The sequence below is a fragment of the Lepidochelys olivacea genome (genome assembly GCF_965140295.1).
Source record: "Lepidochelys olivacea isolate rLepOli2 genome assembly, chromosome: 22".
Taxonomy (NCBI): domain Eukaryota; kingdom Metazoa; phylum Chordata; order Testudines; family Cheloniidae; genus Lepidochelys; species Lepidochelys olivacea.
The window spans coordinates 9,839,305-9,983,483 of NC_140432.1; the positions used below are offsets into that span (position 1 = coordinate 9,839,305).

Genomic DNA, 144,179 nt, shown 5'->3' on the forward strand with positions numbered 1-144,179 from the left:
CTGTGTCCGGTTCTGGTGCACACATTTCATGAAGGATGTTGAAAAGTTTGGAGAGGGTTCAGAGAAGAGCCATGAGAATGATAAAAGGATTTGAAAAAATGTGCTTTATAGTGATAGACTAAATAGATTGAGCTCCCTAGTCTATCAAAGAGAAGGTTAAGGGGCAATTTGATCACAGTCTGTAGGTACCTACATGTGGAATATAAATTCAATATTAAAAGGCTCTTCAGCCTAGCAGACAAAGGCACAACAAGCTACAATGACTGGAAGCTGAAGCTAGACAAATTCTGACTATATAGAAGGTGCACTTTTTTAAGTCTATTGGACTTGAAGCAGGAATTAATTCAGAGAACTTCTATCCCTGCATTATATAGAAAGTCAGACTAGATTATCACAATGGTCGCTTCTGGCCTTAAAATCTATTCATCTGTACACCTTCCTTGGTCTTTCTACAGCTCCCACCACCATGGTGTCTCAGGGCTACCAAAACACAGCATTTCCTGATGAAAGCCAGGAAATCCTGGTGCAAGATTGACAGTGTTGATCTGTCGACTCACTGCCCAGCTTCTGGGAAAGCCCAACAGAATGAGTAGAGGGAAAGTAGCAGCCATCACTTGAAATTTTCCTAGGTGCAAAACATCTAGTTACTCACTGCATGGAATTTCCTTGGCCCAACAGTTCTGCAAATGAAACTTGTGTTTGTTTTTAATGATTTGTGTCTTCAGATGTAAAAAAATTCCATCTGTAATGAACATTTATAAAACACTTTATTTGAACCCAAATTCACTAGATTAAATAGGTGATTAATGGGGATTTTTCTATCTATACACATGAAAATGTACACTAGATGCTCAGGTGCCATGCTTCTGCTATGAGATCTACCCTATACTGATGAACTATATGGTTCTATAGTAACAGTATGTCCCAGTGCTAACAGCACATACAGTATATTCAGTGTGAAGCCCTTGAAACCTTGCCCCAAAACTTAAACCCCCCCACCAAACACAGAAACAAGACAGAGCTAAATATTGCAGTCAATTTTATTGGCAGATATGAAGCAGTGGGCTATCAACAATCAAGCTTGCTTTTAAACACTTTTGGATCACATAAAGAACTTACTTCTTCCCCAGTCACATCTAACCCCCCACCTAAGGCCAAATGGCAGCCTCAGCCATTCCCCCTCCAAGCCCTTCTGAAAGGTCAGCCATGGTGCAATGCCAATAAAGGGCAAGTTCCACAACACCTGAGCTGAAAGATTTTTGCCACAACCCTGTCATCTTCCTCTGGATTTATGGCTGTTATTGGTGAGTGCCTGCCAGCTCCAGGTGGGACAGTCTAAGGGAATGGAGTCAGGTGGGAGGGAACTATTATTCATCATAAAACCATTAGAGTATGTAATGAACAGAGCTCTGATTTCACCCCTGCCCCGCCGAACAGCTGGTCTTCCCTGGGCATCTCCAGAATGGATGGATAGAGGGACTGTGCTGAGTTTCACAATTTCCTTGGCAGGCATTGCCAGGCCCACATGAGTTCATCTCTGTTAATGTTATTTTTCTAGAGTCAGGAATAACATGGACTTTCCATATCTTGTGGTTTTCTGGAGGGTGTGAGAAAATTCCCCTGCTATGACTTACTTACGTAGCTGCAAAACCAAGCCAGCAGTGAAGACATTGAGCAATTCTGGAGAAAGAAGACCTGCTCTGGGGATGTGACATATTGAGATTCATCAGTGTGATGCAACCAAAGGAGCACCAAACCAGCAGAAGGCATTCCTGGAACTCACTGGGCTGACCAGAGCAACACACACACATCAGCCAAGTCTAATCTTTGTAGAGGCCACACACTCAGAGTGAGTGTAAACACGGGGCAGAGGCACCACTAATTGTCCCTATCTTCCCCACTCCAAGAGTTATTTGCACCCCAGCTAGCACCTGTAGCATTTGGTGACGAAGTGGAATATGCAGATTTCAAGGGAAGAGGAGGAAAATACCAGTGTATGCTAGAGTGTATTCCAGCCAGGGATTAGCGTGTACAGCACCTGCTGACGGCACCTTCCTTTTAGCTCACCGAGTTGAACTATAAAAGTTTGGGAAAGGGCCCCAATGTTACCATGGCCCTTGTTTAAGTGTGTAATAAGGGTGATGAGTGAAGCTCCGTTTGAGGGTTAGGGGGTTAATCAGATTCTTCTCTGAGCCTCCTGAAACTAGCAAACCTGGGAAGAATAGTGTTTTGGGTGGCATTTCAGTACTTTGAGTATCATTCCCTGAAAGGCAGAATTGGCAGGGGAAAAGGAGGGTGGAAGGATGGTGTTTTGGTTGAGGCACTAGCCTGGAGCTCAAAACAGCTAGGTTTGATTCCCAGCTTTGTCACAGATTCCTGTTGCACCGCCATGACCTACCTCTTCAGGCTAGCTGCTGACTCAGCTTCTCCTTCCTCAGCCTGGCTTTCCCAGGCTGGTTTGATTGCTACAGTGCCTAGGCCCTCTAGCTAAATCCAAAACAAAACCATCCACCCCAGTCTCCATCTGGTCAGAGCCCCTCTTTCCTGAGGGTCTGTCTTTTCTTCTTGGCCCCTCTGCAGCACCTTTGAGCCTCTAAGAAGCAACAGCTCCCAGGGCTGTCTCCCTTTGGGACTCCATAGGCTTCTGTCGTCTTATTTCCACCCCAGGGCTAAAGTTTAGTCACATGACCTGACTGCCTTGTGATTTTGCTAATATTCTCCACCTGGGGAGACAAGTTATGTATGCCACCAGTAGAGCTGGACCCACCTGCTCCTCAAGGGCCAGTCACACTGTGACAGTGATCTTGGGCAAGTCATTTAATCTTCCTGTGTCTCAGTTTTCCATCTGTAAAATTGAGATAATGATCCTTCTTTTGTCTGTCTGACCTACTTCAACTGTAACTTTAGGACAGAGCTCATCTCTTGCCGTTCATTTGTAGAGCATCTAGCAGACATGCCAAACCCATGAGAAAAACCACAGAAACTGGGCTTGTTTTTGGCTAAATTGGCTTGTGAGTTGCTTGTTGGCTAGCTTTTGACTTGTAGCTTGTTGTTTGTTTGGCTTGTAGCTTGTTGTAGCCAGTTGCTTCTTCTTCTTCTTTTTCTTTTTTCTTTTTTTTTTGATTCGCTCCCGGCAAGTAGGGGCAAGCAGGGGCAAGGTGGGGAGAGAATCAGGGGTGCACAGCGGGCCCACCACAGTCCCGGACTGCACGCTGGGGGGATCTAGTCACATAGAGTGTTGCGGTTCTTAGGGATTGGCTTGTTCTGGCCTTGTTTTGAAATGCCAGATTTTTGAAATGCCAGCTTGATTTTTGGCTTAATGTGAAAGTCGGGGTGCTTATTTACCGCATGAAAAGTTGGCAACTCTTGCACCTAATACAATGCGTTCCTATCTTTATTGAGTCCTCTAGGTGACACTGTAAAATAGGTAATAATAATAAAAAATTGATTTAATGTTTTCATATCTCCAGGGGTTCAATTAACGGAGTGTTAGCTCATGAGATGAGTGTGGGTTTGGGATTGTTTGAAATTTTGGGCAAAGGTTTAGTTCTTATCTCACTGAAACATTTTCATCCATTGTTGCTTAGTAGCAGCACCTACTGGAAGGCCATAGGCTCTAAGATTGCCAGCTCTGCCTGTTACAACTCAGGCAGCTTCAGCTAACTCCAGAAAAAATTAAGTATGAAATTGTTTTCCCCTTCGAGGCCACATGACTCCAAAATAAACACAGCAGCTGAGCCGTGTTTCTTAGATTGTTACTACCCCATGTCCTTTCCTGCTCTGACATCAGCCAGTCTCTCATCACCACCTCTCAGTGTCCCTGTTCAGAGAAGTCAGGGCTATGCATTCACCAACCATAAGTTCATGGCACTATCTCTTGTGAAGGAAGGGCAGCCGGCAGGTTCTAGGCACCAGTAGTCCTCAGACTCAGGCAGTGGCAGTCAGCGGTATGGGTGGGCTGCCCCTAGCCTCACTGCCTTTGGAAAGAGCAGGGAGGTGGCATAAACCCTGTTATTCTTGGTGAGCTTTGCAGGATCCCAGAATGCTTGTCTTAATGGAGAAGAAGGATGGTCTCATGGTGAAGCACAGGAGATGTGGGTTCCATTTGTGACTCCGCCGCTGACTTGCGATGTGTGAACTGACTTTTCAGTGTCCATCTGTAAAATGGGGACATTAATTCTCTGCCCCACAGGCAGCTCTTATGGCTTAATTCATTCATGCTTCTAAAACACTGCTCTTTGGTGGAAGGTGCTATAGAATGCAAAGTAGTGTAAATTAGAACTGGAATAACAGCACTGAGGCCAAAGGTCCCGGGAGTATACAAGGGACAGGCAACTCAAATCGATTGCCATGCAAACACCAGTGAAAAGAGACTGTGAGCAGTATTTTAGTTAGGGACAGAGGTGACCAAGTCAGAGCCTTTGCCCGAAATTCAATTCCAGTTGTGAAATACTAATTTTCCCCTCAACATTGTTTTAATTTTGCATCATTCCAGGAACAAATTTTTTAAAAACCATAAGAGAAGCTGAATTTCGTATTTCCTGCCCACTCAGAAGCAGGAAGTCCTGGAAAACTCCCTGGAGAAAGAGCTCTGTTCTCATGTCACCTCCCTCAATAATTTGCAAAGTCACAAGATTCAGACCTTCCTGGTATATATCTGAGCTTCTTCTCCAAACTCCACCAAATATTTGGAGGTTCTCCCATTGCCCATTGCAATGCAGTGATCCTGCTCCACATCTGGTTTGGGACCTATGTGAAATGCCACTCAAATGGACCTAAGCAGAGCCTGATACTTAGGGTTGATTGGAAAACAGCAAACCAAAACTGCAAGAATTCACAATAAAATCCAAAAAATATTGTTTCCTTTTCTTCAGTTGAAATTTTGTTTTTGTCCAAATGTTGCTAAAAGTTAAACACATGCTTAACTGCTTCCCTGATTAAACCATAAAGTGGTCAAAACCCAGTGCTATATATAGTCCCAGCTGTATTTAGCTAACCAGAAGGCTTGCAAACCTCAGTATATGGATTGTTAGTGACCCTGGCCTGGAGTTTGGTTTTGGCTTCAGGTTTCATTCAGCCCATCATGGAATCACTCTTGATTCTGGATGTAAATGTATGTTGATTCTGCTGTTGGCGGTGTGATTAGAGCACAGGTAGACATATCCTAGCTAGTTTTGAGCTAGTCCCACTGTGGCCCAGGATCCTGAGTACATATGCAACTGGCTTCACTGGTATTGTTACTCAAGATAGATCAAAGCTAGCTCGGGTATACATGCTGCAGTCACACCTCTGAGTGCAAGTGTAGACATTCCCTTAGTTACACAACCGTTTGCAAATCTCTAATTCTCATGAGATTTCCAGACCCACATGGTTTGAACAGTCACTTTAGATAAGAACCCCGAAGTCTGAGTGCTTCTCAGAATCAAAGCTAATCTCCAAATCTGTTAGGGTAGGCTCATAGCTATCCTTAAACAACTCCTATCCTGCCTTTCTCACCAAGGGGCCCAGAAGATTGCCTTTGGTTTCATGGCTCACTTGACAAACGGTTTGTTCTAAGCCCCACTGAAATCAGTGGAAAGCCTCCAGTGGACTTTGGATCAGGCCCAAAAGCAGCAGCCACCTCCAGGAACAAGTGTATGAAAAATGGGGCAAGGGGCAGAGAGACCTGATTTAAGATTATACAAGGGGAAATTGCAAAAAATTACCTAAACCTTTAGGAACATATTTATATTTTGATTTCATGTAATATTACTTCCTGGTTTCCAGCACATATTCCCTGGGTGTCCCCTATCAAATATCAGGCAGTATTAAATCACTGATCCCTGATCCCTGCAGCTCTCAGAAAAACATCTGTACTAATTTGTTGGTTTTCCTTCACATAAGGGCCAGATGAACTCCTCCAGGGCTCGGCTGAGTGAGATCGCTGACAGATGCAGAATAGAAGTGCAAAGATTTTTCCTTTATTAAAAATAAGGTTCCATTCTCCAAGTCCTTAGTTTGTAATTTGCTGTGGTGGTGAAATGACACACGGCAACCTTGATCCAACACTGTTGTGGATACAGAAACAGTATCCTTATCTAATGCTACTTTAGCATCAATGTTTACTGACAATGTTTTCCAGATTGGCATGGGAAGGACTGGCTGGGAGGTTTGGTGATGGGACACCGTGTCTTTTGCCTGGGGGTTACTGAGTTGAATCAAAAGTGTATAGTGGTTGAAGTTCATGGATGTGTGAGGACTGACTATATAGCATCGTAAGTGTTAGGAATGGGTGTCAATCCCCTTCCTTCTGGACCCACCTTGCCAAAGTACTCACAAAATGTTGCTTCTACTGTCACAGTCAAATTCACTCCTGGTATAATGAGTTTGGCCAGTCTCTGCAGAGAAACTAAGGATTACATGTATCATGGGTATAGAACTCCTTTACTGTCTGTACATGTGACTTTCTAACACCAGGGGTGATAGATTAGGGTGGCAATGGCATGAAGGAAGCTCACACTGTCATTTCTTCTGGAACTGAGAAGAAAGGTACCACTTATAACCAGTTCTTGTTGGCACTGTTGTGCTAGGGACATTATTGACTCTGAACTGAACTGACACCTCATGTTACCATAGGCTTCTGAACAGCTTGTTAATTGGTCACAACTTGTTCAGCTAATAACTTAGGCCAGATTCAAACCAATGGCCCTGGGATAAAAGGCACCATCGTCTATCCCCAATTCCCCTAGCCATGCAGCCCAGTCAAGTGCTAAATATACATTTCATAAAAAAAAGCCCTAACTATGTCAAAAGAAAGTTATTTAGGTTCCAAAATCAAGCATGTAAAAATTAGGAAGTGCCATATTTACAGTTGCCCAGGCAACCTTAATTCTGCCCCCTGGTGTGTCCAATCTAAATGAGGGAGGGGTTCTAAGGAAAAAACCAGTATGTGATCACAATTAATGACATACGCACAAGGGGGAAGAATGAAGGTTCCATGAAAAACCATAAATGTGACATTTCCTTATATTTGAACATTTGATTTTGCAACCTAAACAACATTTTAAAACATTTTTTTAAATGTAACTTCAACGTCCTAGATTTCTTTTTTTTTTTAAGGAAAAAGATAAAACATTCTGTTAATACATATAGCTGTAACTCTCAGCTTTCATTGAAAACAAAAGGTAAAGTTTTACCTCTTATGGCTGTAGAGTAAACCTTTGAAACCTGAATTCAGTGTAACCAATGTAGTCATGTCTGCAGAGAGCCTGGAACAACATCTCTGAGAGTTGTGAATGCCCCACTCACCTCAATGAGGTGTTAACACAGGTGCTTGGTAATCATAATTTAGATGTCAACACTTAACTAAAAAGAAAAGGAGTACTTGTGACACCTTAGAAACTAACAAATTTATTTGAGCATAAGCTTTCGTGAGCTACAGCTCACTTCCTGGAAGAAAGGAGAAGGATGACCATAATACAAAGATCCACACAATCCCACCCTAGGCTTATTTTGTGGGTACACATTTGAAAAGCATAATTTCCTCCTCCTCAATTTTACCCTCACTAATACCATGCTGGGGTACAAAGACTCAGTGGGAGAAGCCCCCACACATCACAGCAGTCCCCTAAGATTTCCTCTGAAAACTCTCTTCCAATCACTGACTTGTTCAGCTTGAGATAGCCACATAAATACAAAGCCTACTTTTCTCTATCTTGGCAAAGGGGGGTAGGTGCTTTCAGCAGAGATGAATAATCCCACAACCAACTCTGTAGAAGCAACGATCAATTTTCATTGGAAAAAACCCCCTCCTGCGTTGAGTAAACTCAGGGGAAGGTGGCTTCCACACACAAACAGTTCTTTAAACATCTGACGTACCCTGAAAACATTAAAAACAGAGAGATTTTTTAAAAATGTTTGGCTATTGAAAGATGGTGATGGCTGCTAAGGCAGACCATTAAAAACAACCCCACAAAACCTTTCCCCAGCCAGTAACATCTGAGGACTGTTGGCTGATGTCATCTTGAGTTTACCATAGCAACGTGAGTTCTAACGGTGTTCTTCTTGTGTCACCTCGGCGCTGAGCCCCTTGCAGGCTGCAGCAGGACTGGGCGCTGCTTGTTCACGCACCTATGTAAACAGCCTCCTGCATGTGCATAAGCTTCCTTCTGTTTGCTCAGATTGCTGCTGATGAGGAATTGGGTGAGCGGCAAAGAAAACATGTTAGAGGCCTTGAAAGTATTCATGAGTATTACGGCTCAGTCATCTCATGAACTAATGGGTGGCATCTTCCCAGTTGCAATTAGTGCTTAGCAGGGCTAAGCTTCATCACCTCAAGCTGTAAGCAGTGCTCCTTTTAGAGCCCCAGTATTTGGCATATCAGATTAGGATAGATCTACATTGTGCAAAAAAAAAAAAAAAAAAAGCCAGGGCGGTGAGATTCATAGCTCAGATGGGACTCATGCTAAATGGGGCTAAAAACGGCAGTGTAGATTTTCCCACTCAGGCTGGAGCTAGGGCTCTGAAACCTGGTGAGAGGGTTGGGTCTCAGGAACATCAGCTGAGCCAGCCTCTGAGGCTCACAGTCATGGGCCTTTTTTTTTTTTTTTTTGCAGGGTAGATGTACCCTGAGACCACTGGTAGCCTGTTTTTTGACAGTGGCCAGTGCCACGTTTGAATCCATATAAGGGACAATTAGGGAAAAACCTGCCCAAGGAGATTCCAATCTGTCCAAATTACTTATGTGCTTCCCCATTACTAAAGTATCTGAGCATCTCACAATGCACAAAGTAGGAAAATGCTGTTATTCGTGGGGCCTCGAGAGACTTGCTCAATGTCACAGAGGTAGTTCATGGCAGAACAGGTCTCTTTAGTCCCAGTCTAGTGACCTAATCATGGACCATCCATCTCACCCTCAGACTGAGTTGTTTTATGCCCTCACGCAGAGGGGTCTCTTTTCCTGATGAATTTTTTTGTCTTATCTGTTGTAACTGTGGATTTTCTCATGATCCATAGATATGTCTATTCTGTACTAATGCTCCTATTTTAGGTCTTTACTCTGCAAAGATTTACACATGAATTTAACTTCCAGCATGTGCAAAATCCCATTTACAGCTGTGTGAATAACAGATTTTCCAGTTCACTGGCAATTCAAAAAAACTGGGGAAAAAATTCATTTGGGGCTGAACCAAAAATGAACATTTTTCAACATTTGGGGGCCAACTGAAAAGTTAAAATAAAATAAAATAAAAATTATGTCAGGTCAAACAAAACATTTTTTTAAGCAAAACAAAATATACTGAAAGTCATTTTGAAGAGAAAAAATTCAAAATGTTTCCTTTAGAAAATGTCAAAATGAAATGTTTAGTGGTTTTTGGTTTTGGTGGGCTTTCTTAGGGGTTTTTTTGGCTGAAACAATTTGGCAAAATTGACTTGAATTTGCAAAACATTTTTCGTGTCACCAACTTTGCACAAAAAAGAAGTTTCTTTCAAAAATGTTTATCTAGAGTTAGTCCCACTGAACTCACTATAAAACTCACTGGCACTACTCATATACTTAACATTAAGCATGTGTGTAAGTCTTTGAGGGATTGGGGCTTTAGATAGATTTTCACATGACTTAAGTGGAAGTTAAAATGTGCACAGGACTTGTATTGACTCTCTGCACAGGGGTTGATATCACCCAATGGGCACAACTGTCCAAATTGCATGCAAAAATAATGTGGGAATGGGATGCCTAATGGTGCTAATTTTGTTGGTTGAACTTAGACACTGCCCTTTGACACCCTTCCCCATGATGACACAAACAATAACAGTGTAGAAAAGTACCAGAAAAACAGGTTACCTGGAACACTGAGGTTGCATTCCAACCTGTGGCATTGGTCGAGCCACTGACATGCAGTATCTGTTTTCAACAAACCCCAAGTTTATAGTTGGTTAATGAGTTGAATCCTGAGCAATAAAATGTGCCATAAAATGAAAACAGAAGAGTCTTGCAGCGTCTGTGTCATTCTTTGGTCAAGGACAACTTGGAGGAACCAATTTGGGGGCCAAGGGTGTGAACTTTATTTGAAAAATCAATGTTTTAATTATAATGGGTATTTTCTCAGTCTCATGGTGGTGAGGGCAGTCATCTTGAAAAGTGACTTCATTTAGAAAACTGGCCCAAATCCCAGCAGCTGCATGTGCAAAATGGGAAATTGTAAGAGAAAACGAGTTGCTAGTCTGCTCCAGTTCTGGTTAAACCATCCTTAATAGGACTTTCTTTAAAGCTAACAAAAGGGAATTTTAGTGCCAGGTCGATGCCTGAGAGATACAGCACAAGCAGTGAAAGTCATTGGGGTTGATGGCCCTAGGTTATGTTTTCACTGCTAAAAGAGGTATGTTTCAATATCGAGATAACCATCACGAGCTAGCTATCTCAATGTAAAATCCTAGTGGAGACAAGGCACCAGTAGCTTTTACTAATCAAAGTCATAATTATATCTCCAATCTGGGGTCTATGTTCACTAGTTACATCAAATTTTGTCGACATTCATATCTAAATTCCTGAACTCAAATCCCTCCTGCTTTTGACAGAGCCTTCCTATGTGACCTTGGGCAACTCACCTAGAATATGTCTACACAGCAACAAAAGACCCATGGCACCGATTCTTAGAGTCCAGGTCAAGAGACTGAGGCTCATGTTGTGAAGCTAAAATTAGCAGCGTAGTCTTTTGGGCCCAGACTAAGCCCAGGCTCTGAAATCTGGCAAAGTGCGAGGGCCTTGGAGCCCAGGTTCCAGCCCGAGCCCAAACATCTGCACTGCTATTTGTAGCCTGCAGCCTCAAGTTCTGCCAGCCTGAGACTCACTGCCATGGTTTTTTGTTTTTGTTTTTGGGTGGGTTGGTTTTTTTTTTTGCCATGTAGACATACCCTTAGTCTTTCAGTTCCCCATCTGTAAAATGGGGATAATTGCATTTTCTTATCTCACAGTGGTGTTGTGAGAATAAATATATTAATAATTGTGAGGTGTTCAATAGGGGCCATATAGGTCCCTGAAATAGATGTGTCCCAAATCTCAATACAACCAGTAGCTGTTCACAGGAGATTTCAGCCTAAGACGGTAGAAGTTTGTGCTGATGGAGAATTTATGTGATCGAGCCAGTTTTCCACCATTTGGAGCTGAACTTTCGTAGAACAACTCTTGAAATTCCGGGACTGTGTCATCTGAAGCTAAACCCTCACCCACAAACATGGAGCTGGGACTGGCTAGGAGGAATTCTTCCTCAAACTTTCTTTTCGTTTAAAATTGTCTGGTCTGTCAGTCACCTCAGAGAAAGGGTTCACCAGGGGTTAAGGTGCTAGCCTGAGATTTGGGATATCTGGGCTCAAGTCTCTGTGCTGTCACAGACATCCTGTGTTGATACCAGAGAAACTCCACTTTGAAATCCCCAGACTTCATTTTGTATCCCTAGCTTCCATTTTGAATCAGCAAGAGTCACTCTACCATTAAATGGAAGCTGCAGGCCACATACCACTAAATATAGAATTGGCGGGAAAACCAAATTGGCGGGAAAAAGGTGGCAAACAATAATGATTCAGCAGAGCATAACACTGAGGTAAATAACGGTCACAAGTCTAAAAACAGAACTGGCAGTCGGCAAAAAGAAGATAATCAAGCAGGATGATTTTGTCATGTGTCTAAAAATAGAACTGAACAATGGTATAAAGGTCAGTGTGTCAGTTGAGGGGACAAAGCTGAGGAGACGAGAAAGGAAAGAAGGTTCCGAGAGCGCGCGCAGGAGAGTCAGTGCTGGGACGCGAAGTCGCCAGAGTGAGGCTGTCAGACAAAGTTAGAGCTATAATTATAGTATAGTATCGTGCTAGTGTATAAAGGCGAGTGGGGGGTTAATAAAGATGAATGTGTGTGCTGTGTTGAGTGTGAGAGGAATTTATATCTCAGACCCAAAAAACATCTAAGACTGGCCATCTGAAGCGAGGCGCATCGCTTCAAACGGTAAGGCAATACGGGTCGGGGTGCTCTGGTGGTACGTGATTTGTGGTTTAGATTGTTGTTGTGTCTTGTTTGCACCAATAAAAGGCTGCCTTGTTGGAAAGAACATTGTTTGTGGCAATCATTTATTGGAAGGCTGTATCCATGTCCTCCAGGGATTTCCTTAGCCACCCTGGAGACCCACACCTTTGGAGCACAGATTGGTTATAACAGGTTGGCACCATCTAAATACCGTAGATAGATAGGCCATGCTAAGGACCTAAGATACATAGAGTTTAGCCCAACTAGAGCATGACTCTAAATCAAGATTTAAGCATGGGGCACGAGGGTGCGTGTAAACAGCAAGGGGAGGACTTCCTGCATATATGACGCAAACAGCTGTTAGCTCTAGGCAGCTGCTGTCCTCCAGAGCACATTGACTGATGGAGCCCCTCTCTGAGATGTCAGCTTTTGCTAGTGTTTTAGGAAAGATAAGTCACTAATGACCACAGTTGAAATGGGTTTTGGCAGGAAGAAAACACCAAGGTCCTTTATAAAAAGTTGCTCTTTATCTGTCAGAGTAGCAGAGCCAGTTGTTAATTTTTTTTTCATACTATACTTTGTCTCATGGGTAGGTTTGGGGAACTATTTTCCAAGCATGACTAGATCCTGCAGCATCAGGGGCTGCTACATGTTGGACTGCAAGCTGAAGGCACTTACGCATTGACAGCCATCAACTCACATGCAAAACCCCATCCTTCCCACCATGCTAGTGTGCCTCAAATCCTGACTTAGAGGGGCCCCTTTGGTCTCTATGACCTCTCTGCCTACACTGTCAAATTGCGAGCAGTCAGTATGATGCACTTTGAGATATGGCCAGACTGAGATCCTTGACTCATTTCACACAGGCTACCAAATTATAACCACCATGAGTGATCAGCGTGGCAGGATTTGAACTGGTTGACCTGGAAGTGAAGGAATTTATTGCCTGCTCCCTAGCCAGCCTCGCTATATCAGAAAGTGCTGATTGGCTAGGTTGTGGTGGCATGGTCCAGCAGACAGGTTAGAAGCAAAAGACCTGTGTTCTGTTCCTGGGTCTGTGGTATGACCTCAGGCAAGTAATTCATTTCTGTCTGCCATCCCATCTTGCTTACATAGACTGTAACCTCTTCAGTGCAGGGGCTTGTCTTTTATTATGTGTTTTTACAGGGCCTATCACAACAGGGGAACAATTTTGTGCTACTGTAATACGAAAAACAATCCTACAAAAAAGCTTTACAAAAAGATAGCATCTTGAGTGGTCTGCCTCTGTGAGTGATTTGAGACCGATTAGATTGATAAAGGTGTCATAATTAAGACAGTGTAATATAGCGTGGCTGGAGCAGGGAAATCTCTTCCAGTGATTTCCTGTGTGATCTTGGATAAATCACGCCATTCTGTGCCTCAGTTTCTCCATCTGTAAAAAGGGGATGTTGATACTATCCTAGCAGAGTGGTGAGAAATAATTAGTGCTGTAAAGTGTGTTGAGAGACGCGGTTGACAGGTGCTGTATAAATGCGAATTATATTATATTATTATATTATTCTCCTAGCTTTTTTGCCAAAATATGCCTTGGACAGAAAAGATCCAGACACCAAATGGGCTATTAAGTGGGGATGTTTGACAGTAGTTCAGCTAAGTAAAGACATGAAATAATAAATAATAATGATAAAAATAAAGTAACAATACTTAGCATTTAAATGGTGGTGTGCATCTTCAAAGCACTTTATAAACATTAATTACACTGAAAAAATCAACAACAGCTGCACGTAGGACAGATTCATGATTCATTTAGAAATAATATAAGCGGAAAACACAAACGATATAGACAGGATTACAAGAATATTCATCCTGGCTCATACCATCTAGTGTCATATCCTGTCTCCCACCATGGCCAGATACTTGAGAAGAAGAATAAATAACAATACGTAGGATTTATATAGTCCTTTTTCCCCATGGATCTTAAAGCACTTTGCAAATCTGAGCACCATGTCCCCCAGTTTACAGATGGGGAAACTGAGGTGCGGACAGGTGAAGTGACTTGTCTGTGGTCACACACCAAGTTAATTGCAGAGTCGAGATTCTGAGTCCAGTGTTCTAAGATTAAGGTTGATATTGCTTCCAAATTTTTATGTTAGTTGGTACAAATGCAGATAATATTCTTATTACTCATATTATTGTTTATTATTTCTAGTGCACTGATGTTTTTGAGCCACGGTGTTAGGCACTGCACGAACACACATCTATTAATCCTCTTTGAACCTTCCTATCGTATCTGCCTTGGTAATACCTTATAGCAATGAGTTCCCTAAATAATCATGTGGCAAGCAAGAAAAGGTATTTCCTTTTATCAGTTTTAAACTTGGTGCATTTTAATTTCATTGCACATCCCGCTTGTCTTGTGAAGAGGAAGGCTAGGTAGCAGCACCCCTCTGACCTTCTTTACACTTTTTGTAACATTACAGATCTATTTCATTTCCCTTCAGAGCAACAGGAACCCTATGTGGTCCAGGTGTGATATCAAGTGACAAACAAGCCTCCTGCCTCGGCTAGACAGAGAACATGTCCAGAAACATCCCAGGGAAAAGGTATTGTTTCCACAATCTGAATATTGACTGACTTCTCATCTTATTACTCCCTTATTGTTTATTATTTCTAGCGCAGTGATGTCTTTGAGCCATGGCGTTAGGCGCTGCACGAACACACATCTACGAATCCTTTTTGAACCCTCCTATCATATCTACCGTGGTAAAATATTATAGCAATGAGTTCCCTAAATAATTACGTAGCATTTAAGAAAAGGTATTTCCTTTTATTGGTTTTAAACTTGCTGCCTTTTAATTTCATTGCATAAATATTTAAATAGAAAAAAAAAAGCCTTTCTTCATGAGCATCAAAACTCACAACATTCAAAATCCCTCTGGAGTTTTAGTTTTTCATGTTTGTGCAGTATATGCTGTGGACCATCCTGTGACACATCAGCAGACACCCTGAGGAATCCCAAAATTACAGTTAAAATGAAACTTCCAGTACCTTCAGTGTGAGATACTCTGCCAGTGCTTTGAAATGTAGAAAGTGACCTGTTTGAAAGCATTATCCTGTGGGTACCTTGTTTATCACTGCTTGCGGCTCAGATTTGGCTTCCATCACAAGTGCACAGTGAGCTTGGTGGTGGCACCGGTAGGGCCTAGTGGGTATTTGTCTGGTTCACAACACAGCCATTCATTATTTATCATTATCTATGTTTCAGCAGTGCCCAAAATGTGCTAGGTTTTGTAGCAACATACAGTCCCTACCCGCAACAGCTTATGTCTAAGATGCACATAACATAGCCCAACAGTTTAAGAATATTTCTACTGCCAAGGGTGTCTCAGAACTGGATTGAGTTGAGCTGATAACGCACTGCAGACAACTGACGACAGGACCAACAGGAGGTGTTGTGGGTATGGGCACAAAGGAAACATTTTCAAAAGTGCCTAAGTGACTTAGGTGAAGATCTCAAAGGTATTTGAGGCTCCTTGATTTCAGTGGAAATTAGGAGACTAAATACCTTTGGGGAACTGTGCCTTAAATGCTTTTGAAAATAGGAGTTAAGCTCCTAAATTTCTTAGCTGCTGTTGAAAACTTTCCCCAAGTTGTGTAAAGCCCAGGATTGAGGGTCATGAGCTGAGCTTCAGGGATGTGTCCAGGGCTGGAGCAGCTTGGAGCATTCCACATCAGGACTGAGGGGCCTTGACAGAGCTGTGGTGGAGGGGCCCAAGGCTGGAACAGCAGAGGTCAAGGCAGGTGCACCTGGAAAGGTGTGTGTGAGGCCTACGTGTGGAACAGCAAGGACTTGCTACAAGTCAACAGTGGAGTCAATGGACAGAGCTAGGGTGGGAGGCAGCTAATGCTGGAACATGAAAGTTTCCAGGTCAGGTGTGAGATCTATTCGCAGAGGTTTAGCACCGCTGTAACCGGGAACCTGCAGGTCAAGTCTGAGGTACGTTGGCACAGCAGTGTGGGAGCAGAGTGCTGCAATGAGAGGGGGGAGCTGCTCCATGCATCATCAAAACTTGGGTGGGGGCGCGGGAAGCTCTCAAAGCACCTGCTCACACTATGCCTGGCTCTAGTCAGCGCTGTCAGTCTCGCACCTAAATAAAATAAATAAAGTTTATCCCATCCAAGTCTCTTTCACTCTCTCTTCCCCCCATCCCCCGCCCCCTCTGAGCTCATACATGGCTCAGACTCCAGGACAGCTGCCTGGTTGCCAAGTCCCCCCGGCTCACTCTGCGCCGAAGCACGGAGCAACACGATCGGGATGATAACTGGGCCAGCTGTTAGAAATCATTTCAGGACCGAAAACAATTAAAGCGAAGCAGAGGTATAAATAACGGAAAGCCCTTTGCTCCTTTTCCTTGAATGTCCATTGCAGTCTCCCCATTACAACTATCCTCCAATCACCGTGGAGACATCAGCAAAAATTGCAGATCATTAAAAGGAATTATTGTAAATGGCTCAGGACTGAGACATGGATTATTATTATTTTTTACCCTAGACTATTTTGAATGTAACTCAGGTCAACAGCAATGATCTTGATCCTGCATGGGATCCCATGGCTTCAGTGAAATCTTTCTGAAGTCCAGGGTCCTCTGTGATGGTGAGGGCGTGCTTGTGAGGGTCCCATTTCAGGATTGCAACATGGGGTCATGATGGGAGGTTTCTGTGCTTCATTGCAAATGCATGGAAGTGACGCAATTCAGTAAATAATCTGTGAAATTTTGCAAGCTTTTGACTCAAAAGGAGAATCATTTCTAGGTGAAAAAACACTCATTTCGGATTTAAAAAGTTACTTCCCCCGGCAGCAAAATCCACAAATCCTTAATCCGTAAGCACACCAGTTCATTCAGACAAGGGTACATTTGCACACCACATGTGACAGTGAATTCTCTGGGTTTCCATGCAAAGCAGGCAGTTTTGCAATCGTTTCTTGCTGAACCAAATCTCTGGGGTGCCAAATGGCCCTAAACAAACTCACAAATATTTTAAACAACGTTCACAAAAAATGATTTCCCCTCCCTTTTCTGCACAGCCCCAGCAGAGAAAAGGCTGCTGCCATCTGAAGGCTACTTATTGACTTAAGTGAAATGAATTGCTGAGTTCTTGGGTCACTTTCCCTGTGGACAAGCTTCCAAGCACACACACCTCAACTGCATCTGCTGCTAACTAGTTATTTAGTCTTGTTACCTTGTTGACTGTCTCTGCAGAAGGGCCAAGGGTTGTATGGACCTTGTAGACTGATCTCCACTTACCCCAGCCCTAGAAGTGATCTGTTCAGGCATATAGCGTGGAAGTACTGTACATCCTGTACTGGGAAAATTCTGTGAATAAACAGAGGTCTTAATTCTCCAGGGTTCTGACACCTTTCACTGGAGTTAATTTTACACCAAAATATAAAAAGAAAAAAAGAAGCTGATAGTGACTTTTAGACTCTGAGGCTCTGGAAAAATATTATTCAGTCAAAGTCAAACGTTAGCCTCCCTTTATTTTGAACTTCAATAGCATTGCCTGTCTCCGAGTGCTTCACTAGCTATTTGCAAAGTCTCCCAACCACCTCTCTGTACACACACACACTCAGTGCAGCAGTGTCAGAGACAGGAATAGAATCAAAAAAACCTCTTATACTCATGTCATAGAATATCAGGGTTGGAAGAGACCTCAGGAGGTCATCTAGTCCAACCCCCTGCTCAAAGCAAGACCAATCCCAACTTAATCATCCCAGCCAGGGCTTTGTCATCCCCTTGCTCTAGACAGCTCTTATGTTGGAGCCAGTTGGAATGACTAGCTCCAGGCACAGCAAAAGATGGGGTGGGGGTGGGGGGAATCAAGGTAATCAACCACTATCTTTTGAGATTCATGGTCAAATCTGATGGAGCAGGGATAGAATTTCCCCCTTTTCTGTTCTGTGCATTGTGATAGGATATGGCAGCCTTCCTTATATTGATTTCCCTGGGCAGCATGGATGGTGCATCTCACCCCGTGTACCAGGCATTCTAGACAGCACCCATGTATTTAATGTTCAGTTCATTAGCCTTCTCCCCCTCCCATCTACAATATGAGCAGCACAAGCAGGAAAAGACTTATTAACCAGAATTATGGAAGTAGATTACAGGTGAATCAAAGTCTGAACCATTTATCTAGCTCTTTCCTTGACCCTTGGGTCTTTGGGTAAGATGAGACCTGCCTCTGACCCAATACTTGCTTTCTGTTTTGCAAAGCAAAAAACCCTAAGAAGGGCTTTGCAAAGCCCACGCCATCCCCACTTGGCTCAGTTGCAGCCTGGATCCCACTGTGCATTGGCAGATGACAAGTATCCCTCGGTCTCCCATATCCCCGCAAAGCAGCCGTTTGGTGAACCCTGGATTTGGAGAAAGGAATGTTCACACCCTTCCCACTTCTGTCCATGTCAGCCATTGAGATTTGACTCTCGGGGCTCCATTCTCCTCTTGCCCTGCTTTAAATCGGGAGGAATGCCACTGAGGTCAGCAGTTATAGCGCTGTAGAAGTGACATAAGTAATAGGAGAATCAGATCCTCGGTTTGGAGCAGAATACAAGTCTCAGGGGGAGGGCAAAGGCCTGTCCGTGTGTATTGTGTCAGAAGTAGGCCCTGAAGGTGCCATAAAAGCTGATGACAACGGAGTGGGATGGTGTGGGAAGCAGTGGATGGCAGCAGAGCTCGGCAGGGTAAGAAGTTAATTTCTTCTCAGCGTATCACCTTACGGCTGTCTCACACTGTTAGTGCTGGGCCTTCCCATTCTCACAGCCCCTCCATCTGCAGCAGGATGCCTGAGGCAGAGCTGGGCCTGCAGCTGATTTCAATTTAAACACATCATTGGGGGGTAGTATTATTGTTCCACTTGCTCGTGCACTCTCTCTCTTTATTTCTTTCCGTTTTCTGGCTGGCCACGGTTTCTTGTAAGGCCTGTTTCCATGGTAACCCTACTCTACTCCCCCCTTGCCCACCCTAGAGTCATGTTGAAAGATCTCAGTAGAAACAAACTGGGTCAGTTGTGTGTCCCATCAGGGGTGACTAGGAGGAGCCCCAGCAACCTGCTCTGTGCTTTCGTATCGGCACATCTGTTCCTTGCTGGGGAGCTGCAAAGATTTGTATTTTTGCATCCATGATGGGGGATAATTTTGGATGAGAATAAAAGAAATGTCTATGGAGACTCTAGTGACAGTGTGCCCAACCCTGATTGAACTGCGTACTCTGAGCCCACAGGCCCCTTTCCCTCTGCGGAACTGCAGGTCCAGTCCCCACGGACCCATTCTCCACTGGTCTCTCGGTCTCCTCAGTCCCTGCTTCTTGACTCGTTTCTCTCTTTCTTCTCTTCCCTTCGAGAGGTAGCTCAGCTCCTTCCCATGCTGGAAGAGAGAAGAGCTCTCCTAAGGTTACCAGTGGCCCATGTCAAGGAGCATGAGGTTTAGTCACTATTGTATTTATTAAACTTTACCAGGAGCCCTCACGGTATGCTTCACCATCTGTGCGCTTTCTTCCTTTGCAACAGAACATCTCGTGTAACTATATTTATGTCAGCTGGCACCCATGAGCCATAGAAATGAAACAAAATAAAAGCAAATTGATATTAAAACCATCCCACAATACTATCCATTTGAACAACCCATAACTACAGAACAGAGGCCTTGCCTGGTTGGATCAGACCAGTTGTCCATCCAGTCCAGTATCTTCTCCACATCAGTTCAGTGACAGTCTCATCTCGTGAAGACACGCATCCCTTCTAAAAATAGGATATAATTTTATCTAATGAACTGTGAATGTTCTAATGAGCCATATAAATATCCAGACCTTTTTCTGAGGCTTATTAAACTCTTGGCCTCAATGATACTTTGTGCCTGTGAGGTCTACAGTGTAATTATGTATGTATTAAAAAGAAACCTGATTGCTTCATGGATAATTTACAGGCAGAAAAAGGGGTTAAATTCAAAACTCACCCAGAGCTATTTGAGATTCTTAGATAAAAAGTGCTAGGAGAGAGAAAAGATATTTATTATGATCTGACTCAACCTTTCTTCCATCATTTATTTTGTCTCCTGTCCTACACAACTTGCTCTTTTTCGGGAAGAGAGGGAGGGAGGCTTAAGAGGAAAGGCAGGATGGTCGAGCACTTAAGGCACTAGCCTATGGCTTAGGAGACCCTGATTCAAATTCCTGCTCTGACTCTGATTTCTTAGGTGACACTGGGCAAATCTCTTAGGCCCAGATACTCAAATGGATTTTGGCTCCAATTGAAATCAATGGGAGTTAGGACCCCTAAAGACCTTTGAGGTTCTGGGCCTTAGTCTGTGTGTGTCTCATAACAGCACTTCTGATAACACTTCTGTGAGCAAAGGAATACTTTAAAAGTAGTGCTCAGGTACTTCAGTAATTGGTGCTATATAAGTAACAGAGAAAGATTGCTTAGGCCCCTTGCAGGCTATCTCCTGGCGCATAGGGCGGCCTTGCTGTGTGATCAGAAGGATGCAATAACGTAGAACGACCCAAACAACCCTGTATTCATCGAGGCTTCCTCCTTGGTAACTGTATTTTCCTATTCTTTCATTCCTTTGTCCTTTCGCCATCTCTACAGTGTGTGTGTGAGGCTCAGGGCAGGTGCCCAGGCTGGTGTAGAACAGCACGCCCCCAGGGACTCCGATTCCTGGACAATGGAAGGCAGAAGGAAATGGGTGCTGCTCCGGGCTGATGGGGAAGTACTGCTGTGGTGGCTCATGCGATTCAGAAGAATCCTGTCAACACATCCCAGAGTCAGTGCGAACGCATGAGCCCTGCTTGTCTGAGATTGGAAGAAATGCTGAGGGGAGGAAGAGCTGTGTTTTGTCATTTGGCCCCTCTGGATCTCCTCTGAAGATGCTGGTTGTGTCCGTGGGATGATGGAGAGGTGAGCAAGGGAGCAAGAGCCCTTTCCATCCACAAGGTTCTGCACCCAGGTGGTCAGATTCAGAGCTGAGCCTTCAGGAGATGCAGCAGACCATGAGCGGCCCAGCTGGTGGAGGGCTTTCAGCCCTCTTTGTGCCTCCTAGATTCAGGACTGCTGTGGGGCTGCTTTAATTTATGGCAGCTTACCAAAGGCAGCTCCTCATTCCAGAATCTCCGTAGTGTATGCCCCAGACCCAACTCCACCTAGCCCCCTGCACGAGACTCTGAAACGGGGGCAGCGTAGGGCTGATTGCAGCAACTGCTGCTTCTGCACTGGAAGAATTCTACCCCTACCTCTTGTGACATCTTTACAGCTCTGGTACACTGCCAGATTGGCATGTAGGGGCCCAAGAGGGGGAGATTTTTGCACCCTACACCGTGAATTTTGCTTTTAGTTTCAGGTTAGAATGAACCCTGAAAACTCAAAGGAGAACTGTTGAGTTTTGCCAGGTGTTCTCTCAAATCCAGAGGGATACCTCAGCTCCTCGATACCTAAATTTGCTGCCTTCACACTAGTCGACATAAGAGGTGCTATCTCTCAAAAATTCTGGTACCTCTGAGCCCATATCGCATCTTATGACCTATTCCAGTGGCTGAAGTCCAAGCAACCTCCTTTTCCCCATATACTCTTTGCCTCTTCTCATCCCCAGAACAGTGAAGTCAGGGGGAAATTGTCCTAGCAGGGCTCCGAGTGTCTTTTGGTTATGTCCCAATCCTTGAGGCTGACCCTCGTATTCAGACAATCAAAACACCCTTTATTTTCATCTTAAAGCAGAGAATCTCATAAAGGTTTAGAACTTACTAAACAAGGATTCTTACTTTCACTCACACTCCTGTACACCTGGAAACACCAGCAGACACACTTAGGAACATATACACCTGACAATAGATGCACACAAACTGACATACCCCCCCCCCGCACCCACAGTCACACTCATGAATACCCCCCCACACACACACACAAATTCTCACCCACACACACTATGCACACACCCTTGTGTGCAAATTATCCGTCTTCCCTTTGTATTTGGCTTGGCTGAACAGCATGCTCTCTGTGACTCAGCCAATAGATATCTGGGCTAAGATAAACACCAGATAGTTGCTGGGAGCCAGAGATATTTTTGCGATTTACAGCTGTGTGGGGCTATGCAACAGAGACCCTACAACCCCCATCCTCAATCCCCCTAGAACAGGCTGTTTCTTTTCAGATGTCTACTTCTTGGGCAAAGACTGGGGGCAAGAAGACGAGATTCTTTCTAAAAGCCACAGATGTGATGCACGAGTGGAAGAACCAAGCTGCTCAAATCCCTTTCTGCTAAGGGAAAATATGGTGCCTGGTAGCTTCTTGGAGTGCTTATTTTACACCCTTAGGGCCAAGAATGTTAAAATGAGATGACTTTATCTCAAGGTATTTTGGGGCCACGAAGAAGCAGGAAATATCAGAAATCATACAAGGAAGCTCATTCTCTGGGATTTACAGCTCAACAGGTTTGGATAGAATCATAGAGTCGTAGAATATCAGGGTTGGAAGGGACCTCAGGAGATCATCTAGTCCAACCCCCTGCTCAAAGCAGGACCAATCCCCAACTAAATCATCCCAGCCAGGGCTTTTTCAAGCCTGACCTTAAAAACTTCTAAGGAAGGAGATTCCACCATCTCCCTAGGTAACCCATTCCAGTGCTTCACCACCCTCCTAGTGAAATAGTTTTTCCTAATATCCAACCTAAACCCCCCCCACTGCAACTTGAGACCATTACTCCTCGTTCTGTCATCAGCTACCACTGAGAACAGTCTAGCTCCATCCTCTTTGGAACCCCCTTTCAGGTAGTTGAAAGCAGCTATCAAATCCCCCCTCATTCTTCTCAGCAGACTAAACAATCCCAGTTCCCTCAGCCTCTCCTCATAAGTCATGTGTTCCAGTCCCCTAATCATTTTTGTTGCCCTCCGCTGGACTCTTTCCAATTTTTCCACATCCTTCTTGTAGTGTGGGGCCCAAAACTGGACACAGTACTCCAGAGGAGGCCTCACCAATGCCAAATAGAGGGGAACGAGCACGTCCATCGATCTGCTGGCAATGGTCCTACTTATATATCCCAAAATGCCATTGGCCTTCTTGGCAACAATGGCACACTGTTGACTCATATCCAGCTTCTTGTCCACTGTAACCCCTAGGTCCTTTTCTGCAGAACTGCTGCCTAGCCATTTGGTCCCTAGTCTGTAGGGGTGCATGGGATTCTTCCGTCCTAAGTGCAGGACTCAGCACTTGTCCTTGTTGAACCTCAGACTTCTTTTGGCCCAATCCTCTAATTTGTCTAGGGCCCTCTGTATCCTATCTACCTCTCCTCCCAGTTTAGTATCATCTGCAAACTTGCAATCCATACCATCCTCCAGATCGTTAATGAAGATATTGAACAAAACCGGCCCAAGGACCGACCCTTGGGGCACTCCACTTGATACCAGCTGCCAACTAGACATGGAGCCATTGATCACTACCCGTTGAGCCCGACAATCTAGCCAACTTTCTATCCACCTTGTAGTCCATTCGTCCAGCCCATACTTCTTTAACTTGCTGGCAAGAATACTGTAGGATAGTTCAGATAAGGCTCTGATAGGCTTTTGAACTACAGGGTGCTGACCAAATGACTGACCCTTTTGAAGCTCACCCTTAACTATATTTCATTCTACTGATTTAAGTCCCCAGTGTACTGTATTTTCAGTACTATGGTGTTAGGTATATTACTTAGGGACCATCAGAGATCAAACCCTTATTGTGTTCCACACTGTACAGACACATAGTAAGAGAATATCCCTGTCCCAAATAGCCTACTGTCTAAATAGAGAAGCCAGAGAAAGGTAGTATTGTTATTCCCATGGGGATCAGAAGCACAGAGAGATTAGGACTGACCATGTCAAAGGGGCCTAAGGAAGTTAGGGCCAGATTTGTAAAGGTATTTAGGTGCCTAACTGCAATTGAAATCCATTTTAAGTGCCTAAAAATCTTTTCATAATTGGTCCTTACGAGATCTGGGTTTGACTCTTGAGTCTGACACAGACCTAGGATAAGTTCTTTCAGGTGGGATTTTCAAGAAGTCCATAGGAGTTAGGCACCCAACTCCCACTGAATTTCCCTGGGTCCCAGTTCAGAGCCTTAACCCAGAATATTTTTCCTCTCAGTAATCTTCCTTCTGGAAAATCAGGATGGGAGAGACTGGCAGAGCTGTGGATTTTAAATCCTTCGTAGACTCCTGCAGCCACAGCTCTACACAGCTCTACACCCATAGCTTTGTTTTGAGCCGGGGGAGTGGGGGGAAGAATAGGAAGTTGCCCACAGTGCTATCATAAAAACTAAATTTTAAGGATTAGTTAATAATCTGTGGCCTGAGAAAACAAACACATCAACCTCCAGAGGAACTACTTCAAATAAACTTGTGTTGCTGTTGTTGTCGTTAAATTCCACCAGCTGCAAGTCTGTTTTTCACCGGCCGCAGTGTGAACTTTAGAGGGACCATGGCACGGATTACAAAGCTTCGTCATTGGCCGGTGGGGGTGGGGGGAGTGGAGGGGAGATCTTTGAAATCCAGATGGGGCTCTGAGATTTTGTGACTTGGACCCATCTTTGTGTGAGACTCATACAATCCATATACGGCTGAACATTCTATGCCCCATGTGTAATTCAGGAGGTCAAATTATGCTGTTGCAGTGATCTCTCCTGGCCTTGAGATCTATGAACCTACAAACTCTGGATAGCCAGCAATCATATCTATACCCATATCTATATCTATCTAGCCAGCAATAGTGTCTAAGGGAGTGGGTGCTGTGCTGGCAGAGACATGCAGCATGGCACATTCCTTCAGTCTCCTTGCTCCCCCTTTCTGTCCCCGAAGTGTGAAAGGTTAAATGCCAGGGTCAGCTGAGCAGGGGTCTGCCACAGCGCAAAAGCTGTTGGGACCTTTGTGTAGGAGCACAGTCCCCCCCGCTCCACGCACGCTGAAGGCTCTGAGCAGGTCGCACTTTCAGGCCTAACTTCAGCCCATCAAGGGCTGAAATCTGATAATGAAATGATTGAGGCTGGGAGCTCCTTCTGACAGCTTAACTGATGGCTGTAATTAGAAACCGGCCCACACGGCTGCCAATGAGCCTACAGCGCAACATAGGCCCCATTGTGGCACGGCATGAGAGGCCAAGAGCCAGAGTTCACATAAGGGAAAATGACATGCTTTAGGAACACAAAGGCTCACAATATGCAGTGGCAAAGGCCTCAGAAATATATACAATATCTGTACTGATTGGGAGCCCTTTGCCAGTCTGATGGCTTCTTCATGGCCAGGAGGCACAGCATATCACATGTTCCATTACAGCAAAGATGATATCTGAGCTATTGGGGAGGGGGATATGTACAGAGTAAATATACACAGGTGCAGGTGTCCGAGAGGATGTGTACTCTGTGTGGGTATATATACAGTGTGTGTAGGTATATGGGCATATGAAAGAGAAGGAGGAGAGCGTTTGCAGCTATGTATGAGCGTGTGTACTCTGTGTGTGTGTGTGTGTGTGTGTATGATCTGAGTCTGTACGTATATATGGAAGATGTGAAGACTTTCCTTTTCTTTTGGAGTTTGCTTTCTCTCCCCATGTCCCAGAGGGTTAATCTCTGATCTCTGGCATTTTCAAGGGGGCCTGAGAGGCGTTAGGTACTCAACTCTTACTGGAAATCAGTAGGAATTGGGTGTCTAACTCATTTAGGATCCTTTTAAAAAATCCCAGATTTAAATCTTTGCTCTCTTGTCCTGTCCACCTCTTACTTTCCCTTATTTGGCCCATCCTATTGTCCTCCTATCTGATCTTTTTATCTCTCTCCTGTTTCTAAACACAGCCCATGTCTCTGATCTTTTCAACCTCTCCTTTCCAAATGGCTCTTTCCAGCCTCTTGTTCCTGGACAATATCTGCTCTTCTCTTCTGGGTGTCATTGTGCCACCTATCCAGATCCACACAGATCTTAGCTCGTGATTGTAAAAAGCAAAGTGATTGAGAGGCAAGTAAAGCAGTGATTGGGCCAAAATCATCTCTGGCATAACTACACTAAAGACACTTATTAGCACTGGGCCCCATTCTTCTCCTCTTATACTGATATAAATCAGGAGTGACTCCACTGAAGAGAATGGAGTTATGCCAGTATGAACCTGTGAAAGGGGAGAAGAATCTGACTGGTAGTGCCTGCACTAGGTAAAAAAGGAGTTACCCCATTGCAGTCAACAGAATTATACTGATATAAGACTGGCGAGGTGTGGGGTAGAAGAATCGGGCCCATTGTGTTTATTAGCAGTCATAACCTTAATCAAATAACACTTGGGGATACATACAAAAATCTTTTCCAGTGCAGCCTCCCAAGCCAAATAAAGGCGTAAATGGGACTTCTATCAACAATCTTTTCTTTAAAAAGGTCATGTGTACTGGGTTGTAAAAAACCTTACTTCTTGGGAAACAGCAAAAGCCCATGAGCAGGCACCACTGATGATCAAATCATTGTCCCACCCAGACAACCATTCTGTCTCCTGCAGTGGTTAACACCTGATGCATTAAAGGAAAGTGAATCCCCGTATGTCAACGAGTTAACTCAGCGCTGCTGCACCCTCTTGACGGTGGGCATGACATAGCTGGTTCTGCTCCTCTAGCACCCCCTTGCAAATAGTTGCTCAGGTCCTGAAGTGGTCTGCCTCTTCTTGTAACTCAGGTCTCTGGCCAGGTGGTGTGTTAGTGCCACCCCCTCTGCAGTAACTCAAAGTCCAACAAATAACACACTGGAATCTCTCTATCGCCGAGAGGATAGCGACCCAGTCCCTGAAATCGAATCCCCCAGGTAGTGAACAAAGGGTATGCTATCGTAGTCCTTAATCACGATGACTACATCAACAAGGACAATTGACAACTCTGACACCACCTACTATAAAGAACTCAGAGAAGAACCCATACCACCACATAGGAATGTAAGAATATCATCAAATCCTTCCCCAAACAACTCCAAGAAAAACTCTCCTACCATATCTCCCTTGTAACCACCCAGGGACCTTCTACATGCTTCCCAGGATTCACAAATAAGTGAAGCCAGGCAGATATATCATTTCTGGCCAGGGCACTCTTACTGAAAGCATATCAGGACTCATAGAAACCAACCTTAAGCCACTCACCACACAAAGCACAGCTTCCTCCAAGACATTACTGACTCCCTCCAGAAACTTTGCAACATTAACAACCTCCCCCAGAACATTATCCGTACCATTATGGATGTTACCTTCCTATATACCAACATCCTTTGCCATGACAGCATCACTGCCTGACTCAGATACATATAAGATAAAGCACAACATTTGGAACTCCATCCAAAACACATTGCCAAACTCACCCATTTCACCTTCATCCATGACAACTTCATATTTAACAACAAACACTTTGTCCAAACCATGGGAACAGCCATGGGTACTAGGGTGGCTCCCCAATATGCTGGCCTCTTCATGGGCCACCTTGAGGAAGAATTTATGGGAAATGGAGCACAAAACCAACTATGTACTTGAGATACATTGATGGTATTTTCATCCTCTGGACAGAAGATCTAAAATCCCTCATAGATTTCCATCACAACTTCAGCACCCATCCCCCACCTATCAAACTCTCTCTAGAACACTCTCACCCCAACATCAACTTCCTGGACATCACAATTAACTTATTAATAGAACCCTGCAAATAATTATACACAAGAAACCCATGAATCACCACACTTACCTCAGAGATAGCAACCACCCCAGACACACCAAAAAATCCATTATCTATAGCCAATCATTCAGATATAATGGAATTTGCTCCAAAAAGGAAGTCCAGGATACATACCTAAATATACTTAAAACTGACTTCACTAAAAAGACAGTCCACCAGAGAACTAGATCACATCATGGAACGGGCCACTCAAATACCCCGGGAGAACCTGCTTCAATACAGAAAAAACAAACAAACCAAACACCAACTGACCACAGACCCCTAGCTGACATCTACCACCCCACACTGGAACCCATACAGGGTAACATCAGACAATTACAGCCCATATTTGATGACAACCACATCCTGAAATAAATCTTTCCATATGCACCTTTTGTGACCCTCAAACAACACCCTAACTCAGGGTTTGACAACCTTTAAGATGTGGCCTGTCAGAGAAATCCACTGGCGGGCTGGGACAGTTTGTTTACTTGCAGCATCTGCAGGTTCAGCCTATCACAGCTCCCACTGGCTGCGGTTCACTGTTCCAGGCCAATGGGAGCTGCGGGAAGTGGTGGCCAGCACATCCCTCGCGGCCAGTGGGAGCTGCAATCAGTTGAACTTGCGGACACTGCAGGTAAACAAACCATCCCGGCCCACCAGCGGATTTCCCTGACTTTCCGTGTGCCAAAGGTTGCCGATCCCTGCCCTAACTTCTTCAAGATCATCATCAGAAGCAAGCTCCCCACAGACCAGGACACACCAACTCAAAGTGACACTAGACTCTGCCAGAGCAACAGACATATCTCCACTGTTATGATGATCAATAACTCCTACAACACACCTTTCAAGATTTATGGATTCTATACATTCTTATCATAGCATGTGGCGTACCTCATCCAGTGCACCAAATGTCCCAACAACAACTATGTGGGTGAAACCAGACACGCACTATGCTCTCAAATGAACTCACACAGAAACATGATACAAAACAAAAACACCATAGCGTTCACAAAGCGTTCACTCCATATCTAGTCTTTCAATACTTGTCCTCAAAGGAAACCTGTACAACACCTTAAAAAGGCAAGCCTGGGAACTTAAATTCATAACTCTGCCAGGCACCTGAAACCATAGACTTAAGAGGGACACTGCTTTTAGGGCTCATTACAACAATTTGTAACACATCCCATTGCCTGCTACCCTTAATTGTCTATTTCAAACCCTTTATGCATACCAGTCCAACCCACAATTTCCCACTTCATTTCAAGAGACCGCATCCAACATGAGTTACCTCTTCTGCTTAACAATCCGTCTCAACATGCATTTAGCTCAGACCTCTGCTTCCATTTTCAGACCTGAAGAAGAGCTCTGTGTAGCTAGAAAGCATCCATGTTAGTCCAGTTAGAGATATTATCTCACCTACCTTGTATTTCTCATATCCTGGGACCAACACAGCTTCAACAACACTGCAAACAACAAACAACAGTGTAATGTCTTTACAAAAGGTCTTCGCTGCAACTCTGGGCCTTGTGGTCTCACACCCTTTTCTCAGGACTGTCATACATCCTTCTCCCCTACTCAGAGGCTCAGGCCACCATCCCCAGTGGCTAACAGGGGACCCAAGGCCTCTCTCTACTCTGGGTTCTAGTCCAGGGACCCTATAGCCAGCAGCCAAAGCTGATCCATCAGACTTCTTGCTGCTGCCTCCCTGTATTTCTTTTTACAATAGCCTGCCAGCGGGCCTCTCCCACGGCCTCCCTAGATTCCCCGTTCTTTCAGGGCAGGGACTCACAGGGCTCTTCCCTGGAATCCCACAATAAATCTTAAACCAAAAGTATAAACTTAACCCAGCTTTTGCCCTCCTTGGGCTTGACCTTTCCTGCCTCTTAAGTTTCCCTGTTCCTATGTTAAACACCTCCCAGGACTCTCATTTTTGAAACTCAGTTTCTGTCCTTTTACTGGGGCTCATCACCACAGCTTGCTCTACCTCAATGACTTCTCTGTGTCTCTCCTGGCCTTCTGCCAGACTTCTCCACTCAGTACAGGATGCCAGAGCCAACTGTCCATCTGGTCTTTCCACTCTCTAGTACCAGAGAATTACTGCAAAGTTTCTCCCTGCAGCCCCCTTCTGCTCCAGGCTTCTTGCCTTTTATGGCAACCACTCATCTCCTTTCCCAGCTGGGATTCATCTTAAATTGGGGCTGGCCCACCCTCCAGGGGCTGCCACCTGGGTTAATTGACCTCTGAGGCCCACATTAATCTTTTTAAAGCCAGGATGGATATATACCCCATCACACCATAGTGCAACTGGCCAACATTGTATTCTGTACAGGAAGGAGGAGGATTCTTTCTTGATTTGCTGCCATGGTCACCTGATTCCCAGAAGCATGAGAGCTAAGAGGACCCAACTTCTCCCAGAGCAGCAGGGATCTAGAGTTACCCATTTCATTCTAAAAAGAAAAGGAGGACTTGTGGCACCTTAGAGACTAACCAATTTATTTGAGCATGAGCTTTCTTATTTGAGCATTTCATTCTGTGTGACTGAAATATGAAAAAAAAACAAAAAACAAACAAAAAAAAAACTATGGGAATATTTTTTTTCACCATTCATGTAAAACTACATTGAATAGAAGAGAAAAGAAACAGACCCCGGGTAATAGAGGTGCACGTAAATAATCGCCGGCCTAATCCACTTTGACAAAGAAAGAAATTCAACCAGAACGTTTTCAAGTCTGCAACTCAACTTGTAATTTAAGCATGAGGATGTAAAGTCCAAAAGGGCACAGGTTCCTGTAAAAGCCTCTCCATTTCCAGACCCGGGGTCCCCAAGCCAAAACCCCAGAGCAAGCTTCCAGCCATAACCTCTGAGAGAACAAGTCTCACAGAGGGACTCACTAACTTCTTGTGGAGAGACAACGGACCAGGAAAATATTCAGAATGAAGGAGGCCGTCAAGCCAAAATGAAAAACCTCACACAGGGGGGACGCACACATTTAATTGGTGAAATATAATAGCATGCGGAACCTCCCCCCATGGGGATTGGTGGAAGGCCTATTATTGGAGTAATTTAAAACCAGACTGGATAACACCCTGGAGAAGTCATTGCACCAGAATCTGTTTTCAGATGTCCCAGTGCAATCCCACTGAACTCAATGTGCAACAGAAGAATTTTGCTCACTGTAGGGAAGGGTAGCCCCCGGCAGAGTGAGGTGAATTAATATGTGTTGTCAGTCTCTAATTAGAGCAGCACTGTTGATTCTCATCCACCAAGGATAAACAATGTGTGGTGCTGAGATCTGAAGTGTGCACCTTGTCCCCAACAGCCTCATTAGACAAGCCAGGGGGAACAACCAGTGATCTGCTAATATTGCCAAAAACAAGAGGTGACTAGCAGAACCCAGGTTTGCACTCCTACCAAAATCAACCCATGTTGCCCCTGAGATGGTGGGCACTGCCTGCTGTGTGCATGTGGGTGGGTGTGCTTGCAATGCCCGACACAGCTTTAGTGCCCCGGTTGGGAACAATGATTAAATAGGGAAGATAAGCACCAGGCACCAATTTCAGGGGGTTGCACTTTGGGGTAAATCTGGACAAAATCTGGCCTCAGGTTTGCAACATTGTAAATATGGCATCACCTCTGCCAGCCACCGTACTTGTGCATGCCTAGATGCAGAGGAGAAAAGGAGTGGTCCAAAGATACTTGCTCTTCATGTGGGAGTGGACAACTCCCCCTACATGTGACCCAGATGTAACCACTCTGCAGCATCCCAGGACCTGGTGGCATCTCACCAAACCCCACTGTCCACTGTGCTTTTCTGGAGCGATGTGTAGCGAACGTACTGGTAAAGTGCAATAACAGGGCGACAGTGGAAAGAGACAGATAGCTGGTCAGCGCTCGACACTTTCATGCCCCCACTATACAACGCCAACTGTCATCTCTCCAATCAACATTTAATAGTGGTTGCCACACATCAATCTTGGATCAATTTCAAGGTAAAGTGCTTTCAGCCACACAGATAATATTCCCACAGCCTCAAGACACACTCCCACCAAGCTCCAAGTCAGAGACCATCCTAGCAACAATGTTCTGTGGTACAGAAGAAGGCTCACACGCAAAGGAAACAGCCCATCATGTTAAGGCTACATAAAGAACCACATCAATACTGCAACTTATCAGTCACTGGCGTGCCCATCAACCTTCAACAGGAGGGTGCTGCTTCCCCAGAATGTTCCTGTGTTCACTTGGTCTCCTTAAGAAATCTGGCTAGGGACAGTATGAGACATAATGCAGCAGAGGCCAGGATGTATCCAGTTTGCACCTTGGCCCAGTCCTATTTTCCCCTGCACAGCTGGCTTGCCTTGCTTTTGCAGAAAGGGTAGATGGAGAGATGAGCAGCGAGGAATGAATGGGAAGTACAGCTCCCATGGTTGTACAAACAGGCACCAGATTGCGTGTTTCGGAATATCAGGGCAGCTCAATGTCTTACAGGGTGAATACAGGCTGTAAAGCCAGCATCTCAGTACGGGAGGTGTTACACTTTGAACTCAAAGGGCAAAGCTCCCTCTTTGTGGTGGCACAGGTCTCCTGCAGAGTGTGGAGAAATGAAAGGATGTGTGGAAGGGAAACCAAGCATGGGACGAGGCCAGAACCAGATGTGCAACCTGGAGGTCAGGGAGAATTGCTAATCATTAGAATTATTATTTTACAGCTCCATGGCTCCCAGAGCTGTATTGTATCTGCATCCGACTTCCTGATCTCTCATCCTGACTCAAGCCACATCTCCTCTCCCCAGCTCATGACTCTTACCTAGAGCTGTGTCAGACTTCACAGCTTCAGATCTCAGGCCCTGTTTCTCTCCTCTCTGACTCCTCCACACCTCCGAACCAAGCCCCGCTGTATCTAAAGATATCGTTGCCACATGTAGCCTGTAACATTTGTAGCCTGCACCCTCTGCCTGTGCTGACTGCAATGACACTTTGACAGTGTTTCAGAGTAACAGCCGTGTTAGTCTGTATTCGCAAAAAGAAAAGGAGTACTTGTGGCACCTTAGAGACTAACCAATTTATTTGAGCATAAGCTTTCGTGAGCTACAGCTCACTTCATCGGATGCATCCGATGAAGTGAGCTGTAGCTCACAAAAGCTTATGCTCAAATAAATTGGTTAGTCTCTAAGGTGCCACAAGTACTCCTTCACTTTGACAATGGTGGGCAATGAGAAGCATTGAGGAGACCGTGCCGAGAGAGTGGGCAAAAAACTCTCCAGATCGAAGCTTAGATAGTCCAGTATTCCAGTCTTTGCGGCTTACATTCTTTCTGGGACTGATGTTGGTTGGACTCAATCTTTCTTTGGCATCTATGAAAGTCTCCATACAAGTGGCACCTTGGGCCAGAAAGGTAACCAGTATCACATGGTATTAAATAGCCATTAAGGATAACGCTAATTCATTATTTATTTCACAGGGCATTTTGTGATTGTTCCCACGCTTTTGGGGACTGCAGAAGTGCTGCAGAAGACATTGGAGTGCAGGCCAGGTCAGCACACAAGCTGCAGCTGTCACTTCTGCATCCCTTATCATTAGAACCGTTCATTCTGGCTCCTGGCCTTTGCAATGGCTAAGACAACAGCACCATCTAGTGCTCTCAGCAGCGGCCTGTTGAAGCTGTAAAGAAAAGACCGAAGGCTCCCTCTTATGGATAACCAGAGGGGGAGAACAGGTGTGAGGAAAGGGGTTTTTCAGGATAGTGACATCCCCAGCTCCAATGCGAGATACAAGATTTTGTAGCTCAGTGATGTAGCAAGTGCATCACTGCAGATCACAGCAGGATCTAGTCCAGCTCTAGCATGGCCAATATGGAACGTGCAGCGGGATCTGTGGGTGTCTCACTTCAGGAACTGTGGAGTCATTGACACCATCTATTTTGTCTCCCCAGCTAACCAGGCAGATATCTCTGCCTTCCCCACACCCCCGGTCTCCCAGAATGTAATTACTGGATGAAAACATCACCCTTCGTTGAGAGAGTTTAAAGCTCTTTTCACCCCATATGTGCAGGTAGCATCTAAATGCTCTCATGGGCAAAGTGCCACACCATTTTTAAAAGCTTTCCCCTAAAGTGATCCTTTGCCATGTCACTAGGGCCACAGTTGAAATGGTAAGGTCAGTTTGGGAATATATTTACTGCAAACTTCCTCACACAGCTATGGTGTTCCAGACCTAGGACCCCACAAAAGCTCTGCCAATGCACTCCAGAATTGCAGAGCAGCAGAATTGTCCAATGGTTAGTGCACTCACCTAGGACCTGTAGAACTGGGTTCAAGTCTTTTCTCTGGCACAGATTTCCTGTGTGACCTTGAGCAATTCATTTAATCTCTTTGTGCCTCACTTTCCCATTGGTAAAACGGGGTAATAGCACTGCCCTACCTCATTGGGGTGTTGTCAGTATAAATACATGAAAGATTGTGAGGTGCTCAGATACTATGGTGATGGGGGGCCATATATGTAGCTTAAATAGAGGGCACCCCTGCTATCCCAGTTCTGTGCTCCCACTCAGCTCCGCGAATGCACCTCAATCCCAATCTACAACAGATCTTGCTACTGCAGTTCCATTCTTATCCCACTCTAAGATCTGCCAGTGCAATTCATCCTGATGTGCACAAATGTCCACTGCACCATACTGGGACTGCCAAAGTCAGTTCACAAGTGACCTATACCATTTTACACATTGTATGTGTAAAATGCACTTAACAGTGACCTTCACCACTCCCAAGACTATCCATATTTCTGCATTTTCATACTTACTGAGTATGTTATTAAATTAGAACATTCTTCATATGGACAAGTCTGCCAGCTCTAAGACTGTCCCTGGCCAAACCCTGTTAGCATTGCATCACCTTCCAGTGCTTATGCCACAGCCAAAAGTCATGCCATGTGCTAAGCAGGACTGAATATGAGCTTTCATATTATCTCTTTTCACGTGCAAGCAGAGCTAGAGAGCTGTTATAATGGCAAAGACATTTTCTAGGTTTTATTTCAATCCTTGCATTCCAATAAAGACAATGACAAAAGACCTACTCCCTCGTTCTAGGTGTAGACTAGAAATCCTTCCACAAGGGAGCTGAGCTGGGTTCTACCCCATTGCATTCCATCAGGTATTCTCAGATCATGGCAGCGAGGTACTGTTTTCAGTACTACTGCTCTCTATCCATCCATCGCTGTTTTCAGTTCTCAACAACTGAGTTGCAAATTCCATTCCAAAACTCCTCGTATTGGTCAATATCAACATTCTCAGGTCACTGTGGGGCTGATATAGGTATTTTACTGAGCGTCCTAGCAAGGACATCACCACACTTAGCTTGTGCAAGTTAGCATTGCTAGTTAAATCCATCTTTTCACTTACCTCACCTCCAAGTTGAGCTTTCCAGGGAATATCACCTCTGATGTCTTGCCAACCTTGTTGTCACTGTCTATGAGATAATGTCTCTTCATTCTGGATCTGTGACATAATAACATTCAACCTCATTTTGCCGGTGCCCACATTCCAACTTCAGGACAGAAATGACCAGAGAGAAATGTGAGAGGTTCATGACATTCAATCATTGAGCCCTTTGTAGAAAGGAATGTGATCAGAAAGAGACACCCTTGATGTTTATTTTAAAGACCTTGATGTGTGATACACTTTAATACACGCTTGTCTGTTGTGGCTTTCCAGCTTCAGGTGAACCTTGCAGATGGGGCACCAGTAAGTTATTTTTGTTGGTGGAATGTACCATGTTGTGTACAGCCCATAAAAGGATCACAAAGCTTCATGCCTATATATAATCTGCACACAATTTTCCACAAGACAGGATAGTCACCTGATGGTGAGGCTTTGAATCTTCCAGACACAGGTAGTGGTAGGAAGAGACCAAAAGCATTGCCAAACGACACTGTAAGAATGGGTGTCCTTGGAGGGAATGACCAGTCTGTGCGTCATTGTGGCTGCATCAAAGATGCATGCAAATCAGAGATGGAGATCTTTTCCTGAAATAAGAAAAGGAGGACTTGTGGCACCTTAGAGACGAACAAATTTATTTCAGCGTAAGCTTTCGTGAGCTACAGCAAGTGGGCTGTAGCTCACGAAAGCTTATGCTCAAATAAATTTGTTCGTCTCCAAGGTGCCACAAGTCCTCCTGTTCTTTTTGCTGATATGGACTAACACGGCTGCTACTCTGTTTCCTGAAATAGGCAATGGTGCATATTTGTGGGTGGAGTTTGTTGCAAGAGACGTATACACAATAAGAAAGTTTATTCGAGCTCGTTTGCAAGATTAAAAAATATCTGTTGCTTGAATGGTCTGGGGCACGTGGAAGATTTGGTTCAAGATGGGACTCATTGGATAAAGCAGAAAGGCCATCTCAAGAGGCTATTATCTTTTGGCGTAGAGATGAGCTAGGGAGTTTGGGATGCTTTCACTTGCCAGTCAGACAATGGGAAGCATTGCTCAACTTAGTGTTCAGCATTTTGTTGCATGGTAGGCAAAAACTGTCTGTATTATTCAATTGTTCCAAAATCCCCTTCTCCAAATGAGAAATGTTCTCTTTCAAGGCCACATCAACAGAGCCAAAGTAGTGTGAATTGGTTTGGACACAGCACATGGTGTTTCCATTTCTTCTTGGTGGCCTTCTGTGTGTGCGCGCATGTTCATGGGGGGAGGAATCCACCAATTTTTATTGGCCCCATTAGACAAAAATTCTGGCAAGATCTCTAAAGATTCAGAGACTCTCCAAAGACTGAGAAGCACACTCCGTTAGCACAAAGAAATTCTTTAAAGAAAGCTTAACTCGTCATACAAAATACAGCATATAGGCATCCGGTTAGGAGGGGGAAAACCTCAGCTTCTCTAATGGCCATATGCTTGTGAGAGTAGATGGCAGATCTACAGTACAATAGTATTGGTAGTGACACTGGCTAGAGAAAAATTACAAGGACTATTGATCTCCATGCTTCATGGCAATAATTGGGCACCAGCTGGGGTCAGGGAGAAATTCACACTCAGTGTTTTATGGTTTTCTCTGCGGTATTGTGGCCATTATGAAAGACAGCTTACTACACAGGCTGGGCCATTTACCTGACCCTATGTAATAAGAAGTCACCCTTATATACAGCCTTTCATTTATTATTATTTGTGTTGTGGTAGCAGCCAAAGGCTCCCTGCAGGATCAGGCGGGGATTAGGTTCAAGATCAGGTTCAAGATCAGATCCCCATCGGCGGGCAGACAGTCTAATTTGAGACACGTGAGTGTAACAAAAAAATGGGAGGGAAGGCGCCAGGTTCCTGATGGTACTAAATCATCGCTATTTTTAATTCTGTACAATTAATTATTGATATCAACATTCCCATAAAATGTGCAACCCCGCCCATCGTTGGCTGGAGGATTTTTTATTTTATTTATATTTTGCTGAGTGCTATGGTGGAGGATTAATAGATCCAAAATGCGTAACAGCCTGAAGTAGAATTGCTTCACAACCACATACGGCACCGGACCCTTACCTGGGGTGTAATGCCGCTAGTGAACAAACATAAACAGTGTGCCCAGCAGATTAGGACAAGAAGTGAAGAAGTGTTATTTATCTCATTGAAACGGAAATGCAGGCTGGAGAGAATGAAATTAGTCAAGTCAGAAATTGGCATCTGCTCTTGCAAAAAGTAACATGGACATTTAATAGCCAGTTATTCAGTACTTTACATCTGATCTGAAGGACAGCACCTCCAGCAGCAAGGCTGGTTCAGGACTGACTCAGAAGCCCAGAGACTGATCCATGCCCCTTCCTGAAGCACCGACAGTGGTTGCCATCAACAATATGGCATGGCCCACGGTGCGCTATCTGAGACACCCCAGTGATTCAAGACCGGGCAGCAACCGCAACACTTTGATTCTGTGGTGGGGTAATATTGAGGGCTTGCCTAGACTTGAAAGTTAATTCGGATTCAGGCAGGATGTGAATTTAAAGCGTGAATTTAATTCCAAGTGTGCACGAGCCCTTAGAAAATGTTGGTGCTATGATGGCAACCACTGCTGCTGCCCCAAGTGAATATTGACCTGGCCCCCGCCTCTTTAGCTCTGTGGGATCTGCTGGTATAGTAGGTAAAGGTGTGGGGGGAAATTCCTGTGGCTTTGTGTGTATGTGAGTGAGTGACTCCCAGTAATCAATTACAGCTATTAAATATCAAGTACTTCCCACGAAGCTGACATTTCTAATCCCCTCATTGCCTTCTCTTTTCACACACCAGTGACTGAGGCTTTTCCCCACTGGGAGAGGCTTTTTCCAATTTCTCCAGCCTTATTGCTCCCTCCCACTTCAAGTTTAGAATTAGAGACACAATAAAGGACCCTTTAACAGGAGGGGGAGCGTCGGGTAGGGGGAAAAAGCAGGTCCCTTGTTTGAGCCCAGGATTCATCTGCCTCTCCCCGTGGAGATAAAGAGGCCCTTTCACCCCAGCAACCAGAAGGTTCAAGCTGGATATGTGCTTACTAGATAGGCTGTAGCTGGGAGCTGCCAGCCTGGGGCCTGCTTGTGGTGACATTTTTACCTCAGATTAGACAGTACGTCTCCAAATGCATTAGAGCTGAGGCCTAACTGGTTGCTGGGGAGACAGGCCCTTCATCAGGTTGCAAGTTTGAAGGAGAGCTGCTGTATCTATGAAACCAGGCCTCAGTTGGCTTCAATGGCTGCTTTTCTTCAGATTAAAGTTAATAACAGCCTCCCCCTACCTTCTATGCTGGCAGTAGACTCACAGCGGAGCCCAGACCTGACGGAGATGGGAGCCTAATGCTTCTAATATCCCTACCGGAGAGCTCGCTCCTCACCCGCTTTTGTTCTCCACTTTTGCTGAGTGATTTTCATTACAAATATCCTCTTATAGTGTGTGCGTGGGGAGAGGTGAGGAGGGGTGAATGGGCCACACAAAGAGAAGGAAAAGGCCACTCATTATAGAACCAATAATTACAGGGGCTCTGACTTGCCTTGCAAAGAGCTGAAGGGATTCCTACGAATTGGACATGGCAGTGTTTAACATGTACAGCTCCTCCAAGGGCAAGCGCTTGTTTTTATTTCATTACCGGCGGCTGGGATGCAAGAGAGCTTTGGCCCCCAAAACACTGAGCTCCCAAGTGTTTTGGAGGATTTTTTTAAATTTTAACAAAAGCTTGACTAACTTTGATCCATATATATATATATATATTCTCTGGTTCCATGATGGAAGGGCTAAAATACAACAAGACAGGGTATTATTCCTGTAGCCAAGATGGAAGCAGTAAGCGCCTGAAAACTCAACAGAGTTCTTGTTGTCTTGCTGGAGGCATTTCCAGCCCATTCTCGAAAACCCAAGAGGTTCCAATAATTGCCAAATGGGTGCTGAATCAAATCTCTGAAGCTTGTAAGATCTGCCCACCCCAGCGTACCATCTGCTAAAGCAAACGCGCTGCTTCATTATAAGAATTTTCCACCCACCCTGCTACAATAACAATTATAATGAATACATAGCTGTATCTGAATTTAATGCCTTGGGTCAAACTCTGAGTGGAAACAGAATGTCACCTCTTAGCTACACCCAGTTGTGTATGCATTGTATGAGTTTCTTCAATCCATCAATTTTAGTATTTACATTGCCCCATCACCATTATACCCGAACACCGCACAATCTTTAATATAATTTACACCACAACTCCCATTTTAGAGATGGGGACACCGAGGCACTGAGGCTGACTGATTTGTCCAACAGCACACAGGAAGTGTGGGAGAGCAGCAAAATAGGGACAATTATCTTTGAGAACTCATGGAGGACGGGTGAGGTCCTAGAGGACTGCAGAAGGGCAAACACAGTGCCTGTTATGTTGGCAGACCAGGTGCCAGTTGATGGCAAGGTCCTCATGCCTCAACTGAACACTGACAAATACACAGCTGGAATCAGTCTGGCTCACCTGTGCATCAGTATTGATAAAATAGGTATTTGAATTATGTGTTTAGTAAAAAGAAATGGAGGACTTGTGGCACCTTACAGACTAACAAATTTGAGCATAAGCTTTCTTGAGCTACAGCTCACTTCATCGGATGCTGTAGCCCACGAAAGCTTATGCTCAAATAAATTTGTTAGTCTCTAAGGTGCCACAAGTCCTCCTTTTCTTTTTGTGGATACAGGCTAACACAGCTGCTACTCTGAAATGTGTTTAGTGTTTAGACTGTATTGAATGCCTGTGAGTTGCTGCCTGCATTGTATTGTAAGGTAATATTTAAGCATTTATATTGTAAGCCTCTGTGACATTTTAAATCACCTGACAGGTGAGAGAGATTAACTAGTGTAAAGTGCTGATCTCCAACAGAAGGTGTTACATCCCAGTCAATAGGGAAAACACATCGACACCAGACAGACTATTGTGGAACATTAAAAAGGACAAAATACTTTGTTGTTTGGCTATCCCCTCCCTGCCTCTGTGAAGACAATGGCATAGAGCATACACTTATAGAGAAAAAAGAAGACTGGTCAAGGGGTGGTAGTGGCTGCTATCTGTCTTTAAATATGTTAAGGGCTGTTATAAAGAGGATGGTGATCAATTGTTCTCCAGAAGGTAGGACAAGATGTAATGGACTTAATCTGCAGCAAGGGAGATTTAGTTCAGATATTACAAAAATCTTTGTGACTCTAAGGATAGTTAGGCACTAGAAGAGGTTTCCCAGGGCGGTTGTAGAATCCCCATCACTGAAGGTTTTTAAGAGCAAGTTAAACAAACACCTGTCAGCAGTAGTCTTAGGTTTACTTGGTCCTGCCTCTCTCCAGGGGGCTGGATTGATGATATCTCAAGGTCTCTTCCCGCTTTACATTTCTGATTCATTGACAGAGCAGGGAGTTGAACCTGTCCCTTAGCCCCAGATTGTAGAGTGCGTTGAGATCCAGAATAAAAGTGTAAGGAATGTGTATGCTAATAGTAACTATAGACCCAAACAGGATCAGAGCTCATTGTGTTAGATCCAGTCCCACCCCATAAGTGCTCAGAATCTAAACAGAACCCTGCATATTTCCAGGGTCTTTGTATTCAGTGTTCTGTGACCCACCATATACCTGTAAAGGTTGGATCAGGATCCTGGTTGGAGTGTCTATTGTTCCCCCATCTACCACCTATACATTCAGGCCTAGGCTTTTGGGTTGGTTCTGTGAAAGAGACAACCATTTACCAAGTTTGCTCCAGCTCTGGGTTCAGTTTTCTAACACACCAGAGGCCGGCTCCCAGGGTTTTGCTTTGAATCAATCTAATTCCCATAATCTTTTCTCCTTCCCCTTTTTTACTTGTTAATTTCCATCTAGGTCTTAATTTCCCTCACCCTGAGACCTGCACAGACTGGCCTCTGCCTACGTGTGATCACACAGTATAGTCCTTTCCTCTTCAGGGAAAGGTCAGCCATGGTGTTTTAGTGTTCCGAGAAGAAAGGCAGGAGCAGAAAGACAGAGAGTGCTCACAAGGTTCTGGCTGTGAGCCTCTCTGAGACAATGTCAGGTTGGGGAGGCTATAATAGCCTTAATCTGCAGTACCAGGGGATTAAAAAGCCCATTCTCACAGGACCAGAAAGAAAAGAAAGGAGCAGAAGCGGAAGAGGAGGGGGAGGTAAGGGGCAGGTTAAAAACCCAGAAATAAAGAGCATCAGGATTTAAGGAGCTCTGTCCCCTGGCATAATAAATGTGAAGTGGCCTGCACGGAAAAGGGGCCTTAGCAAATGGCTTTGCTTTTGGTTTTCACACTAAGCACACACACTTCAGCTGTCTTCAATAAAGACAGCCTGTTTTGTTTGGCTCTGTTGATTTCCAACGGCAAAGGAGTGGGAGGGGGAAACTGATCGTTAATGAGTTTCTGCCAGACTCAGCACTCGAGAGACTTGGTAGGTATTATTTTTAAAGACTGATTTATGGTCTTTGATCCTCACCACTTTTGTCCCTCCTCGGGAATGGCAGTCAAGTGCACCCCACACTTGAGGATGTTAGGGGAAGAAAGGGGTCTGGGAACAGGAAGGGAATGTGCTGAGTGCTGGGAGGATTCGGTCAAGGGATGCTTGAGCAGCCTTTTGAGCGTCTCAGTGAGGTGAAGCGAATGGAATGAAAAGGTTAAAGGAAGGAAGAAGACTTTAAATACATTTGAAAAAAAAAAGTTCCTTGATGAAGATGTAAAGGCCTGAGACACAGGGCAGCATGGGCCACAAAGACAGAAAGCAAGTTGCGTCTAAAATGGAACATGGATGCTCAGAGATGGCCACAATACTCACCTTATTATTTGCCCTCCAGTTTACTGACTTGTATTCCTACGAGGGGGACCTCTTTGTGCTAGGTGCTGGATACACATAGTAAGGGACAGTCCCTGCCACCAAAGGCGCACAGTCTACTCCTGATCTTGCAAAGGCTTATTGTAGGCACTGGCAGTTGTCCCATTAAAGGCAAGGGGACTATTCACACTGCATCAAGTGAAGCATGCACTTAAGTCTTCAAAGGGGAAATGGAGGCACAGCAGGGTGAAGTGACATCACACAGCAAGTCACAGCTGGAAAGAGACTCCCCGTGTATTGCGCCATCCACTAGACAACACTACCTCTCAGCAAGCAGCTTTCCTATGCCCTTCCACTGATTGTGGAAGCAGAAGTGGGTTACACAAAATAGTATAGATCAGATTCTGTTTAAAGAGCTAGTCACAGCGCACCGTTATGGACGACATTTGTTTTCTGCCCGGCTTTGAATGAGACAACTTCCTTATCTATAGCCTGCTGCCATCCCCATCCCTAGAGCTGTGACCTCATCAACTTTCCTTAGTTCAGCAAGGTTGATAATTGCGGGAGACTCCTACAGAAACTCCAGGGGGCTGCAGAAAGTGATGTAGGCGGTTCAGTAGGCAGAGGTTTCTGTCTGATCCAATACTGCAGAATGGTATAAGTAGGTGCTGGAGGTGGTAGAGAGGCTAGAGAAGTTGTACTAAAATGTAACAGTATGGGCAAAGTTCAGAGATGAACTAGGGATGAATATATCCAGATGAGACTGGAAGATGGGGTGGCATTAAGGTAAGAAGAATATAACTACCTGAGTTGAATTTTGTCCAGGATAACAGTATTATTAAATAAGATAAATAAACAAACTATGAAATCTTTTCTGGCCAGAAGTGCCTGGGTTTCACATCTCACCCCACAGATGGCAAATCAATCCCATCACCCATGAGCACCATCATTCCAGTACTCAGGTGGAGGAAAAGGCCTCCTGATAAGTCGTCATCATCCCCATGTCCTGCAGCCCTAGGGGATGACTGCAGCGCTCTGACACTAGCCCAGCACAAAGTGGTACAGCTGTTGGTTATTCACCCTAGCAGACAGGTACCTCACTTGTCTATGCCAGCAAGGCCATGCCTGCACATCTGGTGCAGTGAGAAACCTTGCGCCACTGTGCAAGTCCTTCGGGTGCGTTAGATTAACATTCAACCAGGGATATAGCTCCAAGCAGGTTCTGTGGAGTGTAGCCCTGAGTTGGATCTGGTATTAATTATCCAGTGTTCTGCAGAGAGATAAGTACTTAATCCTCGAGCTGTTGACACTGGAAATGGACCAATCTATCCTGGGGTGGATATTATAGAAGGGAACTTGGCTCCAGCAGCTCTCCCTGCCACATGTGCTGTGCAAATGTTCCCTTACTCATAGGTAATGGGATTTCATAGAGCATATGGGATCTTTCTGTGGCAAAGCTAATCTGCAATAATATATGACCCAAGCGCTTAGTTGTATACAATTTCTCCCCTTTTTTTCAACCTAATATTTTAATTCTTAGTTGGAATTTTTCTTTTCTAGCTCTCTCCTCCTTTTTGCTTTTAATTATCAATCACCATCACATAAAGGCATGTGAGCTGGTGAAAACGGCAGCATTCTTCTCTCTAGTCAAACTGGCCAATATTTGCACAGCAAAAGCTGATGGTTCTTTCCAGTTCCAAACTACTGCACTCTCCTCTATCCAAGGATTTGCCTCCTTCATTCTGGGACACACTATCAACCCACTCCCCCGTCTCTCCTCAGCCTTTTCTTGTCATCCTCCCTGCTTTATTCTCTTCTTTCTTCATAGTGTGTGGTTTGTAGGGATATTTCCCAGTAAATAAACATTTTAAATCCACAAACAGGTATACATTTTTAGGTAGGGTATTATTATATACAGATTAGAATAAGAACACAGGTCACATGGTAAAATATTTGTCTACATTCATATATACAGGTTCTTGGGACAGTACTGTTATACACAAGTATGTGTTGCAATATTATCATACACTAGTAAGTCTGCATATAGTTGGCGGTCAGTTTTTGTACCCAGGTGAAGACATGGGGATTTGGTGCAGAATTACAATTCTTGGTTAAGTATGCAGCTGCTATTTTTGCTGTATATAAATGAGGGGTTGTTACTTTTCTAGGTATAATAGTTATTATTTATATTATGGTAGAGTCTAGAAGCCCCAACAAAGACTAGGGCCCCGTTGCGCTAGGTACTGTACATACACATAGTGAGAGACAGTCCCTGCCCCCAAAGGCAAATGGTAGGTGTGGAAAGAGGCATAGAGAAGTGAAATGATTTTCCCAAGGTCACAAAACATGGTAGTGGCAGATCTAGGAATAGAACCCGGGTCTCCAGCCTAGCTCTTTGACCACACTACCTCTCTAGTACTAGCCACACCTGCGGTCAATATTTATTTTTGTTTCTTTCACATGACAACTAACTCAGTGACTAAGGCTCCTCCTGAAAAGGAGCATGGGATTTGCTCAGTCTGAGCTGTGCTCTGTTCTAGATCTCGGGTAGGGGCATGTAACTGTGGGACTTTTGCTTCTGAGTCCTAAAGTACTGAAATCTCCTTGCTGCTCTCCAGTTCCTGCAAATGCCCCTTTATTAGCAGGCTGCGATAAGCCCCTAAATTCCTGCCAATAAACAGAGTTTGCTGAACATGTTGTAGCAAGAGGGGGACAGCATGAGTCAAAGCTGCCCTTTTTTTTTTTTTTTTTTTTTGCTAAAGAGGTATTTTTTGTGATAGATAAGAGGAGGTAAATTTTCAGCTCAGACTGAACATGGGAAACTACTTTTTCTCATCATCATTTTCCATTTCATTTGCAAACTCGGGCGAGATGGCCTGTGCACAGGCAGAAACACTAAGAAAATACTGATCTTAATAGGATGTGTGTTCCTTAATGACAAAATACAGATTGGGGCCACCAGGGTGAGCCATTACCAGTTTTTCTATTCCTACCTCTGCATCTGACTCACAAAGTGAACACAGGCAAGTCACTTCACATCTCTGCTTTATTTCCTCCACATGTAAAACAGGGACAATAACACTGCTTTACCCCGCAAGGGCATTCTGGAGCACCATTCAGTGAAGTCTGCAAAGTGCTCTGAGAGCCACGGACAAAGGGATAGTACAACGCAAGGACAAAGCAATAGTGCATTACAACCGCAACTCACTGACACCAGCCTCCCACCAAAGTGACAGGTCTCTGGTTACATCCTTCATAATCTGCAAGAGGAACTCACTCCCTATGCCCCATATGATGAATGGCAACGGATATATTCATGAAAAGCTGCCCTCAAGGAACGTCAGAAGTCAGAGTTCCAGGCAGGATATTCGAACCCTCTCGACAGGTGAGAACCCTAGGCTCACCCTCTCTACCACCCAATGCTATATTCCATGGCTTTAAGGATTCCAAATATCACCCCCTTTCTCCCCTTCGACACTGCAGGATCTGATTTATAGGTGAGGGACTAACCCACCTTCCCACCAACCAGACTTTATTTTGTCCTCTCTGGTTTACACTGGGTATGACCTGAGACACCCAAAACATGAGGTTACAGCCATGGAGCAGACCAAAAAAACCAGGGAAGCCACCAGCCAGACCTGCAACAGGGCTCAGTAATATTACATAAGATTCTGGCTGATGGTCTCTTCTCTTAGGGCCTCTCCTAGACTCCTTTCAGGCAAGGCAGGTCAGGGTATGCTGTAAACCAAAATTATGGGACAGAGGAGCAAAATAGAAAGCCAGGGAGTGAGGAGGAAGAAGTGAAATGGGATGCTGAAGGGCAACCTGTGGCTTAAGAATGACAAAGAGAAATTGGAAATGGGAAACCTATTGGGTCCCACCTTCTACTCCACACTTTCTGCCACTGTGGGATGGATTGTCCCCTATGGTATGTTCTCCAATTCTTTGCCCAAATTCAGTGTTAAATGACTCAAACAATGGACTTTCTCCCTTTCCATCTGGGAGGCTATTCCTTCCCCTAAGAGACCATAGCATTGTTAGGAAGTTTTCGCTCATAGGCAGCCTAAAATTTCGGTTTGCTCCATTTCATCCAATTCCTCTTAGCTTTCGGGCACCCTCAGACCATCCTAAATGACCCCCTCCCCTGGTCCTGGTACTTATACCTTTCACATACTTGTAGGCAGTACACACCCCGAAGAGTAGATACCCACACGGGAGACTGTCTCCCTATGGAAAGAGGAGGGTCTGTGTCTTCAAGGCTACCTGCACTAGTGTTACTCACCCCTCTGGCTAAATGTCCTCTACAGTGAAAATGATGCGCACCCAAATCCAGCACAATGGTTGGGGACTAGTGGGTGGGTGTGACAGGCTAATGCACGTCCCTTTCAGTTCCTGGGTAACTGCGTGTAACCCTTGTAAGAGAGGACAAGCACATTGGGATGTAGTGTAGAATGGACATGATGGCCATGACCTTGCAGGCCTCTCTCATGCCAGCTCTCGCCCATTATCTATTTTAAACTGTAGAGAATCACAGGAGGCAGGGTCCTCTTGGATGAAAAAGTCCAATGCCAGCCAGACTGTGGCTTGTGACCTGGTGAAATGTGGCCCATGTGCTGGAGGAAATGCAAATAGTTTTGTTGATGCTCTTACTCCCTGTTCACCTGCTTTAACATTAATTCAACAGCGGGGCACCATAAGCCCATGATGCCACTTGAAGCCTTTGCTATGCTGTAGAGATTGTCACCCTGGGGCATCGTACAGTGATGGGCAATAGATATATAATACCACCTTGTGCTGCTTCTATAACATACCCTGTCTCTACAGCACTTTGCAAATAATAGATCAACCCTAACAACATCCCTCCCAATTTTGCAGCTAGGGAAACTGAGGCACAACAAGGTTAAAGTGACTTGCTCATGGTCACACAGCAAGCCAGGGCAGAGCTGGGGATGGAACCCTGGGGTCCGGACACCCCCTGCCTGCTTTAACCACCCTCCCACTTATCTACCAATGAGAGCTGTATGATAAACTCCTTTGAGCACCAGTGAGGTGATGGATCTCCAAGAACTTGCTGCAAGAGGCAGTCTATGGTTACAGAAACTAATTTATTTCCCCTTGTGTCTGATATAGGTCAGTTCTTTCCTCCACAGAGTGGCCCGGCCACGAATCAATGGGAGAGATCCTCTGGTGAAGCGGAGATCAGGGATGGTCTCACTTCCAAGAAGCACCCGGCCTTCATGCTAAAGAAGCTGCTGCTCGCCTGTGGTGCGGTGCCTGAATTGTAACCCCAGGACCCTTAACAATCCCCACTTACAAGACAACGTGGGGTGGGGGAGCCATTGCCCCATAATCTTCAATCTTCCCTGCACAGGCAGATGACTTGGGGATGGGTGCGGTGCTCTCCAGTTCTGTTTCACCCCAGATCCCTCTCCTCAGCCTTGGCGGCGAGGGATCTCAGAACAACATTCTCTTGGTGTTGAGATGGTGTGAGGCACCTTCCCCTGCCCCTAAGGCAAGGCAGGAGCTTTCCGCTCGTTACCCATCACTCTGCAGTTCCCACAGATTTGGACGGTTGCTTATGAGGCTGACTTGGGGGCTATGTTCACGTCTCCAGTGTCTCCATCTAGGAGGTTCCACTCCATCATCCAGAGGGAGGTGGATTTCTTCCCCCCATTCTTCATGCTGGGCAGGCAAATCAGAGTGGGCGATGGGCAGGGAAAGGTGCCAGGGAGGATGTGCATGGAGACAGGAAGGACAACACCAAAGGCAGGAACTCTCCCTGGGGATGTCTCCTTGTCTCCATCTCATCTCTCTGGGGAGGAACAAGGGTGGGATGAGGATTTCCGCACTCACAGATATCCACCCTGAACGGGAGAAGGCCAGGCAGGAATCTCAGCACCATGCAGCCTTCACTCAATGAGGAGCTAAGTGGTGAATTTATTTACTAGGAATAAGGGCTGCATTCCTTCTTCTCTTTGCCTTATATGGCATGCGAGTCGATGGGTGTTCAGCTGATGGAACGTCCTGGGGTCATGTCTCTGCACATCAGTGCCAGGGCCTGACGCCCTCGAACCAACCCTGATGTGCCACCGACCATTCTGGGTCAGGACTACTCAGATTCAAGAGATATGCCGGGCATGAAATTACATCCAAGTAGGATTTGTGGCTGGCCTGGCCTCACTTCGCAGCCTGCTTGCCCCTAGAGAGATCAGGCGCTTTCCCACTGGGAGCACCTTGCTCGCCATCACGTGAGCCATGGAATGGACACTTATGTTACAGACAAACATCTCCACCTGCTCACACTGGGCATAGTCAGTCACCCTGCCAACAAGGGGAAGCCTGAAAGAAGCCTCATGTCAGACTGGCTGGGGTAGTTAATTAAGAAACTTCCAGCCCTGTCCAGCAAACACTGAATGCCAGTGACCTGATGCCTGTGAATTCTTTTCTCTGCTGCCCATTCTTCTTTGCTGCTGGCAACAGCAGCCCTGGTTAATGTGGGGAAATGCCTGCTGTCTCGAGGCTGTTAGAGACAGATGAAGTTACAGTTGTTGTTTTGGGATCATCACTGGAGTTGTTAAGTATCAAAAACTCCAGCAGGACGTCGGAGAGGCGGTAAACCAAGTGCCTGAAAGAGACAGAGGAGAAAACACAGGCTTGTCAATGCAAAGAGGCTGGAGTCTGACACATTTGCACTCGCTCAAGCAGGGTGTGCACCTATGTACAAGGCATCCATTAGAGGCCAAATTCACTGCAGAGCCCCAGGCTGGGGTAAGGGGGGGGGAAATCCCACACATGGGAAGAGGGGGAGGAAATGCTTCAATGGGTGGGTGATCCCCCCCCAAACAGTGGTTGCCTGAGGCTGCTGAGAAGTTGGGAAGGTTAGACTCATTAGTATGGAGAGTGCAGCAGAGGGGCTCAGAGATGCATACTAAATCTATGTTTACATAATGCTCAGTGGCGAGCCATCTGTGCACGCAACACATCCACTGCCTGCTCACGAAAGCCCTGAATAGGACTTCCTGACCGGCTCTGCCCACGGGGACCACTTTGATTTTGATCGAGCTATAAACTATAAAGAGCAGTGTAGCTGTGGCATCACAGGCAGCGGCAACAGAGGTAGGGCTGGGCCATCCAGAGTGTAAACCCGCCTGAAACCGGCGGGTATGTACTCAGCACAGCTCAGCCGTGCCCCCGCTGCTATGACCCATGCTACCGTGGCCACACGGCTGTTTATACTCACGCTAGCTCTGTGAGAGCTAGTGTGAGTGTGTGTATGCAGGCTGGGGAAAATCACACCTGTGATGTAGACGTAGCCTAACTTAAAAGCCTTTCCAAACAATGGGACAACCCCAGATTCGTCTCCTGCCAAGCTATTTGCATCAATGAAATCAGCAGATCACCTGAGATAATTCATAGCATGTTGAGGTTGATATTTTCTGATCGTCACCTCACGTCAAAGCCTCAGGAGATGAACTTTTGCAGTGAGAGCCCTTGGCCTGAAAGAGTCTGTTCATTCCAGTGAGATTCCTCATCATCAGAAACTTTCTAAGTGAGGTTTTTCAAGGGAGTCCATCGCGCAACGCACTACTTGGTTATTGCATAGCAATGACTCTGGCTTATGGAGGCTAAGAAGGCCCCATTGTCAAGGCTACCTGTTTATGATGGGTTGATGTAGTGACTCAAGGACCAGGTTCCAGCTCAGTCGACATCTGCTTGTCCCAAGGATTTCCAGAATTAAGTCTGTTAACATCAGAGAGACACTGTCTTTAAAAACCCACATCTAAATTACAACGCAGGGCGCATTGCACTTGTTCAGGAACTCAGTGGATGTTAAAGAGGCTTTTCTATCTGATTAGATGTCCCAGAAAATGATGCCCCTCCTCCCCCGACTTGGAGAAATACCAGGAAAACACACATCTTAAAGCCCAATCTTAATACCAGACATAACATCCAGCTCTAGAACCAAATGTAGAAGAGAGCTTCCGGACCAAAGAGACAACCTCTGGCTAGTTATAATAAACAGCAGATGGAGAAGAATCTTAACATGCTTTACAAATTATCCACAGATGGATTACTTCACCCACTTCTGAAATGCAGCCACCTCTGGGGTGAACCAGACAGCAGCTGTTTTAAGACAGAGGGAAATGTAAAAGAACACCATCTGGCCAGCATATCAGGGGTAATGATTTTAGTCATGTGGAGAAGCGTCCTGATTTTTTTTTAATGATAGCAGAAAGAATTCTGTTTTATACCTCCTTTGAAAGATAGTACCTTCAGCGGAACAGCACCTTCTTGCTGTGCTGGGGCACTGCCTCCCTAGAGAGTGGCTCTGAAGTAGGAGCACCACCTACTGAGTGGCCAGTACTAAAGGTGGGAGATGAGGAGGCCTGTATTTAGAAGTCACCAAATGGCAGGCTCTCTCTCCCGCAGAGTACTGGACTTTGCTGAGATGGCTGTGTGAATTATCTCGAGTAACCCTGGGGCAGCGCGGTGGCTGTTCACTTGGAACTAGTGGGAGCCCTATTGATGGGTCATTTAACTCCTGAGGTGAGGTGAATTTGCCAGGTCTTGGATCTTGCCGTGGCTGACAATGGTGTCAAAACTGCACAGAGTTTAGAGAGCGAGAATTGCTATTTTCCAAAGTGTTTCACACTAAACACACCAAAGGGGGGCAAAGAAGGGACGGCTTCAAGTCCATGCCTCTGGTATCACACATGGGTAAACACAAGCAGGCTCTCTCATGCTTGGAAACCAGATCTCTAGAGGTGACAATGCAATGGGGTCACTTGTGGGGCTCCCCAACCCTCTGCCTTGCACTGGTTTCAGGGATGGCCAATGAGCCTATGACAAACTCCCGTTCATTTGCAGTGCTAACAGCCCATGGTGCTCAGCATCTGCGGCACATTAAGCACTGGTTCCAGGTGTCACTATTGCACCGGCTCTCTCACATGGCGAAGTGGTGGAATGGATTTCAGAACCTGATCCCTAAAGAGCCAAGGCCCGTTAGCCAGATCCCACAGCTAGAGAGCCCTTGGGTGTTTATCGCACGGCAAACTCACCAGGAAGGAGTCCCATCAGGCTCTGCAAGGCCTGCTGTGCCGTCACCTCCTTCTGCTCCTGCGTCCTGACAGGTTTAGGCACCGCTGGTAAGACTCCCCCGGGCCATATGGATTCCTGCAGCAATCGGAGGTACTGGACCCAGCGCTGAGTGCAGGTCAGGTTAGTCACCTGCACTTCCAGCCATCTGCAGGCAGGCATGGGGGGGGGGGGGGAGAGAGAGAGAGAGAGAGAGAGGTGAAAGATGGCTACAGTGGGAATTAGCTCTTGAGCCTCCCACTTATCCGGGACTCCTGGAGAAGGGTTGATGGGCTTTATAAAATGTTCCTCCCTTCACAGCAACGGCCCACAGGGTATCACAGCCACTTCACAGCCATTCATTAGCTGCTGCTCCTCAGCCACCTGTGAGGCAGCTAGAGATGACTACTCCCAATCTCCAGATGGGAAAATGTAGGCACAGAGCACAAGGGCCAGATTAGTGACCCTCTTGCTTGCACTGTGAAGGAGTTACTCACACAATGTCAAGAGAGCTACTCATGGAACTGGCCACCAATGGGACCGTGGCCTGTGCTGTACAGGTCAGACTAGTCCTTCAAGCCTGTGGATTGCTCTAGCTCTTAATGAATGGCTCGAGGGCAGACTTTGGCACCGATGGGAGTAGAGCCCAGGGCTCCTTGCTCCAAATCGGGTGCCTTATTGCCAAGAGCATCTTTAATGCTTTTGATTTCAGAATCAACCCAGCTCAGAGACCAGCCTGATCCCTACCCTGCCCCACCCCACCCCAAAGCCAAAAACAGGCATTCTTGATGCTTCACTGTAAAGGGAAGACAGCTCCCAGGGGATCCGGAAGCCCCCAAGCAGCAGCATGCCCCTAAGCTGTGGTAGCAGAGGGGAGTATGTTATATTACCAATTTTCCTCCCCTCCCTAATCCCATTGCCAGCACAGCCTGGCGAGGGAATCTGGTCTGGCGTTGAGTGCCTTCCTTGTCCTGTCCCACTGCTAGTAGAGAAAGTCAATACAGGACACCACGTGGTGTTTTCCCATTGCTTGTGCCAAAAGCCAGTCCTCGTTTGGGTTGGGGGAGAGTGAGTAAAGGCTAAGGGGAGATGCTTGGGAATAGAAGGGGCTGAAGGACTCTAAGGAGACAACTGAAGGTCTTTAGTAATGCTAGTTCTTAAGACCAAAGCTATAACCTCCTAGGGCAGGGAGGTGAGACTGTCCTTGTGTTTTGTACTCATCTCCTTTGCCAGCTTTCCCTCCCATCCTTCTCAGTTCTGCTCATCTCCATCACTGGAGGGCAGTGAAATCATTGCAGCTTGCATCCAAAAATCTATGCCATCCATCTATTAAAAGGAAAGTTATGTACCCTCCAAAAAAACTTCACACTGGCTCTCCTGCTGCGACAGGACTATGCCCTTTATATGGTAACAACCTGCAAATCCCGAGGCTACAGCCACAGGAATGTCATTCCGGATAGGAGCCAGGAGGCATGTGCAGCCAGTGCAGGAAAGGTTCGTTGACACCACCCATGCTGGCCAGAAAATGTTACTAAATCTAGTGTGGATCCCCAGACTCCAAAACATTACAGCACTCTCCCAAGTACCAGAAAATGCCTCTGCAGTCAGCCAGCCGTCAGCTTTGGAGCTCCCTCTGCCCCCAAAAATCAGCCATGCAGAGTGGAACCCCATAGGCCTCCTGGGGAAGCATGATCTTAATCCTGATGCCACTCACATCAATGCCAAGACTCCCACTGACTTCAGCAGAACCAGGATTCAGCTCCATAGCACTGAAAAGACTGGTGCAATACCGCCGGCTGTGGGAAACGTGCTCTCTCCTCAGTCTGTGCCAGCAGGGGGCTCGACAGGAAACAGTGGAGTGTTGACAATGGGGAAAGCTTGCAATTTCTCCAGGCCTTCCATTTTCCACCTCCTAGAGTCTGGGATTCAGCCCGAGCCTGGAAGTCTACACAGCAAGGAAACAGCCCAGCAGCCCAAGCCTTGCAAGCTGAGTTGGCTGGCATGGGAAGCCGTGGGTGTCTAGTTGTTGTGTAGACATACCCACAGAGTTCCAGCAGATAGCAGCCCACAAGCAGTGTCGGGAGACCTGTCCCATTTGGCAGCCTGTGCTGGTGCTTGTGTTTGTAATTCCATCATCACTGTACTCCAGTGGCTTGTAGTACGTCCAAGAGCTGGGCCCTGCCAAGACAAACTTTATTTAACCTGCGCTCTGCCAGACTGTCTGCATTCTTCTCAGCCTGGGCATGCTGGCCAAGGGCTTCTTTCCCGGCTTCCAAATGCAAGTGGACAGAACAAGAGTGGCACTAAGAATAGAAACACCCAAAGGTAAGTGAGGGAGAAATCTCTGGGTAGTACCAATGGTTGTCAAGGGGCAGAGCTACAGTGATATCATTCCTCATGTGCCCCTGCCTTACATCCTAAGGAATACATCTCCCTAACAACAGGCTTCCAGGATCCACATGGAAGTTGTGCGCGTGCGCACCTGTTAAAAACTATGAATAAAAGTAAAGAAGACAGGAAAATAAAACCAGTCTTGGTTCCACAGAGCTGTAAGGTCTTTGTAATCCCTCTCAAAACAGCCCTGTTCCTGGCACTCCTCTGGGGGAGCTGGATGGTTATCCCAGAGACTTGGGACAGCTAGGGAAAAGGTACCATCAGCAGTGCTTCTGTGGGTATTGCCACAGTGCCCCATGGTTCCAACCAGGATCAGAGCCTTCTTATGCTATCCGAGCATGCCCTTGGGATCAATAGGCTAGTTTGCACCAGCCTTAGACAGCAAGGTAACAAGAGTCCTATCTAGGGCAACAGTCACGTTTGAAAGTGCGTTGGCTTAAACCCAACTTTGCCCCCAGCATCAGCACACTTTAAAATCTTGCTAGTCATGCTTAGTTGGTCATGGTACACTCTAGGGTCAACCACAACTAACACACATGGTTTTCAAGGTGTGGAACTGCGCCTACTTTAGGGGCAATGTCATGCTTAAAATCAAGTTAATTAACAGATTTCCAAGTATGACAGATGGTGTCTGAGAGGGTCACAGAACTTCGGGGATGTAGGGTTAAAGCTCAGCAATCAGGCCAAGGACCTTTCCAGGGATGTTAGATCAAATGCTTCACTGGATTAATCTCCACTGTGTTCAACAACCTTTATGTGCTTCCTTCCTACAAAGAGCAAACATGTTTCCTGGCGGGAACATCACCAAAAGAGCAATTTTAAAGCAAATGTTGCAGAAAGTTAATTTTGATTGTGGAATCATCAGTATCAGCAGTGTAAGCCTCACTCTGAAGACTTACTCTCATCCAGTTAGGGGACAGGACGTGCAAATGGTTACAGGCCATAGCGCTCTTGTGATTATAAAGCCCAGGATGGGGAGGGGGTTATTTATTACACTCTATGATTTTGTATTTTCAGTCTAGCTCTGTGCTTCCCAAATTGGGGACTGAGTGCAGGAACAGAGGAGAAGGCTGATCCAGACTCGCTCCCCATGTGCTCCTGCTGAGGTGGGCAAAGCAGCAGATAGCTCTTCAAAAGGTGCCCAAGTTTTCTCCCTCTCCCTGCTCCTGCCCCTAATGCAGCCAGTTTCAGGAACAGCTCCTGTGGGCAGGGATGCAGGCTGCTGTCCCAGCTGTGCTTAGCTGCAAGAGCACAGATGTCCTGGCTCCTTTCGATCACCAGTGGGCTCCACTTTTTCCAAACAGTCTGTCAGCTCTGGTGGGCTGGGGGACCAGAGAGATGGAGAATCTCCACAGAGAGAGAACTGAAAAGAATCAAGATTAGGCAGCGAGGTGAGGGAAAGAAAAGAAAGGAGACACAAAAGTTGAGGAGGGAAAGGAAGTGCAGGGATAGTTGTGGCACAGCCGATGGGGGCTCCCCTCCACCACCCCATTAAAGGGCGGACCCACCAAGAAAAGGCTAGGAAGGTCGGGATTGCTCGACAAAATCGGACCCGGGTTCCATCTAACCCAGCACATTCCGTCCCTGAGAGCCGCTGCCCTGGGAGCAGCGGGCACAGTCCCCTCATGGATCGGTGACTGGTTAAAAGACAGGAAACAAAGGGTAGGAATAAACGGTCTGTTTTCAGAATGGAGAGCACTAAATAGTGGTGTCCCCCAGGGGGTCTGTACTGGGCCAGGTCCTAGTCAACGTAGTCATACATGATCTGGGAAAAAGGGGTAAACAGTGAGGTGGCCAAATTTGCAGATGATACAAAACTACTTTAGCAAAGCTTTGGACACGGTCTCCCATGGTGTTCTTGCCAGCAAGTTAAAAGAAGTATGGGCTGGATGAATGGACTATAAGGTGGATAGAAATCTGGCTAGATCGTCAGGCTCAACGGGTAGTGATCAATGGCTCGATGTCTAGTTGGCAACCAGTATCAGGTGGAGTGCCCCAGGGGTCGGTCCTGGACCGGTTTTGTTCAACGTCTTTATTAACGATCTGGATGATGGGATGAATTGCACCCTCAGCAAGTTTACAAATGATACTAAGCTGGGGGGAGAAGTAGATAAGCTGGAGAGTAGGGATAGGGTTCAGAGTGACCTAGACAAACTGGAGGATTGGACCAAAAGAAATCTGATGAGGTTCAACAAGGACAAGTGCAGAGTCCTGCACTTAGGAAGGAAGAATCCCATGCACCGCTACAGGCTGGGACCAACTGGCTAAGAGCAGTTCTGCAGAAAAGAACCTGGGGATTACAGTGGATGAGAAGCTGGATATAAGTCAGCAGTGTGCCGTTGTTGCCAAGAAGGCCAATGGTATATTGGGCTGTATTAGTAGGAGCATTCCCAGCAGATTGAGGGAAGAGATTATTCCCCTCTATTCGGCACTGGTGAGGCCACACCTGGAGTATTGTGTCCAGTTTTGGTCCCCCCACTACAGAAGGGATGTGGACAAATTGGAGAGAGTCCAGCGGAGGGCAACGAAAATGATTAGGGGGCTGGGGCATGACTTACAAGAAGAGGCTGAGGGAACTGGGGTTATTTAGTCTGCAGAAGAGAAGAGTGAGGCGGGATTTGATAGCAGCCTTCAACTACTTGAAGAGGGGTTCAAAAGAAGATGGAGCGCAGCTGTTCTCAGTGGTGGCAGATGACAGAACAAGAAGCAATGGTCTCAAGTTGCAGTGCAGGAGGTCTAGGTTGGATATTAGGAAACACTATTTCACTAGGAGGGTGGTGAAGCACTGGAATGGGTTACCTAGAGAGATGGTGGAATCTCCATCCTTAGAGGTTTTTAAGGCCTGGCTTGACAAAGCCCTGACTGGGATGATTTAGTTGTTGTTGGTCCTGCTTTGAGCAGGGGGTTGGACTACATGACCTCCTGAGGTCTCTTCCAACCATAATATTTTAGGATCCTATGATTCTACTCAAGATAGTTAAGTCCCAAGCAGACAGTGAGGAGTACAAAAGGATCTCACAAAACTAGGTGACTGAGTGACAAAATGGCAGATAAAATTCAACATTGATAAGTGCAAAGTAATGCACATTGGAAAACATAATCCCAACTATACATAGAAAATGATGGGGTCTAAATGAGCTGTTACAACTCAAGAAAGAGATCTTGGAGTCATTGTGGAGATTTCTCTGAAAACATCCACTCAATGTGCAGCGGCAGTCAAAAAAGAAAACAGAATGTTGGGAATCATTAAGAACGGGATAAATAATAAGACAGAAAATATCATATTGCCTCTATATAAATCCATGGTATGCCCACACCTTGAATACTGCGTGCAGATCTGGGTGGCTCATCTCAAAAAAGATATATTGGAATTGGAAAAGGTACAAAAAAGGGCAACAAAAATTATTAGGGGTATGGAACAGCTTGCATAAGAGAGATTAAAAATACAGACTTTTCAGCTTGGAAAAGAGATGACTAAGGGGGGATATGGTAGAGGTCTATAAAATCATGACTGCTGTGGAGAAAGTAAATAAGGAAGTGTTGTTCACTGCTTCTCATAATACAAGAACTAAGGGTCACCAAATAATAATAAACAAAAGGAAGTATTTCTTCACACAATGCACAGTCAGCCTGTGGAACTCATTGCCAGAGGAGGTTGTGAAGGCCAAGACTATAACAGGGTTCAAAAAATAACTAGATAAGTTTATGGAGGATAGGTCTATCAATGGCTATTAGCCAAGATGGGCAGGGATGGTGTCCCTAGCCTCTGTTTGCCAGAAGCTGGGAATGGGCGACAGGGGATGGATCACTGGATGATGACCTGTTCTGTTCATTCCCTCTGGGGCACCTGGCATTGGCCACTGTTGGAAGACAGGATACTGGGCTAGATGTACCTTTGGTCTGAGCCAGTCTGGCCGTTCTTATGGACAGATAGGAGCAATATGTTAGATCATTAAAGGTTCATGAGTAAAAATACCTCTGCTTTAGCGATTTTATTTGCTGTGTGAGGCAGGCTGGATCAATTAATGGAAAACCCCAGATGACTCAAACCCAAGTGCTCTGACATCGCCATCAAGCAGACCTATTGCGCTAAAATCCAGTCCTCAGAGATACACCAATGCAACACGATTATTAAGGGTTAATATTTCTCATGCATGAACTTAAATGTGTAAAGCTGCCAATCTGGCACCTTTCACCAGCGCTAAATTCACAAATAATTTTTTGTGCTATTAAAGCACTAATATTTTGAGGTAGACACCCAGACGAGACACACACAGAGGAAATCAGGTAGAAATAAACCCGTTGACAAACACAAATAGAACTGGCTTTATTTTGGATGGCTGATAAGTTGCTATTTCCACTCTGGTATTTTACACAGAAATAGGGCACCAAAAGAAATTAAAACAAACCCATCACTGAACCATCTCCTTGTGTTGCAGAGGAGACCTGAAATAGACAGCAAGTCACCCCTGAGCCTCAGACACCAAAAAGCTCTGAAAATGCCCAGTGTCAAGAGACAGAACACATAGGCAATGGGTCCTGGCCTCTTGTCTGGAGGCACATAACTTGCCCATGCTGTAAGGATCCTCTGTTTGAAATAGCTGCCGATGGAGGAATGAACTGGCTGCTAAAAAAGAGCTGGTTTAATACCAGGGCTTAGGATGGAACTCCAAGGTCAACTGAAGGGGCCCCATCAAAACAGGATAAACATGAAAGCCCCGTAGTTGGGGAACATGGGTTTGGGGATGAGCATATACAGTGGCCCTATTCCCCAGAAAAAGGCAATGGGTGCTGCTGAGATGGGAAGGTCTTGTGGTAAAGGCACCGCCCTGGGAGTCAGCAGAAGGGGGTAAGTAGCTGTGTGTGGACTGAAATCTTGTTTGACTCCTGAATGCAAGATGGGCTGCTGTGCCTCGGAGGGAGTGTGGCTGACCACCTGCTGGATTCCTTGCCAATGGAAAAGGCTGAGTACAGTGAATCAGTCAAGCTTCCCTGCAGGTTCGAAGGGGAGTCAGGCAGACTTTGTCTACACACAGGAGTTGTACCAGTTTAACTTAAACCTGTTTTTAGACCAATTTAGCTAAAGCACTGCAAACCCTTGTGTGGACACACTTATTTTAATTTACAAGTGGCTTATTACAGTTTGGCTTAAACCTGTTCCTAATGAATGTAAACTAAACTGAAGTAAGCCTGGTTTAAACTGAACTACGAGTGCCCATGCAGGTTTCTGCACCAAGTTAGCTAAATCAGTTCAATATCCCCTTAAGTTAAACCAGTGAAGCCCCGCACCTAAACAAGCCCTGAGGCCACAGTCTCCAGCAGGATTCAAACCCATGTTTGCAAGAGGTGAAATGAGTGTACTAATCCCAGAGCAGCACCTTGCCCCCTCCTCCTGAGATCAATGACTGAACAGCTGCTCAGGAACAGAGACTTGAATTCCTTGAGGCCAATTAATGCACCTCCCAGGCAACAGGAAGGTAAAAAGCAAGGCACACAAGACCAAGGTAGTACAATATACCAAAGAGAATGGTGACACATGGAGACTCACAAGGAGAGATGCAAATATATCCATGCCTCCTATCAAAAGGTTCTGAGAATGTTGTAGAAACAGAAACAGCTCAACTGCAGGGCCAGGATGGAATCCCTCTGTCCCATGTACAGCATCGCCACAAAATCCCTTAGGTGTTCAACATTAACACTCGACAACAGCTTGAGATAGGAAGTGAGGGAATACTGCCTCCATCTGAAACTCCAGAGGGAACCGAGAGTGCATTGTTACTCCAAACTCAGCAACACAAACGTATTGCCAGGGTTATTTTGAGTAGGTATCCCAATTCTTTAAAAAAAAATTCCTTGAAGTCTTCAGTCGACCACGAGTGAGCAACACCTCAAGAAATTATGTTAAACAGAAATTAAAAAGTACAGCACCAAAAGTAAACTCCCTGCAAGTTGCATGGAAACTTTTAAAAGACACCATAATAGAGGCTCAATTTAAATGTATACCCCAAATTAAAAAATATAGTAAGAGAACCAAAAAAGAGCCACCACGGCTAAACAACAAAGTAAAAGAAGCAGAGAGAGGCAAAAAGGCATCCTTTAAAAAGTGGAAGTTAAATCCCAGTGAGGAAAAGGGAAAGGAGCATAAACTCTGGCAGATGAAGGGTAAAAATATAATTAGGAAGGCCAAAAAAGAGTCTGAAGTAGCCAAAGACTCAAAAAGAATAGAAATTTTTTTTTGAGTGCATCAGAAGCAGGAAGCCTGCTAAACAACCAGTGGGGCCACTGGACGATCAAAATGCTAAAGGAGCACTCAAGGACGGTAACGCAATTGCAGAGAAACTAAATGAATTCTTTTCATCTGTCTTCACAGCTGAGGATGTGAGGGAGATTCCCAAACCTGAACCATTTTTTTAGGTGACAAATCTTAGGAACTGTCCCAGATTGAAGTGTCATTAGAGGAGGTTTTGGAACAAATAGATAAACTAAACAGTAATAAGTCACCAGGAACAGATGGTATTCACCCAAGAGATCTGAAGGAACTCAGATGTGAAATTGCAGGACTACTAGCTGTAGTCTGTAACCTATCATTTAAATCAGCTTCTGTACCAAATAACTGGAGGATAGCTAATGTGACATCAATTTTTAAAAAGGGCTCCAGAGGTGACCCCAGCAATTACAGACCAGTAAGCCTGACTTCAGTACCTGGCAAACTGGTTGAAACTATAGTAAAGAATGAAATTGTCAGACACATCGATGAACATAATTTGTTGGGGAATAGCCAACATGGCTTTTGTAAAGGGAAATCATGCCTCACCAATCTACTAAAATTCTTTGAGGGGGTCAACAAGCATGTGGACAAAAGGGGGATCCAGTGGATATAGTATATTTAGATTTCAGAAAGCTTTTGACAAGGTCCTTCACCAAGGCTCTTAAGCAAAGTAAGCAGTCATGGGATAAGAGGGAAGGTTCTCTCATGGATTGGTAACTGGTTAAAAGATAGGAAACAAAGGATAGGAATAAATGGCCAGTTTTCAGAATGGAGAGGGTTAAATAGTGGTGTCCCCCAGGGGTCTGTATTGGGCCCAGTCCTATTTAACATATTCATAAATAATCTGGAAAAAGGGGTAAACAGTGAGGTGGCAAAATTTGCAGATGATACAAAACTACTCAAGATAGTTAAGTCCAAGGAAGACTGCGAAGAGCTACAAAAGGATCTCTCAAAACTGGGTGACTGGGCAACAAAATGGCAGATGAAATTCAATGTTTATAAATGCAAAGTAATACAGATTGGAAAACATAATCCCAACTATACATAGAAAATGATGGGGTCTAAATTAGCTGTTATCACTCAAGAAAAAGATCTTGGAGTCATTGTGGAGAGTTCTCTGAAAACATCCACTCAATGTGCAGTGGCAGTCAAAAAAGGAAACAGAATGTTGGGAATCATTAAGAAAGGGATAAATAATAAGACAGAAAATATCATGTTGTCTCTATATAAATCCATGGTATGCCCACATCTTGGATACTGCATGCAGATGTGGTCACTCCATCTCAAAAAAGATATATTGGAATTGGAAAAGGTTCAGAAAAGGGCAACAAAAAGGATTTGGGGTATGGCACGGCTGCCATATGAGGAGAGATTAATAAGACTGGAACTTTTCAGCTTGGAAAAGAGCCGACTAAGGGGGGATATGATAGAGATCTATAAAATCATGACTGGTGTGGAGAAAGTAAATAAGGAAATGTTATTTACTTCTTCTCATAATACACAAACTAGGGATCACCAAATGAAATCAATAGGCAGCAGGTTTAAAACAAACAAAAGGAAGTATTTCTTCATACAATGCACAGTCAACCTGTGGAACTCATTGCCAGAGGAGGTTGTGAAGGCCAAGACTATAACAGGCTTCAAAAAAGAACTAGATAAGTTCATGAAGGATAGGTCCATCAATAGCTATCAGCTGGGATGGGCAGGGATGGTGTCCCTAGCCTCTGTTTGCCAGAAGCTGGGAATGGGCGACAGGGGATGGATCACTGGATGATTACCTGTTCTGTTCATTCCCTCTGGGGTACCTGGTATTGGCTACTGTCGGAAGATGGACCTTTGGTCTGACCCAGTATAGCCATTCTTATGTTCTTAGACCTCTTTGTCTCATGTCTTATCTAGCATCCTCTCTTGCTTTGTAACACTAAGTAGGTAGATTCCCTTTTTAAAAACATACACAGTCCTCCTCCGTAAAAGAGAGGCACCTGGACAATTCTATTCTATTTCTTACACCAAGTACACTACCGATGGGTCTCAGTACCTACAACAGTATTCTTCATTTATATGCTCCAGGTTATTTAAATCCATGTGCCACGCCATGACAGCGAGGGAAACATGAGCTTGATTGATCACTCCTGTGCCACATGGGTACCCTAACAGCTCTCACTAACCCTCCAAAATCCTGCCTGAGCTTGCCCTAGCTCAAAGAAAAGCCTCAGAAGGACTCTTTGGAGAACAAGCTTCCTTAGTTGACCCAATTTCCTCATCAGGAGAGGACACCTGTGTCTACATACTTCACCACAGTATATGTGAGCATCTCCCAATCATTAAGACATTTACCCTTTCACTTCACCCAAGGCCACAGAAGGCGGCTGTATTGAACTTGTCCATCTAGATAAGCATCTTATGATAGTATTATTGTTATTTGTATTACCATAGCCCCTAGGATCTGAGCGTCTCACAATCTTTAACATGTTTATCCTAACATCAGCTCTGTGAGGCTGGGTAGGGCTGTTACCCCCATTTCACAAGTGGGGACTGAGACATAGAGAGAGACTAAGTGACTTGCCCAAGGTCATGCAGGAAGCCTGTGGAGTTCAGCAAATGGATGCCAGGTCTCCCAAGTACTAGGCTAGTGCCCTGAACACTGGACAATCCTTCCTCTCTCAATGCCTATCTCCTAAATCCCAGTCCAGTGCCTTAAAACACAAGCCCATTCTTAACTCACGGTATCCAAATGGAACAATGGCCCAAAACATAAGCACAAAGCTGCAGAACACTGTAGCATTCATGACTTTGTAGAATTGTTTTAATGAGAATTTTTGGTTTATGGGTGTGGGAGGGTGGGTGGGGCGGGGGGGAGTTAATCCTGCCTTGCTGCTCTCTGGGGTGCCCCTGATATGCAGCCAGGAGGATTTATTCCTCCAGGGCTCTCGATCCTTCCCCAGGAATAAGTTCACTCACAATAAAACTGATTTTTTTAAAAAATGACAAAAGTAACCAAAGCTGCAACTGAATCACTCCCACAGCCACGGGGGGCGGGAGAGGGGGAAAGAAATGAGGATACATAGCCAAGGAAACAACTGCTTCAGGAGCAGTTAGAGGAATGGAAAATAAAGGAGGACGATATCCCCCCCCCCCGCCCTTGCCAGCCTCCACTTTCAGCACCTGCTGATGCTACAATCACCAGAATTTATGTGTTTGCTTCTCCCTCATGCTGTCAAGAGAAACGCACAGAGCTCAGAGCTGAAAAACTTGGATCTGACGCCTGCAGAGCAAACCAGCCTTCGTCCAGTTTGCTGAATTGTTTGCAGAGGGCAGACAGAAAAAAAGAGCCCTCCATAAATTAAAGACTATGAAGAACCCTGAGCCCTTTTAAAGAGCTGGCCAAGAAGAGAAGAAAATAAGTAAACCATCTCCTTGAATTACTGGAAACGTTCGTCTCTCACTGCCCTGTAAAAAGTTTACAGTGGTTTAAACTGCGAACAATGTGTTCCGTACCCCCAGCCCGAGGACAATATGATGAAGTGTTTGTTCAGCAGTGCAGCAGCCTCCATCCTTCAGGGCTCAGCGCCTTCCAGTTGAACAGATTGTCTTGCCAATTTCACACCTGCTAAACCCACAGCGCACACGCCGCTCTCCCTCGCGCCATGGTGCAAACCCGGAGCAGCTCCGCAGAAGGCGGCAGAGCAGAGCGACGCCCGGTGTGAATCGAGCCTTGTGAGTTTATCCAGATACAGCAGTCTCCTGTGCACCAAGTGAGTCAGAATGGTAAGGCTTTACACACACTGGTGTAAATGATTTGACACGTTGCAGGGCAACGGAGCATCAGGCCTTTCCTTTCTCCCCTCTGACCCCACCGAGAGTAGCCCTCTTTCACAGGTTTGAGACATTGGGGCTAGTGTGTGGGTGTGAGGGGGCAATACTGCCCCGCTGCTCTCTGGGGTGCACCTGATATGCAGCCAGAAGGATTAATTCCTCTAGGGCTCTCAAGCTTTCCGCAGGAATAAAAATACCAAAGCTGCAACTGAATTGCTCCCCAAGCCACGGGAAGCGGGAGAGGGGGAAAGAAACAGAGGATAAAAAAAAGTGTCCCAGGCCCTTGATTTTTAATGAAGTCAGAAAGTTCCCCTGCTTTCGATAAGGTCTTCATCAAGTGTTTATTGAGCCAATGAAGCTCTTAACAGCACCCCAGGGAGAGGCCGGTCTCTGTGAGCCATGGATTGCTTCATTCGCCCAGTTCAGAAATAAAATACAGAAAAACACTGTTAACCCTCTGCAAGCCAGTAAAGAAAAATAATTAAATACTCTTTTCCACAAGAGAGAAGCATTGTTCCCCCGAAAGTCTTTTCTTCTCTATCTTCCCAAATGATAGCTGATCTCCCACCCCATGCAGAAGAGATAAATTAGCCCTTACTAAGGTGCTGACTCTTGAAGAGTCAAACCAAGGACAAAGGATATGGTTAAAACAATGCAGTATCTACTATCAAAGCACAGAGTTTGCTTGTTTTTATTGGCTGTATTTGGAAGAACAGTTTCTGAAGGAAAAGTTGTTTGAGATGGAGAAACGAAGAGTGGATCCAAAATTCCCAGGTTTTTGGGAGGACTGGATTATGTCAATATCCAATGTGATTTCTCTCTCTCTCTCACACACACACACACACACACTTGTGTTGTCATACAGAGCTCATCCTGGGAAACAGAAATATATACCTGGACCAAATTCAGAGAGATGGTGTAAGGTAGTCTCCCTTACATGCAGATTCCACCACAGGCCCCTAGTTTGCACAAGAATCTAAGATTGTGTAATTTACAAGCCATACCAATGTAGCTGTGCTTGTGTGTCCCCCCCCGGTGCAGATGCACTGTACCAGTGTGGCTGACCCGTTTCAAATAAGTGCAACCCCCATATTACGTTGACACAGCACATCTGCACTGGTATAAGCGATACGTGGAGTGGACTGCAATCTGGACTCCTTCCAGACTTTCTCAGACTTCTCTCTGCATTCAGAATCCGGGACTCATTGGGCTAACCTCCAAGAACAAGAGACTTGAGACCCAGAACGCAGCCTCAATCCAATCAAATGCAGGCACTTCTGCACCATTCATGGACAGCAAGTGACTTTACAAGAGAGATGGTTCAGTGATGGAGTTCTGCATCCAAACTCCTTAGAGTTTGGGCAGGAGGGAAAGGTTGGCAGGTTCTCAGTTTAGCTCTTTGTGGAGAGGTGGCCACATCACAATGAAAACCCCAGCATCCTGATGATCAGATGGCCTCTGTGCTGTTATTGCAGAGCCTTTCCCAGAGGTTAAAGTCAATTGGAAATGAAGCTTGGCACCAGCTAGGGTGTAAGGTTCACATATTGGGACCCCTGCACAGCTCAGTTGCTTTCTCTCCATGTTTTGTGGGACAGGAAGGAAGCAAAACCACCACATTTCCCATTCAGAGCTATTTAAGACCAGCACAAAAGCCCTCCCTGCCACCTCGAATTCAATTGGACAGGATCTCAACACACTTTATGGAGTGAGAGACAAAACCAGGAGACAGCCCTCTGCAGACCTGTCGTCTGGAGCCCTCCTCAGCACTCTCCTCTCCACGAGGCACTGTCCCTCCATAAACAGGCTGCAGTAGCATTGATTGTTTATGTGGGCATGGATAAATACCTCTAGCTCCTACCTGCTGCTGAACTGTCAGGGGGAGTAACCAAGTCAGATTGCAACACCCGTCAACTGGGCTCTCGCTGCATCCCTCCAGGCTGGGGAAGGATGCCGAGGGAGCTGTTTTCATGCTAAGGAGCAAGAATCTCTCCCGTCCAGACAGCTATCACTGCTGAACTAGAGGCGAGAGCCTGGCTGTGATAACCAGCCATGCTCCAAGGAGCTGCAGCTGACTGGGAGCTAGTGTCCTGTTGGATCCTCCCAAAGCAATTACAGACCCAGCGCTGTCTTAGGGAGATGGTTGCTCTCAGAGCAGGGAGAAGCCAATTGAATCGATTCAGGGCACCCAGCGCTGTGGCATCCTGCGGCCACGCACACAAGTTAGGAAGTGCAACATGGGCACAAGTAGTTGTGCAGCTTTAGAAGCAGGGAAGTTCTTGCTTGTTTCAGGGGAAAGAGTGACCAGTCCTGCTGCAGGTGTCCTCATTGTGAAAAGACTTGTGCAGTCGGTTGGGTCATTGCGTTACATCCTAATGGCGGCAAGACTCAGGTTCATCCGAGTCTCTGGTGGTGGGAAGAGACACCATAGCCAACAGCCTGCTACTGGCACTGCTCAGTGCCTCGGTCCCACCAGTTCCAACCTTGATCCAGTTTTCCCAGTGGCTTTGCTTTGCAGGAATGGCATCAGTCTGAATCAAGGCTTTCACCTGATCAGTTTTCACGGGTTTCAGCTACTAGCAATCAGCAGCACTCAACTTGGGGGGTGGGAGTTGCATCTTGTTTTCCGACTCATGACAGTGTCTTGTCCCAGGCTGCAGAATGAGACGGCGACAAAAGCAGGAAGAGAACCCAAGAGCCCGTGTTCCCATTCTCCTGCTCTCACCACCAGAAGGGAGGCAATTCCTTCCCCTAGCAGCTCTTGTGCTAGGGAAGGGGGGAAAATCACTCGCCCACCATCACACAGGCCTCTCTGCGGTGAGACATGGAAGCCATTCTGTGCCAGCAGAGCAAACTTCATCAGTTCTTAGATCAGGCAGTGACAAACTTCTCCAGTGGCTTCAACAGCGGGAGGAATGTTACTTATCCATCTAGCAATCTGGGCAGGACACAAGCCAGGACAAAACCCTCTAAAAGTGCCACGGGGTCTTAAATTGTCATAACAGGGAAGCACCTTGGTTTTGTGTCTCATCTGAGGAGGGCAGGCAGGGATCCTTGGGGAGGCCTACACTGCAGTGTCAGCAGCTGGATATTCGCTTCCGCCCTCTTTCCCTGTGTTCCAGATGGCTCTGGCAGACAAGCTGCTGAATCACCTGCCTCAGGCCATCTGTTCCCAGCTTCAAGGAGCTACAAAGTGCAGGTGCTCCAGAGAATTCAGGCCCATCCAAAAAGCCTGGCAGTGTGAGCAAGCAGGTTTGTGCCCGGGTGCTTGAGAGGGTCAGGCAACGCTGTGCATCTGTGGTCCTGTGTAAAGTCAAGGGGAGCAAGGAGGCTGCCAAGCGATTTGTTTTCACCAGCTGTGCTGGCGGAAAGAGCTAGCGAGAGAGACTGAAAAACAAAACAAATCCCCAAAGTTATGAGCTCCTTGAATCACACTTGTATTTTCAGAGGTGCCCGGGATGGCTAAACTGACATCAACCCATTCCAGCTCCAGTTCCCAAAGCCAAGGGGGCAGGGAGGACATACAGCAGCCCCTGTCAGCACACTAAGTCGAGAGCGCCCAAGAGGCTATCCAAGGGACAGCCGGTCCCTAATCACCTCGGGAGATCATCACAGCTGCCTGCTGTGTTCCCCGCCGAACAAGGGGAGGACGATCATCAAAGAGGCTTTGATATCGGAATAAGCGGTGGGTCCTTTCAATTGCAGTGGCTTGAAGTTTAATGGCTCTAGTTCTGTGGGCCGCCTGACAGCTCTGGCCACTGGCCTCAATATTTACCGGTGGCACCCTTTGCTTGCCCAGTCTTGAACCCACTCACAGCTCCGCTGATGCACCTCACTCCTGCCCTGCAGCATTCCCCTGGGACAAGTTGGGGCTGGGATTTTAATTTCCAGCCACATGCAGCAATCCTTTCCAGCCCTAATGTTTTGGGAGATCTCACACCTTATATCCACCTATGTCCCTAAGTCAGAAGGGTTATTCTGATACAGTGCTCAGGACCTTTTATAGCCATAGTGATGTCTGAGCTCTCAGTGGGCTATGTAACAAGAAGTAGCATTTCCAGTGGTTGGAGCGGGAAACTGGGAAAGTCTGAAGGTTTTGGCACAAGACCACAGGCTGATCCCAAATTGGCTCAAAACCAGGCTGGGGTCTGACGGAGAAGCTCAGACATGGCACAGTGAAGCTGGATGGCGCTTTGACTTAGACAGACTGAGGCTGGGTCCTATTCCTGATGAAGGGGGAAGGGTGTGGTCAGTCACTGAGCCAACCCAGAACAGTCTGAGTCGCTCACAAAAAGCCCTTGCATGGCCCCCGGTGTCAGAAGGCTCGATCACCAGCCCACACAGGAGAGGAGAAAGCCTCCCACTGAGCCCAGATGCTGCAGCACTTCCTCTCCTAGGCTGTGGGTGCTGGACACAGCAGAGACCACCCAGCACCGCTCTCCTCTATCTAGATAGATTACTTACATGATTCCCCCCGCATCGCCACAGTAACTGAGCGCCTCTCCATCTTTAACGTACCTATCCTCACAGCCCACCCGGGAGACAGCCCAGTGCTGTTATCCCCATTGTAGAGCTGGAGAACTGTGGCATAGAGAGGCTAAGTAACTTGCCCAAGGTCATGTAGGAAGTCTTGTGTGGGGGAGCAGAGAATTGAAGTCCCAGGTCAGTGCACTAACCACTGCCCCCTGTTGGTCACCAAGATGAGAAGAGCACCGTGAGGAAATGGGATAAGGCAGAGGCTCAAGAGAGATGAGATGGAGGATACAGCACTCTCCTATTCCACCTCCTTTGGACACTCTGTGAAACCCTCCCTTTATTTCAGGGTGCGATTGGCAGATAACTGTCCCCCCGACAGCTGTGGGCAAGGTTTTCCCCTCCACCTGGTCCACACAGGGATGATAGCTGCATTAAGTCCTGTCTACACTACCTCTTCTGCAGGCTTGTCTTCCCTGCAGAGGTACTTGAGTCCCCTGTGCAAACAAAACCCCTTCCCTCCAGCGCGCTGGTGCTTTTCTCTCATGTTGGCTGGCCCGAGGAAGGAGACAGGGCACAGCTCGCATGAGCACAACTCAGCAGCTGCTTCAGCCCTTGTTCTGCGCCGTTCTATTTCGCAGCGTGGCCGCTCACCCTCATCAGTGGTCTCCCCGGCACAGGGTTGTCGTCCAGTGACACACACGGGCTGGTCCGCAGTGTCGACGGGCTCCCCTAACTGTGTAACCAGTTTTGTCTTCCTCCCAGCGACATGGGTAGTGGGACATCCCAGGACGCACTGCCCCCCCGTCCCGGGGCGGTTGCTATGGCTCTGTGCACGCACCCTCCAGGCTCTATCCCCTGCTGAGGCACTGTGGCGTAGCCGCCAAGATTTCCCCAGAATGCACCAGCACGGAGGGAGGTGTGGACGTGCAAGCTTGGGCAGGCACCTGGTTATGAGGGGAACAAAGCTGCTGTACTGGTACGACTCCCCGGTGCTTTGCCTGGCCCCTTTGAGTGGTGCGTCCGCTCCTCCCCTCCCGCCGGGTTTACCCGCTCTCGTGTGAACGGCTGCCTGGCCCCGTTCTCATTCGACCAGTACCGGGGTGCCGGCTTTCCCAATGCAGAGCCCCCGGGGGGAAGGGCTAATTAAACCGGCCACCCAGCTGAGCTAAAAACCCAATCCGAGAGAGGCACGGCGGTGAAGCCTGATGGGGTAGACGGGCCAGGGAGGCGATGGCAATTTAGTGGTTGTCTTGGTAACCAGGGGCCTCATTGTTCACGGTGACTTTACCTCAGTGGGGAGTGACCTCCATCGTGGTCAGCTCCAAGGCCGAGCGGAGGGCCAGGAAGGGGATGGAACAGAGCCTGGGTGGGAATGGACAGCCCCAGGGCAAGGGCTCTGTGAAGGTTTGGGGGGGGGGTTCCTACTCCTCCCGGCCACATATCCAGGCTGCAGGTATAACGCGCCCTCGGGCCACAGTTTGAAAGGAGAATAATAAAAGCTGGAATAATCTGGAACCAGGCAGGGTCCCAAGACGCTGAAGCCACCACTAGCGGCCCAGAGGAACACACCTCAGCGAGCAGGAAGAGCCATGTGAGGCAGATAACTTGGGTGTGTGTGTGTGTATGGGGGGGTGAAGTTAAAGTTGCCCTAAGAGACCCTTGCCTAAAAAAAAAAAAGATATCCAATAGATTCGGGGCGGGGGGGAGGGGGACAGCAATGGCATGCGAGAGCATAGGACGCTTTGTGACAGGGAGGGAGATTTCCCCAAAGCAAATTATTTTAAGGGCACTGCTAGGAAGAAAAACAACGGAAGGACAAAAGCCTCATCCTTGGTTGCAGCAGCTGTGACAGCTTCAGGGCCATCTGCAGGGACAGCGCTCAGGACCGCCTGCTCCAGAGCCGCCTGCCTTCACTGTCTGACCTCAGGGAGCGTTTTCATGAGCTGAACTAAAGGCCGGGTTTTTAACCTCTCCGGGCCTCACACCGTTGGGAGGGGAGGTGGTCATGTGCACATACAGGCCTTCTAGCCAGCAGAGGGCAGTGGTGTCACACAGGTGGGGCCCGGTTCCCTGCACTTACACCCCTCTGAGATCAGCAGGAGGAAGGGCAAAATTTGGCCCAGGGTGCATAACACAAGAAAGATCTTGGACTGAAAGAGTGAGGCTCTACAGCTTGAGTTAAAGAGCCAGGCTCTGTGTCTGGGTACCCATATTGCGACTCTGGATTGGTGAGGACACACCATGCACGCTAGTGGGTGACACTAGCATTAAGGAGAGAGGGGAATGGTCTAGGGTGGCCCAACTGGGTAAAATTAGGAGCAATAAGTGGAGACTCAGCCAGTGAACAGCAGGTGAAGTTTCTGGACATGGGGATGTAGGAAGACTCTGATTAGTTTCCCCAGAGGAAGCAGGATCCATCCCATCATTTAGGAGATTTAGCACTGGACAAAATGCTAGAGAATAGAGCATAAGGAGTAATGTGGATCTGGCCAAAGAGAATGGCTAAGATGTTCAACAGCAATAGGCTGGATTCCCTCTCTAACTGCCATGAGAGGAATAAGGAGACTTAAAGGTAGAACGGTGTTAGGTTAAACTTCTTCCAGCTCACAGGAGGGCAGAGATAGAGACACAACAGCACCATCAAAGCAGCGCTTCCTCAGTTACAACCACACGCCCTCAGATTGTTCATCCACCCCCTAACCACCACAAGCCTCATCTTGGTGCTATATCCAACAGCTCAGGTATCTCTTGCAGATCTGTCACTCCAAAGATCAGGGGTGTGTGTGTGTCTCTCTCTCGCTCCAGCTCTTTATTTAATTCTGCTCCTACCTTCCACACACAAATGTCTGACCCCACATACTGATTCAGCTCCCTCCCCTCCACCCACCCACATGGACAAATAAAGGTGGGGATGGTGACTTTAAATTACTGGTCACTCGTGATATCCCAGGCCACAGCAGAGACAGAAAGCAGCAGTCCAGTGAGACAAGAGCAAGGCTATGGTACAACTGAGCTGCGTTAGGCAGAGAAGGGGGTAGGGCATAGGCCTAAGTTGAAGGTTGCCAGTCTTGTGTGTACTGACCTGATCATATGAAGTGGGCAATGCTTCCCCTCCACTCCTGGGCTACTAACTCTCTAGACAGGTCTTGTTTAATACCCATTGGTGCCAGTAGGCATTGTATGTCTGGATCAAGAGAATGTTTTCCTGGGCGAGTGTCATGTGGCTCTTTTGAACCTGAAGCAGTGTAGTTCCAGGAATCCATTATACCAACAGAGAACTGGCCCAAATTACAAAGTTTGGACCCGAACTCCTGCAGAAGGTCTGGGGTGGTGGGATCTAGGACCTTGTTAGCGTGAATCTAACCATCCCTTTGCTCAGTGTGGCCACGCAGCCCGGTTCTCTTCTTATTCCATCCATTCTCAGCTGTCACCTCTATGTACCCACCCAGCCTTGATCACCATGGGGCATACTCCCCCAGTGCTATCCCAGCTACAACCCCTTCTAGTGACAAGAGACCCTCAGCTGTACAGCTGCGGGGTCCTTCTGAATTTTAACCTGCCAGAGAGAATCTCAGGTTGGCCAGCAGCTCCCCCTTGTGCCCACAGTGAGAAATGCAAAGCCAGTGACCCCTCTTCACCCTGCCAAGGCGAGAGAGGTGGCATCTAGAGAACAAACATGAAGCCAATAAACAAACTTAGAGCTGGGCAAACTGACTACTGGCTAGAAATTATGTCACCCCCATCCCGGAAAAATAATAGGGAGAAATATTGTGACAGGATTACAGCACACATACGTGTGCATGTCCTGGGGGTCTCTCTCTTGCGCTTTTCACTGGCAAAAAGAAAAAAAAAGTTTTGTGCCCGTGCCCTCCATTTATCCATACAACAGGTACCACACAGGCAACAACAGAACAGTCCTCCTCCATCCAGCACCAATGCTCCTTGGCTCCGACCACCTCCCGGGATAAGAGGGGCCATTCAACTCTCTCACCCCTCTACAGAGGTGGCTGAGATCTAGATTGAGACTCAACAAACTCATTTCACAAAAGTTTATCCAAAAAGCCATCAGATGGCAACAGCATTTTGTCACCATCAGCCTGGACTGGACTCAAATGGCTGACACAAGTGAAAGGCTTTATAGTTTCCTGAGCCACTCCACAACGGGTTAAAATCATAATGCTTCTCAATTCAAATGTGGTGGGCAAGATGCGGTCCCAGCGGACAGTGCACTGGACTGTGACTCAGAGGACCAAAGCTCTATTCCCTGCTTGACCACTGACCATGAACATCTCACTTCCTCTCTCTGTGCCCATTTTCCCTCCTGCCCTTTGTCTGTCTTCTTCACATAGACTAAGCAACCTGGGGTAGGGGCAGCCTCTTTCTATGTTTCTGTACAACACCTAGCACTGTGGGACCCCAACTTCAGTTTGGGCCTCTATATGCTGCTGGAGTATAATTATAAAAGCTGCCTACCTCCCACCTAGGACTGAAAATTCCAGAATCTGCAGGGAACTTTTCAGTCAAAGCGTGTGAGGTTGCAATTTTGTGGCAAGTGAAACAACTAGTGGGATGCACACTTCGTTGCTTCTGTATGCTTACACCAGGGGCTCCTTGTATTCCTCTATTCCACCCCCCCCTCAAATCTGTGTATCACTCTCCCTTCCCCCTCTATTTCAGGGCCTCCCTGAGACACCTCCAGCTCCTCCCTCATGCCAGGGGCTCTGTGTGACCCCTCATTCCCCCTTTCCCCACAATGCCAGGGTCCCCCAACTTAGAACGAGATTTCTCAGAGGCTCAGAGAAGCAGCCCTGGGATCTCAGTCTCCCTTAAGGTCTGGTTCTAGGATGGATCCAATCCCACAAGGACCCTGTTTCCCAATCCTGGCTCAGAGGCCAGCTGGAATTTTGGGAGAACCAGCAATGGATAGAATCCACACCAGAATAACTGAGCCCACAAGGCCGCCAACATCCAAAATGGTGGAAAATTGGCAAGGGCAGCGATCTCATGAGATTCCTGCCATGTGGAGCCTAAACATCACTGGGGCAGCTCACGAGATTTCAGTGCTGGTGAACCCAGACCCTTGCCATGAGTCAGCCTCTAGCTTGAACCTCGATTCCTAGTCTAAAACCTCATGCAGACCTGAACACCACGTGGCTGGTCCCACTCATCAACTACCTAGCTAGCCTAGCTCTTAGCACAGCTCATTTTTCACTTGCCCTGCTCCTCTGCTATGGACAAACAGGGGATGTTGATCCCCAGGGATGGCAAGGTGGTCCCTTTGCATCCATGTGCAAACTATAAAGGTGCTGAAGGAGGGAAATAAAGGCCAGGGGAGAGATCTGGAAGAGCCATGCGAGCATATGACTGAGGACACAGCAGGACAGGAGATGCTGATCGGTCATCCAAGCCAGGGATGCTTTTCATTTATTTTAACTCCTGCTCCGGGCCCCCTATAAAGCCACGTGGAATCTGACACCATCAAAGCTGACTGCATATGTCCGCGCTTCCCTTATATACACACACGCGCTTCCGAGCCTCAGCACGGCAGCCCCGCTCGGGTTACCAGGCACAGACGGCCAGGATGTGATGAAATGCAATCTCTTTATCTTTGGATTAGAAGGTTGTGTAAAATGTGCCCCTCTCTTGTTATGTTCAGGAAAGGGTGGGGAATGACTTACTAGAACAGCTTATTGCTTAAAAAACAGTGCTAGGGATAGAAGGCAGTGGGGAATGTCCAGATCTGGATTCAGAGTTCTCCCAAAACTGTGGGTGTTTAGATTCAGAGTCTTGGAACATAAGAATGGCCAGACTGGGTCAGACAAATGGTCTATCTAGCCCAGCATCCTGTCTCCAACAGTAGCCAGAACCAGAGCTTCAGGGAGAGTGTGCAGAACAGGGCAACTATGGAGAGATTGACCCCCCTTCCCCTCCCAGCTTCTGGCAGTCAGAGGTCTAGGCTTGCCTTGAGAATGGAGTTGCATCTGTCCAGATTTGGCCTCATCTCTAGATTCCCCACCTCACCCAGAGTCATCTACTTGGAAGTAGACATGCTCTGCAAGAGAGAATGAGCACTTCTCTAGCTCAGGCTGAAATGAGCAAGCCCCCAGAGAGGGGAAATCAGAGCAAAAAAACCACAGATGGTTAAAATGATCACAGCATCAGGAGCACTTGCGGACAACAGACACCCTGTGGTATCATCAAGAGAGACCCCAGGAAGCCCACCGACCCGATACAAAGAGTTGCAGTGGTGGCTGGCGAGGAACTGAGCAGGTTGACCAAGGAACCAGCCACGGGACACAAGACACAGAACAACCAGCGAGTACTGACTTATTGACCCAGTCATTGGGGCTTCCTGATACCTTTGCTACTGGCAATGGGACATAGCTCATGGGCCGTCAGAATTCAGGCAGTCTTGGCTCCATTAGAACCTACCGTAGGTGGCTACCAGCTTCCTGGATTCTCTAGCTTCATCAGCAAGGTTTCAGGGTATTGCTCTAGGGTTTCTGCTCCCTCCACCTGCAGCCCTTTTTGCCATCGCAGTAACACACAGAGACAGTCTGCACACTACAGGTACAATCAGCACATGATCCCTACATGCTGGGAGCACAGGCCTGCTGCACCAATCACGTCCACCCCTTATATCCACGCTGCAGCCCTGTTTGTCCTGGACCACAGGCCTACAGCACCCTTTACTGGTCCTGCAGTACCCATGCTAGGAGCCCATTACTCCTGCATCCCAAACCTTCTGCTCTGACCACACATGCTTGTTGCACCCACGCTGGCAGCCCCTGCTGCACCCATTCTGTGTGATCTCTTGCACAGCCCCATGCCACACCTCTTTCACGCGAGCGCCAGGCTCTTGTTGCGGCTAATCTCCACGCATTTTATACTTGGGCCACCTTCACCCATTGACATGGAAGCCACAGAGAAACTTTCAGCCTCCCCTGATCATCACAGCACTGCGGAGCCTGGGAAACACAAGAGGCGATGCCAGCAAACTACACAGGCAGAGAACAGGGGCGTTTTTAGAGGCGAAGCAGAGACATTTTCATGAAGAGGAATCAGAGGGAGGTGAGGAGAGTCAGGCTGGCAGCCATTGGAGCTTACTCTCAGTGGCTGTTCTGTAGGACGTGAGATGGTGGGTCTCCAACATTCGTGACCACCAGCCAGTGTCCTGGGGCAGATGCCCCCAGCCCAGAACTGACCACTACTAGCACTGAGTGCCCCTCATTGAGGTCTAATCGTAAATGAACCAGGAAGTCCATTCAAGTGGCTCATTTGCAGGAACCACCATTGCCTCCACAAAGGGCTCGCGCCGGGTTAGGCCTTGTTGGTGGCCAGATCAGGCCAGGCCAAGCCAAGCTCCCACCTCGCCCTGGTCTTCAAAAGGTTCCACAAAAACCCGCCCCCCCCCCCATCCTTTGCCTGTTTGAGTCATTCGTTTTAATCTTCTGTCACCCAAAGGTGGCTCCGTTCCTGGATGCCCCACGGAGCTGGCTCTCGAGCCCAGAGCCCATGGATGGGCACTTGGTTCTGAGAAACCCGAAGCAAGGCTCCCCCATCTCTTCTCCCACTGGCTAAAAACCTAAGATTTGGACCCTGAGAACGCCCCAGATCTAGTCTGTCTCACTGTGCCCGTCACCGTGGCATCGGGGTGCCTGTCCCTTTGACCCAGTGGCAACTGCTGCCAAAGGGGACAGCTTGAGGGCAGGATGAGGGGATGCAGCCACTGTGTGTTCCAACTGCCCGGCCTGTATTTATATTGCTGCACTGACTCACCCACTCAAAAAGGGACTTTGATTGTCTAAATGCTTCTAGCTCCTGCACCGATACCCCAGAAGCCAAGAATAGCCCCATCTCTGTTCCCCTTGGCAGACAGGCCCCTGGGCAGACTCTGAATTCACTCTGCTAGGAAGGACCACAGCCCCGTTTCCTTCCTTAGGACTAAGAGCATTTTTTGCTCACCCAAGGGAGGAAAGAGACAGTTTAATAAATGAGGGGCACGGATTTGGAGCAGGGCCAAGGGTTTGTTTACAGATGCAAGCTGAGCGAGCAGAGAGGACTGTACAAACTGGAATCTTTTCTTGGCTCGGGGTCATCTCAACTCCCGGCTGCCCCCCACCCCCACCTCGCTTCTCCCTGCGGCTCCAAAAAAGGACCACTCCATGTTACATAATTGGATGCGCCTGGCACCGCTGCAGACATGCAAGCATGTCCTCCCTTTTACTTAACAATACCTTTTTCGGTCATCCAGCTTTTCTCCTCCAGCCTCCTGTTGCCATGAAACTGACAATCAGGGGAGATTTATAGCCCCTGGCTCCAGCTACAACTATTCCAGCCATGGAGAGGAGGGAAGGAAGGGTGAGGTGGGATATTTCGGTGCGGGGAAGGAGAAGAATCGTTACTAGTTAGCAACAGCATCTGGCGGAAGACACTTGTTGTAATTTCAGGTGTAAGCTGGAGGATGCTATGGCAATTGGTGCTAGGGAACAGACCGAGAGAGAGAGGGAACCGGGGAGGAATGAGAAACCACTGCAAAGGATGGAAGAAATGTGTGTGTAAAGAGGGGGGCAAATTCATCCCTAGTGAAATTCCACTGATTTCAACACTATTGCACCAGGCAGGGGGATCGGCCCATTGCGTCCAGATCATTTAGCTGCATGGCTTCTGCAAAGGAGGAATTCTGGTACTTGCTGGAAAGAAGCTGGAATGCCCATGCGGGTATTTGAATCAAGACACCAGGAACATCTCGTGCTACAAGAGCTGCAAGAGGAGTGTACAGCAGTGGGAGGCAGTTCTGAAGCAGCAACACCTGCCAACACCCTCTCAAGCGCTAAGACCCCAATGGGGAATCTGGTGGAGCATGAAAGGAACCCTCTGGGGGCATCAGAAGCAGCACAACAGGCTGTACATCCGACTCTATATAAACCTTCATGCTTCAGGGCATAAACCAACTAATAGGGGTCAGGAAGGAAGATCCCTTCCCACATCAACAGGTTATTCCATAACTGCCTAGGAAAAGGTACTTGCACCTTCCTCTCGAGTAGCTGGTACTGGCCACTGTTGGAAACAGGATGTCAGACTAGATGGAGCATTGATCTGTTAAGACTATTCCTGCACTTGGTCTACACTAGCAAAGAAAGGGGCTACCAAGGATTAAATAGTTCATGCCACAGAATCAGCATCTGGCATCATCTCCTCCCTCTTAGGGCTACCCAGCAGCAGTCTGCACCAGAGTCAGGGTGCCAGGACTGAGGCTGTACTTAGGTTTGCCCCGTTCAATCAAGCTAGGGGTACAAGGATGGCGAAATGCCTCCAACCCGAGTCTGTGTAACGCAAAACTCCTGAATCATCGTTATTAGAGATCCAACCTGGGGCCTCTGGATCTTAAACTCTGAGCTTCTATGACCCGAGAGACAAGACCCATGTTGGTTAGCTGAAGTTCTATATGTGGACCAGCCACCATTAGAGGGGGACATAGTACCACACTGAGTGGGCATGGAGAGCACCTGTTCTTAGCACTCCTCTAATGAGGGTATGTCTACACTGAAATTGAGCGATGCAGCTTGTGTCTACATATCCACACTGACTTCACTATAGCGAACGTGGATAAACATAGCAGTGAAGATGCAACTGCACGGACATCAGTGCGGGTCAGGAACACCGGTACATACCCAGGCTTCTGGGCAGGCTTGTACAGCCCATGCCAGGGTCTGCACCATCACGTCTTCACCACTATTTAGAGCTGTGCTAGCTAGATGAGAGCTAATGCAGGTATACCTGGGCATATCACACCACCGCCCACAGGAGAGATGTACCCCGAGGCAAACACAGGCTGGTCTCAGCTCTGCGGCAGGTAGCAATGCCAAGAACACAGAGAAATGGAGATCTCCACCGTAGCTCTCTGTCATGGTCAGAGCCACCAAGCAACTTGCGCTCCTCCCGCAGAAACACCAGCGCTGACCTCCCAGAGCAGAACATCCACATTCCTTCTCTGACTCTACCCCAGCTCTCATCCCACACCGGAGCTGAACGGCACCGAGAGGCCATCGCTTGTGGTGCCCAGAACAGCGAAGGAGACAGAAGTCCGAGCAATTAATGGATAGCACCAGTATCCTGGTAACAGATCAGCTGACTTTGCAAACCCCCCACCCCGCCCCCGCCGCCTTCTGGGTTGCATCAAACATGGATTGGAAGTATAGGCCCCTTCTAGTTTTGAATCTGATCCAGACACAAAGTGCAGAGGGTGGGGGTTCAGATCTGTGGATTCTAACTCAACCCCCCCCTTCCTCACCCTACAATTCAAGGGTGCTGAGCACTGGACTGGAAGCTCTGCTTTAGTTCTATTTCCAGGGGAAACACTGCAGAATACTCTGATCTGGGCACGAAAGCAGGCCCCCTGGCACGAGGCAAACGCCCATGGAGACACTATGTTCGTCTGACCCCGAATCTCTAACACAGACTGCAGGGAGGGGCTGCATACCCCGCCTTTCTAATACAGCTCTGCTCGGGACATTTCCAGAGATCCCCAGTTTAGGCACGAGTCACAGAGCCAGTCAGGTGCTTAGCCTGTGAACGCTCCTCGGGTAGAAAACGGGCTGGCGGTGCAGGCTCCCTGGGTAACAGGGACGCAGCATAGTAGGAGGGGATAACGTGCAGTGCCAGGACCTGGTGCCTCTTGTGCTCACACACACAGGGATCAGGTTCCAGCTCATTTGCGCAGCTAGAAAAGCCTGCTGTGGAGAAGCTGTAGCATTTCCCCCCCCCACTTCCCCCAAAAGAAGCCGACTTTCTAGTGGTTGCTAAAATCCTCAGCCTGAAAGGGCTTTGGCAAACTTCATCGGGGGCAGCTCCCCTGACACGGTCCTTGGAGAACATCTGTTGCATGAGAGGAAATGCTTCCAGGCTCTGAGCTTCGGCACTTTCGAAAAGCTTTGCCGTTTACCTTCGAAGACCAGATCCTCAGCTGGTGAAAATTAATGCAGCTGCGTTACCTGATTGACATCAGCTGAGGATTTGGCCGTAGGCATCCCCTCCTGGGAAAGGGGGATGGTACGAGAAGAGAGACTCCACATAACCAAGCTAATAGCCAGGCAAATGACCCCTCCTTTTCCCAGCTCACGCAGCAGGAGCCATGTTTTGAAGGACACAGGGCTGCAGGACATGCGGCAGGTCCAGCCAAGTGGTTACTGCTGCACAAGAAAAAGTGAGCACTCGCTCAATGCATGTGCCAGCCGAGGACAGGGCCCTGAGCCAGCCAGACTGGGGAAGGTTTGGCACATCCTGAACCTGCCATGCACACATGGCATCGCAGGAGGGAGGGTTACAAACACACCCTGCTCAGGGACAGTGCACACATTCCTTTCTGGAACATCAGACAAGGCATAGCTGTGACCTGCCCCTTACTGAGAGAGAGCTGGGTGTCAGTGGAGGCTGGGAGTCCTACTTCCCTGGGGTGCTGGGAGACTAAATTCATTAATGCTTGGGGAGATTATTAGCGACTATCCTCTACTAGTTTCTATCAGTTTCCACAATATGCATCTGATGAAGTGAGCTGTAGCTCACGAAAGCTTATGCTCTAATAAATTGGTTAGTCTCTAAGGTGCCACAAGTCCTCCTCATCCTCTACTAACGTAACTTTCCTCGTATTCCTACTGGGTTGGCCGCTGCTCTTACCAACCCAAATGGACCCATGACCCTTTGAGAGCACCCACTGGAGTGACAGGAAGCAGCCTTCACTGGACACACTGCCCTTCTCACCAGGGACAAAACCTCCCACTCCAAGAGCCTGGGACCTGATGCTATGGCTCAGTCCTTCCTGTCTCTAAAGGGAAACGGCCCAGGGCTGCATGTGCCAAGGGAGACCCGCTCAGCTCTCTTCTCCCTGGGGACGTGGAGCGCTGCAGAGATCTTACCTTTGGATCAGGGACCCGAAGAGCAGGTGCAGCACCTTCTGCATGTTCTCAGTGCAGAGCCACCTCCAGCGATCCACCATCAGCAGATGCAGCAGGTCCAGAGCCGTGTCTGCCAGGGGCGTCTCAGAACCTGCCGGGAGGTAGGGGGGCATGTGAGAAAGCCGGATCACACCCACGTCGCTTGCTGCATCAGAGTGAGACCATGGCTCTGCATTCACAGCAGGAACACTGCACTCCTGGGGCACAGACTCCCTTCCTTAAAGGCCCCGAACTACCACCTCTCTAGACTCCGGCACATGCAGAATGCTGCTCCTGGCCTAGGGACGTGCTACAGCACCCCCACTGCCTTCCGAAACGCCCTTCGGCCTCTCTCACCTCCAATCCAACACCAAACAGCTCCCTTCTCCCTCCCATATTCCTCATAATACAGAGCAGCCAAAGGAGACGCACATTAGACCAGATCCCCAGCTGCTGTCACTCGCTGCGAGCCCCGCCGACTTCACCCCCAGCTGCGGGTGTGAGGCCGGGGGTGTCGTTTACAATACATGGGTATAGCGTCTGGCACAATGGGGCCAGGACTTTAGGTGCCTCCGCAGCACAGCTAACTGATTAACTCCAAAGCCTTTCGGGGTGTGGGTTGTAGGAAAGGCCTGGTGACAAATAAAGCCACATCGTATTGTGCACATGGCCCATTCCTTAGTCATGCATTCCCATTCTGAGTGTGAGGAGGCGTGGGCAAAGTGGCTGTGCATTCCCAGTTCCTCCCCAGTGAGGAGAGTGGCAGAACATGAACGTATGCCAGGATTAAGGCTCCCAGTTGGTCCCCTCATCGCCCATCTCCGTACAGCCTCTAAGCGGACCCGGTGCTTTACAAATGCAGAGGAGACACAGACCCTGCAAAGAGCTTGCAAGCAGATTAAGACAAGATCAAAGGTGAGACAAGACATGGGGCAGAGAACTTGGGATGAGGAGAAAAGATTGCTTGGAGGGGTGGGTGCTGAAGGAGGGACTGGAAGGATCTCAGACTCGGAGACAGCCAAAAGGACAACAGAAGCATGAGGACGAGAATGGGAAAAGGAGGTGGAAGGAGAGGAAATGAGAACAAAGACGTAGGCGGGGGATACCATTGGGTGGGTACCAGTGGGGATTACAGGTAAGAGGTAGGAAGCAATAGGGGGAGTTCAGGGAGGGAAGCATGGTTGAAACAGGTGGGGAGAAAGCCAATTTCAGCAGATAGAGTTTGGACTCACTGGGTGTGGAGAAAAGGTGGGGGGAGGGGGCAGCTGGGCTTTTCCCAGGCATGCCCTTCACTGCTCCCAACTTGCAGTTTCCCAGGGGTTTGGCTTTCTGGTTAGCACCGCTGGGCTGCCATCTTGTGGCAGGCCCTGGACCCAGCACCGAGATGTGCAAACCATGTCCCAGCACAGAATGGAATGGTGCAAAAAACCAGCATGTCAGCAGTGATGTGCCGCTGTCAGACCTCGACAGGGTAACCGGCTCTGTTCCTCAGGGTCCTTGGACTCTCCAACAAAACCGTGCAAGCTTCAGATCTTAACTGCAGTTAGCCGGTCTAGAGAACTTTCGCACCTCTAGGTCTCCGGGCACACGACACAGGTGGGAGGCTTTACTTTCCCCATATTACAGGTGGCCAAACTGAAGCACAGGTTGCACGTGCTGACCTCACTGTCCCAGTCACGGACCCTCCATCCTCTCCTGAAGCTGGAGCACCTTTCAGAGTCCTCCTGCTTCTGCTTGTGCTCAAGTTACTGCCCAAAAGGAGAGCGGACAGGGTTTTTGCTTCCATTCCTTGCTGTCAGTGAGCTGGCCCCTTGCCCCCATCAGACTGGATGCTAATTGTTTGCACATGACCGTCTAGTAAGACGGGTAGCTCACATTTGGCCCCCAGTATCTCTGGTCCTTCTGAGAATCATTTCTTCTCATGCATTACATTCCTCTGGGGCTTGGATTTTCTTTAGAAGGGCCAAAGCAGGCTGTCACCACGCGCAAAAACCCAGGCAGCGCTACAGGACAGATAATCATGAATTAACCTTGTTTACTCCCTTCACGTCCATTCTCCCAACCCCAGGTCACTGGCTGGGCCAACCTTACTGTGCCCGCCTCTTCGGACAGGTCACTTACTCAACAGATATGGACTCTGGTTGTCCTTGGCAAGCCATTTCGCAGACATTCCCCTTCTCCTCCCAGACCATTCCGTCCCTTCGCTGCTTCCAGGTCTGGTGATGGTTCAGATAAGTCAGCATCATTTACGCAAGACTTCCATGAGAGTTCAGCTAAACACAACCCCTTCGCGTCTCACTTGTTCTGTACAGACCAGTGACCTCAGACCTGACAGCCCTGCAGCGTTATGTATTCACATTCATTAGAGGCAGGGCAGGTACCGCTACTTATGCATAAGGATGCTCCACACTTCCTATTATGAGACCGTGTATGCAGTTGATTATAACTTAACCAGACTTTAACCATTGGGTCTGTAATCTTCCAGGCGGGGTGTCTGCCTCAAGTTGAATTATTTTGGAAAGTTTCAGCTTAAACAGTTCAGCCGCATCCAAGAACAGACTAAGGGAAAATACATTGTTTTGCCCATGTTAAAAATATTCTTACAACTGTTTTGTTGAAAAGTTCTACTGCCCCCGTGCTTGGAGCAGGGATTTGAAATTTGTCAGGGGTTGCTCTAGGGTCACAGATGTGCCTTTTGCTGTTCCCATTAAAGCCATCCAAATTTGGTCAAATTACAAACCTCTGAAAGACTGCGCATTATAACACATAAACGCAAGGGGGCTGAATGGCAGCTGCACGGGCAACCTTAATTCTGGCATTTCCTAACTTCTGAGTTCTTGACTTTGCAACTTTAATGTTCTTTTAATGGAGGGGTTTTTTAAATGCAATATTGACACTAAAATGTATTAAATGTCTCCCTCTCCTGGCTCTAGGAAATGGATCTCTATAGTAGCATTCACCAGAGGAGCTCCAAGCTCTCTATAAACATTTCTCACGTCGCAACAGTCCTGTAGGGTACAGAAGTGTATTTCCCTCCCTGGTTGCCTGGAAAACAGGGAATAAGGGCCACACAGGTGGAATAACTTGCCCAGGGTCCATCAGGGAAAAACCAAGCAAACGAGAGTCCAGACTCACACTCCCAAAGTAATAGACAACCCTGCTCTCTGCAAACTGCCTTTGTTACTTTCTCTTGGAGACATTCCGTCATGCAGAGAAGCAGCACATATCTGCCCAGGTGGGAATTTTCAAGGGTGAGGCCTCGTAAAGATTATTGTGGTGCTAATGTTGAGAGTCATTCAGATTTTTTATTACAGATGGGGTGTAAAAGAGACATAGACATACAAACAAGTGAGCCATTGGCTCCTGCACCGTACCTCCAACAGGTTATTTTAGAGAAAGGCAAATGGGGCAATGCTGGGCATGATGGGGGGACGGATTATTTCCTTCCAGCTGCTCGAGTCATCATTGTGCACCACAAAGCGTGAGACTGGATCACTCCCTTTCCGCATGTACAACTAGAAATATTATTGTGTGCAAGACTGTTCAGCCCCATTTCATGCCCTGCAATGGCTGTCTCTCTCCAGCTCCTGGGTAGCGAATTCCCCAAGCCCGTTCTATGCTGGGTGGAGCAGCGTTTGCTTTCGTTGGTTTGCAGCCTGTTGGCCACTAGCTATTAATTATTACTGGTATTACAGTGGTGCCTAGAGACCTCAGCCCGGGAGTGGGGCCCCATTGTGATGGGTGCTACACATGCTAAGAAACCCAAAGAGGTTACATCTAAGTAGCTTGGCGCGAGTGAGGAGTTTTGAGAGAACCCTTGCTCTCATGCCAGAGGACAGCATCAAATTGATGACTGATCTACACACTCTGTAGCCACATGGCTCTGATTCTTCCCTTTGCTTCCAGCGACAATCCAGCACACCACTGCTTCCCAGCACGGCGCCAGAGAGGTCTAGTTGTTTCAGTCATTACTCAGAGTGCCCAAAGCGTGACAGGCAAGGAGACCCCAAAGGACCTGTGAGATAAGCAGACTAACGAAGATGGGAGAGGCATGTACCATACAAGCCAATTGATGAGGTTGGGTGGAGGGGCATTGGCAGGTAGGAGCTTACCAGGGTCATCCTTCTGGCGCACCGGCTGCTGCGGAACATGCGTGGGGCCTGTCCCCTCGGTTTCTGGGGCCTCGCTGGACATCGCCTCCAGCAACTTCTCCTGCTTCTGAATGAAGGACTCCATTCCGGCCAGGGACAAGGGGTCAGAGACCTGAGGATGCAGCCATGTGTCAGGGCCACAGCACTGGGAAGCAGGTGGCCATAGCTGGCAACCCACCCCATCCAACTGCTCTGCATCATACGAACAGCTAGCCACTGCCCTGAAGCCATAGCCTCTCCCGGCTTCCACCCTGTGCAGCCCCGCTGAATCCAGTGGCTCCCGTCAGGGCACACTATGGCCTGTCCATTAGCACTGCAAGCATAAAAATTAGGTCACAGGAAGTCACTGTTGCTCCTATTTATTTTCTATTTCAACCCTCAACACTTAGTTCCTGCTGCTGGGCTCCAGGACCATTCCCCAGAGATGCACTGGCATGGCATTCTTGTCCTGCAACACCCTTTGTTATTCCAGCCCTAAATGCCCAACTCGCTTGCCCTCATCTCCAACAACCCTCCTACCCCGACCAGCTCTGCCCGTTTATTATTTGGACTGCGATAGTGCCCAGAGGCCAGGGCCCTGTTGTGCTAAGTGCTGCACAAAGATACAACAAAGAGATGGTTCCTGCCACCAAGGCCTTTCCTCACCTGCAGCCCTGGTATCCCCAAGAGCTCTGTGAATGCTCTTCCTGCTTGGTTGGCAAGAATCCTGCTAGGCACTGGGCCCCTCTTTAACTAACCGTGCAAACAGCTTCATGGTGGCTCAGACTACTAAACTCATTGCACTGGTGACCATCTCCAACAGCAGCAAGCAGTGAATACGCTGCATGGGGTCCCCACTGCACCACATCCTTTCTACCCCTGGATTTTTCCAGTTCAGCCCTCAAACAGTCTCCCAAAGACCCATGGTCCTGGCCATCTGACCAGCATCCTCGTGCAGGACCCGCACTTACAGTGCTGGCCTCCCTCAGGCCGTACAGGATCCTCTCATGTGCTTCGGCCACGCTCAGCACCGGAGCGATTTTACTGGACGGGAACCTCAGCCTGGGCCTGGGGAAGAGAGACAGAGCGGAGTTTAATGCCTTGTCCTTCATCTGAGGGGAGGAGTTGCTAAAACTTCAGCTAAGAACACAGAAAGCCACCCTGCTGTGAAAGGAAACCAGCTCTGATCTGTCCTGTAACCAAGGCCAGATTAAGGGGCAGATGACCACCTGGGGTGCCAAGGCTGGGGGGAGGGGGGTACCGGGCTTGGGGTGCTGTTTTTGTTGTTCGTGACAAAAGGGAAAGTAGAACGTCTGACGTGACACGTTTCAGACATTCCGCAGGCAGATTTATTTTTCACTAGCCTCCTAGAACATTCTGGACCTTGGTAGAATCTCGTGGAACCTTCCAGACTTTCTGAGAACTATATTTTCCTTGAACCTTCTAGAATGTTGCCAGCCAGGCCCTCGCTGGGTAGGACGTTGCAAGTCAGTCAGTGAGGTGCAAGACCGAAGTGAAGTGAGAGCCCAGGTGCGGTACTGTGAACCTTGTTCACATGGCTGACAACGTTCTGGGAAATGTCGTTCTCAGAAAGTCTGGAAGGTTCCACGAGACTCTACCAAGGTCCAGAACATTCTAGGAGGTTAGTGAAAAATGAATGAATTACAAACACAATAAAAAAATAAGTTATTCAAAGGCTTAACAAATGGGGGAGAGAGGGGTGCCAAAGACACTCCTCGCCTGGGGTGCCATTTGGTCTCGGGCCGGCCCTGCCTGTAACCCCCAGTGGCCCTAGGCAGACCACCCGGTAGGTATAATTGCCAAAGGTCCTATGCAATTCTGTAATGTATAGCAGAAAGGGATACATAGCGTGAATGGCCCTGTACACGCTGCTATAAGCCCTGCCAAAGAAGCGCTGGTATCATGCTATAACAGGGGAATCCTGCAAAGCAAGTCTCCATAAGGGCTTACAGACCACGTGGGTATCCAGAATACACACTTCGGGTGCCTGCAACGCAGTCATGGTCTAGTGGTTGACAGCAGCAGCCAGGGCTTCTGGGTTCTATTCCCAGCAATTCCATTAACTTACGTTCAACATTAGGCAACTTGCTTCCCTTCTCTGTGCCTCAGTTTCCCCATGTCAAGTGTTTGGGAGAGGGGGTGCCATAGATATTGATGTAGGAGCTCAGTTTCTGAGGCTGAAATTTCTGACCCAGAACAGGGAGATTTCAGGGTGAGCACAGTATGCAGGAGTCAGTGATAGCCATGGACCCTGCAAGCACTACGCTGCCTCGTTTACCTCCCGAGGAGACTGCAGCCCTGGCTGGTGCTTTGGGCCCGGGGCAGCACTTACAGGATGTTGCAACAGTGACACTGCAGCTCTGGGTACCATATATATATATACACACACACACACACGTATAGACCCACATCTTACGCACTGGCTACCATATGGCCTAGGGTTCACTTAATCCTGCCTTAGCACGGGGGGCATGGACTAGATGACCTGTTAAGGTCCCTTCCAGCCTTATATCACTATGATTCTATATACATACATGTATATACACCCACTTCTTAGACACTGGTTACCATTTTTCTAAAGTCAGATTTAAAATAATAATAAAAAAAACCCAGCATGCCTATTCAAGGCTTTGGGTGCCCAACAAACCATCATGACTTGGATAACGGAGTGGAGATGATGCTTATAAAAGGTGTGTATGACACCAAGCTGGCAGGGGTTACAAGAGGTCAGGATTAGAATTCAAAATGACCTTAGCAAATTGGAGAATTGCTCTGAATTCAACAAGATGAAATTCAATAAAGACAAGTGCAAAGTTTTACACTTAGGAAGGAAGAAAAATCAAATGTAAAACTACAAAATGAGGCATATCAGGCTAGGCAGTAGTAGTGCTGAAAAGGATTTAGGGGTTCTGGTGGACCATGAACTGAATATAAGCCAACAAAGTGATGCAGCTGGAAAAAAAGATGAATATAATTTTGGGGTGTGTTGTATGTAAGACACTGGAGGTAATTGTCCCTTTCTACGTGGCACTCTTGACGCTCCAGCAGGAGTACTGTGTAAAATTGTGGGCACCACAATTTAGGAAAGAAGTGGACAAATTGGAAAGAGTCCAGAGAAGAGCAACACAAATGATAAAAGGTTTAGAAAACCTGACCTATGAGGAAAGTTAAAAGAACTGGGCATGTTTTAGTCTTGAGAAAAGAAGCTTGAGGGGGGACCTGATAACAAGCTTCCAGTGTGTTAAGGGCTGTTATAAAGCGGATGGTGATCAATTGTTCTCCATGTCCTCTGAAGGCAAGACAAGAAATATGGACTTAATCTGCCGCAAGGGAGATTTAGGTTAGATATTAGGAAAAACTGTCTAACTATAAGGGTAGTCAAACTCTGGAATAGACTTCCAAGGGAGGTTGCTAGTCGAGGGTTAACTTGGTCCTGCCACAGCAGGGTGCTGGACTTGATGATTTCTCGAGGTCCCTTCCAGCCCTAGATTTCTATGATTAACAATACAATAAATAGAATGAAATTCCTGCCGTATATATCCATGTGCATTGCTCTTCTCTTATATATTGTCCAACACACACACAAACAGGCCCTCCTATACCGGTCAATTTCTTTCTTTTTTAAATAGCAATTTCTATTCAGTGAGCGGTGGTCACTTATACACGAGCATATATGGTAACATAACACATGTTCATAAAACCTTTTGCTATCAAACGCCCTAAGCAGGATTGTGTAACCCAGCTATTAAATGTGCAGACATGGAGAGGTCTGAAGGATCTGGAAGGACCGTTCGCTTTTTGGATCAATTAAAAAGTCTGTTTATTGCTAAGGAATGTTCTTTCCAGCCAAGATTGCCCCAAAGCTGATTAAAAAAACCCACAAACTGCTCTGAGCAGCCTGTTGAAGCAAAACATCCCTTTTCAGGAAAATACATATGTATACACACACATGGATTCCAGCCAAGTTGACCAGAGGCTTCTGTTGACTTTAGCAACAGCAGATAGTAAACACTTATGTAGCAAAGTACATGCAGTATCCTCAGCCTATGCCACAGGATAAACTCTCCAGCATTCACTGGCCATACCATAGGCCACCACAAAAAGCTTGTGGAACTTTTGGAAAGGGCAGTGGGGGTTAACCCCCAAGTCTGGACCAAATCAAAACTCAGGTATTAAAATTACATTCTTCCTCCCCCAAACTCCCTTGCAGTTTCAGTTGGATTTGGGATTGTGTCCTAAAGTATTGTGGATGGTTGCCACAATTGCTGTTTAAACATCAGCTGCGCTCCACCCCACAGGAGGCTGCAGTTCACTGGTACAGCTCAGGCGTTAGTTTAAAAGTTATAACGCAATCCTTCAATAACATAAGCATGTCCCCCAATGCACTGCACCTCCAACAGCACTAAATACAATGTTTCAGTGCGGACCCCATGGGAAGAGTGCCAGTCATCAGCCAGCACCAATTCCTGGAATATCTGAGTGTTCCCTTTGGGATCTCCCCCTCACATACTGACCCAAGTCGACTCTGCTTAATTTGTAAAACATAATGGAGTCACAGCACAAGGTAGGACTGATGCATATTACTCACCATTTCAAAGCACCCAATATCAAGCCTGGTATTTGCTGCTGCCTTGAAGTACTAATTATCCTACGTTCAACCCACTGATACTGTCAACATGCTGGGCATAACCTGAAAAGAGTCCTTACTTATTAGCCTTCTTCCCATCTGTCTGGGATTTCCCATCCACCTCTGCCTCGCTGAGCTCTTCCGTTGGGCTCTGAGGTTCCGACCTGGGGAATGCCGTCTTCAAAGTGTCCACAATGGCATTGAGCACAATCTGCCGGGGGTGGGAAAAGCAAGGGGGTTAGCTCCATGAGGAAGGAAAATGCCACGTTCCAGAAAGAGGAGTCCTCTGGCTTCCAACTCAGCCAGGACAGGCCCAGCCTGTAACTGCCTATCGACCACTATTGAGGAGGAGGAGGAACGTGTTAGGGCCATAACAGCCTTCACTTTGGGATTAAAAGAGCTCAGTGCTACACACAGAAACGTCATCCATGCTCCTTTAGGGCCAGCTCCTGCTGCCAGCAGAGTCAACGGGAGTTTACCGGGGAAGCCCGTGGGACAAGGCATGGGCCCATAATGCAGTCACTGCATGTCTTCCCCTTACCAGGTTGCTATTGGGAGCAAAGGGATAGCCAAGATGCCCAGAGAAATGGACAAGAACTGATGGGCAGCTCAAACCTCCACTTAGCTTGAGTCTGTCCTTCACGTCTCTGCTCCTGTGGCTGACAGGCGCTCCCCTTTAGGCCAGGCCTACACTGCAATCATGAGTGGGCGATCACAGCTTGTGGAGACAGACTCAAAGCTAGGGTTGATCTAGCTAGCTGGAATAACAACAGCAGTGAAGCCGTAGCAAGCATATACCCAGGGTGCTGGGCGGGCTTGTACAGTCCGTGCTGCTGCTCGCAATCATTATTTGAGCTTGCTAAATCAAAGCGAACTTAAGGATGTCTACATGCGCTGCATTCACCCCTCTGCCTGCAGGCTAGAGATACCCGGAGAGGCACAGGGCCTCTCCAGGTAACATTTTAGACAGAGGCCTGTTGAACCTTCTGAACTGCACATATGCTTGTGAAGGACACTTCTTAAAGTAACCCTACTGGGGCTGCCGAGGGTTCAGCGGAGCGGCAGGCACTGAAATTGTTCCATCTGTGGATAGAGCCCTCGCTTGCGGTGTTTGGGGCACGGGCACAGCCACTGCTCTGGCAAGATTCCATCTGGGAGAGGCATGTGCTAGGATTTTAATGCAACAGCAAGAGGAAGAGACACTGATTTCACTTAGATTTTGTTTACGGGCGCCAGGGGCACCACGAGAGGAAGTGTTGGCCAGCATATCGAATGTGTTTAAATTAGACTGTAATATCCTCAATGCAGGGACCTTGTCTGAACCATTTTCCCAAGGGCAAGACAGCCTGAATTGTGTGAACATCACAGGGGACAGAGTAAATTTGGAAAATTGAGACTTTGGATAAATCAAGGGAACGTTCAGTGTGACTGTAGAAGAGGGAGGAAGGGCAGGACCCTGTTTTGGGGGAACTATAAAAAGCATCACTCTCATTCATTCAGAGCCAAATACAATGCACATCCAGCCAAGCCTCAACCCAAGTGGTTTTAACAAGCAGTCGTGCACCCAGGTGCCCAAGCAGAGAGCGATCTGTAAAGGACAGGTTTGAAAACTTTCTATTGCTCTCATTAAATAGAAAAACCAAACTGCCCATTAACAATCAGGAATTGGCCAACTGATGTAATACGGAGAATTAGGATATAAGGGGCATGAGGTCAGACTGAGTGGCAAGCCTTCGCATCCCCATTTTACAGGTGGAGAAACTGAGGCACAGAGATGTTAAGTGCTCAAGGTCACACAGCAAGTTAGTGACAGAGAGGGGAAGAAAACCCATGAGTACCAATCCCCAGTTCTAACTACTAGACTATGCATCTTTATCTAATTATGAAAATATCTGTGCAGCAAGGTTACCACCCAGGAGATTTGTTCAGAGAGCTCACAATCCAGGAGGAGATCCGGTGAAGAGTACCCAAAGGTGCACCAGGCACATTAGGGTCCGGAAGGATCCCATAAGAGTTAGTACCTTTCCAAGTTTCCAACACTTGAGCTCATCAACTGAGCTGGGTACTTGCAAGATGGGGTGGGAAAGGTAATCATTGAAATGAATGAACTATCCCTTTGTCTCCTCTTCTTTCCCCTTCTGTTACCTACAGCATCTTATGCTTTTGATGGGAAGGGTAGCAATTTGGGTCACAGATGCCATTCGCACAAAACAAGCAAGGGTGGTCTTATGGTTAAAGCAAGGGGCTGTGACTCAGTGACTCAGACTCCCAAGGCAAGTCATTCGATATTTGTATGCCTTGGTTTCCCCCAGCTATGACAGGGGGATTATAATACTTCATTCCTCCACTTCTGTGGCCATGTAGATTGTAAGCTCTTTGGAGCAGGGAATGTGTAAGTAGGTGTATGTACAGTACACCAGAGCTCAGCTGGGGCCTCTAGATGCTAGTAAATAATAACAGGCAGACAAAAGCCTAGAAGGAGAAAGTATTTTAATGCGTTAGGATGAGAGTGTTCACACAAATGGAGCTCAGCAGATGGCGGCTACACAGGGGCATGAAGGTACCTTGTCTATTCTGGAGACCACAAAGGGTTTCTTGACAAATGCGATCCTGGCGTCTGTGTTCAGGGCGAGGAACTCCTGCACCTGCTCACTATTGGCAATCTCGGGAATGCTGCACAGTTGCTGCAAAGGAAAACACAGAGTTGGATTCTCATCTCCCTACCCTACTCATAAAAACCAGAGACAGAGGAGTCCTGGTAAACCCCGTTGTCCACCTCTCCTCGTGATCAGGACCAGATTGTCTTTTATGCTATAGTCCCCAGATGTTCCAAGAGACTGGACTTCTACCACTCCCAGGGAAAATGCTCCACACCCCAACAGGGTATTTGTTGAGATATCCACCCCTGAATTTCTTCCCTCCTCCATAAAATGCAACAGGGCAAAGTAATGCATTGCATGGATTATTTAGAATCAGTAGGGGGAAAAAGCAGGCCCAAGGCTTCTCTTGTTGCCTCCATCCCCCACCGCCAAAAAATTAGAGGCCATTTCTGAACATTTGACTTGCACAAGTGGTCACATACACAAGTGGCAAAGCCAGGATAAAAGCCCAGGAAGCCTGGTTCCCAGTCCCTTGCTCTAACCAGTCCATCACTACTCTGCTCTGTCCATTCACGCAGAAGAAACCTGCACAACCAGATCACACGCATAAGGAAGAGGCTGCTGAGTCTGTTTAATGATAGGGACCTGAGAGAACATCTCACCTTCAAGAACGATTCCAGGAGACTTTTTCTGGCTTCCACCTTGTCACTATCCATGTTTCCGAATGGAAGATCAGGGAAAAGTTTCTTTGGACCTTTGACATCTTCAAAATAAAACACACGCGTAAGTAAAAATAAGACACATCAGTACTGTTAATAAAGGGTTGAATCCTGACTCGTGGTGAGGAGTAACTTACTACACCCATAGGCCAATGGCAGAGTAAGTTAATGCTCTGCATGAACTAGGGTGAAAGGATCTGGCCTCAAATATATACAGAGTTTTCATCCCAACTCTTTTAAGACACAGGACTCTGTAATGCCAAAGGACTGGAGGCGTTGGTTAAGAGATAATAGACAACCTGAGAGAACTTGAATGCATGGCAGTAGCACTGGTTGAAACACTGAGTGGAACAGTTTTCCACTGGCAAATGAAGTTTCATCAAAATCAAAACTTTCTGTGGAAACATGTCAATTTTGGGTAAATTTTCAAAGGAAAAAAGCATTGAAAGTAATCATTTTGACTGTCTCATTTCATTTCATTGTTTTGATGTTTTGAATATTAATTTTATTTTATTATATTATACATGCATTATGTATTATATATATAAATGTTATTATCTGTAATAAGTTATATTACAATGTTTCAACAATATCCAAACAATGGACTTTCTAGGGTGCAGGAGATTTCAAAACCGAGACTTTTCATTCCAAAATCAGAATGAAAATAATTCTCAAAACCAGAGGGTCCTATGGTATGGAAATTCTGTTGTCTGACCAGCTCTCCACTGCTTAGTCAAGGGCCCCCCATTACGTTAGGAAAGGGACATCCCAACCTGGGCTGTAGCAACAGTTATGTTAAGACCTTAGGAGGAATCTATCAGCCAACCCTGCTCTGCACCTTGATGTGCACCAGTTACCAGACATGGACACTCCTTGAATTGCTTGTGGTTTGAGTCCCCCGGCAGTGATTTGGATTAGGGAAGCCACGAGCTACACTCAGTTGAGCCATATTTGGTGCTTGCCCTGCATGTTGGTCACCTCTGCCATAGACCAGTGGCCTGACCATCAGAGGTGTGGAGCGACCCCGGCTCTCCCTGAACTTCCCGGGAGCTGTACGTGCTCAGCACCTATCTTCACATCTTGTATTGACAGACATTTGAAGAATACCTCAGACTTGAAACCAGTCACCATCTGGCCTGGCCTACATGGGTAGGGCTTGCCCCTGGAACCTATAGTGATGCTCCTTGAAGCACCCACCCATCAGCAATCAGGATGGGGTGACCAGCTCCCGCCCAGCACTCTGAGAGCCCCCTCACGTCCTGGGGGAGCTAGCCCAGGGTTGCTGGCTGGACCACACCCCTCTCCACCACTGTGCGTCACAGTGCACAGCAGGAAGGGGATGGACTGGGCAGCGCTGCAGAGGCTCCTACAGCAGGGAGAATGGCTGATTGCATTGGGGGAAGGGGGGGCAGGATATATCCCATTGTGGCCAGAAGGGGGCACTTGGGAACTCAGATGAAGTTCAGAGAGAGGCAGGGGGAATACCGAGGTCATCCTACCCTCCTGCTAACCCACCGTGTGCTGGCCTATGGACGCTCACCAGGGGCACCCATTATATTTAGCCAAGCAGTGCCATGCAGGGGTGGCAAGAAGGGGCAGGGAGATTGGGAAGGCTGCTAGGGCTTTTACAGCGAGCCAGCTTGAGTGCTGACTTTTAACGAATTTCCGCAGCTCAGGTTTCTCCTCCAGCCTGGTCTGCAGGTTCAGGAACTCGCGGTAGCGCCGGTTCACGGTGTGGTAGGCCACCTGCTGGAGGCTGTTGGCGTTCTCACTCTCCAGTGCTGTCTCATACTGGGGAGGAAGAGGGCAGACCATTAGTCAGTCATTAACCTGTGGAGACCAGACACACCTCAGGGACAAAGATCCTTCCGTGGGCCAGGGGATGGGACCCAGGAATCCCCACTCTCAATCTCTCACTCTAACCACCGGGCCCACACCAGGGTGGATAAAAATGGAGGATTTTTTTCTTTTAATAATTTAAACAGGATTTGATTTTGTTATTTAAAATTAGAATACCTTTTTGTTTTTAAAAATAAACCTATTTCAAATGGAATCTGAATTTAATACAAAATAGGTTAAGGCCTAAACTTATTATAATCTCTTAAAACATTTGAACAAATAATGAATATGCTGAATCCATGAACCCCGATCAAAACCTTTGAATTAAAGGCTTCTTTTCTATAAAAAGAAAGAATCAGGGGGAAAACATCTACTTTGTGAGGTCAAGCTTGACAAATATGGCACAATAGCGGTAAATAAGCAATATATTATTCACCATTTTCTTCTATACTAAAAAAAATGTACAATTAATAACAGACTGAAAATATTAAGCTATATAGTTGCTTAAATAAATATAGCTAGTTACAGTGTACCTTCCTAGGTACCAAATCTCATGTAAAGGCTCTATTTAGTTGTAAATCAACATGTTTTTATGATTATATCAGCCAAGGAGAATACATCTTTCTTTAGAAAAGAACTGAAGTACAAATGGAAAAGTTGACTGAAATTGAGGATTTCAAATCGAGGCTTTCCAGTTGGTCATTGAAATCACAGATTTAAATCAACCTGCCCTTCTATGGGCAAAGCTCCCAGAGGAGGGGGCAATGAGCTTTGCCTAAAACAGCTTGTGGATCCTCTCTTCCGGAGCATTAGCGTTCCTGCATGCCCACCCCACAACAAGAACAGAGGAGAGGAGTGACTGTATCACCTTGACCGTGTAGAGTGTGTAGGGATGGAAACCGGTCCCGCTGTGCTCCCGGGCAGTGATGGTTCCAGTTATCCGCAGGTTCTGGATGACGACTGGGCTGTCAGGGCTACTGAGTGGCTCAAAGCTGAAGGTATGGGAGGAGTAGAGTGGGAGAGACGGCTGACTGGGGTCCAGGGGACTCTTTGCTGGGTTCTCCAGAAAGGACGGTCGCCTCGAGAAAGGCTTCTCTGGATCGGCCAGCAGGACGGTGACAGATGCCAAGCTTTCCTCCTTCTCCACTGTGGGGTCGATTTGTATGTCGGGGCACTGGCCCAACGCAGAGGGGAGGACGCTCGTTTCAGAGCTAGAGGCAGTGCTCTCCTCCAGGTACCCATCCTTGGCACCCACACCGTCCTCTTGGTCCAGGCCGTCCGGCCCCTCCAGCCCCGCAAAGGAATCCTGGAACGTGTCGGTGAGGAATTCCTCTGTGGACAAGAGCACCACAGAATCCGAGTCCTTGCCGAGGTCAGACATAGGGGATTCCAGCTCTGAGTCCTCACACAGGAAGAGGGAGCCCAGAGTATCTGGCTGGGGGTAGCGCACGGGCGTGCTCCCTGCTTTCCTACCATCAACATCAGCACCAGGCTCCCCACTCGACAGGTCCTTCCCCTCTTCCCCCTCTTGAGGGTTGCACTCCAGACTGTCCACCACATCGTAACTGGGGAGCTCCGAAGGCCTTGGAGATGGTGCCACAACTTTCAGTGGCAAAGAATTCGGCACTGCGGGCTGGCAGGGGGCGGCGGCCAAAAGAGGCTCCTCCCCCTTTCCCCTTCTCCTTTCCCCTTTGCTGCCCATCTTGGAGAAAATCCCAATTAGTAACAGGTTGATCCAGTCAGGATCAGACATCTTCTTGATCATAGGCAGAAGAACATTGCAGGTGACCAGCTCCACCACCACGAAGCGCCCAGTCCTAGTTTCCAGGTGAGGCTTGGGCACCAGCACCCGGAGCAACATGTCCACAATGCTCCGAGCGTAGTTCACTTCCATGGCTGGGCTCTGGACGGCTGGGTGCGGGGCAGAAAGCTCACCGTACGCTCGCCAGAGCTGGTGTGCCAGCTGAGCCGGTCCCACCGGGCTCCTTGCAGCCTCCGTGCTCTCCCTTGCTTTCATGTAGCTTTGCAGGTGGCAGCCACAAAGCAAGAGAATCTTATGGGTCAAGGCTTGCTTGTCCACCAGTGCCATCCTCCTTTTGAGCTCTAGGGCCAGGCCTGTCATGGCCTTCCTCACCTCGTCCTCGAAGCCCTGCTCGCTGCTAACTGTCCGGTACCACGAGGACACAAAGTCCCGGATGATCTTCTGGATCATGCGGTCAATCTCCTCGTCCAGCTGCCTCTCCGCCTCGGGGCTCTGTGGGCAGCTCTCCAGCAGGACGAACCGTTCCAAGTGGAGCCGGGTGCAGGTGCTGATGATGGCCTGGGAACCCAGCCATCCCCCCAACACCGCCAGCAAGCCGGAGAGGAGGCAAAGCAGCCAGATGTTAACCAGCAAGTGGACGACTAATAACCAGGCTAACAGGGCCCCCAAAACCATCAGCTTCCTGTTCCCTACCAGCTCGCTCAGTCCGCTGCCGAGGCTAGCGCAGGGCTCCTGTGTCTTTAGCATCCTCTGGTTTTCCATTGAAAGAACCGGGGAGCTTGGTGCTGGGCTTGCAAGTCTGAAAGCAGATTTCCCCGGCCCAGGTTGATCAGCCCTTTGTAAATATCACATCCAACCAGCTGGGACACAGGAAAGGCAAATGCAAACCACTCTCCACTGACTGCCAAACCCTAGCACCCAGACAGCCCCGCAGAGCCACTGATTGCAAGCGAGGAGGCTCTTTGCAAAGGCACCTTTGCCTCTCCCTTTGTCACAGCCCCAGGTAAGAACAAACCAGCCAGGCCAACCAGCCCCCTTTAAAACCACCAGCTCTTGGGGCAACAAAGTGTTGCTTTAAAAACTACGACTGGGTGAAAAGCTTCCTGCTTTTCAGATCACAGGGGCAAAGTGACCCTAGCGCCCCCCCCCCATCTGCACCCCAACTTTCCCTATAACCCCCCTGCCAAGCCAGTGGGCTTTCAAATCCTGCTGCCACCCACAGGGCCTTAACTGGGTGCTTGCTGGAATACGTCACGGGTTTGTCTGAGTGCTGCATTGCCAGGCATTGCTGGTGCTTGGCTCCTTTGCTCTCTCCCAGCTCTGCTTGGCATCTGTGGCTGGGTCAGCAGCTGCTCCCCTGCCTGCTGCCGGCCCCTCTCCTGCCAGGAAATGGACCTGGGGCTGGTGGCTCACGGCTGTTGTCTGAGAGCTGCCGGATCTGCCTCTGCCAAGGAGATGCCAGCAAAAGGGGAAAGGGAAAGGCCCAAAGCAGCAGGGAGAGGCTTTTCTCAGTGCCATCTAGTGAAAGGGAAGCAGAAGCACAGAAAATACTGCTCCAATTCAAAACACGGTCTCTGCTCATGCAGCCACTAACACATCGTGGGGACTTGGGGTGGCTTTTACTAGCAAATAATAATCAACAGTGCTACATCTGGGGCAGCCAAAGGAAAGACACAAGCCCACGTGGTGTAAAAATCCCACAAAGTAGCTAGAGCAGTACCTGGCCACACACCCCACAAGCACCCCTTGTTTCAATTCCCATTCCCCGACCCCATCTCTGTCAAACCAAGCCCACATGCAAGCCAGAAACCCATTCCAATGGTTTCAATTTACAGCCTGAAGTGCATCAGTGAATTACGCCTCGCCTCAGTGCGCCCTGCTGGCAGGGTCTGTATCATCGCTCTTGTTTTACAGATGGGGAAACTGCGGCACAGAGATGGTGAAGTGATGTCCCATAGAGAGTCAGTAATAGAACCCAGGTGTTCCCTAGCTCACAGTCCCTTATTCTAAACATGAGATTGCTCTCTTTCTGCGATTTTATACCATCACGGAGGAGGCTGGTGCTCATGAGAACTTGCATCCTGGATCAGCAAGGCAGGAATGAGATGTTAGAAATGCAGTGTTACGAAAGCATCCCGCTAAAATTACCTAACCTCATACCCATCATGGCTGACCCAGTTAATTACAGTGAAACCTAACTGACATGGAGATGAGTGAATGGGATTTCCCGATCTGGACATCCCCCAGCTTTAGGAAAGCTCATAACTGGAAGCAGATCTGGTCTCTGTGATCGGTTTGAATTGGAGCATCAGATCCAAACACCTCTGAGCTTTGGGAAATTCAGATTTGGATCCACGTGAGGTCCAAGCTTTACAGTGACCCCAACTCTAGTATTAAACAACCAAGCTTCATTAGCAGTTATCATTTTTAGGTATCACTTGTTAAGTGCTCAAAGACTGAGAAAATACACAAATAGACCATCTCTACCTGACAGCGCCTGCCTCTAACTTGGTCATGTGGTTAAAGATACTAGGCTGCAACTCAGGAGATCTACCTGTCTTAGGGCCTGACTTCACATGGAGTTATTCCTGATTTACTCCATGTGTGGACACTCTTACTCCAGAATAAGAATGTCTTGTTCCCGTTTAGCTTAATCCTTTCCACTTTTTCTGGCATAAGAGATCCACACATGGAGTTAATCAGGAACAACTCGATGTGCATTTAGGTTCTTACACAGCCTTAGGTACTTATATCGCCCCCATTACTGTGGCACAGAGAGACTAAGGTCCAGATCCTTGAACGTATTTAGGTGCTTAACTCTCATTTCTTTTGGACCTGGTATTTAGGAGCCTATGTATCTTTGAGGATCTGGGCCTAGGTGACTTGCCCAAGGTCACACAGAAAGTCTGTAGCAGAGCAGATAATTAAACCAAGGTCTCCTGAGTTTAGCACTCTAACCACTACCCCATCCTTCCTCTGGGTTTGGTGCCTCCCTCTCCCACAGGCTCCCTGTCTGGGTGTGTCTGCACTGTAGATGGGAGTAAGTCTCCCAATCTGGGATGGATACACCAGTGCTAGCAGGGCTCCAGAGAGCTAACAGCAGTGGGGCTGTTCCTGCTTGGGTTCTCAAGCCAAGGGGGTCAGGCCTTTAATAAAGCAGGTCCTAGAGCAGGGTCACAGCTTTCCCTAGCAAGTGTGGGGGTTCCCAACCTTCTCTTTCTGAGTCCTGCCCCCATGCTATAAAAATTCCACAGCCCACCTGTACCACAAAAGCTGTTTTTCTGCATATAAAAGCCAGGGCCAGGTTTAGGGGGTAGCAAGCAGGGCAGTTGCCAGGGTCCCACTCCACAGGGGACCCTCAGGCCCCAGCCCCAGCCCCAGCCAGCAAGGCTTTGGCTTTCTGCCCAGGGCCCAGCAAGTCTAATGCTGGCCCTGCTTGGTGGACGTCCTGAAACCTGTGAGTGGGCCCCAAACCTCTGGCTGAGAACCACGCTGTACAGCATGTTCCCTGCAGCATGCAGGGCCCCACAGCTCTGCACCCCTTACCCACTTTGGAGAGGAACAAGGGAGTCCTAGATGCAGGTTGCCATAGCAGGGCAAAAGACTTAATTATCCCCTGCCTTGCACAACTGTAAGGACGAGCCAGGCTGCAGAGCAGGCCTGACGAGTTCATCAGAGGCCAGTTATCTCAGGCATGGTTCTAGTATGCTGCAGACAGGTGCCAGCAGGAAGCCTGACTGGACCCCTCGTCTGCCGGGGGTTTCTGTGCATGAGAAGAATAGTGGAGCTCCACAGCTGAGAGCAGAACACAGAGCCTCAGGACAGCAGTGCAGAGTGTGAGTGATTAGCAAAGGTGCCTTGAGTGAGCTTAGTTATTGAGAGGGTGAATACGCAGAGAGAGAGAGATCCTGATCACGTCATATCCCCATTTATTCAGGGCTCAGGATAGCTTGACCTCACCAGCAGGCTAAAACCTACCACTGTGATGGCAGCTAGGCACAGATAGGCAGCCTAAGTGCTTATGCTGTGCTAATCTTGCGGCAGCCTGCCCCGGTGGGTTTCCTGAATAACCCCAAGTAGAATGTGCTACGTGATATAATGTGGAACCCTGCTTGTCTTAGTCCCCAGCTGTGCTTTCTGAGCGGGGCATCAGACTGAAAGTAAAGGTCAGAAAACATTACAGATCAAAAAGGCAACGGTATCTCTCAGAGGATGGCCAAATCCCCCTTCAGGCCCTGTGGTCTCTGATGAGACATCTCCAGGGACAGCCACCTCCCACAGAGTGGGGAAAACCAAAAGGGATTTTTGCTGCTCAGGGAAATGAAAGGACTTTCCATGGGATTTTTTTTTTTAAAGTGGTTTCTTCAGAATAAATCTCTCCTGAGGTTCCCAGATCCCCACCTCAGAAGAGCATGCTCTTAAATGAGCTGCTGAGACTCTCACTCAAAGCAAGAACTTCCAGCAAGGGCAGATGTGTCCAACGGGATTCATGAGGAACAGAAGGAAACAAGGAGAGGTCCTTCCCTCAGTGACAAGGTAATGCTGACAGAGGTGTGCATTCCTGCGTGGTGCTCAGTGTCATGGGTCCCATACAGTCCCGTTTAGATTCTGCTTAGGTCGCAAGGGAGGATTAGTCCGTGCAAGGTAGTGTAACCTACTGTGATCCACAGAGCTGCTGCTCCTGACTAGTGGAGTTAGCAGAGGTCTGTGCTGGGCTCAGACACTGCTTTGGTCTGTGACTGAGGGTCGGATTTGTCCACACAATGAAGTCCTCACCTAGAGACTTCCAGTCATGCAGCCTGTTGCACTAAGGCTTAGAAACCAGAGTAGTGAGGGAGGCTTTGGGGGGTCAGGCTGCAGGCCCAACAAAAAAAGGATTAAATTTACTAACCCCACGTTATTTGCTCTGTGTCAGGGCTTCTTCTAAATGACAGCTGAGCGACACAAGGGCTGCTGATCACATGGCAGAGTGACAGGCAAGGCCATCGCAGTATTCTCTGTGGTCCTTTGTTTTACATGAATTGCAGTAGTGACATGTAAGCATTAAGTGCTCTCTCCCCTAGGAGCACTATACAAAAGAGATCTTTGTGTTACTAACCTTTCTTATGCTAAGCAGCCTCTGAGAAACTAGTGTGAGAGTAGACAGTGTCTCGACCTGGGGGTGACTCCAGTTTATGCTAGCTGGTTATTCCCCCCTTGGGAGCATTCACCTCTTGGGGATTTCTGGAGCACAGTGTGTTTTGTCCATATTTCTTCCCCAGATCACCCTGATGTGACCCCTAAGCCATGCCCTGCAGCGGGTGGCATGTGGAAGGCATGAGGCTCTGCACCCACTGAGAAGCTGCAGCCGGGAAGATGCTCAGCTTTCCTTTCCCTTTGGGCCATAGAGTAGGCCAGGGGATCTGATCCACTGCCGTTTCTATGCTAGGCAGAGTCCTAGGGCCAGAGTCTGGTCTGAGCTGCACCGATGTAAACCTGGCGTAACTCCATTGACACAAACTGAGTTACTCCAGAGTTAAATGGCCGTGAGAGTGAGATCTGGTTCATTGCTCTGTAACATGATAATTTTGCATGGCTGAAAAACGGTCTCTTAATATGGTTGTCAGGCCTAAAGAGCCTATGAGAACTGAATAGAAACTGACAGTGAAGCCAGAGGCGTGACTGAGAAGCACAGGGTGACATGGGGAGGAAAACTAAACCCAGTGAGATTTTGAGCAGCAGAATTTCAGGTTACAAGGTGTGGGTGGGGACCCCCCGTGCCCTTTACCGTAAACTTTATCAATGCAAAACTCTGTATTGGTGCAAAATATGAGGTGTGGATTTAAACTCCCTGAAGTCAGAGAGCCAGATCCCCAGCTGGTGTAAATCAGCCTGGCTCCAGGAATGGAGCCAGGCTGATTTGCATTTGCTGAGGATCTGAACTGCAGTGCACCTGCAGCAATCCAGATATCATACTGAGATAAGAAATTGATGCGTTTTTCACTCTCAGCACATGCTGTACTTGAGGTCACGGCTTCTCTTGTGAAGTGAGTTGGAAAAGGCCAGGGAGGGGCGTGGAACAGGGCAGGGTGGGAGAAGGGGATCTAGTGTCCCAAACTTCAATCTCTCTTACAGCATTAAGAATAAAAAAGTTCCACAGACCTGCCTCTGTTAACTCCATCTGGACCAGGCATGCCGAAGATTCTCTCCTCTTGCCAGAAAGTGTTAATGCTACTCATGTTAGGGGTGTGAAGTGAAGTAGCTCCTTGCCTGGTAGCATTGGCCCTTACTGAGAAACAAGCTCTGTTGCTCTCGCTCTGACCAGTCACTGCAACTTGCAGGAGACCTGTGTAGCTGAGGGGAAAATAAAAGGTAAGAAACACACGTGGGTGCAAGTTTGTTTGTAGGTGTGGTGGCTGCCACCCAGGCTGGCAAACCCAGGTTTGACCTGGGGACCTCTAGAGCTAAAAGCGTGAGTAGCTGCAGCTGGAACTCAAGTGCCAGATTTCTGTAGCTGGGACTGTAAAAGATTCATGTTCTGTGCAAATGGGGCACAGGGGGATCTGTCCACTCGACAGTGGATTACAGATGCACATATATTTCTATTTGCGTAGGTGTAGATTGTGATTGTGTAGGCCTGTGTGTGTGTGTTTCTAGATATCTGTGTCTTTGCTGAGGAATTAGCAGCTGGGAGAAGCCTTATTAAAATTTGCATTTAGTTCTTTTTGAACATAGGTGCAAAGTCTCCCGGGTAATCACAAACCCTGGCTGGAAAATGTTTGGGGGTTTTCTTCCCTCTTCTTGTGCAAAATTTTGATTCTTCATATTTAAAAAAAAAATCCACTTTTACTCAAAGTTTTTGGTATTCGGCTGAAAACAGTTCAGGGTTTTTTGTGGTGGAGTGGGGACGTTTGACAAAAATAGTAAAAATTTTCCATAGAAAATAGACCCTTCATTAAATTTTTGTCTAATAAAAAAATCAACCTTTCCATCAAACACATTCAGGAGAGAACTTCTGACCAGCCCTGATTGCACCAGACAGAGATGCAACCCCACAAACTAGCAAAACATCCTGGTAAGATTTGCCATTTATAATGCTACGGCAACTTCCACACAGAAAGCACCTTTTATTCGGATAGATCCCAAGGGATTTTTAGAACATGAACTTGATACTTCTCACATTTACATTGGTGTAAATCCAGAGTAACCCCACAGAGGTAAACCTGGGAGTGCCATGACAAGCCCATTGGTCCTGATGCTAATTTCACGCTAGTTCTACATCCGTGTAAGCCCAGTGACTTCAGCAGGTCAAGGCTGATTTACACTAGTGTATGTGAGAACAGAGTCAGGACCATAGCTTAAGTATAAAAAGACCTTCCTGCAGCTGTATCGAAGGGTACATCATGCGGTTGACACTGCTTGACGTGCTTATGGAGTGTGTCTATTAGGACATGAGGTAAAAAGTTCTGATTAGAACAGTGTGAATAGCCAGTTTTTCCACTCAGCCAACAGACTGAACAATTGGGGGGAAAACCCCCCAAAACTGGTTTGGATTGACCCAAAACAAAACCTGTTTTACATTTTTCCAGAAAAATGAAGATGTCAAAAATACTTTCGTTTGGATGGTTTTGTTCTCAAGGTTTTTACTTTAAAAAAAAAAAAAACATTAATGGAAATTCTGAAACAAAACACCTTTCTGAAATGAAAAGTCAAAGCTTTGGCTTGGAAATGCCAGAATGAACCACTTCAACACTTCTGAAATATTTATTATTCAATTAAAAAAACTGGCCAAAATTGGTGTGAATTCTCAAATTGTTTTGGGCGACTGCAAATCTGTCTTTTTTCCAATGAAACAATGATTTTTTTTCATGAAATATTTTGCCCAGCTGTAGTCCTGATTCTGCTCCTGGTTTACACTGTATAAATGAGGTGTAAGTGTACTGCAGCAGAGGGTGCTACATCATGGTAAGGGTGAGGACAGTCAGGCCTGAAATGTGTTTTTTATTGGCACAAAATGGTGATTGAGTTCTACCCCAGAACTGGCTGCTTTTCAGAGGTAGATGCCTGAATCCTGTCTATAAGGACAGACAGATTGACTTACAATAGAGCAAACCAGAGTTAACTTCATTGATTCTAGTCGTGTTTAGTGCTAGATTCTGGTCTTGGTTACACCACTAGAAACCTGAAATAATGTTAGTGGGGGTTACTGTGCTGGTCAAATAACCTCAAAAATTGTTGAATCACTTATCTAAAAACTGACTATGAGATGTATCAGTTGAATTATTCAGTGAATGTTTTTATGGCCACCTCTTCTGCTGATTTACTGTGATGCAGCCAAGAAGACAAGGAGGTCTCATGTGACAGCGTCCTCTTTGTAACCATTCTAACAGTGATATTTCGGAACCTCACATGTTCAGTGCCTCCAGCACAGGCAAACATACATAAGCCAAATCTCTGACTTTTATAAGAGACATAAGCGTGGTCCCTGCAGTGGTCGGATTGGCTGGCCAGTGGTCAGAGGAAGGATGCCTTTGTGACTGGGACTCGAGAGATGCACGTTCAATTCCTGGCTTTGCCAGAGACTTGGTTTGTGACCTTGGCCAAGCTATGTGGGGCTGTCCTCTTTCAAGCACTCAGCAGCCAGCGTTGGAGCCAGTTCAGCTCCCATTTTGGTGTCTAAAAGAAGTGGCCAGTCCCCAACAATTCCCATTGCTCTTCTGAAAGCCTGGGAGTCGTTGGGTTTGGAGCAATTTTGCAAATCTGTCCCTCAATCTCTCCATGGCTCAATTTCCCCATATATAAAATGGGGAAGATAATCCTTAAGTGCCTCACACAGGGGTGTTGTCAGGACAAATTCTTTATGCCATGAGACTGGGGCCATAACCGTCCCTGAATAGGTAGGTACTTTGTAAACATACCTAAGAACATCTCTCCCTCCCTTCTCCCCCCCCCCCGCCCCAAATGACTCCAAAGCACTGAACCATTAGTGGGAGTGAGTCTTGATGTGGACACCTGTCCTCTAAGAACAAGAATTGCACGCTGCAGCTGTCTCTAATCTGAATTTTTTCCTTCTGGGGTAGAAATCCTGTCATTAGTCTTAATTTCTCCTGTTGTCTCATCCTGTAAAGGGATTTAAATGCAAGGCTACTGCTGCCTCTAAAGCCTGAGACTTAAGGTGGAAAGATGATGAAGCTTTGGAGCCCAATGCTGATCTCGCTTTTACCCATGTCGATCGGGAGTAACTCCCCAGAATCCAATGGAGTTGTCCGGGGTGGAAGGATGATTTGAGAGAGAGAAGAATCTGAGGTTGTTTACAGAGAAACTACAGTGATTAGAGTAATGATAATGGATAGAGCTGAGGGGGAACAAGGGGGCTACGGTGCTGGAGTTATCCATCTCACAGAGAGATTCTGACTGCGTCAGAAACTGCTCAAGTGGATTAGCATCCCACCAGAGACTTGAGATGGATTGACTGTCTGAGCCATAAACCCCTCCAGATCCATGATTATTATTTTGTTTAAAAAAATAAATCTTGCAGAGACTGGAGTCCCTGCAAGTTTTACATTGGGTGAGCAGCCATTTCTTATGTTAAGTTATTTCAGTGGAAGAATGAAGAGCTGTTGAAGTAAATGGCAGGAGAGCTGGAAATACATTTTGATCTTGACACCAGACGTGACAAATGACTTCATGCCCATGTGGAGAATGGAATTTTTATCGCTAGATGGGCAGAGGGTGTGCAGGGGGAAGGCGGTGGCGTGTTTTATCAGACTGTAACTCTTCAGTATTCTATAACAGAGTGGTGTAAAACACCTACCGAGAGCCATTGTTCCTACGTTGCAATTGTTGGCCTGGAAAGCAGGCCGATTAAAAAGGATTAATTTGTGACCAGTACAAAACATGAATCTGACAGTTTATTACTATTGTATAAATGTAGGCTGTTTGGAAGAGCGCAAAGCATGTTAGGAGTAAAGCATCTTGTTGATCTGAGCAGGAGAGACTGTGTGTATGAACTAGCTACTTACTGCTATTTCGAGCCTGGGCACTTCCAAATTAGGGTTGATTTGATTTCCAAAGCTGGCTTATAAATTGAGATGACAGGCCCCTTCCTGAAGCCCTTGGATCACCATTGCAAAGAATTTTTCCTCAGCAGGAACTGTGCTTTTTATTTTACTTTTGAAATGAGGCAATGAGTTTTGGTATGGATGAAAACAGAAGCTCCTTGATGTAACAGTGTGGGGACCGCTGAAAGCAGCGAGTGGGAAGCTGAAGCTAAGAGGCATCAACTCAGCATGAGATAAAAAGCGACCTGAGGAGTCCCCCGGCTTGCTCGATAGTGAATTGGATCAGACAATCTGCCTCCGTCAAGGGAGTTGCCAGGGTTCTTAAGTGCTTACACCTGTCTTCGTTAAACACTGCTTTGTTTGGAGGGCTGCAGGGCTTTCTTTGCAAAGGGTTGTCATCTCTGCGAAGGTTTTGGGAAATACTTTGGGAGGGACAGTGGGCTGGAAGCTTTGTGGTGACTGACCTGACTCTCATGCGCTAGCTGCAGGAGCTCCCACTCCTGAGCGGTAGAACTTTGCCTCATCACCCCTCATTTTGGCAATGGCTTAGTCTTTCCTGCCAGAGAGGAAGGCTAGTCTAGTGGTTAGGGTACTAACCTTGGATGCTGGAGACCTGGCTTCAATTCACTGCTCTGCCATAGACTCCCTGTGTGACCTTTGGCAAGTCACTTAGTTTCACTGTGCCTCACTTCCCCAAATGGGACGAATGCTTACCTCATGGGGGCCTTGCGGAAATAAATACATGGATGGTTTTGAGGTGCTCAGATACTATGATAATGGGGCCATGTTAGTATCCTAGGTCAGCTCCTTTCCAAGAGGGATCAATGGGAGATGTTTGGCTGCCAGTACTCCCAGGATTCCCCAGTGCTTTCCCTTGGGTTTGGTGGCTCCAGAGCAGGGATGATGGCACTGCTGAGGCAGGACGATCGTGTGGCTAAGGCACTGAGCTGGGTTCAAGTCCCTGCATTGCCACAGGTTCCCTTGGGCAAATCACTGCGGGACAGATCTGTAAAGGCATTTAAGCACCTAAAGATGCTGATATGAGAATCCCATTGGGTACCCAAGCACCTAACTCCCACTGATCTCAAGAGATGTTAGGTGCCCAGGTAAATCCAGCTAGGCTCCTCTGTGCAGACTAAGGAGCCTAAATACCTTAAAGATCTGGCCATTAGACTCTCTGGGCCTCACTTCCCCCTCTATTAAAGGGGCAAGGGGGTTACAGTACCAATTTTCTCCTGCCTTTTTCCTGGGCTTTTTTAGATGGCAAACTCCTCAGTGCAGGGGCTGTCTCTGGCTGTACAGCACCGAGCGCAATGGGGCCGAAATCCATCTGGAACCTCTAGGGGCCACAATAATACTATTAATAAGAAATAAACTACTCTCCAGGGTGGTGGTGATCTGCCCAGGCCCCACCTGAACATTGTGGTGAGTAAATAGGTGTTGTAGCACTGCCGATGAGGGGTCCCTGTGCATGGGTTTGGGGCTTGCTTGTTCCACTCTTCTCAGCATTTCTTTATTTAATAAAGACACCTGGACACTTTAATACCCACCTCACCCAGAGCTGTGGCTTCTTCCTGCCTGGGGTAGATCAAAGTTGTGCTTGTCTGGACCCATGTTAGCACAATGCATGGCCATCCAGGGGAATTAAAGTCTAAGGCTTACATGTAGCCTATGGGGGCTAGGGCCTTCAACTCCCAAGGGTTCCAAGGTCCGGTGTTGCCCAGCCCCTCCCAAGACTGGGTCTTTACTATGCAGTGTAAGGGGTCAGGAAGGTCACAGGTTATGCTTGTATCCACTGGGGAGGCTTTGCCTTGCTACACTAGCGCCTCCTGTTGATTCCATCAGGGCGTGGGTTGAAGCTGACTGAAGAGCTCTACCGTGTCCCTGGCAGGCAGTTCAGGAGTCCTAGGGGGTCTCTGGTGATGCAAGCTGGGCGGTTGCTGTGGGCATTGCAGCGGGAAGAACAGCATGGCTCCCTGCCAGGCCGGCGTGGGATTTAAAGAGTGAAACTGGAGACTAGCTCTCTTCATTAATATCCACATGGCAGCTCCTCACTGAGTCACCTCAAGGTGTGAACCAGGTGAAAACCAAGCTGAGGCCAGTGCTCCCTGTCTCCCCTATTGCCATGCAGCCAGACAGATATAATAGTTCTGATTTACCATGCCACTACATTCGGGTGCATCATCCTGGTATAACCAACTTTATGGAGCTCCCCTTGGTGCTGAAATAGTTCTTTACCAGCTTTGCAAGGAGGCCCCAATGCAGCCAAGCATTTGCTTATAGTTAAATATATGGCTGAAGAGGAATGGAATTATACATGCCTACAGTTAAGCATACACTTAACTTCTTTCTTTAGGCCCCCATTCAGCCAAATTCTTATCAGTCATAACCCTCTGTATTGATGCAAAAAGAACAGGAGTACTTGTGGCACCTTAGAGACTAACAAATTTATTTGAGCATAAGCTTTTGTGGGCTACAGCCCACTTCATCAGATGCATACAGTGGAAAATACAGTAGGAAGATTTTATATACACAGAGAACATGAAACAATGGGTGTTAGCATATACACTGTAACGCAAGTGATCAGTTACGGTGAGCTATTACCAGCAGGAGTGGGGAAAAAAACCTTTTGTAGTGATAATCAAGGTGGGCCACTTCCAGCAGTTGATAAGAATGTACGTTTCCTTTGGGCATTCCTAGTGCTTTACAGGTATTTGTAGATGAAGAGTCACAAAACTGCAGCGAGCAAGGGTTATCCCCGTTTTACAAATGTGTAAACCGACCCACTCCAAAGTCAAGGGGCTTGTCTAAAGTCACTAAGCAGAACTCAGGAGTCCCAGTTTATATTCTCTTACTCCAACCTCTGATCCACACTTGTCTAGTGAGGCATGCTGTTAATCGTCCCTAAAGGAGTACCATGTCTCACTGGAAGAAAAGATCCCAGGTAAATTTTTGCGAAATGGTTTATTAACACAGTCCTAGCACATAAATCGAGCACAGAGAGAACTTTCCTTCCTTTGGCAAAACTTACTTCTAAATGATTTAACCAGGTTTTTAAGAAACTCAGCCATTTTGCACTGAATTTATTAGGACTACATCAGCTAAATCCTGTGCAATATGACCATCATGCTTTTATTACGATTAGTGTATTAATCTTGGAATGAAGCAATTTGTTTTCCTTCCCTGCTTTTATGGTGCTTAAATGCAGGTATCTTCCCCCTCCCCCCAAATCAATAACTAAAATGATGAGTAATAAAAATAACTGCAGTGAATGGTTCATAGAGGTCTGAAGGATGCAAGTTTCACCAGCAATGACTGTTATCCATTAACTCTGTGAACTAAGAAGAATTATGCAGATTTTAATTGCTGTATCAACATTAGAAAGTCTTGCTGATAGACCTTTCTGATTGGATCCACAGGCTATCATACTGCTAATCCCGTCTGCAGAGGAGCTGATTATATTAGAGTGCATTGCAGATCTGGAGATACAAAGTTAAGGACTTATTTTTATTATTTTAAGATGGAATTTTCAAAAGCACTCTCATGGTTACCCTAACTCTTCTCCTATTGAAGTCAGTGAGATTTTTATTATTGACTTCAGTGGGACTCATTAGACCAACTCTGAGCACTTTAGAAAGCCCTGTCCACAATTTTTTATGCACAATGAGTGGAATTCATCACAGTGCTTTTGCATCACAAAACCCTCAAGATATAATCAGGGCATAAGTATCTTTTGTGCTGGTTCTGTGCATTGGGATGAATTTCATGCCATGGTCACACAACTGAGTGCCTAACTTGCATGAGCAATCACTGCAGTTTTGGGCATAACTTTGGTGACTGTTCAGGCAAACTCCTAATTATGTTCATTTGTGCATGTTGTTATTATATTTTGAAGGCATAATTGTGGTAACTGCACTCAATGTGCAGCAGCAGTCAAAAAGCTAACAACGTTGGGAGTCATTAGGAAAGGGATAGATAATAATACAGAAAATATCATATTGCCACTATATAAATCCATGGTATCCCCACACCTTGAATACTGTGTACAGATATGTTTGTCCCATATCAAAAAAAGAAATATTGGAATTGGAGAAGGTACAGAAAAGGGCAACAAAAGTGATTGGGGTATGGAACAGCTTCCATATGAGGAGAGATTAGGACTGGGATTTTTCAGCTCGGAAAAGAGATGACTAAGGGGAGATATGACATGAAATCATGACTGGTGTGAAGAAAGTAAATAAGGAAGTGTTGTTTATGCCTCATAACACAAGAATTAGGGGGTCACCAAATGAAATTAATAAGCAACAGGTTTAAAACAAACAAAAGGCAAAAGGAAATATTTCTTCTCACAACACACAGTCAACCTATGGAACTCTTTGCCAGAGGATGTTGTGAAGGCCAAGACTACAACAGGGTTCAAAAAAGAATTAGGTAAGTTCATGGAGGATAGGTCCCTCAATGGCTATTAGCCAGGATGGGCGGGGATGGTGTCCCTAGCCTCTGTTTGCCAGAAGCTGGGAATGGACGACAGGGAATGGATCACTTGATCTGTTCATTCCTTCTGGGGCACCTGGCACTGGCCACTGTTGGAAGACAGGATACTGGGCTAGATGGACTTTTGGTCTGATCCAATATGGCCATTGTTCTTATGTTAATTTCACATGAAAATTAGATGCACATCCACTTTAAAAAAAATCAGACCTTTAAAGTAGCTTGTTATCTGAAATCAGTGGTGGGAAAGGCAGCAGCAATAATACCCAGCTCTTATTTAGAGCTTTTCAGCGGTAGATGTGAAAGCACTTTGCAAAGGAGGTCAGCGCCATTATCCATTTTACACATGGGGAAACTGAGGTACAGAGGGGTGATGTGCTTGCCCAAGGTCACCACCAGGGCAGTGACTGAGCCAGCAATAGAGCCCAGTCCAGTGGTGTATCCTTTAGGCAAAGACCTAATTCTTAGTATCACTAAAACCCCTTTTCATCCCCCTGGCAGTTGAGAAGGTGCCCATCAAGGTGCCGTAGTATTCTCAGGCCTGTAGAACTCCTGTTCAGTTGACACCCGGCATCCATCCTTTATAATCATGAGCTGAAAGGTTGGGATCTGAAAGGTTGCTTGTGGAATCTTGTGATGGCTGTAGCAAGCTGGATAATCCATGGCAAGAAATTCTGGAGTAGAAGGATTGCTCAGTGACATCTGGATGCTCCATGTTCTCCATCTGCATCTTCCATTATAAATCGGTTCAGTAAAGTTTTTTCTTGTTTTGACTTGTAAACTAGCAGCCTCTTTCTGCTACCTGAAAATCAGCTTGGCTTTCTCCTACCTTATACATCAGACCTTGCAGTGAGTCTGACACTTAAGACCCAATCTTGCAAAGTGTTGAAATGAGTGTGAATTGATGTCACTCGGTGCCAGAGCTGGTCTCACAAACATTTCCCCGAGACGGGGAAAAAAAACCCTGAAAATTTTCCGTTATGTTGGAAAGAACTGTTTTGACAGTGAATATTCAGCTCTGCTTGGCACCCTATAGGGTGGGGTCCCATATTGTCAGTTCTGCCCATGATGCAGAATAGAAGTTTGCTTGTGTCTTAACAGCTATGCTAGCCCTGCATTGCTCGTAATGATGCTGTTATGAGCTGGACACTAAACGTAGCATGTGTCTCAGGAAACATACAGGGAAAAACACCATCAGCCTAAGAGACACACACACAGTACAATTCAGATCTTGCACACGTAATTCCAACTGTACAACTTGACCGGTGGAGAACAGATACCGGGGTACGAAAGTGCCACTTTTATTTCATTCAGATCCCAATCATAACCCCACCTTTAGCCTCTTCTGACATGTGATCAAAAGAACAGGGCGGGGTGGGATAACGCAGGGGTTTGGTTGAAGGACAAACAGATTTTCACCTTTGGGTTGCCAGTTTGAATCCAGCCAAGGTCAGTAATGAGTAAAATGTCATTAGCAGATCATGACTGTTTGGTGTCCTTGTGATGGGTTGTCACCCTTGGGGTACAGTTTGGGAGCAGTGAGAACCGCTGCTCCCCTTTAACCTCTGAGCTGGGCAGGCCTTTCCTACACTGCTCTGTTGGTGACTCACAGCCTCTCTAGGCCCCGTGGTCACCCAACATGACAGCAGGTGGTGTCTCACACCCAAACTGAGCTACCTGAGTGCCTTACTCAAAGACAGGCAGGAGAAAACAGCCAATTTCCCAGCTCGTCCACCCCGCACCCTTGTTGGAGTATACATCCGGAATTACACCGTCTTACGCTGCACAGGCATCTGTACAAATTAAGCTCGTTACTATATAGTTCACCTTCCCCTCAATGCGGGAAGGGTATGCAACAGCCTTGGCTCACAGAGCTAAGATTTTTCCCCAGATTTAAAGGCACACAGGTTTAGATTAAAACAAGTTTATTAACTACAAAGGTAACAGCAAACAGGTCAAAGCAGATTACCTAGCAAATAAACAAAAACACAAACTAAGCTTAACATACTAGAAGGATAGGATTTGAATTAACAATCTCTCACCCTGACTGATGATCCAAGCAGACCGCAAGTTTCCATTCATAGGCTAGAAATCCTTTTACCCTAGGACCAGCACTTCCTCCAGTTCAGTCTTTGTTCCTCAGGTGTTTCCAGTCGTTCTCTTGTGGGGGGAGTGAGGCCACTTGATGGTCTCACACTACACCCTGTATAGCTTTACTATATGGAAGGAACCCTTTGTTCCAAACTCCGTTACCAGTCCAGCTTGTGGAAAAATACAGGTACCCAAAATGGAGTCCAGAGTCATGAGGCCTGGTCACATAACCTTGCATTCCTTGCTGAGTCCTAGCAGCCATTATTCATAGGCTGGCTGGAGCTTCTCAGGAAGGCTCACCAGGTGGGGGATAAGCTTCTCCTAAGGCCTATTGTTTTCCTTAATGGCCCACTACCCTGAATAGGCCCTTTCCAACCAGCTGCCTAGACTGGAAGCCTTTTGCCTAGTGGGTGTCACCCAGGTGTAACCACATTTGAAGTACAGGTACACAGTCAGGTTTCAGAGTAGCAGCCGTGTTAGTCTCTATTCGCAAAAAGAAAAGGAGGACTTGTGGCACCTTAGAGACTAACCAATTTATTTGAGCATAAGCATAATGTACATAGTCAATATTCAAAACTTTATTTGGGGTCCGGAAGGAATTTTCCTCCAGGGCAGATTGGAAGAGACCCTAAAGGTTTTTCGCCTTCCTCTGTAGCATGGGGCACGGGTCACTTGCTGGAGGATTCTCTGCTCCTTGAAGTCTTTAAACCACGATTTGAGGACTTCAATAGCTCAGACATAGGTGAGAGGTTTATCACAGGAGTGGGTGGGTGAGATTCTGTGGCCTGCGTTGTGCAGGAGGTCGGACTAGATGATCATAATGGTCCCTTCTGACCTTGATATCTATGAATCTATGAAACTTCAGATTCAAAAATGATACATGCACACAAATAGGATAATCCTATTTAGCAAATCATAACTTTTTCAATGACCCCTTACATGACACATCTAATACAAAATGCATCATAATTATGCCATAATCCTATCATGACAGAACAAGGAGTAATGGTCTCAAGTTGCAGTGGGGGAGGTCTAGGTTGGATATTAGGAGAAACTTTTTCACTAGGAGGGTGGTGAAGCACTGGAATGGGTAACCTAGGGAGGTGGTGGAATCTCCTTCCATAGAGGTTTTTAACGCTAGACAAAGCCCTGGCTGGGATGACTTAGTTGGGGAATGGTTCTGCTTTGAGCAGGGGATTGGACTAGATGACCTCCTGAGGTCCCTTCCAACCCTGGTATTTTATGATTCTATATCCTAACAATACAACTATGAAGAATATGGGGTGCAGTGTCACAGTCCTCTATGGGGAAGATGTTCTCAGTCCAAATTCTGGGGCCCGGTGTCCCTGTCGCAAAACCTACCACAGCGGCCGACACTTACTTGTCCTCTTAACAGGGAGGTTGAAGGCAAAATGGGCCACGGAGACTGAACTCTTATGCCATGGGTCATACTGGTGTGAGGGAAACCTGCATATGCTTTGTGATTTGAAGGAGGGATTCACTCTCCAGAGAGACTGATCTATCAGGAAGAAATATGCAGAGAATTTCTTAACATCTCCCCCTCCTCGGAGTGAGGACAGAAATGAGGGAAGGGGCCACAATTGCTCCCTTTGCAATCTCTAAACTTCAATACTGTAGTCTGTTGCTGCAGCTCTTGGTACCTCTAACCCAGCAAACAACTCATTAGCAAATAAATTTGTTCTTTTCAGGGTGATGCTGAGAGCTAATATGATGCGCAGATAGCAAAGGCCTGAAAGTACTGTATGCAGAGTCGGAATAGCTGCAGTGATAAACGTGTCATGAAAAAATCCAAAGCACTAGTTGAAGGTGGTTTCAATTAACGTCCTCTTTGTTTGCAGATGGTCTGAAAAGGGGCTGTTGTCCCCTGAGGATCTATGTTACTGTGAAACAAATAGATGAAAATGAACTGTTTAAAAGCCCTCTAATTTAAAGTTGATTCATCATCTTTATTAAAATCTTCATCGTGCGGGGGGCGGGGGTGACAAAGTAATGGGATTAAGACTTTCCCTCTTGTATCACCAGTTTGCATCCAGTTCAGGATGGTAGAGGCTGGAAGGTGATTTCTAAAGACTCTTTGGTGGCCTATATGGAATTAGTTTGTGATCTCAGCCCTGTTCTTGGTGCACAGGTGTCCATTTCGTCAACCAGACAAAACTTTGTAGGCATTCTTGACAGAGAGGCCAAGGAGTGAATGCTCCATGGAAAAGGAAGAGATGGTCCCTCCAGAGCAGAGCAGAAGAGGGGAAAGCTTGCAACGCCCCTGACCTTGTTCTGCCTGTTTTGTGACCAGAGTTTTTCACTCCACAGCTATCAAACTGGAAACTTTCACCAGCAAAAATATCCACGCCAGTATCTTTGAAACCAGGTCTGAGGCGTGTGGAATTTCTGTAGGGTTTCACCATCTTCCTTTGTGCCAACATACCATGTACTGTGCTGGAGAACCAAAGTCATTGGTTTGCTTTGTGGGGGCAGGGTTGCGACATGTGTACGCCTCTGATCTTCTCAAGCTCTGTCAGAGCCTCAAAGAGGTTTCCATGTAATACTTGGGTGTGAATGCTCTTAAGGTGTCTCAGCAAGGTTTGTAGGCATGAATGTGAAAAACCAAGAGAAGCTGCATTCTTATTGTTCTCCCAAAGCAGCCTAGACCGCAGTCACTTTCCCTGGTACTCTCCATTCCTCACGTGCTCAAGAAGTGCATGTTGATAGACAGCCAACCCTCTAAGCCAGTTTATCTTGGGTGCTGGCCGTGTGGCCCAGTAGATGGGGTACAGCCTTGGGGATGAGAAGACATGAGTTTTATTCTCAACATGTCCACTAACTTATTTGGGCAAGTCACCTCTTGTGCTGTTTGTCTGGCCTGACTATTTAGCTTGTCAGTGTTTTGGGGCCCGGGCTGTCATTTATACTGTGTATGTACAGTGCTTAGCATAATGGGGCCATAATTTCAGGAAGAGGCCTCTAGGCGTGACTGTAACATAAGTGTCTGAGATAAGCAGTGGAAGAAGTTCTGAATGCAACTTTCAAAAATCACAATCTATAGCTGGCTGACGGGGGTGAAACTATTATTTAAAAGTTCAGGCATGCATGGCCCTACAAAGTCAAGCAGTAATTTATGCTCTTGTGTCCAAAGATGATTTCACTGTTTCAAAGCATTATTTATGATGAGTGCTTAGACCTGTTTTGCAATGGTGATAGTGTTGTGATAATGGGAATTTATGGCTTGCTCTGACAAGAGACCATACACAACCCAGCTAGATATTTTTGCTGTGGCTACAGTCTTAATTTGTAACATAAAGCACTTAATAATTGTTATTAATGTACTCTCTGTGGTTGGTATAAATACACAGCTGGAAATCACATCTGTTCTCAGACTTGCAGCAAATGCTTGCAAGTCGAATGAAGCACGAGGACTGTAGGGAACTGGTAGCTACAAAAGGAAATGACATTGGTTGGCTAGAGGAAGTACTTGCAGACCAGCTGCATTTGTCTTTTAAGCCCTGTAGTTTTGACATAGGTGCTTGCAAAATGAGCCTTGCAAAGTTGACACGGAAATTCCCCAACCCAGGCAGCAAATCTACTCCTGCCCCTGTCGTTAGAATGATCAAGACAAAGCAATATGAGGATATTTCACTTGCATGTTCAGAAGTAATAAAGAGACTTGCCCCAACTCAGAAAATGCAGTTTTGCAAAGCAGTCGTGCAGGGATTGGAGTCCAAGGGGGAACCTGTAGGATTTTATTCTCTTTCTCAAAGTAAATGTTAGGTGAGATTGAAATGTATTACCCGAGAGACAAAGGACATTGGACTCTATTGAATTATTGTGGTCTGAATCCTAGGAATGATAAAAGTCTTAGTCACTGGAGGATCAGGCTGAGCTTTTCAAAGGAGCCCAGGGGATTTGCACATCCATCTCCTGTTTAAAATTAATAGAAGGTATGGCCAAAATGTTCACAAGTGACTGATGATTTTATTTTTAGATTAACGTGTCTCAGGTTTGACCTAAAAAATTGAGATATCCAAAATCACTAGTCATTTTTGAAATTCCTGAATTTATGAGTGGTGTGGAGAAAGTGAATAAGGAAAAGTTACTTTCATGTTCCCATAATATAAGAACTAGGAGCCACCAAATGAAATTAATGGGTAGCAGGTTTAAAACAAATAAAAGGAAGAAGTTCTTCACTCAGCACACAGTCAACCTGTGGAACTCCTTGCCTGAGGAGGTTGTGAAGGCTAGGACCACAACAGGGTTTAAAAGAGAACTGGATAAATTCATGGAGGTTAAGTCCATTAATGGCTATTAGCCAGGATGGGTTAGGAATAGTGTTCCTAGCCTCTGTTTGTTAGAGGGTGGAGATGGATGGCAGAAGAGAGATCACTTGATCATTACCTGTTAATTTCACTCCCCCTGGGGGCACCTGTCATTGGCCACTGTCAGTAGATGGGATACTGGGCTGGATGGACCTTTGGTCTCACCCAATATGGTCGTTCTTATGTTCCTTGGATTGACCAGGATAATTCATTTGTAGCCTCGCCACATGAGTAATATCACCATTCCAAGCACATCCTTTATACCAGATCACATCTTCATTTGTTCCATAGCCATCTATACACACGCACACGAAAATGCCAATAGACTCTTTATATCATCACATCCTGTACTCAGCAGAGGCCACATACTTTACAGAAAAGACAAAGTTTTATAAATGTTGTTTGAGAGTTTGAAAAAGTTTGAGTGGGCCTACTTTCCTCTCCCGACCCTGTAAAGCCATTAGTCTGCCAGCTCCATGTTCCCTTGAGTCTTGCCTACATCATCGTAATAAAAACAAATAGAATATTGACAGCCCGACAGTCCTGATTAGCATTGGAATGCAAGGTAATTGCTTCACTCTGGGCCCAATCCTGCAAGGCGCTGAGCTTCCTCTGTGTTCAAACAGGAGTTATTTCAGAGAAGTCTCTGGCCTGTGTTATGCAGGAGGTCAGACTAGATGATCACAATAATCCCTTCTGGCCTTACACAGTATTAAATCGTCAGCTGCCACCAGGAAGCTGGGTGCACCTCAGAGAGTGTTTCTTGCTACAGCACGTTAGGGATGGAGGATGTCGTTAAAAATTCTCAAGCCAACTCTCTTTGGTGAGTCCCCCAAAGCCACATGGGGGCCATCCCATTTTGACATCAGCTGGAGGCAGAATTTCTGGGCATTTTAATGGTTTGGTGGATATCTTCATTGCTGCCCCTGTAGTGAATGGAGTGAAAGGAACAGTGGTCTAGTGGTTAAGGGAGTAGTCGAGGATTTCAGAGACCTGGGTTCAATGCCTTGCTCTACCACAGGCTTCCTGTGTGACCTTGGGCTTGTCACTTAGTCTAGTTGTGCCTCAGCTCCCCATCTGTAAAATGGGGATAACAGCACTTCACAGGGATGTTCGTTGTGAGAATAAATACATTAAAGAGTGTGAGATGCTCAGGTCTAATGGTAATGTGGACCATATAAGCACCTAAGAAAGAATTAGAATTGCTTCACTGTGTGATAGGCCCAATACCGCTAATAACTAAGGCTCATTCTTCTTTAGCCCAAGCAGCAGGGTTATGTGCCTTTGAATTCAATCCGTGCTTCTCTTGTGAAGTCCAGAGTGACCATGGGGTGGAGCAAATGCACACCCATGGGGGCCGAGGGCACCCATCATATTTCAGACCCTGAAAGGCTCTTCTGACAGCTAACGCTTTAGGGCTAAAGGGATGAAACTTCTCTAAATAGCAGGCAATGCTCATATCGTTTGCATGCTGGGCTAGGTATTAAAATACCAGTCCCGAGCAGCCGCCATGGGACTTGCAGGGTTGGTCTGTGAAGAGTGCTATCCCACAAGTAAGTGTAACCCTGGGCTCTTCTCTAGGGCTTTTCAGCAATACACCTCAAAGCACTTGCGAAAGGAGGGTGAGGATCTGTGATGCAGATGCGCCCGGGCAGGTGTCTGCCCATTTCACGAAAGGGTGTTGCGTGGGATCTCTGCCAAAAGTGATGAATCAGCTAATTGCCATGGCTATTGTAGGATGTTTGAATGGGAAGGAATGTTTGAGCGATGCAATGTGTAGGGTATTGGGCTTTGGAACCGCTGAAGTGTGAAGCTTGTCATCAGCGGTGACGCAGGGCTCAAGGTTAACGCAATCAGTGCTGAGAACCAGACATGTCCTTGGAGCTAGCCCTAAGTTTACTGTCTGGTCCAGGGAGAGGCTTGAGGATTTGCAAAGACAAAAGAGTCCAAGAAAAGTCTCTGAATAGGGGACCGCATGGGGTAAAAGGCAATAGTCTTTAACTGTACTGGAGACGAGAGAGAGCACAAGAGGTTATCCATTACGGAACAGAGACTCTGCCAGAGGGGCGGGGTGTCTCAAAAGGTGGATCCCAGCTTTCTGAAATGGACAAGGGCTGACCATTGGGTGAGGAATACCGTATTAGACAGGAAAGTTACCTGTTAATAACTGTAGGCTATGGAGCGTGTCTGATGTTTTGCTTTTACTTTTTTCTTCATCGGAATACATCCGATGAAGTGAGCTGTAGCTCACGAAAGCTTATGCTCAAATAAATGGGTTAGTCTCTAAGGTGCCACAAGTCCTCCTTTTCTTTTTGCGAATACAGACTAACACGGCTGCTACTCCGAAACCTTTCTTTTACTTGTAACCTTATGTTTCCAATCTCTTGTGCTTGCTTTTATTTGAATCTCTAGCTCAAGCTCTGTTAAATAAACCTCATCTGAGAGCCTTGTGCTAAACAGGGTACTCTGCTTCCACGGAGGCAGCAGGTTAGTGTACATCATGGGTGTCCGGAAGGTAAGGGACTGGGCGCTCACGTGTAAGTAAGTGGGGTGTGGAAATTGCTAACCTGCATTGGGAAAGAGTGGAGCTTGTGAAGTCTGGAGCTGGGTGTGTGTGCTGCCAGGAGCCAGGGAAGATTTCCCCTGATGGACACAGACAAGGCTCACTCACCCCGCACACCTCCAGTACCTCGAATAGCATCACAGCGTCACTAACCCAAGGTCACAGAGCAGATCAGTGGCAGAGCTAGGGCTAAAACCCATGTATCCTGACTCCCAGCACAGTGCTGCATCATGCTGTTTGCTATAGGCCTTGTTAAACTTGGGGTTGTACTGGGGACACTTCACGTTGATGGTCTGCAGGTAAAAACACTGGACTAGAGATCTAGGTTAATTTCCTAGCTCTGCCACCAACCCCCGCCCATGACCTTGGCCAAGTCACTTAATCTCCCTGTGCCTCAGCTCCCAGATGGGGATAATAGTGGGTCTTGTCTGTTTAGACAGTCCCTTTCCTAAAGAATATACAATCTCTTACCATGTACAACACCCAGCAAAAAAGGGCCCCGATCTGGGCTAAGGCCTTTTGGCTAGAAACAAGAATAAAAACCATTTGACTGGGTAACTTCTTTCCTGTGGGGGTCGTGGGATGGCCTTAGAGCGTCTGATCCTGTAAGGTGCTGAGCATCTCCTGAGTAAACTCAGTTCTGCTGAGTTCACTTGCTATGCCAGGATGGCCTAGTGACTAGGATACTGGCCTGGGAGTCAGGGTTTATTCCTCGCCGTGACCTTGGACAAGTCATGTCCCTTTCCTGTGCCTCAGTTTACCTACCAGTAAAATGGCGACAATGATCCTTTGTAAATCACTTTAAGATCTATGGCTAAAAGGTACCGTATGAAAACGAGATATTATTCACTTCACTTTTGTGGAAACTAGATAACACTTTGTGGTATCTTGAGCCCATTTTTGCAAGCATAATATTTTGCATAATTGTTCTGTGGAAAGAGGTAATGTATTATTTAGAGTTACGTAGCCAAGCGTTAATTTGTGCCCATTCCTCTGAAAATGACTGTGCTGAATAAAAGTGTTATTTCTGATGCATGCTCAGATCCATTGTGTGCCATTGACAGTGCTGAGATAATGGGCATATAGAGCTAGCTCTGACAAGAAGCTATAAAGCAAATAGCTGGATATTTCACCATTGCTCGATAGGCTTGATTTTTAATGCGGGCTATAATGGTAATAATTACCGCGGGGGTCAGGGAGTCACTGGATACTAGACTGGTCGCAAAAGGTTGATAGCCTTCTGTTGGAAAATGCTGTTTTGTCAAAGCTGAAAGTGGAAAGTTTCATGGGAAAGTGTTGATTTGGACAATGTTTTCAATGGTCAAAAGTCTAAACGATTCAAAATTGAAAGTGGATTCTTCTGTTTCAGCTTCCCCTATTACAGTCTATGTTGCTGATGTTTGTTCCTTTATAGACTTATTTATGTGTATTATCATAGCATCTTGAGTCATGATTTCAGGGTTACTGCACCTGTATTTTCCCCTTCCATGATCCCTGAAGGGCACCCCCTTAAAGGTTTCCAGCTTCCAGCCACCACTTCTCCTAGATTTCTCGCTTCCCCCTGACCAGGGTTTTAAGGCGACAGAAGTTCCTGCCTTGTGCTGCAATATCTCCACCTGAAGGCCAGTGCTTGTGCATTGCTTTCTGTCCCAGGGCTAAGACTGGTGTATTGCCAGCAGTTACAAGTTACCTCTTTCTAGGCACGCTCCTTTATTCTTAAGGCAAAAACATTAGAGAGAAAACAATATAAGTCCCTATGCATGTGCTAAAAGCTTACCAGAGGTCACCCCTCAGTCTTATGAGGCCCTGATAAGCCAAACTCTGTCCAATCTTTCCGCAAGGGTTGCAGCTCTTGGACGGAAGGTCCCGTCCATTTGCTGGAACAGAAAGAAGGCCCTGAGTCAGTTTAAATGTAGCCACTTTAAGCCAAAAGCCCTTTCTTTGTTTTCATACTCTCTGGAAAAACTGTTTGAACTAGTGTATCTGAACCTTCCCAGGGGGTGGTACTTCTCCAGAGGTGTTCAAAACCTGAGCAATTCACCTTACTCGCCCTTCACTGTTCCTAGTTCCTGGAGGAGTTGGAATAACTTTCCCCCATGGTGTAGAACACAGTCATTCATACAATCCCTGGCCCGCAGCGATACATAAACTTAATACACGAATGTTCCCCCAAAGGTGCTGTACGCAGTTGCAATGTCTGTCACATCTTGTTTGCACTAATATGTTTTCACAATGTTATGCTGTGCTTCAATACCTTGCTGCTGTTATCTTTTTGTATTGATAGCATGTAGTAGGGTGACCAGATGTCCCATTTTTATAGGGACAGTCCTGATTTTGGGGTCTTTTTCTTATATAGGCTCCTATTACCCCCCTCCCCTGTCCTGATTTTTCACATTTGCTGTCTGGTCACCCTAGCATGTAAGAGCCCCTCTCCAGGCCAGGACCCATTGTGCTAGCTGCATTACAAACAGAATCAAATGAGGGTCCATATTGTAGTACATTTATAGATAGGTAGCATTTTATAAACATGATATTTAACGTTTTACATTGTAGTATAGCCTTTAGCATCATTGAAACAAAATGTTTTGATTCACTAAGGATCTTTTTGATGTTTCCACATCAATGTTTTTTGTAATTTCTATACCATGAACAATTTTGACTTTTTGTCCTGATTCAGGGAGAAAACGAATTTTGAATGGTTGGCATTTCCCAGAGGTTGGATATTCCATTTTCTAACTAGTTCTACTGAATACCCATGAGCATTAAAGCATTAGGTACAGCTGTGCCTGCTTATATGCACTTTATATGCGATAAGGCTGATGTCAAAACGTATCTTACAAGGTTTTTTATTCTGTGTTTGTACAGCACAAATGACTACGGTTCCTAGGCTCTATACCTTGAGGAGTCACACATGCTAGAGATATGGGTGCTATGTAAGGATTCGGAACTGTGTGGCCAGACACAATATAGCACAATTTACAGCCAGGAATGATAGAGTATTCCATGTACAGCATTGCACTAATAGCCAGGAGCACAATGGACACTGTCAAATTCTTTTGCCTTAATTTGAACATTAAGATCTTGGCTACTGCCAGATTCAATGGTGTGTTCTGGTTTAGCAGCGCCTGCTTTCCACAAGATGCCTTGCAGTTCAGTCGTTCTTTTAGTCTTCACATCTGTTGTTTAGCAAGGTGCAGCAAGAGCCCAGATGCTCATAAGAAAGACTGGCAATGCCCAAGGCAATCTTCAGCAATGGAGGATATAAAGAAATACATGGTGGTTCCCATGCATGTGACTGCATGATGCCCAGTGCCTCTGTCACCAATGCATAGCTTATGCCAGGGGCGGGCAAACTTTTTGGCCTGAGGGCCGCATCGGGTTTCAGAAATTGTATGGAGGGCCGGGTAGTGGAGACGCTACCTCACCAAACAGCCAGGCGTGGCCCGGCCCCTGCCCCCTATCCGAACCCCCCTGCTTCTCGCTCCCTGACAGCCCCCCCAGGACCCCTGCCCCATCCAACCGCCCCTTCTCCCTGACTGACCCCATTCAACCCCCCTCCCCCTCTCCCTGCCGCCTTACCGCGCTGCCTGGAGCACCGGTGACTGGCGGCACGGCTGCACCAGGACAGGCAGCCGCGCCACCCGGCTGGAGCCAGCCACACACCACGCAGCACAGAGTGCCAGGCCAGGCTGGGCTCCCCAGGAGCTCGCAGCCCCGCCGCCCAGAGCTTTGCACCAGAGGCGCAGTGAGCTGAGGCTGCAGGGGAGGGGGGACAGCAGGGGAGGGGCCGGGGGCTAGCCTCCCGGGCCAGGAGCTCAGGGGCCAGGCAAAACAGTCCCGTGGGCCGGATGTGGCCCGCAGGCCGTAGTTTGCCCACCTCTAGTTTATGCCATAGCTCTAGGTGACCATGTTAAGGGCTGGCGAGACAGCCCTCTTCTTTCCCAAATATGCTGCAGCCGAACCTGACTTGGCAATTCTCTCCTGCGGATGTTCACAGCTGTCAGGCTGCAGAAAGGCATGCGTTTGAATTGGACGCTCAGAGGCTGCGGAGGTCAATGAGCTGGCGGCTCAGCTCCGGCTCCCATGGGAAGAGGGAGGACAGGGATGCTGCCATGCAGCAAAATGGAATGAGAGACCCAGGCCTTCAGGGATGGATTTGGCTCTACCCATAGCGGTGGATGGCGCCTCTAGGCACAGCCATGGACAAGGGGCCGTGTGTAAATTGCACTCTCCCAGGAGCAGCTAAGATGTGTGATGACTCAGGTTCCCCTCAGGGAGGGAGAGCACAGCTGCTCCCTGGCTCTGTGGGGATGGGAGGGGAGGGCATAACTTTCTGCAGCCATTGAAAGAGGGCAGCTTCCTTCCCACCTGAACGGCTCCTTAGGCCAGTGGATGGAACAGGGGCCAGAGGCGCGGCTCATTCTCTTTCCCACTCCACCTCCCTGACAGACACTCGACGAGTTAGGGTTTGGAGAGTGGAGGCAGTATTCAGCATCAGCGCTTGACCTAAGAGCTGCCCTTCTCGGCCTAGTGAACCGAAGGCCCTTCGTTACCTTTCATCTCAGTCACCAGCAGTTTTAAAATTGGCCCAAATGCGAAGGCGCAAATAAATTCCAGGAATGGCTGAAGTGGCTCCAGGAAACTAGGAGAGATTATCCAGAGAGTAAGAAGGTGGGAGTCCATCCCTCTAGGAAAAGAACATTACATGCAATGGCCCAGATTGCCCAGCCTGGTAGAGCTGCACCTGGCACGTGTCTAGAAGGGGAAGGCACAGCAAAAGTGGGATTAGGTCTCCTTACATGTCCTATGCCAAGCATAGTTTAGCCAGACCCAGGGATTGAGGTCTTTCTGTGCAAATCTATCCATTACACATGATGATGTTCCAGATGGATTGGGGAAGGATTGTCCAGTGGTTAGGGCTGTAGGTAGGGACCTGGCTTCACTTCTCTGCTGTGCCGCAGACTTCCTCTGTGACCTTGAGCAAGTCACTTAGCCTTTCTGTGCCTCAGTTTCTCTTCTGTAAAATGAGGATAATAAAATGGGAATAGTGCTTGCTTGCTTCACAGGGGTGTTATGAGTACAATACGTTAAGGATGGTGAGGCACTAAGATACAGTAATGGGGAGCAAATAAGTAACCTACATAGATGGAAGAAGAACTTGTTCCACCTGATTTCCCCTTCCAGTTTCCCCCTGGAGCTCCAAGCATAGCCCTGGTGGAGTAAACCCCTGGGAGGAGGAGAAAGGTTTGCACCGATTCCCCATGAGCTGAGTTCCTCTCAGCTGCGTCTCCAAGGCATTTCTTTGGATCAGCCAGGTTGGCCCATCCTACTGTATCTTGTGTTACCCTCACAGTCTAACATCAGCGTCACTGCTTTCGCTGTGCAGCTTGGAGAACAGATGCTAGGTGTGGCCCCTGAGCAGTAGAAACCCACTGTGGTGTGTGCCGAGCCAGTCACGCTTTCAGACGGTTTGGGGGACCCGCTGGCAGCAGCAAGCCAGAGAGAGATGGAGAGTTTCCAAACTCCTCCCGCATGTTACTGCTAACGAAGTGCAAGGCTCCTCCCGCGATGGCTAGTCTTGTGGTTAAGTTACAGGACTGACTCTTCTGGGATCCAACAGTGGCTGGATGACCTTGAACACAGCACTTGACCTCTCTGGTTTAATTGTCAATGAGCAAGACTAGACGATAAGGTGATAAAAAGCCAAGCCCATTCTGTGCTAACACTGACAGTGTTTCTCGTGCCAGCAGGGCTGCCCAAAGGGTAGAGCAATGGTGGGCGAATTTCAGAACTCGGTGTCAACAAGATTTCTGTTGCTCAGTTTGCCCCCTCTACCAACCCAGCCTAATGAGTCCGATCCTCAAAGAGATATTGGAGGGTAAAGGAAGAGCTGATCAAATGCAAGAATTACAGCTGGATTTTTCTTTGCCAGTGGACTTCAAATTCACAGGTGCTCATGTCATCTATCAATTAAGATAAAGGGGCAAGAAAATATTATGGCTGCACACATTTATTTTTGATTAAAAATGGAATCTGGATGTAAAACAGATAGGCCCCATGATCTACCAGTGGTTCTCAACCAGGGGTAGGCATACCCTTGGGGATACTCAGAGGTCTTCCAGGGGGTACATCAACTCATCTAGATATTTACCTAGTTTTACAGCAGGCTACATAAAAAGCACTAGCGAAGTCAGTACAAACTAAAATTTCCTACAGACAATGACTTGTTTTTACTGCTCTCTATACCATACACTGAAATGCAAATACAATGTTTATATTCCAGTTGATTTATTTTATAGTTAGATGGTAAAAATGAGAAAGGAAGCAATTTTTGAGTAATAGTGTGCTGGGACACTTTTTTGTATTTTTATATCTAATTTTATAAGCAAGTAGTTTTTAAATGAGGTGAAACTTAGGTACGCAAGACAAATCAGACTCCTGAAAGGGGTACAGTCGTCTGGAAAGGTTGAGTGCCATTGATCTAATGGAGCCAGGATGAACTAGGAACTACCAAATTCCACTCCCAGCTTTGCCACTGATTGACTGTGCAGCATTGGTCAAGTCATTTAAGCAGAACTGCATGGAGGATGGAAATTCCATTTAATTAAATATTTCAAAATTTGATGTTCAGAATACCATCTTCCCCCATTTTAATTTTTTCTGCAGGAAAATAAAAAAAAAATACAGTTTTTGATCTATCAATGTTCAATTTTAGACACAATCAAAATATTTCATTTTGATTTTGTCTAAATAAAACATTTTTGATTGATCCCAAACTATTTTTAATTGCTTTTTGCGGACGATTTCATTTTGTCTCCATTTCAACTTTTTTTTTTAAATGATTCTGTGTTCTGTTATATATGATCACACATAATACAAAATGTAAACAATTTCAAACTGAAAAGTCATTTCAAAATGAAGAAAAAAATCAATACATTTCATTCTGGAAATGTCCAAACAGGACACGTCAACATTGTCAGAACTATTTTCTTCCAGTTTTTCCCCTATGTGAAATGTTGATGAAATCATTGCAGTTTTGCAAAGCATTCTGATTTGGATGGATCTGCATTCTCTAGTGGAAAATGGTGCCATCAAAGTTTTTCTGATCAGCTTTATCTTTCTGGGCCAGATTATCCCTTCACTCACTTGGCACACTTCATTGCACTAGGGGCATTGCGGAAGCTCTTGGAAAGGTATCAAAACAGTCGGTGCTGTTTCAAAGCCTGGTTATCACTGGGCTACATAATCTGAAGACACCCCTGTGACTTCTAACCCAATGTGAAGCAACTTGATCCCATTCCAGACCTGTTCTGAGTATTCTAAAGCCTTTGAAAAGAACCCCAGTAATTTGAACCCAGCTGCAGCTTAAATCTGATTCCAGTTTGATTCCCCTGGTGACTGAGTCAGGGAACTGACAGATATTGAAGGGGAAGCATGGGCCAGATCAAATGAGAAATGGCAAACAAGGGGTGAGCTGGGAAGGGAGAGGCAGGCAAGATGCGCTCAGAAAATGGAGAGAATAAAGGTTTTACTGCAAACGATAAAAGCAAATATGAAACTATCACAGTGAACATAAAACTAACAATTTACCAATAGCCTCTTGGCAGTAAATCACTTTTTACCTGAATCTGAATATGATCCACATTGATATGCAGCTTCTATGCAGCTTCACCTTGGCTGAGGAGCAGAGATAAAGGGACGTGTTCAAACTGGCAAGGACAAAATCGGAGGCAGCTGGGTGACACAGTGTGTTAATGATTTCCCCGTGCATTTAAAGCTTGAATCGTTGCAGTAGAGGCTAGTGATTTCAGTCGGGTCTACAAAAACGGAGAGATACCTACTTACTGGAGAGACAGTGTGGTCCAGTGGGTGGAGCACTGGACTGGAACTCAGGAGATCTGGCTTCTATTCCCAGCTCTGCCATTGATTTGCTGGGTGACCTTTGTCTCTCTCTTGCCCATTTAGACTGTAAGCTATTTGGGGTAGGAATCAACACTTGCTATGTGTATGTACAGCGCCTAGCACAAAGTGGCTCTGATCTTGGTTGCAGCTTCCAGATGCTATCATAATTCAAATAATAATTGTGGATAGGTACTTCACACCAGAAATAGCCCACTGAAGAGGCTGCTAAGTGCCATCAGGAGTATCAGAATCTGGCCCTGTACCATCTGTATTACAGCCAGTCAAAATACTTCATGGAAATGTTTTTGATAAGGAATGGCTTTTAGACCTATATATATATAATATAAAGAAAGACGAAAGATCCAAAAATGTTTCAGTACAAATATTCAGTTTGGGTAAATATTTTTGATTTTTCAGATTTTGAAAACTAATATTTTAAAGTAAAACATTTTTGCTAAATAGACCACATTTCCCCCCAATCTTTCATCAAAAATTCAGAATTTTTTTTTAGTGAAAAGTTAAAAAGAAAATTAATTTTTAATGAAATTTTCCATGAAAAATTATTGGCATTTTTCAAGCAGCTTTCAACTGTACCCCAGACAGTGCCCCCCAGGCATCAACAAGCGCCCAGGAGATTAACCTTTCTCAGGGTATGTCTACACTGCAAAGAAAAAACAGTGGCAGTGAGTCTCAAAGCCTCAGTGAATTGACTCAGGTGCGCAGGGCTTGGGCTGTGGGGCTGAAAATGCAGTGTTGATACTTGGGCTTGGGCTGGAGCCCAGGCTCTAAAACCTGGTAAGGGGAGAGGGTCTCAGAGCATGGGGCTCCAGCTCAAACGTCTACTCTGGTATTTTTAATCCTGCAGCTTAAGTCGGGGGGCTGGAACAATCTGTATTGTGGGGGTGCTAAGAGCCATTGAACCAAACTGTAAATCCTGCATATGATGGAAACTACTTCATGCCAGGGGGGTTGACAGCACCCCCAGCATCCCTAGTTCCAGCACCTATGGCTTGAGCCCCATGAGCCTGAATCAATTGACCTGGGCTCTGGGACTAAGTGCCATGGGTTTTTCTCTGCAGTGTAGACAGACCTTCAGTGCCTGCATTCTGCCACCTGTGAAATTGGTACAAGGAGGCTTAATTAAAGGCTGTTTGCAGGGTGCTTTGATATCCTTGGATGAAAGGTGCAGTATTGCAACGTATTATTTTAGGCCACGTTATGAATCCCTTACTCTCAATAGAGAGCATTTACTCCCATAAGTAGTTCAGGGAAGTCAGTGTAAACGATTCACCCTGATCCTTTGTGACCATTCTAATTTAGAACCTCCGACCCCAGTCCATCAAACATTTAAACACAGGCATAACTTCAAATGGGCTACTCACGTGAGTAAAGTTACACGTGTTTGGAGGACTGGGGCTGCGGTCACAAGAGATCAAAGAGACTGCTTGGGAATCCTCAATTCTATCCCCTAATTGACTCAAGCTGTACATTTGTTAACATTCTCTTCCAGAGCTTTTCATTATGATTTTTCATTTCCTATGTCACATTTAAAAAGATCCTCCCTAAACTTCTATCATTAATTTTTAAAAAAACCCTAATCTTTTGTAATTACGATTGTAAAGAAAACCAATCCTCCCCTCAAAAAAACTTGTAAAAATATAAAGGAAAATATCAAAAGGTCAAACTGGTCACGTCCTTATATGAGTTGAAATAAATTGCTTATTTCTAGTGTGTTCATAGGATGGAGAGGACCTTCAATGTGTAGAAATGATTGTTATAGAGTTTCCAGGTCATTAATTACATTAGATTCTTCCACTTGTTACTGAGAGTCATTTTCATAAAGAAGCCAAGATAATGGGGAAAGATAATGTAATGAACTCAGAATACAAAGAATGGAGTACAAAAGTGTAAGCATTTAAAATGCTGTTTGTTTATATCTATGTATGGGCTAGATCCCCAGCTGGTATAGCCCCATTGAAATCAATGATTCTACACCAATTTACATCAGCTGAGGATCTGCCCGAGATATATTTAGGTTCATGGGAGAGGTACTGGTCTCATTCTCTTTGTTGTTCTCCCAAGTGTTAAAGTTTAATAGACTCGGCAGGCCTGATTCTGCTGCTCTGTCACACTGGCGTAAAACAGGGGTAACTCTATTAGAGTCAATGAAGTGACACTGTTTAAATCAGATCAGAATCAGGCCCGCTGTGCCTTATTTACTGCTCAAAAACCACCTGCTCCAGGAGATAAAGCAGCTGCTATCTGTCTAGCTTTAAATGTGACATTCAGCCAGTCATATTCCTGGGTTCTTCATCACTTTAGATGATGTTGATTTTTCTTAAATGTCAAAAGAGTTTTTAAACTTCATTTGAATTCTCCTACCAAGCCTCCCCTTGCAGCTCTGTCACCTCTTCCCCCCCCCTTTCCAATGAGATACGCCTGCCATGCTGTTGACACTCACTCGTCTATTAAAAAGGGGGAGTGGGGGAGGGAATCATCCCTCTTGTTTTATTCACAAGGGAGCTTTTGTCTTTGTGATTTCCCTTCCCTAAGAGCAGCGGTCCTGTCCCAGGTGGCTCAGTTTAGGTGTGGCGAGGGACTCGCCTCACCACTTGTCACTTTACTGCGGTGATGGCCGCGGGTTTCAGAAGGGACTAGTGAGGAGGGGAACCCTGATATTTTTTTTTCAGATGCTTGAATTGAGGTGCCTTACAAGGGCCTGATTGTCAAAAAAAAGTGCTGAGGTTGTCTGCCTGTGCGCCCAAACGCACGCATGGGAGAGGAGGTATGATCCAGTGGATGGACAGCTGGACTGGGGATTAGGAGATCTGCCACTCCTGGCTCTGCCACTGACCCTCTGTGTGACCTTGGGCACGTCACTTATCCTCTCTGTTTCCCTTCTTAATCTTATTTACATTGTAAGCTCTTTGGGGCAGGGGATGCCTCCCCCTAAACATATGTACAGTGCCTAGTGCAGTGGGGCCCTGACATTGGTTGGGGTTTCTACCTGCTACTGTAATACAAATAATGAGTCTCTCTCTAGATAAATAATATAAACATTTAAAGGCAAATTCTTGCCTCACTTCTGCAGGTGCATTGGGCTGCTTTGCATGGGACTGGGCTGCACAAGAGGGATCGGCAGGGTTTATTAGGGGAGTTCAAGGAGGGAATGATGTGGAGCACAACTCTGGGGGTGCCTGGAGTGGTCTCCAGGGCTGCTCTGAGTCCTGAGTCCTCTACTAATTCTCCCTTTGCTGCTGCCCAGCGACTGGCTGAGCTATGTGCACTGGGCTCTGGGGAGAAGGTTTCCTCCCTAATGCTAGTGAATAGTTCTGCAGAGACTGGAGGATAAGGATCAGTGTGTGAGGCAGGGGTACAAGCCTCCCCTAATGACCTGTCAATGTGCCTCAAACTCAGCCTGCAGGGAACAACCCTTTGATGGCAATTGGAGGATTCTGGCCCGTCCAGAACGACTTCTGTCTCTGAGACTTCCATGCACTGAATCAGTTGATACAAATAAATCACCAACTGGAGTCAGAAGGAACTTCTCTCAGGGATAACACCTCCTAGGCCAAAATTTGTGTGCAAGAAGTATATGGCAGCTGTGTTTGTAGGGACCAAGAGCAGTGCAAGACCAATTTGTGGCCTGAATTTCCAGCTATTATTATTCACAAGGAATGATATGACCAGCTCCACGGCAGTGCCAATCCCCCATGCCACTTAGTCTCCTGGGCAGAAGAGACCCTGGTAGAAATCTTCCAATAGTACAAGGTCTGCCAGTGCTGAGAGGGTGTGGGATTCACAGGTGACCTGACCTGTTGTATGTTCTGAAAGGTCTTAGCATTCAAGACGGTGCAAGGAGCTCTGGGTTTGTTCTTGATGGCCTCATTTCAACTCAAGGCTTATAATAATTATTATTTCATAAGGGAAACCTCCTCCCCTTCTAATCGCTCCAGCCCGCTCCTTGCAAACAACACAACACTAATTTAACCATGGGGACTGTCTTCATTTCCAGTCTGCTCCCTGCTCCATTTCCCATATCGGTGACTCCATGGTGTGGAACAGAAGGCGGGTTTGTCTTCAAAGTGGCACTCCCTAGAGCGATCACGAATGATGCACCAAAAAAGGGCAGAGTCAGAGCAAGCAGAAGCAGTCTGAGCTCCATCTCCACCCATTCTCTTTTCAGGAATTCACACTGCCAAAGCTAAGGGGATTAAATGATTTCCTTCTCTTTAGGAATTAAGGTCATTGCAGCAGAGTCAGTTCTAGAGGCAGGTGAACAGGTCAGCCTTGTTGCTGTACCATTCTGCTTTTTCTTCCCCTCCGCTCTGATTGGCAGCTGTGCTTGGCCACGGGGTGAGGGTCAGGGAGGAACATGTTTTCTTCCCTGGTGGGCACAATGGCTAGGGCTACTGCTGCCTTCAGGACAGGTCTGTAAATACAATACCCACTCTACAGTCCCTCAGGGCTGCAAGCTGAATCCATTCTATGTTTTTCTCCCAGGGATGGTAACTAATGTCCATTCCAGGTAGGCCTAGTGATCCCAAAGGCTCCATGCAAAGTCCATTCTAGTTGGCATGGAGATACAGTCCAGGTTTTTCTCTCCTAAGGGTCTGTATGTGGAGTTCCTTTCAGATAGGCACAGAAAACCCATGCAGGTTCCTGGCGTATGAACAGATAGAGGGAAGCTACTCTTGTGCCAGGGAGAGAGAATTTCACTAGCAACCACTGGGCAGGTTCCCTGCATACTAGTGATTGTAGTCCGCTCCCCTACGGTGAGTTCAGATATTGAGGTGATGGGCTTAGTATAAGAATAGATGTCCCTCTCTTTTGAGGGAAACCAAAGGGTTTGCTTAAGTTTAGGCTGAACATGGACTTCAAAGGAGTGATGCCCATTTCAGTTCACATGGGTTTGCAGGCCTGCAAATTCAAAAGAGTTTGGATTGGAAAGAATCCAAGTTTCCCATGGCCTCCTTGCAAATCCACAGGTTTCTGTGTTTAGAGGAGATTTGCCAGAATGTTGGCCTCCCTCCTTGGACAGGATTGGCCTGAGTTTTGTTTTCTGTACTTGAAAGCCTCGGGATTGACTAGAGCACTCCGGAGCTTTGCTACCAATGTGAATGTACTGTGTCTAATCCCATGTGGAAAGTCTTCACTTTCAAAACTTCACAGTATAATTACAACCTGACTAGTCGATTGGTTACGATGAGCAATGAAGATATAAGTACTCCAGTATTTGTCCTCCTCAGCTCCAGCTGTTAAAACAATTCCTTCTTCACAGATCTGCCAGTTCCTTGGCTCTAGTGAGCCCCCATCTCCCCCCGCTCCAAATCCTGTGAATTTGAGTTCTGCATCGGAATCTCCATGAAAGCTGCCTATTTCCTGCATGAGTCCCATAAAATTGGGAAGATAATATTTTCAGAGCTGCTGGTATCCTGATTGCATGTTTGTTTAAAATGACAGTTTATTTTGTGTCTCTTTCATTAGGGATGCTCAATGATCTCGACATTATTAACTAAAGACGGCACTCTCTGCAGAGAAACATTATTCTGCTGAGACACTCCAAGGAACACTTGAAGGAGCCATGGGGAAGAGCCACAAAAGATTTTTAACTAGATTAGAAACTCTGCTGGCAACGGATTTAAACACAAAACGAAACTCTCCGCTAACAGGAAAACACAACAGTGAAAATCTCCAAACTCAAAACATTGAGCCTGTCCTGGAGCACTAGACCTTGGTGTCAGAACACAAAGACAGCCACTGGACTACAAAGTCAGTCTGGATGGGGGAATGGCAAATTGTAGAGATGAATCTGAAGCAAAATCCTGGATCTGAACATCCCTGGCCATTGGAAGGAAGGGAGATCAGAGGCAGAACCCGGAGCTGAAATCTGTAAATAGCCTTTATCTATTGCAAGCCCGGATCCAACTCATGGAAGAAGCGTGGTCTTGTGGCTAGGGTTCAAATCTGGAGCTCTAGCTGTGCCATAGACTCTTGGTGATCAGTTCTCCTCCCATTTACACTACGGAATGCTCCTGATTTACACCTGGAGGGTGGCCGCTGGTGTGAATTGTCATAGTTCCATTGAAATAAATGCTGTGGATGTTCCTCAGAGTGTGAACTGGCTGCAGGTCGCTTTGCATCCCTTGGCCTCGGTTTCTCCATCTGTAAAATGGGAATTATACTCCTTGTTTACTTCACAGCAGCATTGTTAGGGTATTCATGTGTTTGAGGAGCTCGGATTGCATGCAGAGGAACACCATGGAAGAGGTTGCAAATGAGTAATAAACTTGGCACAGACACTTTTTTTAAAGCCAGTTTAGGGTCCAGAATTATGTTTTGGGCCATTCTCTACGAATTGGCCAGTAGAAGTGTGTGGCAGAAAGGGGGTCTTTCTTCTGTTCTCCCCTCTCCAGTAGTAAACCAATCACTACCCCAGCCATGTGGAATTCACCAGTCTCACTTCACCTCCAAACTTTGGGGCTGGTTGGGAATCTGAGTCAGAAATCAGATTTCCCAGCTGGCTGCCCTTTTTCTCACCCAACCAGCCCTGGATCTCACAGTGGTTTGAAATGTGCATCTCAGGCACATGTGTAAGGAAAACGCTCAGAGGGGATCCTGAAGCAAGAGCCTGGGGAGGGCAGGATTAGGGAACAGGGAGATGGAGGCTTAGGGGAATGGGAAGGGAGAGAGATGGGAACCCATCCTGGATCCGGAGACTGTAAGGCTGCTACTTTCTCTGGTGGTTCTGCTCCTCTTTTGGTGCTTGCTTTTCAATTAGCGATAATTAGACAGGGAGCCGATGCCGGGCTCTTGGACTTGCTCCTCGGCACATGCCCAAGGACTGTGCTCAAACATGGCACAGTGAGGGGTCATGGACAAATCTTGTTTTCAGTCACATTATGCTTTCCAATGTCAGTAATATCTTCTGAAGCAGGCCCTGTCTCCCTGAAATTGCTCCATCAGCACTCTCCGTTTAATTCCAGGTCACTGGTGTCCCAGCTTCCCGAGGCCACGCTGCACCAGGGGAATGTTATTACTTAATTAAGGCTCTGATCCCTGGGCCCTGTGGCTGCATCCAAGGCAGTCATTAAATGAAACTTCCCTGACATCTGTGTGAAATCCCCCTCCAGGGGGGAGGGAAGAGGGAGCAGGCGTGCTTCTCCCAGGAGGATAAGGAAGTCCATAGGGCTGCCTTCTCCCAGTGCAGCAAGGAGAAGAAAATCAGTGCAGGTTAATAACATGCAGCTTGCTGCTGGAGGTGGCAGGGGGAAGGAGGACGATGGAGTTCTTTCAGTGTTTACCTGCTCCAGATTCTCTTGGATTCTCTGTTTTTGCTGGTTTCCATTTGCAGATTTGTGTGTGTGTGTGCGGGGGGGGGGGGTGGGAATAACAACAACAAATCCCACAGCATCTCAGGAGGGATGGAACAGCAAAAAAAGTTCACACACACTTCTCTCTGCATTTTTGCATGGCCCTGGTTAGGCTGCTTCCCCCATCCTGGTGATACTGACTCATTCCTGGTCAACAGGCCATCCTGAAGGAGGATGCCAGTGAGAGAAATGACAGAGCCAGAGATGCAGAGAGAGCGAGACAGAGAGACACAGATGGGCAGAGGAGAGTAATGGAGAGCAGTGAGGGAGAGCAGAAAGGAAGGAGGAAAGTTAGGGCTGTTACTTCTGAGGTACAACATAATGGGACATCCACCTGCCCCCCAGGTCCCACCACATACACCCCTGGGTACGACCTGCCCCCCCAGGACAGTGTCTCCCCATCCAATCCCTGGGAGAAGGCACCAGCCCCATGAGCTCCCAGGGCTGTTCCAGCCACCAACCTTACCAACCCAGGACTTGGCACCGGGCACATCCACCCAGCTCTCACCTAGCAGTGGGATCTGCGCAGTGGTGCCCCTGTGACCTGTTCCCTCTGTGCAGACACCACTGCCCCGTGGCTCCACCCACGGGAGACAGTAGGGGCTGGGGGGCCAGCATGGACATGACTGACAAAACCCAGGTATTTTAATGTCCCGGGACAACTTACAGATGCCCTTTAAAAATGGGACAATCCTGGGGAAATGGGGAGAGATGGCAACTCTAAGGAGAAGAGAGTGAGAAGCTGAGAGAGCAAGTACCCCTCAGCTCTGAGTCCCAGCTGAGATGCCCAAATACTACACAAGCAGGCTGGTCTTTCTGGATTCCTCACCAGAAGCGGGAGCCCAGGATCCAATTGCCAGGAAGCCTGTTCCTGCTAGCTGTTCGGTCCTTTTGTTCAGGGCCCTAGACAACGCAGGCTCCATGTGGCTTCTCCGCCTATAACTTGGCCTGTGGCTAGTGAGTGTGGTGTGCAGCTGTGAGGCCCCTGGAATAACCTGGCTTTGTGCAGCGATGCGGGTAGCATAGATTTAAGGCTATCCAAGCATCTGTGCAAGCCAAAGCACTATGGATTGGCTAGGAGAAGCATCTGAGTCTTTTGAGATTGGCCTTCCTGCTTCTGATTCCCTGCCTGGGTCTGGATTTACCACTGTGCTCTATTGGGGATTGTCGCTGGCTGGATCTCTTCTGCTATCTCTAAACCACGTTGGCTGAGCCCTGCACAAATCGCTGGATTGTCCATGTGGGTTGTAAGAGCAGAAGGACTTTAAATGACTCTCTGGCACAGCCTCACCGATCCAGTCTTGTGCAACCAGTATTTAGCAGATGTTTTATTTTTACTCTGTCGTATGAAGGGAAAACAGCTCCCTAAGTTCTGGCACTCCTGGGCCTGTCCCAAAGCTACTGGGCCAATCAGGTGGCACAAAGAGCACCCTGCTAGATGACTGTCTGGAGGTGGGGCTATAGAACACTGTCCCGGTACGTTGCAAACTGGTAGCTATTATAGATTCTGGGGCAGGGCAAAGGGACGAAGAATCACAACAATTCCCCCCCCCCGGTGCGTTTGCTTTATGACTGTCCTTTAATGAATTACACAATCACATACTATTTTTCTCCATGGGACCTGTCAGGGTTCCCTCCCCACTCTGAACTCTAGGGTACAAATGTGGGGACCCACATGAAAGACCCCCTAAGCTTATTTCTACCAGCTTAGGTTAAAACTCCCCCAAGACACAAATTCTTTGCCCTTGGAGAGTATGCTGCCACCACCAAGTGATTTAACAAAGAATCAGGGAAAGACCACTTGGAGTTCCTATTTGCCCAAAATATCCCCCCAAGCCCTTACACCCCCTTTCCTGTGGAGGCTTGAGAATAATATCCTAGCCAATTGGTTACAAAGTGATCACAGACCCAAACCCCTGGGTCTTAGGACAATAGAGAAATCAGTCAGGTTCTTAAAAGAAGGATTTTATTTTAAAAAAAGGTAAAAATCACCTCTGTAAAATCAGGATGGAAAATAACTTTACAGGGTAACAAAAGATTCAAAAACACAGCAGAACTTCCTCTAGGCTTAGTTTCAAAGTTGCAAAAAACAGAAATAAACCTCCCTCTGGCAGAGGAAAAATTCACAAGCAGAACAAAAGATAATCTAACACACTTTGCCTGGCTTTTACTTACAAGTTTTGTAATATGAGAGACTTTTAGGATGGTTTATAGGAGAAGTTTCAGAGTAGCAGCAGTGTTAGTCTGTACTTGCAAAAAGAAAAGGAGTACTTATGGCACCTTAGAGACTAACAAATTTATTTGAGCATATGCAAGGCAGCCAAGACTGTGTTTGTCCAGTAGCTGGAGAGCCAGAGAGGGCCCTTGTGGGTCCTCCGTCCATGCCCAGCAGCCTCGAGAAAGAATCCCACTGATATTCATCACACCCCAAGTCCTTTCTCTTCTTCACCAGGAGAGACACTACAGCCATGCCAGCACCATGGGGCCCTCCCTCCATAAGGAAAAGTGATTAGTTGGCTCTGTCTGCGGTGGAGGAATGGAGTGTAAATGCCTTTCTCTGTGTGTGCCTGCCGATTACAAAGCAGAAGAATGGTGAGAGAAAATGAAAATGGAAAGGAGCTGACAGCCCATGGAGAGGTATTTCAGCTCCAACACAACACGTTCGGTGGTAATTATAGAATAACCTTCATTTAAATGCAAATAAGTCTGTAATTAAGATAAGGGCCCTGTCATTTGCCAGTATTCCCCCCTGCTCCCATCCCTTTGGCAACTATGGGTTCTGAGCCATTCCCCACTTTATTGATGAGCTGCTGCCGCATTTGAGGATTGTGGGGCCAAGGAAAGAAGGGTGTTTGCGAGGTCGGCAATGCAGGAAATTGGTGCTTTGCACTTTCTGCTATCCCCAGGCAAAAAAGAAAGGTGAGCATTAGAGAGAGGGCTCCGTGACACCTCTAATGGGACTGTGGACTCAGCAGCTCATCCACACAGGACCAAGAGATGTGTCCACTGTGGGGGCTGGGTCCCAATCCCTGCACCACTTTGGATACAGGCTGCAGATTGCTCTTTTACCAGCCGACAGAGGGGACCTGTCAGCCATTGTCCCAAATCTCTCTGAGCTTTGGAAGGCTTGAAATCTGGATCTGAGCTGTGCAGATCGGGATTATCTCTAGTTCTGATCCTGACGTGACATGAGCCTTCTCCCATGCTGGACAGCATTGGATTCTATCGTAGACTCTCACTACTAAGCAGAGCAGTGGTTCTTAGCCTATGGGTTGCTTATGGCCCATCAGCACACAGCTGCGGCCCATGTGACACCCTCAGGGCCATACAGGTAGTATTGGATGTGCCCACAATGGTGAATAGGTTGAGAACCACTGAAGCAGAGAGAGGCCAGAGACAAATGTCCACAGACAAACTCTCCAGGGTCAGATAGGGATCCAAACGTCACAGTTGGCTGCTAAGCCCAGATCCCCAAAGTATTTAGATGCCTCATTTCAGCGGGCCCTTGTTCCTAAAATGGGCCAAATCCCAGCATACAGATCCCCTGGGAGTTGATTGATCTAGGTATCACAGTTTGCAACTGGAGCCCATTTCTGGTCCTGAGGTGAAGAATGAGCACCCTTATTTATGGATCACTTCCAGTGAGGCCGGAGAGCAAGCTGGAGCATTCAGAAGAGCCTTAGGCTTTGTCTTCGCTACGGGGTGTCCTTCCTCGTGCTAGCTAACACAAGGCAACTAACGGGGGAGGAGGGGGAAAGCAGCTTGTTGTTTTCCTATGGCTTAGCAGGTTGAAGTAAAGTCTTTGGGGGAGCCCGGCTAGTGTAACCCTGTGCTTTATAGTGCAGCAATTTGAGAGAGCAGTAGGGAGGAGACTTGGAGCTTAGCTGGATACTCTGCACACAGGCAGAGAGCTAGAAGTCTGCTCGAACCTAATTGTAAAGCCTTAAGTGAACCCGACACTTGTAGTGTGTCCTGTCAGGTGTGGGTTGGGCTGCGAGCCGCCTCTCCCCGGTGCACAGAGCCCATGCCCCTGGGATTAGCTACCTGCCACTGGCCATGCCTAGGGCTCAGCCTGTTCTCATGGCCTGGGTGCTGGGAGCCCCTGTGGGCTCAGTCCTGCTCGCTAGTGCTTGCTTCAATCCCCACCTTGTGCCAGGGCCGCATGGGGCAAATTACACCTGAACCTAACGCTTGCCGCTGGGTCCTGTTGGGTTTGGGTTAGCTTGCAAAGGTCTGTAGAGAGCAGGGCAGGGCAACTTTGAAAGACCCAGAAGCTTCCAGAAGAGGGGGTGCCCATTATCTGATCTGCCTAGTAGCTGGTCTGAGGCCCTATGGGAAGTTTTCACTGTGGGCAACCCACCTGGCAGGAGAAACCCTTGTCACTCTCTGAGAACGGAACCGAACCGAGCGCAAGCAGGGGAAAGGTTCTAATAACAGGAGCTAAAGACCGGCAGCCCTGTGGACTCGGCAGCTGATCCACGTGGTGCCTGCTGTCTGGGCTGAGTCCCAATCCCTGTACCACTGTGGATTCAGGCTGCAGATTTTTGTTTCGCTAGCAAGTGAGAGGACGGTGCGCAGTTAAACCACGGGCTGGAATGCTGCTAGCTATGAGGATCCCGAGCCTGTTTGTCTGCTGACGGGGTTCTGGGGTGCGTGAAAGGACTGAGACACTGCTTCAAGCAGTGGCGGGTCCAGGTGACACACCCTAGGTACTATGGTCTGGCCATAAAGACTGAGCAGTCACCTCTGAGAGAAGATCAGAGGGGACGTGTTCGGATGTGTGTGCTGAAGCATAGACCATATGATGCTGAAACCTTACATTTGAATGTTTGGAACAGAAACAAAAGGGGGAACATCTGCACAAGGCACACCAGAGATTTACTGGTTTTACTGCTTTTGTTGAAAAGTTATTCATAGGATTCCAAACGCGGTTTACACTATTTTATACGATTTACAGTGTGTTTTGGGTGTACTACATGTTTGTTTTACTGAGGAAGTGTATGGTGTCTCTCTTTGAAATTGACTGTGGGCTATTAACATCTATTTGTCAGGCATTTACATACAATAGACCTGAGGTTTTAACTCTGTATAACGTTTTCTGAACAGTCCTGAAAAGACTGAACCCTGGCTTCAGCAAGGGGTTACGCTGAGGTGCAGGAGGAAAGGGAGTGGATAGTTATTCAGTATGTTTCCTGAGCACCCTCTGTCCCCATTAGAAACATAGAAACAGAATATCAGGGTTGGAAGGGACCTCAGGAGGTCATCTAGTCCAACCCCCTGCTCAAAGCAGGACCAATCCCCAATTTTTGCCCCCAATCCCTAAATGGCCCCCTCAAGGATTGAACTTACAACCGTGGGTTTAGCAAGCCAATGCTCAAACCACTGAGCTATCCCTCCCCCCCGTTATTACATGCTCTCATGTTAAAACTACAAGCTGTCTTGTTGTCACTCACTTCTCATGCCAAGTTAGCTAACCCCCGGCGCAAAGATTGAGCAGATGCCCTTTTTTCCTGGTGAAGACAAGGCCGAAGGGAGCTCAGCACCCAAATCCCATTGATTTCCAGTAGGAGCTGAACGCCTGGTTCCCTCATGCTCCTTTGAAAAATCCCATCCCTCATATCCTGAGAACCTCCCAACGTGCCCTCCTGGGAGGTGGATGGGTATTATTGTCAGCTGCATCAGCCGAGGCAAAGTGACTTGCTCTGGGACAGACAACGAATCAGTAGCGGGGCTGGAGATGGAGCCCAGCGTCCTGACCCTCAGGCCTGGACTTTAACCTATGGACAATACTTCCTCTCAAAGATGCTGCTCTGCCCTGTGGGAGACCCTGCCCTGCATGCACCGTGACGTGAGACACCGTGTGCTGGGCTGGGGGGGCTTGCGAGCTTCCCAGCAGCAGGTTGTACCAGTTGGGCCGAGACTGATGGCAGGCACATTCAGGGCACCAGGAACACCCAGGGATGCTCAGGGCACAGGAAGCAGCTCGGACAACGTCCCAATGAGCCTCAGACTCCTCATGGGGTGAGGACAGCAGTGGGTTCCTGTCAGCGGAACAGGGGTCTTGTGCCCTGGGGTAAAGGGCGAAGCTGGTTCCAAGGGGTGCCTGGGAACCAGGTCTGGCTCGCCTCCCCAGGTGGAGGTAATGAGTGCCGGCGTGAGGGGAGATAAAGGACAGCTGTGGTCCGTTCGGGGCGAGTCTCCAGGGAGACCAGCTCTGGAGCCAGTGCCCTGTTAAAAAGGTGTGGATGCCAGCTGATAGGCTCCCAGGGCTGGAACCCATAGTGGAGGGGGGGTTCCCAACCAGCAAGGGGGTGGTAGTGAGGAAGGAACTGATTGGAGCCTAGGAGAGCTGGAAGTTGGCGCTAACAGACAGGCTAACGGCTGCTGGGAACCAGGACAGGCCCGTGGGGGAAGGGTGGGACCCAACCAGGGTCCGGGCTGGAAGACTGTTGGTGTTTTCCTTTGGACTCTGACTCTAAAAGGGGTGGATTTCTTTGCCTGGGCTGGAGGGCTGAGTCACCACGGTAACCTGACAGCTCTGGAGTTGGGGACCCCTTCTGAGAAAGGGGACACTGAGGCAGCAGAGGGGCCTGAAGTCAGTCCGGGTGGGTCCCTGGTACAGGGCAGTTATAACACTTCAGTCCAAAAGGCACCCGGGCACTCGGCCTAGATTAAGGCAAAAAGCAAAAGTCAGGTCTCCTTGAGAGAGGCCCAGTTATGGGACTAGCCTGCAAACCACATGGCTGCAGCCAGTGGAGCCTTTGTACTTAAAGGCACAGTACACAGGGAGCGAAGGCGTAACTGCTGCAGAGCAAAATATGCCCCTTGCATGACAGGGCTGAAGCACGGGTCTGGTGTGGGGGGGAATGCAGGAATGGGGTGTGGGTGTGGAGGCGGAAGGAGAGTCTGCAGGGCTGGGTGGAAGTGGGAGTCTGGGGGAGGGGGGGAAATGGGGCTAAGCAGGTTTGGTCTTGTGGTTATGGCAGTGGGCTGTGATTCAAGAGAGCTGGATTCAACTTTGGCTCAGCCACAGCTGCCCCATCACATATATTACAGCAGCGCCTTGAGGGCTCCACAGAGATCAGGGCCACCTCGTGCTAGATGCTGTATGTACAGAGAGTAAGACACAGCCCCTCTTCTTAGCAGACAACCCAGACTAAGGCTGGGAGGGGAAGTGTTGGCCCCGGGGGTGCTGACCAAGCTGAGAGTGGATCCTGCCCTTGGGCAAGTCCCTTCATCTCTCTGTGCCTTGGTTCCCCACTGTAAAACAGGGGTAGCAGTCCTGCCAGCCTACCACTCTCCATCTGTCTTGTCCATTCAGATTGGTGGCTCTCTGACTAAGTGGAGGTAGCACAGTAGGACCCTGTCATCACGTGGGCCTTGTAGGGATCATACAATGATAAGAACAACATCTCCAGGTGTCAGGACTAGTTTTCCCCTGCCTCCTTCCTGACGCTGATAAACATCCTCCCAGCTGGAAGCCCTCAAATACACAAACTATATTTTTGCTCTGGACCCAGACTAACCGCTTCAGCTGACAGTAGTGGACAAATGACAACAGACGTCTTTGACCTCCCCGCACACAGGTTTTGTCGTGTATCTTCATGTAATAATCTGCAGGGAGCCTATGTACATTTCCTGGGTTGTCAGTGTGTTTGCCTATCAGGTCTCCCCGTGCTTATCATCCTCTTTCCTTCCAACAGGCGCAGGGAATGAAGTGGGAGCGTGCTGAAGAACAGCCGTTGCTGAACAGTTAGTCTGAAACCTTTACTTAAACTGTCTCCATCTGTATTAAATGTTATCTCTTTGCCTGGCTAAAGACGTGGGAGTCAGGGGAGCAGAGATGCCTTCGATTGTGTTTATCTTGCGCTTTGAAAGAGTGTTTGAGGGATTAACTCGGGAGCTTGGGGGAACTTTAATGTTCTGATAACTGGCTTAATGCTGCATCTCCACCCGCCCCAGCCTCACGTCCGTAATGGAGCATTTTCTGGGCCTGAATGGCCCAATGAGCAGTAGGTAGGTTTAATGTTGGAGCTAGAGGAATTCAGCCAAACATTTCCAGCTATCTGAAATGCTGAAGCTAACTAGCTGTAGTTGAATTGGTGCCCTTTCCTGTACTTCTAGCAAGCCAGGTCACTTTAAGGAAGGCTCATAGAAACAGCCAAATTCAATTGTATCAAAATAATGGTTGAGATTTTTCAAAGTCAATTTGGGAGTTTAAACCACTGAAATTAATGGGAGCTATGTGGTTAAATATCCCAAGAAGAGCATTGAAAACCTTTGCCAGTCCCACTGAGCATTACCGCCTTAACGCTTTCATATAATGCTCTCAAGCCAGAAGCAATCCAGGCCCTTTGCAAGAGTGGATGTTGTTATTCCCGCATTGCCAGTGGGGAAACAGGCATAGAGGTGAAGTGACTTGCCCAAGCTTATGCAGTTGAGTCAGTGGCAGAGCTGGAAATGGAACCCAGAAGTCCTGACTCCCAATCCAGTGCCCTATTTTCTGGAAAGTGAACTTTGAACAGAATGGTCCCAGAGGAAACTTGCCTTTTATTCCCATCCAATCAAACAGCAGATGTGATGCCATGTGATCAAAACAGCTCAATTAGTGAAGCTTTGCAACTCACTAGCTATGGTCCAACAATTACTTGTAAAAATTCAGCACATAAATAGTGAAGAAATCTGTAAATTGCTCATGGGCTGTAGCTTGTGAGCTGAGGCCAAGTTGTACTACACTCCTGCGGCTTAATGACATGGTAACAACACCTCTTCTTGTATATTTCTTCGAACCCCGTGCACCACAAAGGGTAGCCCTGTCAGCAGTGCAGATAGTAACCCCCGTTGTGAGGGCATAGTGCAGATCTTGTAGACCTCCCCTAACAGGATCGGTCAGGGAATGCCTTCACTGCAGAATTAACCCAGGCTCAGATTTTGGTGGTGCCCCAGCCAGCCGTCCCATTCTCACGCCTCTCCACTGAGGTTGGTGCTTTAAACCCAGCCTAGCTGGCCCAGCTGGGGTTGTGGCTTAGAACGGGGGTACTGCTTTCACACTGCTTGGAACCAGCACATATGGCGGTGAGGATGCAGGTACACCCACCCGACAGCTACCAATCCTCCATTACCTTCCCACAATGCCCCACCATCCCTGGGTGCTCAGAAGGACAGACGAGTTCTCCCTTAACTCGCTAGGGATGAATCCTAGAGTGGCTCAGCTCACTGCAGTATAAGGAAGGATGAGACGTGCTCCAGGCACACTAGGGATGGGCATGGGTGAGCGGAGCATCAGCGAGCACCCTGTAACTCGGGTGCGGCTTTGCGGTGGAGACAAACCCCCAGTACAGGAGCTGGCATGCTAGCGAACCATAGGGTCTGTCCCAAGTCCAGCAACCTCAGCAAAGGAACCCCCTTGGGCCTTGTTTTCCTTTGCTCCCAGATCCCCTTTATATTGCTCTGGCAGCATAAAGGGCCCTAAATGAAAGGAAAATAGGGCCCATTATGTTCATTACAGCCAAGTCTCCTCTCTTCTGCTGCCCACCAGTGAAGACATCAAGCTGATCATGGCAGAGAAGTCACCGCAGAGAGGTGGGCCAAGGGTGAGTTCGGGGGACCTGGGTCCTTCCTCTTCCTTGGCCCAGAAAAACCACTCTCCCTTTGTTCCAGTGCAGGAAGAAAGCAATGCACCAGCCTGTGCCTCTGGCATCCATCCATCCATCCTTTTTCTTCCCAGCCTCAG

General features: G+C 47.1%; 1 protein-coding gene across 1 annotated transcript; it reads right to left on the minus strand.

Moving 5' to 3' along the window:
* Positions 1 to 45,029: 45,029 nt before the first annotated feature.
* On the minus strand, positions 45,030 to 97,091 carry SNX19 (sorting nexin 19). The gene is made up of 11 exons (XM_084611734.1): positions 94,765 to 97,091; positions 93,710 to 93,848; positions 92,001 to 92,101; positions 91,303 to 91,422; positions 88,819 to 88,949; positions 85,062 to 85,158; positions 84,073 to 84,223; positions 79,943 to 80,072; positions 51,061 to 51,245; positions 49,654 to 49,741; positions 45,030 to 48,626 (listed from the first exon to the last, which is right to left on the minus strand). Exons 1-11 carry the CDS (start codon positions 96,418 to 96,420, stop codon positions 48,491 to 48,493), a joined length of 2,934 nt encoding a protein of 977 aa, XP_084467860.1. The 5' UTR covers positions 96,421 to 97,091; the 3' UTR covers positions 45,030 to 48,490.
* Positions 97,092 to 144,179: the final 47,088 nt, after the last annotated feature.

Bases quoted from the DNA above. Each gene is read 5' to 3' on its own strand.
- SNX19 (XM_084611734.1), bottom strand. From the start codon at position 96,420: ATGGAAAACCAGAGGATGCTAAAGACACAGGAGCCCTGCGCTAGCCTC. The intron at 85,159-88,818 runs GTAAGGACTCTT...TCTCTTCCCCAG, and splicing joins GATGGGAAGAAGGCTAATAA to GCCCAGGCTGAGGTTCCCGT. The intron at 48,627-49,653 runs GTAGCCTTGACA...TGTCTCTTTCAG, and splicing joins CATCAACCCATCATAAACAG to GCACTTGGTTTACCGCCTCT.